This window comes from Solanum lycopersicum, chromosome 6 (genome assembly GCF_036512215.1).
Source record: "Solanum lycopersicum chromosome 6, SLM_r2.1".
Classification (NCBI taxonomy): Eukaryota; Viridiplantae; Streptophyta; class Magnoliopsida; order Solanales; family Solanaceae; genus Solanum; species Solanum lycopersicum.
The window spans coordinates 40525024-40669202 of record NC_090805.1 but is presented as its reverse complement, the minus strand read 5'-3'; the positions used below and the strand labels follow the sequence as shown (position 1 = coordinate 40669202).

At 32.4% G+C, this 144179-nt stretch overlaps 10 protein-coding genes and 1 pseudogene across 14 annotated transcripts; 5 read left to right on the top strand and 6 right to left on the bottom strand.

Annotated features, from left to right (window-relative positions):
- Positions 1–2040: 2040 nt before the first annotated feature.
- Positions 2041–17551, bottom strand: LOC101251194 (cathecol O-methyltransferase 1-like; annotated as a pseudogene).
- LOC104648091 (ras-related protein Rab-2-A-like) lies at positions 6595–7655 on the bottom strand. The gene has a single exon (XM_026031526.2). The coding sequence runs from the start codon at positions 7602–7604 to the stop codon at positions 6993–6995; it is 612 nt and encodes a 203-aa protein (XP_025887311.1). The 5' UTR covers positions 7605–7655; the 3' UTR covers positions 6595–6992.
- A 9565-nt stretch (positions 17552–27116) lies between the features above and the next one.
- Positions 27117–27833, bottom strand: LOC138337052 (uncharacterized). The gene is made up of 2 exons (XM_069299725.1): positions 27690–27833; positions 27117–27557 (listed from the first exon to the last, which is right to left on the bottom strand). Exons 1-2 carry the CDS (start codon positions 27831–27833, stop codon positions 27117–27119), a joined length of 585 nt encoding a protein of 194 aa, XP_069155826.1.
- A 4559-nt stretch (positions 27834–32392) lies between these two features.
- LOC101263421 (premnaspirodiene oxygenase-like) lies at positions 32393–34443 on the top strand. Its single transcript, XM_004241988.5, has 2 exons — positions 32393–33442; positions 33629–34443. The coding sequence occupies exons 1-2, from the start codon at positions 32558–32560 to the stop codon at positions 34253–34255; spliced, it is 1512 nt and encodes a 503-aa protein (XP_004242036.1). The 5' UTR covers positions 32393–32557; the 3' UTR covers positions 34256–34443.
- Positions 34444–38977: 4534 nt separating this feature from the next.
- TPS36 (germacrene C synthase-like) lies at positions 38978–42844 on the bottom strand. The gene is given in 7 exon segments (NM_001320374.1): positions 38978–39318; positions 40209–40457; positions 40549–40687; positions 40771–40989; positions 41095–41470; positions 42121–42394; positions 42496–42844. Coding segments are annotated over 7 exon segments (1776 nt in total). The 5' UTR covers positions 42709–42844; the 3' UTR covers positions 38978–39012.
- A 5842-nt stretch (positions 42845–48686) lies between these two features.
- On the top strand, positions 48687–55053 carry LOC101263717 (probable polygalacturonase). Its single transcript, XM_004241989.5, has 5 exons — positions 48687–49578; positions 50450–50570; positions 52481–52655; positions 53215–53285; positions 53970–55053. Exons 1-5 carry the CDS (start codon positions 49111–49113, stop codon positions 54599–54601), a joined length of 1467 nt encoding a protein of 488 aa, XP_004242037.2. The 5' UTR covers positions 48687–49110; the 3' UTR covers positions 54602–55053.
- A 945-nt stretch (positions 55054–55998) lies between these two features.
- LOC101251788 (protein CELLULOSE SYNTHASE INTERACTIVE 3) lies at positions 55999–66744 on the top strand. 2 transcript variants are annotated; one of them, XM_010324628.4, is made up of 9 exons: positions 55999–56149; positions 56413–56624; positions 56946–57013; positions 57231–57335; positions 57675–60834; positions 61689–64227; positions 65028–65482; positions 65853–65969; positions 66213–66744. In XM_010324628.4, the coding sequence occupies exons 4-9, from the start codon at positions 57268–57270 to the stop codon at positions 66372–66374; spliced, it is 6501 nt and encodes a 2166-aa protein (XP_010322930.2). In that variant the 5' UTR covers positions 55999–56149; positions 56413–56624; positions 56946–57013; positions 57231–57267; the 3' UTR covers positions 66375–66744. The 2 variants fall into 2 exon arrangements, with proteins under 2 accessions (XP_010322930.2, XP_010322931.2); XM_010324629.4 differs by lacking the exon at positions 56946–57013 and having other exon boundaries at positions 56000–56149.
- Positions 66745–67039: 295 nt separating this feature from the next.
- Positions 67040–75369, bottom strand: LOC101264020 (replication factor C subunit 3). The gene is made up of 9 exons (XM_004241990.5): positions 72715–75369; positions 72421–72637; positions 72018–72097; positions 71772–71931; positions 69336–69417; positions 68174–68303; positions 68012–68075; positions 67870–67938; positions 67040–67362 (listed from the first exon to the last, which is right to left on the bottom strand). The coding sequence occupies exons 1-9, from the start codon at positions 72884–72886 to the stop codon at positions 67263–67265; spliced, it is 1074 nt and encodes a 357-aa protein (XP_004242038.2). The 5' UTR covers positions 72887–75369; the 3' UTR covers positions 67040–67262.
- A 4593-nt stretch (positions 75370–79962) lies between these two features.
- Positions 79963–104646, top strand: LOC101264334 (kinesin-like protein KIN-7C, mitochondrial). Of its 2 annotated transcripts, XM_069299249.1 has the most exons (27): positions 80062–80361; positions 80445–80542; positions 81603–81692; positions 81781–81907; positions 82478–82530; positions 84570–84635; positions 84748–84801; positions 88407–88466; positions 90352–90430; positions 91846–91913; positions 92885–92944; positions 93142–93246; positions 93483–93587; positions 93719–93826; positions 93927–94070; positions 94503–94685; positions 94868–95038; positions 96496–96732; positions 97515–97655; positions 97745–97870; positions 99003–99053; positions 99157–99204; positions 99285–99584; positions 99703–100425; positions 102297–102386; positions 103720–103779; positions 104345–104646. In XM_069299249.1, exons 5-26 carry the CDS (start codon positions 82525–82527, stop codon positions 103738–103740), a joined length of 2946 nt encoding a protein of 981 aa, XP_069155350.1. In that variant the 5' UTR covers positions 80062–80361; positions 80445–80542; positions 81603–81692; positions 81781–81907; positions 82478–82524; the 3' UTR covers positions 103741–103779; positions 104345–104646. The 2 variants fall into 2 exon arrangements, with proteins under 2 accessions (XP_010322935.2, XP_069155350.1); XM_010324633.4 differs by lacking the exon at positions 81781–81907 and having other exon boundaries at positions 79963–80361.
- LOC101264637 (aspartic proteinase Asp1) lies at positions 104108–108547 on the bottom strand. 3 transcript variants are annotated; one of them, XM_004241992.5, is made up of 9 exons: positions 108125–108547; positions 106683–106800; positions 106290–106516; positions 105847–106080; positions 105627–105765; positions 105359–105553; positions 105202–105274; positions 104863–104947; positions 104108–104768 (listed from the first exon to the last, which is right to left on the bottom strand). In XM_004241992.5, exons 1-9 carry the CDS (start codon positions 108265–108267, stop codon positions 104657–104659), a joined length of 1326 nt encoding a protein of 441 aa, XP_004242040.2. In that variant the 5' UTR covers positions 108268–108547; the 3' UTR covers positions 104108–104656. The 3 variants fall into 3 exon arrangements, with proteins under 3 accessions (XP_004242040.2, XP_010322933.2, XP_069155351.1); XM_010324631.4 differs by having other exon boundaries at positions 108102–108446; XM_069299250.1 differs by lacking the exon at positions 108125–108547 and adding an exon at positions 106914–107745.
- A 5564-nt stretch (positions 108548–114111) lies between these two features.
- On the top strand, positions 114112–132620 carry SWI3C (SWI/SNF complex subunit SWI3C). The gene is made up of 9 exons (XM_004241993.5): positions 114112–114339; positions 114511–115038; positions 116865–117400; positions 118049–118412; positions 118501–118574; positions 122174–122313; positions 129427–129500; positions 129577–129761; positions 131687–132620. Exons 1-9 carry the CDS (start codon positions 114321–114323, stop codon positions 132140–132142), a joined length of 2376 nt encoding a protein of 791 aa, XP_004242041.2. The 5' UTR covers positions 114112–114320; the 3' UTR covers positions 132143–132620.
- Positions 132621–144179: the final 11559 nt, after the last annotated feature.

Below are 144179 nucleotides of genomic sequence, written 5' to 3'. Positions count from 1 at the left end.
TTAATAATACATAATAAATTACACATCAAAATGTATAAAAAATTATTTACAATTTCTCAAATATATACAATATAATCAATGTATATATATACAAATAATATCATTAAAGTCTAAGTGTTTCATATGATTTATTTTTAAACAAAATTGAAAAAATATTTGATTTTGAATGGTTAGCTTAAATAATGGGATTGTGTAAATGTTTGTTACCTTATTTAGCGATATTTGTTACTATTCAATGAATAAGTAAAATATTAAATAAATTAAAAATAAAAAAAATGCTTTATACAAATTAAAAGATACATAACAAACTAAACTATACCCATAAAATGTAATTATGTAAACTACACCCATACAATGTTATTTAATAAATTATGTTTGCTATATATGAAATTTTCCCTATTGAAAGTATTTTGGTAAATGGGCCTAATGTATGCACATGTCAACGTATAGCTATTGTAAAGAATTGATTTGGGCTACTAAACAATTTTCTTGATTGGGATTTCGTTTTGGAGCTCATTTGGATAAATTTAAAAATTAATATTTAAAAAGTAATTTTTCCTTTTTAAAGTTAAATTTAAATATTTTTTAAGCCAAAAAATGAAAGTAAGGAGAGCATTATTTTGGTTTTCAATTACATTTTAAATTTATTTAACCTCTGTTTTAAGTTATTTTTAATTTTGCCAAAAATTTCAAAACTAAAAATAATTAAAAATATATTTATTCAACTTTTAAATCAATCCAAACATGCTCTTTTTAGTCGATTCACTTGAGATTGAATTCTACATTACATGTATGATACGATAAAGTATAATATGTAATTTTTTTTTATTTCTTCATTTGACAAATAAAAAAGAAAAATTGAATAAGTACGAGCAAATGGATTCAATGTTAGTTATTACATATTTTATGATTTTAATTACATATTCATAGCATGAGATTTTACTTAAAGTCTTACCACGGCCAACGGTACTTATTATGGTACGATATGTCTACTTAGTCCTAACTCCTAAGTTAGGGAATATTTGTATCTTTTAACGTAGTACATGAAAAGTATCATTAGAGATGATTAATTTTTAATTGTGCTAAATATGTATCTTTTGCGACAAGTGACACTCTTTTTTTTTTTTTTATATATGTTCCTAAAGTCTTTACGATGTTGATTCTAATGTTATTAGCTAATATCGATAAAGACTTTATCACTCTTTATTTATGTTAATATTTATTGCTGTTAAAGTTATTTTTGTTACAGTGACATTGTTTTTGTACCTCTATGAATTATTTGCCAAAAATTTAAAACTTCTTATGTTAGGGTATTAAATCGTATATTTACTCACTACATCGAAAATGATTTGTAGGGCACTAAGCGCTTGTTACGTTTCTCCAAAGTTGGAGTATTATATAATTGGTATTATCTTTTTTGGGTGAAAAAAAAAAAGAGAATTGAATTTATCTTTTTCACTTGCAAAGTTTTGGTTATTTGCTTTATTATTTGAATTTGGTTTTGAACCATTTTCTTACCTTGCATGGTGTGTCTTTATTCCCTCACTTGAGCTTGTAATTCTTCTGATTCAACATCACCATCATTTATTTGACGTCTTGAAGGGATGTTTGTGTTGAGCTCCATATCAGTTTGATTTTAAAGTTTATTAATTTAATTTATCGGTTTGTAAACATACATGCTAAATCATTAAGATATTAACTTACAGATTATTGTTTTATATCGATTAAGTTATCAGTATAAATATTAAGATTTGACACAAATGTATAATTGATGAGGGCTAATAGGAGTATGAATAATTAAAGGACACGCGCATCACAAAACATATTTGAATAATTCACTTATCGTGAACTATTGAAAATGGTCCAATTATTCATCACTTTTAACATAAATTAGAGAGAAAATACATTAAACAAATAAATTGAGAAATTATTTCATATTGTTCCTTTATTTGGTAATTCTCTTGACAACTCTCGTTTGCAGCTCCTGCTGCGTGTAATTTTCCCCTTTCGATTTCCATTTATATAGTAAACAAGGTCGATCTACTTGTAGAATTCCATGACCCAAAAGTACATATAAAGCTAATGCCATTGAATCCAGCTTGATTTGCAAGGAATTGAAACTCATTTTTCGAACGCTCTTTTCCTCCAGAAGTTTGAGCCAACATGATCAAATCAGTTTGCGAAATAACAACAGAGGTATGCCTAGGATCGGGTTGAACAGGTAGAATGGCCTCAACAACAATAACTTTTCCATTTTTTGATGGTGTAGAATCATAACACTTCTTCAGTAACTTTACACACTGACTATCGGTCCAGTCATGAAGAATCCACTTTCATACATACACCATTACAACAAAAAATTGTCAATATTTAAAAAAGAAACAATAACGACCTTTTTTTTCTGAGTTTCATACCTAAACTAGTGAAAGTTTGAGTTTCATACCTAAACTATCACTTTAAATAGTTTATCTATGAAACTCACACTTTCAATAGTTCAGGTATAAAACTAAAAAAAAAAAAGAATTGTTTAAGTATTTTTTTGACACTTATCTCTTAAAAATATTCAAATACTTTTTTCTGATAATTTTTTTTTTGGGGTACTAGTTTCTTGATTAATATAAGGCAATGTACCTTCATAAAAATAGCATCTCCTTTTGGAACACTTTCAAACATATCTCCTCCAACATGTTCTACCCCTGCAATAATTAGTTTTAAAAAAAGGAATAATTTTTTGTCATTTTAGATAATATTCATACCTAAAACCAAAAAGAATCACCATTTAGGTATGCTTTTTTTTTTCCTATGAACGTGATTAATGACATTAAAATATTCAAAAAATAATAATGATGAAATTGCATAAAAAGATATTACAAATTAACAAATGATAATGAAAATGATCATAATCATGCTATAATAAGTTTAATAAGTATTAGCTACATGACTAAATATTGAAGGAAATTAAAATTTAATTATGTATTTTAGTTGTCTAAATCAATGTAAAATTAAAGAATAAATAATCAATATAATTAAATTGATTTTCTTTTAGCATTAGTATTAATTTGATTTTGATTTAATTTTTATTATTACTACCAAACAACTGTGGACTATAATATTTATAAAACCATTCAAAATTCTAAGTTTTTTAAACTTGAAATAATATATTAAGAGATAAAAACTATGAAAAAGTATAAAAAAAATATTTAAAAATTATATCAAAGTAAATATTTTTATGTATAAAATAAAATTTTAAAATTATGTATATAATGTCGGGTTGGTTTAATCTCAGTTTGTTTTTTATTAGTTAAGCCAACCCAACCCAAATATAGTCAGATTTTTTTTGTCAATACCATACTAAAAATTTCCGATCTGACTCGATTTGCGATTTAATTTGATTTTTGATTTAATTTTGTACAACCCTACTTTTCAGCAATTAAGTTCCAAAATAAATATAGTTCTTCTATTAATAATAATTTCCACATTTTTACTAAATATTGAAATTGTTGCTAATGAGTCCTATTAAATGCTAAAATATTGACATTTTAAAAAATTTCCCAAAGTAGAATTTGACCCAGCCCGCAACCCATTAGTACATTTGTGTCTGGCTTAAAAGTTGGCTTAAATATTCGCATCCAGGTTTTGGCCCAATGGTCTTAATGGGCCAAGCTTTTAAAAAAGGAAATTTTTCAAAATGTCAATATTTTAGCATTTAAGAGGACTCATTAGCAACAATTTCAATATTTAGTAAAAATGTCATTTTAGTTTGTTATGTATGTTTTTATTATTTATTTTTATTTAAAAAATATAATTATTTAATAAGAGAAAATTAAGGGGGGGAATATTTCAAAAAAAAGGCAAGCATCCTTAATTTTCTCATCAGTTACATTTTCAAATAAAATTTAAATTTTGTTTTTTTTTCTTCAAAATTTTTACCTTTTTAAATTATATTCATTCCACAATATATTCTATTTATATTTATTATAGTTTTTTATTAGTTTGTATTCATTCCAATAGGTATGCCGAATTTATCTATATAGTCATTTAAAAAATATATTTGTATTTTCATATATTTTTTCCCTATATAGTTATTTTTTTCTTCAAAAATCCTGTATGTATTCATTTCAATATGTATTTTATTTGTATTTCTATTTATTCTAGTTTTTATTTAGAATTTTGTATAATAATATATAAAATACAAAAAATTAGTATGATGAAAAAGTGAATGAAATATAAAATTGAAAAGAAATAATTGAATATTTGGTGTACTCATTCTTAAATAAAATACATAACTAGTTGACATACCTTTAAAATAAATACAAATTAGAAAAAAATATCAAATTCAGTTGACATACCTTTATTAGTTTGTATTCATTCCAATATGTATGTCAAATAAAATATAGTTATTTAAGAAATACATTTGTATTCGTATATATTTTTCACTGTGTATTTATTTTTCTTTTCAAGATCTTGTTTCCTTTTCTAAGTCGTATTCATTCCAATATGTCTATTATTTGTATTTGTATTCGAATACAAATAAACTAGTTGACATACAATTGGATGAATACAAATTAGGGACAAATACAAGATTCATAAACCATGCAACATGAAATTTTTAATAAATACAAATATTGATAGTATACATAGTGATTTGAATACAAATTAAGAAAGCATACCAAAGTCTAAAAAAGAACTATAAATACAAAACAAACTAATAGAAAATTGTTCGCGATCTTCGTCGTCTTTTTCAAGATCCTCACGAGTAGACAAAGATTCTACATTTGCGTTCTAAATTTGAGGAAGGTTTTGCACACCAATGAGTCTTGTAAATGTTCTTACCCTCTTTCTTCCCTTATTTTAGCAGCGGATCATACATTATTCACTATTTGTTAAGTAATAAATAAATTAAAGGATGAAAAATCACCAGAAATTGGTTGATTAAGATGAATACCTCTAGTAAGCCTCTTGGATTCAGCCATTGGAGAGTAAATCATAACGGAAATTGAAAAATATAAATAACAGTTTTTTAATATTTAAACAAAAATAAAATTGGAAAAGAAATCTGAAAATAGGATAAAGATTAGAGATACCTTAATCAAAGGGATTCTTTTTGATTCAATTTTGGATTAAAAAAACAACCAAAATATATGGCAAAAAGATATTTGCAACTTGAATGTTGGAGGAAAATTATAAAAGATAACCATGAGAGAGAAAAAAAATTAAATGGGAGAGAGAATTAACAATTTGAAAAGATAAATATGAGAGAGAATAATTTTTTTTTTAAAAAAAAGATATATAGAATTAATTGAAAAAGAGAGATAAAATAGGAAGAAAATTGGGACACATAAATTTTTTAAAATAATGACATTTTTGACATTATTGCTAATATTTATAAAGTATGGATATTTTTACTAAATATGTTATTTATTTTGACTAGTTTACTAATTTTTCCTTTAAAAAAATCATAGTTTATTAATTCGAAAGTTTGAATCAATTATTAATATAGTGTATTTTTGTCTATTTAATAAGTATAACTATTTATGATTATATATATATATATATATACACTTATAATATACACTAAATATACACACAGTATATACCTATAATATATACTAAACATACACACAATACACTATCTATTAGTAAAATACTTATTATTATTTACATATATACTTATGATATATACAAAATATACACACAACATACTATCAATATAATAGAATACTCACATTCATATCATGTGTACCTATATAAGAAGTTTGTATTAGGTATAAAAATCAACATAACTTATATCATGTTTGGTTGTATTTTTTGTAGTCCTATGTAATTAATATTAATATAACTTATGAGGAAATATATGTATAAAGTTATGCAGGGTAGAAGGTGAAATAAGTTATGTATTACATATTTATTCTATTAATTTATTTTATTATTTAATTGGAAACTTTACTATTTTCCTATACATACATTTGTTGTTTTTATTTCTTTTTATGTATATAGCCATTTTTATTTCTTTTATTTTTTAAATTGGAAATTTTAATGTGTCCTATCTTTATGTGTAGTTTTTTTGTTTCTTATTATATTTAGATCATTTTCATTTATTTTTATATAATTGTAATTTTCATTAATTTATGTAATACAAATATTTTTTTAATATTAGAAATTGATTATATATTTTTTTAACGGTACATATGCTAATAAAATATTAGCATTATATTATTCAATATATTCCACATTTTATTAGCATGTATTATTATTTTGTAAATGATATATATTAATAATTTACAACAAGTTTAATATTCAATAGTTATGATTCATCTGTCATAATCTCTAACAACTAAATAATACATACATAACTAATATCCATGTAGCTAATATCAGCATGATTAAATTCAACATGACCAAATCTGCATAACTAATACGTGCGTAACTCTAACCAGTAACCAAACGATTCCTTATTGTTTAAGAAGGACTACTTCTACTTTTAGCAAATAAACTGTAACGGGTATGAATTCTTATGAGCTAATATTCCTAATGATAATAAAATCAATTTTGACCAGAGAGATAAAGACATGTAATAAATTAGAAGAAAAATTGACCGATAATTCTCTTATATCTATCTCTTCACAAAGTAATAGTTCTAACACTATTAACACAAATTGAGAGTTGTTTAATTTGATTTACATGTTGTTTAACATTTTAATGCCGCAACTTAGAATATAGATTAAGTTATTCAAATATATATCACTTCTCGAAACGATTAAATAAAATATATTAAGACTGTGAACATAATTTTACAGATATTGCGAAGTTAGAGATGTTTCAAACAATACTTCATTTATAAGTTCTTTATCTTGTTAACGTTGTTGAAAACTAAGTGAAGTACACTCTAAACCAAATTAAGTTCAACTACACTACAAGTTCAACATGATAGTGATCTAATTGTGAGATAGATTCGCGCGGACAATTTACTTAGTATATAAACAAACAAATTGTCAAAAACAACATGAGTAAAATCTTTTACTTTTTCCTCTCCAATTCCCAATTGTAATCCCCTTATATCCCTCCACCGTCCCAAAATCCCCTTTTCCGATCTTCTCACATATTTCTTCCGCCGCGCTTCCGAACGCCGCCTCCACATTCTTCGCCGTTCTAGCTGATACTTCCATGAACAAACACTTATTCCTCTTCGCAAATTCCTCGCCTTCCTCCTTACTAACAGCCCTAGTTTCTTCATCCAGATCGCACTTGTTCCCCACCACCATTACCGTCAATTTCTCATCGCCGTGTTTTCGTAAATCCTCGAGCCAATTCGGGAGTTGCTGGAAAGTTTGCCGCTTAGTCACGTCGTAAACTAGCAAAGCCCCAACAGCGCCTCTGTAAAAATATCTCGTGAGTGATCGGAACTTTTCCTGTCCCGCCGTGTCCCATATTTGCAGCTTAATTGGCTTCTGATCGACGGTGATCGTTCTGGATCCGAATTCAGCTCCGATTGTGACCTCGTAAACCGGTTTAAATCGCGCCGATGTCAATTGGTAAAGCAGGCAAGTTTTTCCCACTCCGGTTTCTCCCACAATTATGAATTTGAACATGTAATTGTACGACATTGTTAAAAAAAAAAATTAAAATTATTGAATGATGAAATTATTAGTTAAAACTTAAAACAATTTATAAGGAGAGGATTAATCCCAAGTTCAATCGGAGAAGGAAGTGTTAATACTAATAAAGGAATGCATTAGTTTCCTAATCCTAATACACCAGGATTTAGGAAAATATTAAACTGATCAAGCTTGTTAATTTCCATTCTGCGTCATGGTTTAGGAAAACCTTTTTTTATTCCAATTAAGCCCGTCTAGTTTAAAATAATTACATATACTTATTCTTTTTATTTGAAATATGGCGGGATCACTTTTTCTAATTAAAAAAAAGGCGGGAGTACTAATAATGTTTAATTTGAACTCAGTTAATTCGTTAATTGGTGCTTGTGATTCGTGGAAAAAGGAAAACCTATAAATATCTGCTTTTGAGTCGTCAGTTAAAGTTCAATACATCCTCAATATGAATGTTTATATAAATGTAGATGCGAATATGAATATGTGATTATGCCATACTGGACAAAAATTTAAAGTGATCAAGCTTGCTAAAAGATGGAAGTACCCTACATTGAGATAATGGGTTGATCATGTTCTATGTTGGTCTCCTAAGGTACGAAGTTGTACGTATATATAATATACACCAACATCATAGCGATGAGATAATTAATCAAATCGACCATTCGGTCATTTTTATTACCTAAGGCTTAAGTCATATGCGACCCCTTAAAATTGTCCGTATATTTCACGTAGACACCTCAATTTAGCCTCATACCTATTGAACACCTTATGTGTTCAAAAACAGTTCCTATTGAACACAAATGGCTTATGTGGCAAAAAATGTGTATTTCACGGTCCCCAAGCGCGTGAAACCATTTGAAATGATCTTTTTTTCTTTTTCTTTTCAATTAATAGACCTAATTAATAAATAATGCATAAAAATAATTAATTTTAAATAAAAAAAATGACCTTCTTCCACATACCTTTCTGCAACTTCTCTGATCTCTTTCTATACCCACACCCACTCAAATTCTTTTTGTGTTTTTTCTTTTTCTATGTAAATCTAATTAAAGTCTCAAATATTTTGGCAAAGTTTCATTGTTTCGATAAAAATAATATTTCGATGAAGCAATTGATTATCTTTTCTGTAAAAAATTATTTTTTCTTGTAATTTATTATAAATAATTATTAGTGAAAAGAAGATAAAAGATAATGAATAGAAGGTTTTGATGCAATCAAAATGAAAGGTAAATGAGGAATTAGCTTAGATTGACAATAATGGTGAAATATGGATAAAATTCAATGGAGAAGAAGAAAAGGCTGGAGGTTATTGTTGACTAGTGTTGAAACACCGGGGCCAGTGAAAAGGAAACGAAGAAGAAGAAGTATGGAGGTTGCAGTTCAAGTCAACGAGAAGAAGAATGGTGGGTGGCCGGTGGGCCGGGGTGGGGGTTGGGTGGATTTATTCAATTTTTGTTTTCTTAAATTGCTTTTGATTATTTAAATAAATTTTTTTTAAAAATTAATTCAATTGCCATGTGTCATCACTTCATTGGTCCATTTGTCATGTTTGAGCGTTTGAAATGCACACATATTTCTCTTTTATTTGACTATCATTTTTGTTAAATTGGTGTAAATTTGTTAAGGTTGAAGTGTTCAATAGGTATGAGGCTAAATTGAGGTGTCTAAGTGAAATATACGAACAACTTTAAGGTGCGCATATGACTTAAGCCATTACCTAAAGTAGCCTATATTATTGATTTATTACTGAATATAGCCGTGTAACTTTATTTTCCTCCTTTGTTTTTTCTTCATCATCTTCCTCTGTTTACAAGAGAATTTGCTATGCATAATTTTTCTTTCTCTTGATGTTATTCTCCCAACAAAATCAAGAGAATCAAATGAAATACCGATCATTTTATTTAGTAGTAATAAAATGAACAAGTCGAATGGAAGTCCAAATGAAGAAATTGAAAGCTCAAATTTTAAAATTAGACGTGAATAGTTTTGAGTGAATAATATATCAAAGAACATCAAGACGAGCAACTTATATATAACTTGAGTTATTTAGAGGAAGATTTGAGTTCCACCGTCGAAGAACTTTTCAAGCTCAAACTTTAGAAGTACAAAAGAGCATTTGATAATTGAATTATTACTTTAGAGAAACAAAGTGAAGTAACAGAAAATAAATACAATAATATTAATGGATGACATTTAGAGTCAAGTAGTAGAGGTAAAGCTACTTGTAGAATTCCATGACCCAAAAATTACAAACACAACAAATTATATCTTTGAATCCAGCTTCAATTTTCTGCTGGTGTAGCTTTATAGCAATTCTTCAGTAACTTCACGCACTGACTATCACTCCAGTCATAAAGAATCCACTTCTATCAATATTAACAAACACAAAATGTCAATATTATGAAGAAACAACAAATAGTTATGAATAATTACTTTTTCTACTAAACTTTTATCATACTAATTTTATAATTAATTTGAGGCACGTGCGTACCTTCATAAAAATAGCATGTCCTTCTGGAACACTTTCAAACATATCTCCCCCGACGTGTCCCACCCCTGTGATAATTTTTTTTTTTTTTAAAAATGAAATATAAATATCTATATCAAATGAAAACTAGACAAACAAATTAATACAAAAAGAAGTATCAATAAATTAAAAAGAAAAATAGAAAAAAGGTCTGATATAGCGCTCAAGTTATTTAGAGTTCGTTATATCCATCGTTATTAAAGTCATTCATATATACTCCTATGTCATACAAATGACCTACATATACACTTTTTCCTCTAGTGGAAGTTAAAAATATAATCCATATGGATATATTTGATCCTACTTAGACATACTTTTTTTTTTTTTTTTACTTTTTGGTTTCAACTTTGCTAGAAAGATCGTATATACCCCGACATGAATTTTTTAAAAAAAATTAAGTCAAAAAAATAAATTTAAAACCAATATTTTCACTTCAATTAGATGAAGGATATATATGAGCTTCTTTTGTAACGGTAAAGTATATATAAGTCATATGTGTAATGATAAAGGTATATATGAATCACTTTTATAACAAGAGTTATATCAACTTTAAATGACAACGTTAAAATTTATCAGCTATTAAAAGAAAAAAACAAGAATGAGAAGGTACCTTTATAAGTAGGGGCATGTTGGACAACGTGAGGCACATCAAAATTAGTGCCCTTAATAGTTGGGTATTTAGTTGTAATCATCTTGAGGTTGGATGCAAGACCACCACCCACATCAACCAAAGTCTTGATGTTCTCAAAGCCCTTGTATTTGTCTAGTATTTTTTTCATCATTAGAGTTGTATGATTAAACATTGCCTTATTAAAAACACCACTATACGTGTGATCCATTTCAAAATATTCAAATGTATTTACACCATGAATCCTTTCAAATGGAAGTCCTCCTTCAAGAATTGCAACTTTTAATCCAAACCTATCATTTCAAAATGGATAGAAAGGAGTTAGATGTAACGTAATTTGCTCTTTACACTTTGTAAATTATTTACATTTTATCATTTAGTTATTATCACTAAAGTCAATCAAGGCAAATTGAGCTACTTTGGTTACAACAAGTAAAAATGATACAATTAGTCTATGAAAACATAGTTCTATTTTTTTTAAAGAAGCAGAAATTCTTAGATTCTTGACAAATTTCATCATTTAGTTATTGTCGCTAAAGTCCATCGAGGCAAAATTGAGCTACTTTAGTTACAACAAGTAGAAATGATACAATTAGTCTATGAAAACATAGTTTATTTTTTTTAAAGAAGCAGAAATTTTTAGATTCTTGTCGACAATAGAAAACTGTTTCTACTTCCATGTAAAAGTAGTTTTATTAATTTACCAAACGTTTTATTTGCTTTTTTTTATGAAGCAAGTGGTTTTTTTACTTTTCAACAACAATATCAAACACTTATTCTCTTGAATCGATGACAAATTAAAATCAGACAAATAAATTGAAACGATGGAAGTATTGCATAAGAGAAAACAATTACCATGTGTTAATGACTACTTTCTGCTGAAGCAAATCCAAGATAGGCCTCAAAGATGCACCATCTTCATTATTGTTGAGCAGTTAACAAAATGTACAGTTGTCGATTAGTGATTAGTTAACAAATCAAGTTAGTTATAAAGCAGTTAGTTAATTCTTTAATGTGATATATATATATATATTGGAAGGATCATTTGTAATTAGTTAGTTTTTCAGTTTCTTTACAATGTACATTGCGTGATCTTAGTGGAAGAAAACAGAGCAGTTCTTTCTCTCCTTCTCTTCATTGTAAATCAGTTGATCTTCATTTCTCTTCTTCTCCTGCATTGTTGATCAATTGATCTTCTTAACATGGTATCAGAGCACAGAGGAGGAAGAGTTTAGGAGCTGGATTTCATCTTCTGCAATTTTTTTTCTTCTGTTTTACGAAGGATTTACGGAGGCAGTTGGATCTGATCCATGGCGATCGAGGATGATTCACTGGGAGGATCGAGTAGCAGAACACAAGGTGAGACAGCTACTGGGAATGTGGTGATGATTGATCACAATCATCCATTGTATTTGAGCTCTTCAGATGTACCTGGAGCTCTGTCTGTGGGAATTCAATTGACTGGAATGGAGAACTATACTATATGGAGCAGAGCTACGGAGATTGCATTACTTGGACGAAACAAGATAGGTTTTATCGATGGATCTGTTTTGCGTACTGATTTCGAAGACAATTTGAAAAAGGTTTGGGATCGATGCAACGCCATTGTTATCTCTTGGCTTACCTGCAATGTCAGTAAGGAGTTGCTTAGTGGTATCTTGTACTCGCCTAGTGCACATCAGGTATGGCTTGACCTCAAGGAGCGATTTGACAAGATAAATAGATCGAGACTATACCAATTGCACAAGAAGATATTTACTCTAACACAAGGAGTATTGAGTGTCTCTGCATATTACACGAAATTGAAAAATCTGTGGGATGAGTATGATACAATTTTACCTCCACCAAGTTGTGATTGCAACAAATCTAAGGAGTATGTTGAGCAACTACAATATCAACGATTGCTGTAGTTTTTTATGGGATTAAACGATAGCTATTCATCAGCTAGAGGTCAAATTCTTATGATGCATAATTTACCAAATGTTAATCAAGCATATGCTCTTGTAATCCAAGATGAAAGTCAAAGAGGAATTGCAGGGAATATCAGTGAAGGAATTGAATCTTTGGCTATGTATACTGCCAGGAATAATCAGTCCACATAGTTCTATAATAGACAATCTCAGAATTCGAAGAAAACTTACCACACACTGTATTGTGATTATTGCAACATGAGAGGTCATGATAGGGCTAATTGCAATAAGCTGAAGAAATGTGATAATTGTCATGCAATGGGCATGTGAAAGACACTTGTTACTTGTTGATTGGTTATCCAGAAAATTTCAAAGGTAAGAAGAAGGTTAACTCTGCCAATACAAGAGGAGTACAGCTGCAGGAAGCATTGGATCACATAGGAAAGAATGCTATGCATTCACGACTGCATGATGATAAGGTTCACATGGATAGAACAATACAAGGGCAGGAAGATATACCTAACCAGCTAGGGAAGTTAATACAAAAGGCAACACCTACACAACTTCAACAAATGCTTGGAATTTTGCAAGGCAATAAGGAGTTCTTGAATCCTCAAGGCTGTGTGAATCTGGCAGGTAATCCCAATTATTGTTTGAAGTGGATTATAGATACTGGAGCATCAGATCATATGATCAGTAATCATACATACCTACATAATAAACATACAATACATAGCACAGGGCAAGTACAACTACCAATAGGAGAATCAGCAACTGTATCCCACATTGGAAGTATACAATTGAATGCTACTGAAATGATCAGTAATGTCTTGTGTATATCAACATTCAGGTTTAATTTGTTGTCTGTGAACAAGCTGACAAGGGGATTAAACTGTTGTGTTTCTTTCTTTCCTACACATTGTATTTTTCAGGACTGGGAAGGTCAAGGGGATTGGTAAGGTGGAAGAAGGTTTGTATGTGATGAACTGGAATGAAATACCACAAGGAAACAACCCTCTCACAATGTCTGCAATAAAACAAGGAGCTGGAGATCCAGCACTTTGGCATAGAAGATTGGGACATGTTCCAATGAAAGTACTTAGGAAGATAAAAGAGTTCAATACTAATAGTAGTTTTACTATTGATCACTGTCATGTTTGTCCACAAGCTAGACAAACAAGGATGCCTTTTCCCAATAGTAGCACCAATGTAAATGCTGTTTTTGATTTGATACACATGGATGTATGGGGTCCATATAAAGTAGCTACTTATTATGGAATGAAATATTTTCTCACATTAGTTGATGACAAATCTAGATGGACATGGACTTTCTTAATAAGATTGAAGTCTGATATGGCTGTTGTTCTGAAACAATTTTTGATAATGATAAAAAATCAGTTTGGGAAGTGTGTTAAGGTGTTTAGATCTGATAATGGAGGTGAGTTTATGAATGCTACTTGTTGTGATTTGTTTATGTCACATGGCATTGTTCATCAGAGATCTTGTCCACATACTCCCCAACAAAATGGAGTTGCAGAAAGAAAACACAGGCACCTATTGGAAACAACAAGGGCTATTAAACTTCAAGGTTACTTACCAAACAGATTCTGGGGGGTCTGTATAGAAGCTGCCACATACATTATAAACAGGATTTCTTTGTCTGCACTAAAAGATAGAACACCATTTGAGATAATATACAATCGACAACCATTACTATCACATCTTAGAGTGATAGGCTGTCTAGGATTTGCTACAAACTTGGATAAAAGTGATAAGTTTGATCCTAGAGCTAGAAGAACTGTGATGATGGGATATGCTATGAATCAGAAGGGATATAAGCTGTTAGACATTGAGTCACAAACATTTTTTGTCAGCAGGGATGTTGTTTTTTATGAGCAAGAGTTTCCTTTTCAGTCCTCAGATTTTAGACAAGCAAATGATCCAGAGATTGCATTGTCATACACAACTATTGATGATTGTGAACTCACACCTTGTGTTATTCTGAGGGATAACATGAATGATACTGAGCTACCTCAACATCAAAATCTTATTCTGAACCTTCCAATAACAGGTCTGAAGATGTAGTTTCTGATGAGGTTAACATCAGAAAATACATAGAACAAGCAAGCCTCCTATATGGCATGCAGACTATATTTTGTCAACAAATAGTAAAGCTGGACAGTGTTTGTATCCTATTGAAGATGTTGTGGATTACTGTAGCATTACACCATCTTACAAGAGTTTTATTAGTAAATTTTCTCAAGAAAGGGAACCTACATCTTATCAAGAAGCAGTTCATGATCTCAGATGGGTTGAAGCCATGAGACATGAGATAAAGGCCTTGGAGGACAATCACACATGGGAGATCACTAAGTTACCTAAGGACAAGAAAGCAATAGGATGCAAATGGGTATACAAGATCAAATATAAAGCTGATGGAGATATTGATAGATTTAAAGCTCGATTGGTAGCCAAGGGGTATAATCAAAAGGAAGGTCTGGATTATCAAGAAACCTTCTCACCTGTTGTAAGATGGTGACTGTGAGGACTGTCATAGCCTTAGCTGCTGCAAAACAGTGGCAGATTCATCAGATGGATGTTTTCAATGCATTTCTTCAAGGTGATTTGAATGAAGAAGTTTATATGGAGTTGCCTTTGGGTTTTGTCCATCAAAGTGAGCAGGGGTTAGTGTGTAGGCTCACAAAGTCACTTTATGAACTTAAACAAGCCAGCAGGCAATGGAATATAAAGTGGACTACAACATTAATCAACTTAGGATTTAGACAAAGTCATCATGATTATTCTTTGTTCACAAAACATCAAGGAGACAGTTTGGTGGTGTTATTAGTTTATGTTGATGATCTGCTAATCACAGGTAATGATCACAAGATGATTTTAGAGACAAAAGGAATCCTCAAAGACAGCTTCAAAATCAAGGATTTAGGTGAGTTGAGGTACTTCCTAGGGATTGAATTTGCCAGGAACAGTACTGGAATCCTTATGCATCAGAGGAAGTATTGTCTTGAGCTAATTTCAGACATGGGATTGTCAAGTTCAAAACCTGTTGGAGCCCCTATTGAGCTGAATAAAAGACTGACAACTACAGAATTTGATTTATACTTTTTCCCTGCAGATAAGCATGACAAATTATTGAAGGATCCTGGAGTGTATCAGAAATTGATTGGAAGATTACTTTACCCGACCATAACAAGACCAGATATTGCATTTTCAGTACAACTTCTAAGTCAATTTATGCATAATCCAAAGACATCTCATATGGATGCAGCAATGAGAGTGGTTAGATACATAAAGCAGTCACCAGGTCTAGGGATATTCATGACAAGTGAGGTTGATAATCAGTTGAAGGCCTATTGTGATGCAGATTGAGCATCATGTCCAAACAATAGGAAGTCAATAACTGGTTACATAGTTACTTATGGAGATTCACTAATATCTTGGAAGTCCAAGAAACGAAGCACCATTTCAATAAGTTCAGCCGAGGCAGAATACAGAAGTTTGGCCTCAACAGTTGCAGAAATTGTATGGTTGGTTGGAATATTCAAGGAACTAGGAATGCAAATTGAGCTACCTGTGCCTATACACACTGATAGTAAATCAGCTATACAGATAGCAGCCAATCCAGTTTTCCATGAGCGAACTAAACACATAGACATTGATTGTCACTTCATTAAAGAGAAGATTCAGTTAGGATTGGTTCAACCAGTGTATTTGAATACATCAGAGCAACCTGCAGACTTGCTCAGAAAAGGTCTTACATGCGTACAACACAGATATCTACTTACCAAGCTAGGAATGAAGAATGTTTTTCATACACCTAGCTTGAGGGAGGATGTTGAGCAGTTAACAAAATGTACAGCTGTCGATTAGTGATTAGTTAACAAATCAAGTTAGTTATAAAGCAGTTAGTTAATTCTTTAATGTGATAGATATATATATTGGAAGGATCATTTGTAATTAGTTAGTTTTTCAGTTTCTTTACAATGTACATTGCGTGATCTTAGTGGAAGAAAACAGAGCAGTTCTTTCTCTCCTTCTCTTCATTGTAAATCAGTTGATCTTCACTTCTCTTCTTCTCCTGCATTGTTGATCAATTGATCTTCTTAACAATTATCACTAACAAACATATTTCCCACTGGTGAAGACCATAGAGTCTAACATTATTATTATTATTAAGGGAGCAAGTGAGCAAAAAATAAGTAGACAAGAGATAAAGCATTCTGTCTAACATGTTGACTGTATCAATAGGGTTGTTGCAAGGCATTTTAGAAACAATTTGAGAAGAAGAAAGTTGAATATCATTAGCTTTAGCTAAGATCTCAAATACATTCAATTCAATTGTTGAATGCAACACAAAGGGAAGTACTGATGATGACAATGGTTGCATTGCATATGTAAAATTCCCCTCCTCTTTTTCTGAGCCAGTACTAATTGGTATCGACTCATATTTGCCTTGTTTTAAATCAATTAGCTAACACTTTCTCAATTTCCTCTAGTACTGCTCTTGCCTTTATAAATTTAGAGTGTTCTATCAATCCTCACACTTATATATAAGTACAAATAATGATGGAACAAGGAGTGATGAATGAGCCGGTCGAGAAATTCTATTTCTGGAGCCCTAAGTTAGGGTTATCTTTTACCGATAGACATGGTTCAACGTGTCAGCTACGCTTCCTCTTCTAAAAGAGTGACAGTCTAGTTTGATTTCCCAAACGGAAGTGCCACAACTCCTTCTATAACAACCGGAGTTTGAATGAGTCAATCAAAAACGAGTTAACCAAAAATAGATAAAGTACTCTACTTGACTCATATTAAATGAGTAAAAATGAGTCACCCAATGAACAATATAGATTCTCATTTCTATCATATAGAAGAGTGAAGTGGTAGGACGACCAAGGGTAAAAATATAATTTCATTCTAACAAAAATGTATTAAGAAAGATAGTAAATAATTCTAGAAACATCTTTCTATATATGAACTGAATAATGATCAAGGGTAAAAATGTAATTTCAGGCTAACAAAAATCGACCAATAATGATAACAAGAATAGAGATTTTTGTATTTTTTTTTAAATGATAAGAAATAAAAAAAAATAATAAAATGTATAATTAGACTCTTTCCTATAGAGTGGTAGTTAAGGAGAATTCATAACCCAAAGTATCTCGTTATGTCGTGTAATGGTAAGATTCTTAGTCTTTAAATTTTTTGAATTATATAGACACACATCCTTCATCTAAGCAGTCTCAACTTTTCTCAATTCCCCATCTTTTCTTCTTCAACTCTTCAATGTCGTTTCAACTTTTTTCAATTACTTATCTTTTGTTTTTCGACTCTTCGATGTTTGATAAATATAAAAAAATATTAATTTGTTTTTTTTGAAAAGGTAAAATTTGAAAAGTAAGCGTGGAAAAAAGTTGAAAAATAATTGGTAACTCTTCAATTCTTGATAAATAAAAAAATATATTAATCTATTACTTTAAAAAAGGGTAAAAATTGGAAAGAAGTGTGAATTTTTAAAAAAAGAACAACCGAAGGAAATAAAATAAATTAAACAATTGCAAGAGAAAATGAGTTGAACAAAGGTTCATGAGTGGCTCACTACTCAATGTTCAGTATTAAGTATTCAACATTCAAATTAACACAATGAAATCATCATTTATATTATTTTAGAAAAGCTATTCTCTAAGTTTTCTTCTTCCATTAGTTTATTGTGTTGGTAGAAATTTTATACTATTCGATTGGTTTATTGTGATAGTTTTTTACTTTGCGTAGAAATTGAATTCTAGGACAAACTGATTTATTTTCAATGATGCATAGAAATTAAATTTAGAAAAAAATGATTTATTTCCAATAAATCTTATCTTCTCAAAAAGGGGGAAGTTTATTAATTTTATTCTTCATCGACTTGTTCACCAACTCTAGTGTTTACTCTCCAAAACAAATTCTAGTTTTTACTCTTTGAAAATTGCAAAGAAGCTCTTTTGTTTTTTTTAGAGTTTAGATGATGCACTTTCTTTTTAAGTTTCAATATTATTTAACTTGCTCACAAATTTTTTTATGGACTTTGTAAACAAGAAATCTTTGGAAGAAGATTTTGTATTACTTGGAGAATGATTCACAACTTGGTTGATCTTGTTTATTTTCAAATGAGAGCCCTTTATTTATATTACAATTTTAGGGGCTAAAATATAATTAAAAATTATTACACAAGTTTTTATTTATTTACAAATTAGTTCCTCTTAAAATATTATCTACAGCTCTAAAACATTCTAAAGACTTTCCATATAACTCTATAACCTTCCATGGCAAATCCCCATGTTTCTGTAGAATATTTTCACTAAATACTATTCTTCTTCTCATAATATCTAGGAAATTTTAGAATCTTCCGTAAAACTCTCCACAACTTTAGATTCTTTTCCCTTAATTTTATATCAAATTTAAATGACAAAGTGGCGGATTATGACAAAGTCGGAAGAAGAAGTATAGAAAAGAAGTTGAAAAAGATTTTAGGGAGATGAAATAAATTGAACACCGTGAGATGAATTGAGTTGAAAAAGAGCATAAATTGGAAGAACACGTGAGATGAAATTACGCTAAAATACTATGTACAAATCCTATGTACTATTTAAATAGGAAGCACATTTTCTGAGTTAAAATAATTCCTTACAAATTGATATCACCACTTACTGCTCATTGGTCATTGTTCAGTATTCGATATTTAATATTCAAATCAATACAATGAAACTAACCTTAAAATTATTTTCGGAAAAATCTATTATTGGTAAGTTTTCTTCAGACGGCTATGTTATTCAATTAGTTTATTGTGTTGTGGAAGTTTTATATTATTCGGTTAGTTTATTGTGTTAGTTTTCTTCTTCATGTCCATATAAATTGAATTTTAGAACACATTGATTTATTTCCAATGATTACTATCTTCTCAATAGGATAGACGTTTATTAATTTTCTTTTTCATCTGCTATTCTATTGTTTATCTCCAAAATCAATAAAAAGAGAATTGAAATTATAAAGAAAAATAATTTATGTAAATTGAATTCATGAGTCCCAATTATCATTGTCTTCTCAAAAATGTAGAAAATTTACTCTCAAAAAAATATATTGCATCTGTATTTGCCATTAAATTTACAAAAAGAAAGTAGTTTAGAAGAATTCTTTTTATTCCCATAAATTCAGTGTTCTCTCATTTTAAAGTTTCAATACAATTTATTGAGAATGGAAAATTGAAATCGCAAAGTAGTTTAGAGTTCCAATGGTGCATTTTTTTTGTTTTGTTAGAAAACCGATGATGCACTCTTTTTTTAGAGTTTAAATGACGCACTCTTTTTTTTTTTGGATCGTTTGGTAGGGAGTATTAAAAGAAATACTCCACATATTATGTGTGGTATAATGTAGTATTATGTTTGATAAGAATGTATTAGTCGTACATCCTCCATGGTATTATAGATAGGGGCGGATTCACGTTGGATTTAGGGTTCACCCGAACCCCCTCGATAAAAAATTACACGATATACTTAAGATAAATTTTCTATATTTCATATATATATATATATATATATTGAACCCTTTCAAATACAAAGAAAAACTGATGGTGTAATGTTAAGTTTCCTTGGATTTGTGTTTCACATTAGCAGTTCAATCCCCCATAATAACATTTTCTTTTTTTATTTTTTAGTTTTAGTTTCTATTTTTGTAATTATTAGTTCTGATTTAAGGTTTTTTTTAGTATTTTTTTTAATTTTAGAGAACGTGCTAAAAGTGTTGTTTTAAATCCAAAAAAATTCAAGGGTCACATCTCTAAAGACTTGTTTATGCGTTTACTCTTTTATTTTTTGAACCCGCTAAACGAAAATCCTAGGTCCATCAGTGATTATAGGGTTTATTATTAATAGGATAAACTACCTTTTAAGACATACATCACTACTATATATACTAATAGTATCCTTACTTTCAAACAATTACATATATTATTATTTTAGTATTTTATATCATATATTAATATATTATTTAAAGATATGATTAGATACTCACATCCCTTAAAACTAGGATTGATTTTGCTTAATTAACTCTTTTCAGTTCAAATCCACTATCTCTAATTCTCCCCTCCCATATTTATCATTCAATTATATATCCTCCTTTTCGATTCAAGAATTTCAACGTACAATTTCATTCCAACAATAGATATTCTACTCTTTTCTTCTCAAGATATCATCACCATTGCCGATAAATTCTCATCAACCCAGATATTATTCTATACTATTCATTTATAACAAGATCAAATCAAAGTAACTGCTATAGAAAAAACTTTCAATTTAGAGTGGAACTTAGAAAAAATTTTCAATTCAGAATGGATCTTGATTGTTTATCTCTGGAAGAAATGGATCTTAGATTTGATTATGTTATGTCACACCGTAAAAGAATCAAAGGGAGTATTGTAGAAAGTCTTTGTTTGCTGGTGTTCTTTTAAGGCTTTCTTTGGAAGTTGTGTCATAGATTGATATAACCCTTGAAATATGTGTATCTAATAAGTAGTAATCTTAATTTAGATTCGAGTTGTATTTTTAGTAAAGGGCATATTGTCACGACCCAAAACGAGCCGTGAGTGGCACCCACACTTATTCTCCTATGTGAGCGAACCAACCAATTTAACCCCAACATCTCAGCCATAATAAACAGAATAAAAATGCGGAAGACTTAAAACTCATTAACGAAATCAATTAAATAACTTCTAAAGTTTATCAATTACTATCCCCAAAACCTGGAAGTCATCACCACAAGAACATCTATCCTCAAATTACTAAATCTAAGAGTATCTAAGAAACTAAAATAGGTAAAGAGATGGTCCGTGTCCGAATTTCAAGACATCAAGACGTGAAAGAAAGAATCCAGTCCGAGCTAGGAACAATAGCTCACCCTGAAATCTGATTATGCTGAAGTCTGGCTAGAGTTGCGGTTGAGTCGAAGTCGACGGTATGTTTGCTGCACTCCACAAATAACAAAGAGAAAACGTACAAGTAGGGGTCAGTACAAAACACGAGTAGTGAGTAGATATCATCGGCCAACTCAAAATAGAAAGCAATATATATCAGATAATATCATAAAATCAACTACAATACTCAACAGGTAGCAGCGACAAGTACAAGAATCATTGATAATAACGCCAAGTACACCCATGAGGATTCAAGCCTCCATACCATACTCATTTGGGGAAATAGGTTCATTAATTTGAGTATATTAACATAATTCAAGATTCATTCTCTTTATTCCTCTTGTGTCGGAACGTGACACTCCGATCCCCTAATACTACGTGTCGGTTCGTGACACCCGATCCCCTAATACTATGTGTCGGTTCGTGACACCCGATCCACTAATACTATGTGTCGATTCGTGACACCCGATCCACTAATACTATGTGCCGGTTCGTGACACCCGATCCATTAACCTCATTCTTTTAGTTCATCAAGCCTTCTTTTATACCAAGGCATCATCATTAATAGAGAGGTTTTAAGGTTTAAGATTCAACAGCCTCATCATGTTAATTCATCACAATTACATAATCACATCATGCAAGCACACAATTAAGCATATAGAAGTCTTTACAATACTACTCAATACATATTATTCGCTATTAAGAGTTTACTATGAAATAGCATAAACCATAACCTACCTCCACCGAAGAATTCGCGATCAAGCAAGCTATCCCCCAAAACCTTTGCTTTCTTCTTCGTTTCTCTTTTCTCTCGATCGTTCTCCCTCTCTTTCTCTTTTTTCTGATTTTTCCTTATTCAAACCCTTTTTCTTTTACCCTAATTACCATATAATTAAGTATAAAAGATGACCAAAGTAATCCACTAATTAACTCAAGGTTATCTCCTTTAACCCCCAAGTAATTGGATTATTAACATTCACCCACTAACTTTAAAATTATAAGCAGGAATAGTCCAAAACGCCCCTTAAAACATTTAATAGAAATCCGACCCAGTCAGGGTTACGCAGCCTGTGACGGCCTGTCGTGCCTGCGACGGTCCGTCCTGCTGCTTCCGTCACAAAGTTCAGAGAGTCGATTTTATTTAAGACTCTGTGACAGTCCGTCGTGCCTACGACGGTTCGTCCTGTCATGTCGTCGCGAAGTTCAGAGAGTTGTTCTCAGTACCCAATTTTTCAGAATTCTAAGTGTTTTGGAACGAGACCCCCTCGACGGTCCGTCGTGGGATCCGTCGACCCAGACAGTTATTACCAGAAATAAACTCTACTGCTCAAAACGACTAACAGGTCGTTACACATATGAACATGTATATGTATCCACCATTAGATTTTGGATACATGATTTTTAACAACACCATGATATTAATGATACGACAAATTCTCTACAATCATAATTTGTTCTTAATTTATGTGTTTCAATTACATTTCATATTTAGATACACATAATTAAATGTATATGTTTATTATGTATTCGAGATGCAAATTTTTGGATATTACGTATGAATTTAGATACACATAATTAGATGTATATGCTTACTATGTATTCGAGATACATGTTTTTGGATATAACATATGCAATTGATACATGATACATCAAATCGATACTAGATACATATAAAAGATACATGAAATTAATATTAGACAAATATAAATAGATACAAAAAATTAATACTAGATACGTATAACAAATACATGAAATTAATATTAGATATATATAAATAGATACATAAAATTAATATTAGATATGTATAACAAATACATGAAATTAATGCTAGATAAATGTATGATACATATGAATGTACTTGTATGATATTAATGTATCTAAGTGTTTAGCTTGTTGGATACATCATATATTGATAATAGATATATCAAATTAATGAATTTATTATTTTAAAAGTAATAATTTGAAATTAACCAAATTACATTACGAAGATATACATGTTTTTATCTTATATCAATAATATTAATGAATTTACTATTTCAAAGAATAATAAAATAAAATTAATTATCTGTGTATTTTGAAAATCTCTGATTACTCCTCTAATTAATGAAATCAGTTACAATCAATTAATTTAAATAAATAAATTTTGTATCTCAATTTTAAAATTCGACAGATACATGTATCTCATGAATTCTGAGACATGTTTCCTAAGCATGAAATATGGTAGAGGAAGTAATATGTGAAACTATTGGGAATCTTAGTAATTAAGACTTAAACTAGTGTAATTTATGTGGTTTGCCCTTAATGGTACCTCCTATTTGGTGGTATTAGTAATATATGGATCTAATACCATGAGATTAATATATGTAAAGACAAAAATATCCCATCAAATCCTTTCATTTTATTTATTTTGTGTTTTATATTTGTAGTAATAAGTTTATTTAAATTAATTAGCTTACAAATTTTATTATTAAAATAGAGTTATTCTAGCTAAATTATGAGTTATTTAATCTAATTATTATTAATATAAAATAAACTAATCGAACTACTATGCTAATCTTGATTTATGAATTTAAGAGCTCTTTTTGCTATTTTAAAACATTTTGAGTATAAAAATCGTTTAAATTTATTTTGCTATTTTTTAATTTTATGATAAAGAGCTATTTTATATGACAAAAGTCCTAAGTTGAATGATTATATTGATGTAAAATAATGTTCAATAACTTTTTTCTATAAATTCTTATTATTGTGTGACCTTTTGAGATATTAACTTCAATTTATTAAAAGGAAAAATTACTTAAATACACTACTTTAATTATCTTAATAACCATTTATCCCAATTTATTTTAAAATTTTCAAAAATCCCTTATTCCCCCAATTTAAAAAAATATAAAAGATAGATACATCAAGATTTCCCACCTTTTTTTCACCCAATTGGCAAGTTTTACTTTAACAAAAATTAAATCCTATTTTCAAGCTATCCACTTCCCCATTAACATCCCCAATTAAAATTTACCATATTAATTTTATTCCTTTTCCTTTTTATTTCCCTACATTGTAGGTGTATAATTGTCTACTCCCCATTCCACACGTTTGCAGGTTTGTAGGACTCTCTTTCCATCTAACCAGATTTTCTCCTTCATTCTCTTTCATCTTGTGAGTTTACAAATATCATGGAAGATTGTGGTAATTTCAAACGTGTTTATGATTCTGATGATGAGTTGTGGGCTGAGAATAGATCTAAGAGACTACATGACCCATTGTTGATGAAGAACAACAATGTACTTGAGCCAAAGAAGAAGACTGAAGAAATCAAGAAAAAAAGGCCAAGAAAAGTTACATCAACTGTTTCAAGACCCACACTTCCTAAGGTATGTGTTTAAAATTCATAATTTTGTGTTTTTGTTTATAATACCCTAATTGTAAACTGTTGTATGTGTTTGTAAACTGAAATTAACAATGAAGATTGATACATTCAAATTAAAGTACAACCAACATGTTTCTTTACATTTTATAGTGTGTATCAGATTCATAATTTTTGTCAATAATTTTGAGTTGTGTATCACTGAAAGCACAGTGTCTGTAAAATTTTAAGATTCTTCAGTAAAATTTCGATTAGTAAAAGCATTATGTGGTTTTCAGTTTTAAGGTCTATAATATGGTAATAATTTTGTGAGTTGTTATTAGTAAAATATAACTGTGTGGTACAGTTGTGAGATGTATTAGATACATTAACTCTATTTACAATGTTTATAAGTTCAGTTAATAAAATGTATCATATACATATTATGATTCTTATGTCTTATAATTTAACTTTAATGTATCATATACATTCAATTAAAACTTAATATGATGGTTGTTATAGAATATAATAGGTACCACTTATAGAATGTATCATATACATCTTAAAAGCATTACGTGGTTTTCAGTTTTAAGGTCTATAATATGGTAATATATTTGTGGGTTATTATTAGTAAAATAAAATTTTGTGGTACAGTTGTGGGATGTATCAGATACACTAAGTCTATTTACAATGTTTATAAGTTTAGTTAATAAGATGTATCATATACATATTATGATTTCTTTGTCTTATAAATTAAAATTTAATGTATCATATACATTCATATAATGCAGTGCATGAATTATGTTATTTTATTTTTTGTATAAACAGGGTATGCATTATGTTATTAAAAAAATTCCGGCGCATCCATTGTAGGGACTGCGGGTTATACGTAGCTACATTTGCAGAGTTTTTGAGTGACCAACTTGTTATACCACCTGATACTGATGGACATCTTGCAAATTACCTACGCAATAGATATGCTGCATTGTTATGGAGATACGGCAGTGACAAGGTCAATGGTGGATACATAAGTGACAATGACGATACACCAAAGCCTAAGGGTCAATTCACAACACCAACTGAAGATGACATTGTTAACATAGATTAGTAATTAGCTGGGACAGGATGAACAAGTTTATATGTTGTTTTTTGTTGAAGACAATTATCTTTTGTGTTTTTCTAAAAGCTTATTGGTATTACAATTTTTTGTTAGCTATGAATGTTATGTTTTTTCAAGTTATTGTTTTAGAAACAGTTGTTTCTTTACAAATTTTTTACTGTTTCAGTTTAAGTAATTTTGACATTTAATTTACAAAATGAAGTATATGACACTTAAGTTCTAATGTGTATGATTCATTATTAAGTATTTTTCACTTATAAAAATGATGTATATGATACATAAGTATAATATATACATGAAAAAATATTGCAGTTATATATTTAGCAACTTGAATTATATGAATGTATATGATACATCATATACATAAACAAACTTAACCCTGATTAATATTACAGTGAAACGCACCACTAGAATGTACTATATCAAAATTATAGTTCATAAGGCTTTACACACTAAACATGTCGTACACATTTGAACAAGTCAAGTTTTGGGACACTAGAATAACTCATGATGGAGTATACACGAAAAATATAATATATTTTTCACTCAAATGAATGTATCTGATACATAAGTTACACAAATAAACTCAGGTTGAATTACTGTTACACTGAAACCCAAACACTGTTGAATATAATATATCAAATTTATAACTCATAAGTATGTATACACGAACCATATAGTAAACAATTGAACAAATCAATTTTTTTGTACACTTGAATATCTCAAAATACAATATATACGGAACATATAACATCTTTTCAATAATATTCATGTATATGATACATCACATACACAAACAAACTCCTACATCATTACTGTTACATTGAAAACGCACCACTTTTGAATCTATTTATTTATAAAATTTGGAGTTTAAATTTGGCACAGAATTAAACTGCAAAGTCATATATTTGAACATCAAATTAAGTTGTGTAACCAATACACTTTATTTAATCAAAATTATAAAGAAAAATATGGATAGAAGTACCATGAACACTAATGTCCTATTTTAAAACATTCTTTCAATTCTCTTTCGGGAAGAAAGTACAAGTTCTCCTGTTATGTCCTTCTTGTCCACACTGCCCACAACAATTATTGTTCACTGTTATTTTCTCATCCGCATTTTTCTTTCTTCGCTTTCTTGGTCGTCCAGCCAACCTTCTGTACCTAGGTGGCTGGACAATTTTATCTAAAACACATTCTGGAACGTTCCAATCATCCTTATCTGGCATTGGATCCATTACAACCTCGTACGTTTTTTCTAATGCATACGGCTTGTAGTAATCAGAGCAATATGGGTGCAAATTGGTAACATTCTTGTGCTTCAAAACTGCAATTGCGTGTGCGCAAGGTATCTCATCATGTTGAAACCTTCCACATGTGCAAGTTTTCCTCTCAAGGCATACAATGTATCTTTTTCCGGATTCATGAACTGTGAAAATATATTCAGATGATGGAACAACCTAAAAATTTAAGAAGTTAGTGATTCATTACGTAATATACAATTTATATATCATTTAAAAAAAAACAATTAACATTGAAAAATAGTTTGTATCTGATACATAAAACAGAAAGTCAATGAAATTGATAAATACCTTCATCTTTGAACTTTTAGATGCGTTTACAATCAATATCTCCTCAAATCTTCGGCCAACAACAATTCCATCAACTTTGTAACCTTCATAATTAATATCGATTACCCAAATTCCAGAATGCCGCAGCAGAATTGAGATATTCATCTTCAAAACTTTTTTTTTTAAATTCTTAATATGCAGATCAACCTTTACAAGAATATTTTTGAATTATGAAGCTCATCTGATTTAAAATTTGAATTTACTAATCAGTTACACAATCTGATGACCATTAATAACGTGATTTCAGTTAATAATAACAGAAATCACGATAATTAATCCTAATTAATCGCAGCAGCTGTTAAAATGGGATGTATCAGTACTTATGTATCCCGCGCCAGAGTGATGTATCCCGCTTCTTTGATTTTTAAGGGATTTTTAGTAATTTCAATTCTTAAAGGGACAAATGGTCATTTTGTATTTATAATATGTGGTTCCTATAATTTATACTTATTAAAATGACAATTATTTACCCTAAAATAATTTAAGTGAGAAAATAGTGAACGTGTCGATAGAATTTTCCTTCTCCTAGCTAGTTAAAAGGTCATAAGAAATAATTTTCTTCATCAATTATCTACCTTGACCCAATTATATGAAATAAAAAATCTCATAATAACTTAAGAGTATAATTGAAAAGAAATTTTTTTTTGTAGAGTTTTAAACCCCACATAAAATTAGATAGAAATAGCGAACAAACACTTGATAAAAATAATCCTCGCAATACTAGTCCCTGCATTACTAATTCTTACATTACTAATTCCTGCGGTATTGATCTTCGTACCAAATGACCCCTTAGAGTTTCAATATTATTTAAAGAGAATTGAAATTGTAGAGAAAATAAAGTTGTTTGAAGTGTCAATGATGCTTATTTTTCCTATTAAGAGTTAAGTGTCATGTTTTGGCACTTCACAATTCAAATTTGGCACCAGAATAGGGGAGAAAAATTTAAAGTTATGAAGAGGTTTACAGAAACTCTAAAATTCTTTAGATATTTCAAGAATACTTTAGAATTTTCTAGAATATATAGAGAATGGAAGGGAAATAAAATGTAGATATTACAAGGACTTGCCAAGTAATTTTTAATTACACATTAATTCTTAGATTGTAGGATAAATAGATGGCGCAAAACATCAACCAAGTTGTGAGCATTTTAGTTACATAATTCTTTAATATAAATTTTTATTTATTATTTATGATGAATTTTTTTTTTTTTAAAAAAAATGTTGGGTACACAATTTCAATTTATTCCTTTTCTTTTTGTTTTTGATGGTGGTTTAGTGATTTGACTCTATCATCACTTCCTACCGTTAGAACATTCAAAATCAAAATGCAAAGGAAAAAAGAATTATAACATGTCAAGAACACTTGCAATTTATTCTGTTTCATTTTGATTTTAAACATAATCTAACTCTTTCTTTTTTCATTTTTATTATAATTAAGATCATACATAATTTATGGTGGCCAGAATAGTCAATGATCGTAGAACAACCCCATCTTCTTTAAATCCTACATATATCCCTCGTTGAATCTTTTCAATTACAACCTTGAATTAAAATTTAGATGAATTGTTATTTATAATGAACAGTAATTAAAGTATTCAGAAGTTCTTTAGTTATCATTTTTTTTTATTTTTTATATTGATAATGTAATAGAGGATAAAAAGGGTATAACTTTGAAGAAAAAAAGGGTGAAGATTGGAGTACCAATTGATAATTTTAAGCTGATCGATAAGATCGTTGTTATATTACTTATACAAACAAAAACTTTTATCCTAATAAAATAGTTTAAATATGATTTTTCTCTTCATTTTTAGGTTCAATAATTTATATTTTGTATAATTTTAAAATTATTTTATGTTTAGATCTTTTTAGGTTCTATGGTGAAGATTGTTCCTCCGATCAAGTCAATTAGTCCAATTTAGATATGTTTTAAATTTATTTGGTTAAACTTGTAATGCAAGAAATCAATCAAGCTCTTATTCCGCTAAAGCAATCCAATCCACTATAATGATCCAAGTAGGTCTGAATCCGCTATTGCGGCCCAAATCAATCCCCATAGCCAGAATAAATTTCACTTTCTATAGCGACTGCACGGGACATAACCTCGAAAATCCTCCCGTAATAGTCTATTTTGTGACACCCTTCAAATCTAATGTAGTCAAATCGATCCATTTACGTCAAATTCAATATTGAGAGTTCTATTCACCCGAATTCACGTAAGTAAGATCTTACAGACTCATTCACATCATAGCTACAAGGAACCAAATTCTACTTGGTCATTTTATCCTATCCTTTTCTCTAGTTGTTTTAAACCTCATATCGTTTAAATTTTGTCCTAGTCTAGCCTAGCATGAACTACGCAACTCTCAAACCCATGAGTTTTTTCTCACTTGATTTATTTGTACAGTTAATTTGTTATATATATTTTATATATTAAAAGAATTATAAATCACATCAATTAATAAATTAAACTTTGATTAGGTATTTTAAATATTAACTAAAAGTTAATATTGATCATAACAATTGATAACTTAAGATATTAATAATTTTGGTTGACTCTCAAAATTCTATGATTAAAAAAAAATGATACTAGAGAGTAACACATTATTTAAAGTATACGTGAAAAGTTTAATAAATCACAATAATTAGTATTAACCAAATAAAATTGAATATTTAATTTTACAACTATACGTATAATATATATGGCTAATTTATATTAATCTTCATACTACTTACATGTAATCATAATATTGTAATATAAATTTTAATAATAAGAAATATATCAATTCTAAATAACAAATTAAGGAACCTTTTTCCTTTATTTTATTAAGATGATATCACCTTCTCATACTATTATTGAGAGGCTAACAAAGTTGATGAACACAATCTCTATCTCTATCTGATCTGTTTAGCATTCTTCATTTTTTACAATATGTCATGTGTACACGTGATAAGATTTAGATCATCTTTTGTGTTTTTACATAAATGATATACATCACTCCTGAAATTAGATCATAATTTTTTTCTTAAATATCAACCTAAAAGTCATCTTCGGTAATTAATTAATAGCAATAATTTGATTGCTGCTAAATATATTTTTTTAAAGATAATTAGCATTTTTTGTAAATGTTTTTATAGCGATCGATAAAGATTTCAGCACTCTTTATCAATATACATATTTATTGCTGCAAAATTAACACATTATTGTCAAAAGTTGTTTTTGCGACCTCAATACCTTTTTAAAACATTAACTGAATATTTTTTTTTATTTTAAGTCATTTATTGTAAAACATTAACTTAATATATTCAATTTTCAGACTTAACGTTTCCACTTATTAATTAGGGGCAACCTCCTCATTTCAAATTACATAAAAAAACAAAAGATTTAGTCTTTCAACATGGGTTGTTATGAATCTTTAAAAGATCACGAAAAAAAATATGTTTATATCTTATTTCAACATTAGGCCACAAAGATACCAACATATTTTATAACATATCCATATATAAATCCTCAAAAATCATGGTATATATATATATATGTGTGTGTATATATACCATGATTAGATGATGGAGGATGTGGATAAGTTAAGTGAAAAAGATTAAACACATCCTAAAAGCTGTCCTTTTTTATGAACTGAAATAAATACACGAGTTAATGATCAATTCAAACTTGAACATATTTAACAAATCATATTTTTATAGACTAATTTTATCATGTTAGAATTTATTTACGTTTGTTATCATTATCACGTGAAGTTGGAGAATTTCTACGTACTCACACATGATAAATGTTCTCCCAATCTAGGTCCTTTTTTTTTAGTGTCCAATATTTATTTCTTTTGGCTAGAAGTAATTATGTCTGTTATATAGACCGATAAAGAACAAGACCTCTAATAATGTTAATTTAAACGTCATTATACAAGATACTACTAACAATAAATGTGTAAGATGATATCACCTTCTCATACTATTAAGAGGCTAACAAGGTTGTCATATTTTCTTATCTTGATGAACACAATCTCTATCTTTATCTTTCATTTTTCCACGAACGAAGGCGTATCCAGAATTTCGGTTATATGGGTGCACAATTACGAAAAAATGTATCTTAAATATAAATTTAATCAATTTGACTTTTAAGTTCTTAATACGAACCATAAAATTTAAAAATTATAGATACAAAATATATAGTACTACTAGTTTATTCTATAAAAAATTTATAATGCTAATTTTTTTTTTAGGAATTTTCAATGTAACACACTTGAAAATTTTGAAAGATTTTTATGGCAAAAAACAAAAGCAAAATTAATTGAAAGGTAAAAAATGTAACTGATAACCACTTGAAGAGATATTACTCAAAAAGATAAAGGGATAAGTCATAAAGGAATTTATGCCTTTTCCCTGTTATTATATGATACTTTACACATAGGTTTACACATCTATATTAAAATATTTTTGAAAAGATATAACACTAATATTTATGATTTAGATAGGGGAGCATGAGTTCACGTGAAACCACGACACCCCTGTCCACAACGGCTTACAATATGTCATGCGTACACAGGATAAGATTTAGTTCATCTTTTGTGTTTTTTATGAACTAAAATAAATACGTGAGTTAATAAATAAATGAGTTAATGATCAATCCAAACTTGAGCATATTCAATGGATCCTATTATTACAGAGGATTTATTTGCTATCGTTATCGTTATCGTGAAGTCGCAGACTCTCTACGTACTCACACACTATGCAATGTTATAATAAGGAGCCACTATAAGAGTAGCTAATGTTACTTGAAAGCAATAACCATCAAAAGCTTAGTTTCCAATATTAAAAATGTTTTCTTCTCTTTTTAACTTAGTTTCATTGCTTCTCTTCTTGTCCTCCCTTGTAATAATTCGTCAAAACAAAAAACAAAGATTGCCTCCAGGTCCATGGAGACTTCCCTTTATTGGAAATCTTCATCATTTGATCGGAGGAGGACTTCCACATCGCGTCCTTAGAGATTTATCGCAAAGATATGGACCTATTATGTACTTGCAACTAGGGCAAGTTCCTACCGTGGTCATAACATCACCTACTATTGCACAAGAAATTTTAAAAACTCATGACCTCGCTTTTGCTGATAGGCCACAACTTGTATCCACAAACATCATATTTTACAATAATAAAGACGTTGCATTTTCCCAGTATGGTGACTACTGGAGACAAATGCGTAAAATTTGTATTGTAGAACTTCTTAGTACAAAGATGGTCAAGTCCTTTAGTGGAATTCGACAAGATGAGCTTTCAAGTCTCATTTCATCTATTCGTTCCACAAGGGGAACTACAATAAATATGACAGAAAAAGTTTTTCAGTTTACGAATTGTGTTACTTGTAGATCAGCTTTTGGAAAAATATGCAAAGATCGAAACGAGTTTGTAGCACTTTTGAAGAAAATACTTGTCTTTGCTGGTGGATTTGATTTGGCTGATTTGTTCCCTTCTTGGAAGTTACTTCACAATATAAGTGGTGTGAAATCTAGATTGGTGAAGGCACATCAAAAGATTGATGCAATTATGGAAAATATCATAAATGAACATATTGAAAATAAAGTAGCCGGGAAGAAGGGAAATGGTGAGTTTGGAGACGAAGATTTGGTTGATGTTTTCCTTAGGGTGAAAGAGAACGCGGAACTTCAATTTCCAATCACAAAGGAACACATTAAAGCTGTGATTTCTGTAAGTTTTCTCTTCTGTCTCTTTTCCGGACCCCACTTTATCTTATTATTATCTTCGCAGACCCCACTTTATGGGGTTTCACTCGATATGGCTATTCGAATTTGGAAGTTCATATAAAGCTCTAGATCCTTCTAAGGTTTCTAGCTACTCGAACAATTGACATAATTTATTTGTTTGTTATTATAGGACATCTTTATTGCTGGAACTGAAACTTCATCCGCGACTATTATTTGGGCACTATCAGAATTGATGAAGAACCCAAATGTTATGGCAAAGGCCCAAAGTGAAGTGAGACAAGTTTTAAAGGGAAAGAAAAACTATGGTGAAGAAGACATTGAAAAGTTGACATACCTAAAGTTAGTGATTAAGGAAACACTAAGGCTACACACTCCAGTTCCTCTAATAGGACCTAGGGAATGTAGGGAGAAAACAAATATAGATGGATACACCATTCCTCATAATGCCAGAGTACTTGTCAATGCATGGGCACTTGCGAGAGATCCAAAAAATTGGGACAAAAATCCCGAAAGTTTTATACCAGAGAGATTTGAGAACTCTTCAATTGACTTTATGGGAAATCACTTTGAGTTTATTCCGTTTGGTGCGGGAAGAAGGATATGTCCAGGAATACAATTTGGCTTGGCTAATGTTGCACTGCCTTTGGCTCAGTTACTCTACCACTTTGAATGGGAACTCCCATATGGAGTTAATCCAAAAGATTTGGATATGAGTGAAACACATGGATTAACTGCGTCAAAAGCAAAAGATTTGTATTTAAACGCCACAAATTATAAGAACGATGAAGGACATTGATGTTAATGTTATGCATGAAATAGTGAAATTTAAACACCTTGATGCAGGAGCTTAGCAATTAATGATGACTCAACATTAATCTCTAACCTCCCCATATTTTTATTTCTGTAATTTCCTATTAGAGTTTTGTAATGATGCATATGTACTTTTATCTTCCATATTGATATTTATAACTTTGAAATCGTAAACATGTGACTGACCAATAGCAAAATATATGTATACCAGGCTTAAGTTATTCATGGCCTCTTAAAATTGTCTGTATAATTCATTTAGACACCTCAACTAGGAGACTGCGACTTAAACCTATTAAACAGTTGTACCCTCTCGAATTTGAACCACTTAGACACTTTATGCAGTTATGGCACAAAAAATATATGCACACTCTTAACGTGTAATATTCTGGAGCATCTCACTCTCTAACCCATTTTTTTCATCCCAATTCTTCAATTAACCCGTTGCTTTACACTTGGAAGTTGGACCTAAAGATACTATCATGCAATCTACAAAGAGAATTCTTCCTATAAGCAACCTTCCCACTAGTTTATCAACTAACGGGTCGTTTGGTACAAAGATTAATAACGTAAGAATTAATTATGCAGAGATTAATAATATAGGGATTAATAATGCATAATTTATTTTTATCAAGTGTTTGGTTTATTTTTTCCCCCCTCGTCTTGTGTTTGGATTATATCTTTATAAAAAGCTTCATTCCAATTATACCCTTGAACTATTATGTAATTGGATCAAGATAGTCAATTGTCGGACAATATTATTTTTTTATAACCTTCTAATTAGCTATGAGAAGAACAATTTAGTTGTCTTGTTTGTTGTTTTTTCACTTGAATTATTTGAGAATTAAATAATTGTCATCTTAATAAATTAATCACTCACAAAATGTCATTTTTCAATTTTTAAAAAATAAACTCATCTACTTTTAAAATCAAAAAAATGGTCAACAATGGCAAAATTGAATAAATAATCTATATATACACATAAAATTGCTAGTAGTTTAATTTTAATATGTATGTAATTTTTTTAAAATTCAAATAATTAGAAAACCAAGCAAATATATATATACACACACACATTAAATTTACACCGGGAAAATGCATAAGTACCCCCTCAACCAATGCATAAAATCTTAGAGACACACTTATACTATACTAAGTACCTATTACTCCCTGAACTTATTTAATAAATAATTTTCAACCCCTTTTTTACCTACGTGACACTAGTTTGAAAAAAAATGTCAACACACGTTGGACCCACAAGATAGTGCCATGTATGACGAAAAGGGGTAGAAAATTATTTATAAAATAAGTTTAGGGGGGTAATAGGACCTTAGTATAGTATAAGTGTGTTTCTGGGATTTCGGGCATAGGTTGAGGGGGTAGTTGTGCATTATCCCAATTTACACCACAAACTTCATATACAAATGGGATAATGTACTAGTACCCTCTCAACTCATGCCCGAAATCTCAGAGACAGACTTATACTATACGAAGGTCCTATTACCTCCTGAACTAATTTTATTAATAATGTTCTACCCCTTTTCTTTTCTCTTCTCTCAAAATCCTAACTTGTTTTCTAAAAGCGTCAACTGAATGAAACCAATTTAGACCCCAATTTATTATCCAAAAACGGAGTAAAATAATTGGGTAAGAAAAAGACAACTTTGCCCTTGCCAAACCCGGATTGGACACTCCTTAATCTAACAACCCAACTTCTGAAAGACATATCTCACTCATATGAAATCAAAATCACGCAAACTCGGCGGCGTTGAAAAGATATCTTCAAGGGATTCCCAAACATATCAAGAAGTACCTCTAACTCATTCTGAGCTGGGAGTTATGACCGTTTGAAATTTACCAAAAAACTCACTTTTTCCTAACTTAAGAAAATTTCCAGATTTTAATTCTTTCCAAAACTTAGTATTTCAACTTCTAAGCTTCTTCTTAGCTATCTCAATTTTCGAGATGTTACATGTCTCTCAGAAGTGACTGCCGACGGTGGAGACAAAGAGAGTTGGTACAGATTGCTCAAAGAAGACGAAGTGGGACCCACTTACCTTCCCTTTTCATGTTTTATGTTATTTACGCGCTTAAAATATTTTTTTTGTCACGTCAGTCTTTAAGGTGATATTTAATTCACTTGTAAATTGCTTAAGGAGGTATTTAAATACACGTAAAGTTATAGTGCTAAAATAAATTTTTGGAGACAAGTTTAAGGGGAAATTTATATATTTTCCCTTATTATTATTATTATTGTTTCTTTTTTTGTGGTTAAGGCTACAAATTATGTAAGTAGTCCTTTAAAATTTTGGAATTTTTCTTATAGTTATGTCTTTATTGTTAAAGTTTTAATATATGTAATCAAATTTTGGTTATATTCTATTATATAAATATGGTATTTTGTAGTTTATCCTGCACTTAAACTTTAGGAATAGGAGACTTCACATATTTAGTTGGTATCAAGATTTATGAATTTAATTATAGATTAGGGTGAATTTTTAGATCTAGGCTAGAGCTATAGTAATAGAGGTGTGTATAGCTTACGAAGATTGCATATTTAATAGATTGGAAACAATACTTACTAAAAGAAAAGGCAAAATCTTGAAGATTCGTCACACGTGTTCGACATTTAAGGTATCTTAAGACTTTCTAGACTTCGTTGAAATATTATTTTTTTATATACTCGTCTTACTACTTCTTCGTTGTCGGTCAATGAGATATACTGGGTACACGTGATTTCGTACTCATACTGCACTTGCTGCACTCTTTTGTGGTGCAGATTGAATTTCAATTTCAAGTGCATTTCGTGGAGCTTTCAGAGCTGAGTATTGAGTTATCTTAGAGTTGTGGTGAGCTACTTGATTGTATTGTCGCCCACCCCCCTCTATGTTTTTGGACGTTATCATTTTATTTTAGTATTTACACAGAATATTTGTCACGCTTAGGTTTGTCATTTAGTTCTAAACTTGTATTGTAATTTAGAAGTTCTTGTACTTATGACACTAAATTATGGGGTGATAATTTAAGTTTTTGCATTTCATACAAGAAATGCATCTCTTTTAACCAAGTACCCCTCTTACTGTTTGAATATTATGTTTTCGTTTATTTTTTTATTTTAAATATTGAATTAGCGTATCTATCAGTTGAAATATATATGTCATAACGACTTATGAATTTGAATCGAGACAATCACGTGTACACATGATAAGATTTAAACCATCTTTTGCGTAATGGTATACATTACTGCTGGAATTATATTTTGATTTTTTAAACATTGATGAAGTATGCTGGCGTAATGGTATACATCACTGCTGGAATTATATTTTAATTTTTTTTTTTTAAAAGTAAACATTGATGACGTATGGTGATTATAAATCTTCGGTGATAATTAATTAATAATTATAATAAATTAATTATTATTAAATATATATATTTTTGAGAGTTAATTAACATTCTTTTGTAAATTAATGTTTCTAAAGAAGCATATATCTTATGTCAGTAATAGTTTTAATCGTCTTTATCAATATTTATTTATTGTTGTTAAATACTATAGTGATCGTAAATGTCGATAGTTTTGTAACTTTGCTAAATATAAATAAGTCATCACTGACATCTTTTTCATTTGGATAATAATCTAGATATCGAATTACAAATAAAATAAACTATGGCTATAACATTTAATTTGAATTAATAGACTACTATTTGGGCGCTATCAGCTTTTGGAAAATATGCAAAGATCAAAACGAGTTCATAGTTTGTATATAAATATAAGATGAAACTAATATCAAATTCTGTATGGAATATATTGTAATTCTATCAAATTTGGAGAGTAGTTTTCTAAAATTAATGACTTAACTATGGTTATGATATTTGTTAATATAATACTCCCTTCGTTCGATATTGTTTGTCATGTTGTGCTTTTCGAAAGTCAATTTGATTAATTTTAAAATTAGATCACATTAATTCGATACTTTAAACAAAAAATTAGATATTCTAAAATTATATAAAAAGTAGGGATAATGCATAAGTACCCCTCAACCTATGCCCGAAATCCCAGAGACACACTTATACTATACTAAGGTCCTATTACCCCCTGAACTTATTTTATAAGTAATTTTCTACCCCTTTTTAGCCTACGTGGCACTGGTTTGGAAAAAAAGTCAACCATCGTTGGGCCCACAAGATAGTGCCACGTAGGCCGAAAAGGGGTAAAAAATTATTAATAAAATAAATTCAGGGGGGTAATAGGACCTTAGTATAGTATAAGTGTGTCTCTTAGATTTCGGGCATAGGTTGAGGGGGTACTTGGGCATTATCCCTAAAAAGTACGATAAATTGCAATTTTTTTTTGCATATTAATATGATGAAAAAATACATCTTAAAATGTTAGTAAAAACCTTTATAGTTTGATTCTAAAAATAAAAACCATGACAAACAATATCGGACGGAAGAAGTATCATCTTGACCTTTAAACTTTAAATAAGACACATGTCTCTCATCTAGAGGTGCACTTGACGAAATGGAGGAGGGGGTAAAGGTGGGGGGGGGGGGGGGGGGGAATTAGCCAAATCCAAGTCTTATTAGTGGGTCATTTAACCATATCACCCCTAATTTTTGGGTAAAAACGATTGTTGAACTTGCATTTTATTTTTTCTGAATGCAAGCATAGACCATATAATTATAAATATAAATATGCAAAATGTTTCCACATTTGCTCCAAATGCTTTGTCCAATGGTGCATACAAATTATGATCGTCCTATAGTAACGGAATCAACAAGCAACAAGGTAACAATGTCTTTACATTTGGAATTGGAATTTGTATATCCATCTTCTTCATCTTGGAAAAAAGTATCCATTGTCCTTGCAAGATTTAAAATTCGTTGGAGAACAAATATTGGTACTTCAATAGGGCGTAGTACTGCCTTGTTTATGTCTTTCCATGCATCCTTCACTTCCTTCCGAAACTTAACATAGGCCTCTTGCTTTGAAGCTCCATATTCTTTCGTGTAACATTCAATGACGGAAGCTACATGTCCTCTTTGTTGGTCACTCTAACATGGAAATTCAATATATTTTTCTATTTACTTATCACATTTTATATATGTTTTACACTTGGAGGAAAACATGCAAGTGGACATAATAATCGAGTTCCGAAGCCTAAAGGGTATAAAATGTTAATAAAAATTCCAAAATGGTATATGGATATTTATTTTAACAAAAAGGGCAGTGATTTCGCTTGCCGAAAAAAGTAAAATCGTTGCCTTAGCAACGATTTCCAAAACAAATTTTTGTTAATGATTTTTTAATAAATCGCTGCCTAATCAGCGATTTCTTTAACTTTTTAAATTATTTTATTAAAAAAAAACTAAGATCAAATCGCTGAAAGGGCAGCGATTTGTCTCCTTTTTTTTTTTCCAATCAATTTTTTTTATTTTTTTTTTACAGTTTTTAAAATTAATTTTTAAATTTTTTAAAGAAATTTTAATTTTAAATTTTTCTACTACTTATTCCAAAATAAATTTTTTTCAGTGATTTTTTAAAATAAGTAGCAATGAAAATTTTTCTAAAAAATTGATTTAAAAAAATATAAAAGAAAATTGGAGACGAACCGCTGCACTTGCAGCGATTTGCTCCTAATTTTTTTTTATTTTTTTAATTTCAAATAAAAAATTAAGAAAATCGGGAGCGATTTATTAAAAAATCATTAAAAAAAATATTTTAGAAATCGCTGCCAAGGCAACGATTTTACTTTTTCCGGCAAGCGAAATCGCTGCCCTTCCAGCGATTTTACCCTTTTGATTATAATAAATATTCATATACCATTTTGAAATTTTTATTAACATTTTATACCCTTTAGACTCCGACTCCATAATAGTGGGGCATGCAAGACATGATCACGACTTAAGAAAATGTACTAATTAATATCATTTATTGTACTTACTTCATGATCACTAATATCGTCCATTAATCTGCAGATAGTTGATGAAGCTCTAAGAATCGAAGGCTCATTTGTTATCCATTCAAAAATATCTTTTGTTATAAATTCCTCCATACCAATCAAAGAAGTTGTTCCAAGCGCCATAAAGGTAGTGCTTACAATTGCATTTTTTATATACTCATCACAATTTGGAATATAGCCAGCATTTAACCATCGTGCTTCTTTAAAATAGGCCCTAGCCAACTTTTTCATCTAAAACCAAAACAAACAATAAGTATGCATTTTCATGCCAATATTTTTGTTAGTTTTAATCGAATAATGAGGCAAAGTTAGCGAGGATTACCTCAAATTTACCATAGTAGACGCGGTCTGATTTACCTTCTTTAGTCAATTCTTCTTCCAATTCATCGAAGATGTCCAGAATAGCTTGATAAAATGGTCTCATATATGGCGGTAATGAATCCATGGCGTTTATATCCCATCTATGCATCAAAAAAAATTGTATCAACTATTCTTGTATATATGTCATTAAAATGTTTAAATTTCTTCTACTCATTAATTTTACCTTTGTATTGCATTGGTGAAAAGCACAAGTTCATCAAAAGTTGCATATGCATCATAAGTGTCATCACAGATTGAGAGCATTTTGAATACTTTTACTAACATTCTTCTTGCACGACTATACTGAGGCTCAAAATACACTCCCAATGTCCATGTGTAACCCTCCACTAATTTGTCTCTTGCATATGGCACTTTGCTTGCCAGGTCCAGATCTTTCCACCAGCTATATATACATCAAAAAAGCGCACAATACAAGATTATTATATTTTATAGATCGCGTATTATACCAATTGATTAAAGAGGATCATAAGATCAATTGAATACGTACCTTGTAAGCTCGCTAAGCTCTCTTTGATGCTGCTTTTGTAACATGTTGAAGTCTAATTTGGAAAATTTTAGAAGCAAATGGTTGTGTGATTCCATGTTTTCATAAATGTCTATGTATTTTCTTGCTCCCAACCTTGGTATAACTTTGTGGATAGGGTGGGTTAAGGCTTCAATAATTTGAGCCTTAAGTGGATTATTGCTCAACAAAGGGATCATGGACTCGAGATGAGTAGTGGTAAAAGTAAGAGCTTCTTCAAGAATGTCCTCTCCACGCACTCTTATTTGTGCTGCTTCATATAAACTTAATAATGCTTGGACATCATTATTAAGAGTTTTCTTGAATTTTTCATCGCGCTCCATGAATTGCTTGAATACATCTGGTTAAATTATAGGCGGATTCAGAATTTGCATATAGGTTTTGGTTTGAAGTTTTCTATTGAATTCATATCAAAATTAACTGTAAAATACTTATTTTACTCTTAACGAGATGATACATAACCACATAAATATTTATGGCTTATTTTATAACACAAATTTCAAAAGTCTTTCTCTTTTAAATTTTTTTTTTATATGAACTCACGCTCTACCACTACCACGCCAGAGATGACTCTCTCTATCAATAACATTTTCTTTTTCCTAATTTAGAAAAAAAAATTCTAACATTTTTATAAGACATGTTTAATATTGCCCCCTCTAATTTATTTCTACTTGTCATATATTGTATTTCTGAGAGTAAAATATTATTACAAGTTGTAATTCTTCTCATATTAATTATATGATAAAAAAAAATACATTGGTCAAAGTCCATACAATATACTCTAGAAAAGCAAAACATATAGAGTAGTTTCATGAGTTTCTATATATCTAAAGGAGTTCATGAGCTCTCTCAAGTCGTAGTAGGGAAAACTATAGGTGGAAGTTCTTAAATATATCACTCACCTATTTTCTTAAATTCCGTATTAAATTAAATTCAGAGAATTAAATTGAAACGAAAAAAGTACTGAAAGCATAAAATATAAATAAGTACCAGAAGAGATGTAATGGCCTTGTTGTCTCACAAGTCGAAAACGAAGAGACACAACGTAAAGGTTGTTGTCATTATCATTCTGTTTGGACGCATCAAAAATGTTTTGAATGGATGTTTCGATTTCATTATGGAAATGATATGCTACTCCCAATCGTTGAATTGCGTCTATCAACACAAGTTTTTGTGTACTATTATCATCACGAATTTCCATCAACATGTTCATGACTTTTTCTTTTAACTCATCAACTTCAAGTTTCTCTTGAGTAGTAATTTCCTGTATAGGCAAATAAAATAAAATAAAAATTAGCATATAATGTATTAGTTTTGACAAATTCAAACATAATATTACTAATAAATGTATTTTTGAGTACATACGGTGAGTTGAGAAGTGTAAGAAAGGAAATGGTATCCCCAAATATTTGAATGAAAATTAGCCAAATGACGTGAAGAGTTAACATCCATTGCTAATAATGGACTCATTAATTTTCTCTTTAAAGAGTGTACTTTGGGTTCACAAGTGTATCTCCAAATATTGAAGTTTATCAAGCTGTGAGGAAACACTGAAAATGTGGCCATTGCTCCACTCATACCTACCCTCTCTCACACACACATATATAGATATAGACACACACCTCCAAAAAGGGTCTCTCTAGTTCATTATCTCTTGGTTGTTATACTAAGAGTACTATCGACGTTTGGTAATTGGTTTGGACGTAAGTTATTATGTAGGTGTTAGATTTTGTATGAGTGAAGTATTTGGTAATTGATTTGGAGGTAAGTTATTATGCAGGTATTAAATTTTGTATGAGTAAAGTATTTAAGGAGTACTATGTTTCGTAGTTGGTTAAGAGGTGATTTATTCTTATATAAATTTATCACAGTGTTCGGTTAATACTTTAGAAATTTGAGCAAATTAATACATGTATAAGCTATGACTTATGAGAACATATATATATATATGTATGTATTATTTTATGCAAAAATAGAAGGTGGACTAACTAATACTCTCTCTAGTACATATTAAATGAGTTGTTGGGCGAAGGGGTACGACGGATAAAGATCCGATCAAGTAATGTTTAATGACCTTATAGATTCATGTCATGTGTATTGTATAATAACTTGTGGTTGAGATCTGTTTAAATTATATACTCATTATAATAATAAAAACAACAAAATCATCAATTGTTTTTATTTTTTAAAACTATCAAATAAAATAATTAAGTGTATCCTACCTAATATTTTCGAGAAAAAAATAAGACTAGCGGCAATATGCGGACTTCCCGGATTTTTTACCGGCGAAATCTCGTACTTATATGGAATTTTTTAAATTAATACTAATTTTGAAGAACCCGACACTTTTGAAGAATTTGATTAAATATATTTTTATAATTATTTGAAAATCTCCAAATGAGTTATTTTTTTAAAAAAAATGTATTATCATGTTCTTTAGTTGAATTTTTATTTATAACTCAATTGTGTTTTTAAGTTTGATCTATTTTTGGAGATTGCTTCAGAATTACGAGAAAGCACGTGTGAAATTACTTTCAAAGAAGTTTGACGGGTAAAAAGTCAGGAATTTCGCTTATTCCCGTCAATCTTAAATTTTTTTCTTGAAAATATTAGTTTGGATACACTTAATTGTTTTGTTTGATAGTTTTAAAAAATAAAAAGGTTAACAACTTTATTGTTTTTATTATTATAATGAGTATATAATTTAAATAAATCTTAATCATAAATTATTTTATAATACACATGTCATGAATCTATAAGATCATTAAACATTACTTGACCTAATATTACTCGAGGATCTTTATCCAGGGTATGACATCCCCTCCCTAAGAAGAATACTTTAAATGTTAACATCATATTTTACCATAATTAAGATATTGCGTTTAGCCAATATACTTATCATCAAAGACAAATGTGTAAAATTATGTCTAGCCAATATAGTAATCATAAGAGACAAAGGTGTAAAATTTGTATAGCAAAACAGCTTCTTAGTGTGAAGATTGTCAAATCTTTAGTATAACTCACAAGATAAGCTTCTAAATCTAATTTTATCTATTCTTTCATGAATAGATGAAAATGCATTTTTAGGGCAAAAAATTGAAAAAAAACAGACTGATCTTCCCAAGATTGTTTTTCTTTAAAAAAAAAAAAAAGCTAAAAAATTAATTTTGGGAGGTTGGTTTTATTATTATTAATTTATTTTTTACAAAATCGACTTCAAAAGTTTGGAAGTTCTAAAAAATAAAAATAAAATGCGGCTTTAGGAAGTCGATTTTTTCATGAAAATATAAAATTAAGAAGTGAAAAAGAAAAAAGTGTAATAAATAAAAAGGCGACATGTAGTTTTAAATCAAAGACATCAATGGTATAGTAGTAAAAGTAATTGAACTCATGAGGTTGATTATAATTCGATTATTTTTAGGTCGGTAAATTATAATTAAAAGTCATTCCTTTCTTCTTTTTCTTCAATCTCTAATTTTTTATTAATTTATTTATACTTTTTCAATAGTGACTTTCAAGTTATTTTAGATATGATGATAAAAGCAAGACCTTTGATAAACTTAATTTAAATAAAATGTCATGCAGAGGATACTACTAATAATATTGTTCAACATGATATCACATTCTCATCTTATCTCATCTCATACTAGTACAGATATCGATAAGCTAACAAAGTGGCTAAATTTCTTTGCAAAATCTGCCACAATTGTTAGGGATAACCATAGAGCCGTAACAAAGTGGCTAAATTTCTTTGCAAAATCTGCCACAATTGCCACAATTGTTAGGGATAACCACAGAGCCGTCACTATAGGTTAGCCCGTTGGATCGATCTGGCCTAATTCAGAATTTAATAGAGTTGGATTAATATTTTTTGAGTCCATTTATGAAAAGGGTTTTTTAGCCCGGCCTGAATAAGTTTGTTAAATTGTGGGGCTTGAGAAATATAGGTAAGGCCAATCCGTCGGCCAATAAAAATTAATTAAAAAATATAAAATAATATTAAAGTTTAGAATTAAAGAGAGAAACAATTAAGTTAATATTTCTATTTAGATATTTATATTTTTTATTAAAAAAAACATAATAAATATTATAAAGATAATTTTATGGGATAATTTCAGAAACCTCCCTCCAAGTTTTGTTCTATAACACTGATCTCCCCTATAGTTTACGATGTTATGTCTACCTCCCTTATTTCCATTTACTTGTAATGATTTTTTAAAGCCTGTTTGAGTTAGTCCGGATGGGGTGGGCTAGCCCATATTGATAGCTCTAATGACAATGGGGCGATGTATGGTGGGCGGTGCGGGTTGAGCTTAATCCTTAAAACTTTTAATTCTTCCCGCTCCGCTGCCCGTCCCGCCCCGCATAGCAACACATTTTATTTTCAACCCGTTTCATCTTGCCCCGCATATACTCGCCCTGCATAGACTCCCCCACATAATTTTTTTAATATTTTTTTTTCTAGTTATGCTTGATAGTATAAATAAAAATCATAAAATCAAATTATTTTTTCATTAAGTTGTATTAATTTATAGGATAGTAACTTAAAATTTTATTTTTTTAGAGGTCAATTGGGAAACATGCAAGAAATTATATTATTTTTTATTAAATCATTTTCATTTATTATCTTGAATATTTTAGCAGTTTTAATGAAATAATTTTAAGAAACAATGTTGTATCACTCAATAACATGTAAAAAGATAAAATTAAGTTTGTACCCACATAAAATTACATATACCTGCAACCCGCCAAGCACCACATTAATTTTAACAAAACCCACCTCAATCTGCCCTGCACCACATAACCTTAAATCTGTCCCACCACACATAGTCTTGAACCAACCCCGCCCCGCGTCCCCCCCCCCCCCCAAACCAGATTGCCATCCCTAACCATTGTTGATGAACACACCCTCTATCTCTATCTGATCTGTTTAGCATTCTTCATATATAGATCATCTTTTCTGTTTTTTCATAAAAATTATATACTTATATCACTCCTAAAATATACTCAATTTTCTTAAAAAGTTAACATTAATGATGTATGATTATATCTAAATGTCAATAGCTTTGTGACTGTCTTATATCAATGTGACATCATTGACATCTTTTGCATTTCAATAATAATCTAGATATATTTCATTTCTACTATTATATGGTTACAAAGAAGTATCAACATGTTAGTTTTTTGGAATTTCAATCCAAAATTGAGGATAATTTTAACATTTAATTCATTTATACAACACTTACGTGTCTTATTCGCAGTAATGTAATCCTCACCTAATTAATTTAGTACACCATACTGTCCATACTATTTCATACTCTTTATTTGGAAATATGATAACTCCATGCCTTAATATGGTGCTCCAGTACAATTTATTATAAATTGTTCTTTTCTTTTGTGCCTGATTGTAAGTCCTGTGATACAATTTGAATTTTGAGATTTAAATAAGTTTAATTTTTATCATAAATTTTTTATATATTGTTAAATATTTTGAATCATCAATTATTGTAACTTATACTATTTTTTACGTATACATAATTCACAAATATATAGATTCCATTTGAAAAAAAAATTAAAGATTTTATAAGCAAATTTTTATTTAAACTTAAATATTTTGACTCTCAAAAAATGAAATATGTCATTTAAATTAAAATTACACAATATTATTTTGCGCAAATTCACCACGTCATTGATCTACAAAAAGTTTAGTTACTACATATATAAATGAGTCCGACACTAACCTAGATTTGTAATACACTCATTTGAAAAAAGATTTTAGCTTTTATTTTGTTTCTTGAATTGTGGTGACCTAACTAGAGCCGTCAATATGGGTTAGGCCTGTTGGGCCGGTTTGACCTAGTCCGAGATTTAATAAGATTGGGTAACGATTTTTGAAGCTCATTTGAGAAAATGACTTTTTAGCTCGGCCTGAATAAGTATGTTGATTTGTGGGGCTTGAGAAATATCGGTAAGGCAGCGCATGGCCCAATAAAAATTTATTTAAAATATAACATAATATTAAATTTTAAAACTAAAGAGAGTACAAACTCAAAACAATCAGCTTAATATTTCTATTTAGATATTTATACTTTTACTTGAAAAAAAATTAATAAATATTACAAAGATAATTTTATTTGTGGATTTAGTTAAAAAAATAGTTACATTAACATCATGTAATATTGTTTTGTCGATATTTATGATAATATTTTTAAATTATAATTTATAATTTAATTTAATAATTCTAAATATAATATAATTTTTAAATAAAGTGAACTGGTCCGGCAAAATTGTAGCCCACATATTGTGGGTTGGGCCGGTCATTTTCTGGCCCACACAAAAAATGGACTAGCCCGGCCTAATAGGTAAAATATCAAAGCATATATAGGTTAGCCCGGTTAGAATGGATCAGCCCATATTGACAGCTCTAGACCTAAGGTTACATAAAATGTTAAAATATCATACAATAGAGTTTATGTGCTCTTTATTTAATTTTATTTTGACAAAATTTAAACTAAAAAGGTATTTACAACTCTCATTTAAATTTTTTTTATATATATAGAACATCTTTATTGGTGGGACTATTTCGATACTGTCAAAAATATTAATGGTACACAATTCGCTTTCAAAACGGTATCTATTTTTAAATATTGTGTTGAATGTTAATTCTATCGTACTGTTTAAAATATTATTTTTTTAATGAATTTAAAATTCAATTAATTATAAGGATCCAAATCATAAATAAAGTCAAGTAATGAGAATTTGTCAATAAAATATAAATATTATTATATTACAATTTCGATTGACAATTTAATACTCATATTTACTCAAATCAATCTAATTTATTTCAACTCATTTATGTAATACCCAAAAATGACCTTTAATTAGTGTCCGGACATAGCGGCATCATTAATTGAAAAAAGTGCCATTTTATCAATCGTTTTACGATGCCAACTCATTCACGTTTACGCAAATGTGAATTTTACAAACTACCTTTTACCTAATTTCTTGGACGGGGAAGACCTTTTCTTTTTCTAACTAAGATATAAAATTAAAATTATATATTTCTCTCAAAAATAAGTATTATTTTAATTATAAAATATATCAAAATATTAATCAAATTAGAAATTAAAATCAAGAAATAGTAGTAATTGTTTTCAATCATACTCTTATATGAAAGAATTAATCTTTCTTAATAGTGCTCCCTTATATAGCGAGAGAAGGTACTTCTCTATTTTAATTTATGTGACACATTTAAATAAGTTTACTTTTAATAAATATTAAATTTTTCATATATTTTTAAATATTTTGAATTGTCACTTATTGTAATTTATCATATTATTTTAAGTAGTTTACATATATATAAATTTTATTTTAGAAAATTAAAGATTTTATAACAAATTTCTCAATTAAACATAAATTGTTTGACTGTTAAAAAACGAAATGTTCGAATAGATTGGGACTAAAGGAATACTACTTTTTATTCCCGTGTTTATTTTACTCGACAAGTATTAACTATATATAAATTGATTTTATTAATGGTTTAGAATTTTAAATTTAAAATAGAAAGAAATTATTTCTTTTAACGAAAAGGATGAATATAGATTGTGGTGCATCGAACGTGAAATTTAAAAAAAAAATGAGAAAGACGTTAATTGGATCATGCATATTCTTCTTCTTTTTTTTCTCTGTCATGGTAGAATAAAACAGACACATGCCCACTAAAACAAGAGTTGTATTTAAATATTACGACGCACTTTGTGTGATCGAAAGGCACCTTCCTCTTCACCATTTCTCCATTAATTATTCATTGTGATTCCATCATAACAAGACAAAGAAAAATCCAAAAACCCAATCACCGGCCTTGAGTTCTTATTCTACAAGTTTTGATGACTCATGAATAGCCCAATCGTTGATAAAGAGAATTTCTTCTTCTTTTTTCTCTGCATGTAGACATAGGTTGTGTCTACATGCAGAGACATTATGGAAGAACAAACCCCCATTTTGAATTTGAATTTGAATAGAATCAAGGGAGGAGGAGGAGGAATAAGGAGACCGTTATGGGTATCTGTGTTGGTTTTGTTCACTGTAATTGCTCTGTTTAGTCTACATATCAATAGGGAATATTCAATTTTCTCGATCCCTTTGGATTTCATTTCGGGTCGGGTAGGATTAGTGTCGAGTTATCAACAGAAGAGCTGCTCTGATTTCTTCAAACAGGTACCAGCGAGGAAGGTGGTGAAATCAATCAGCGATTTCGGTGGAATTGGGGATGGAAAAACCTCAAATACAAAGGCGTTTCATCGGGCCATGGAGTTTATGTCCCGTTTCACGGAGAGTGGTGGGTCCCAGCTTGTTGTTCCTAAAGGTCGATGGCTTACTGGTAGTTTCAATCTTACCAGCAATTTCACACTCTTCCTCGAATATGGCGCTGTTATCCTCGGTTCTCAGGTGATTATTCATTACCTTCCTAATTTATTTTAATTTTAAATTTAAATTGGGCATAGCCGCAAAGGTAAAGGAGAAACGGGTAAGACGGATATAAGCCTATCACCTGAGCTACTAAGATTTTGAGTTCCTAGTTTTCTGGAAACCTACCTACAATTTATTTCTGTATTAAATGAAATGAAGTGTTTGTGTAAACGGCAATCAAAAGAATTTTTCAAGTCATACTGTTTAAGTTTCGAAGAACTTACATGAATTCAGGCATAGATTGACATAAATTTAAACGTAGATTATTCAAAATTTTAAAATAAAATTAAAATATCGAAAACTACACGGAAAAAAATACAAGTGTATGTAACATATTTTAATTGGAGTAAAAGATGGTGCTATGGTGGGGGTGAGAGAAGTGGACCAGACCCTCACAAGGAAGAAAATTAATTTTCGACTCAAGTTCTTTGTAGAGCTAATTATATTGGGATTCACATGGAAATTATGTGGTCACACGTGAATTTAATAGATGTTTGTCAATGTCTGTGTATTTGGTACTTTCGATAAAAGTCAATAAAGGCTAAGTGTTGATTATACAGTTTCCCTCCAGTGAATTTGATTCCAAGTTCTAGCCTAGATCTAATTGGAGTATTATTTAATTTTAGATGACTAAGGCTTCTCCTCCTTTGTTTACTTTTGTCTCACATAGTATTCCACTAACAAAAATGTTTTAAGAGGAAAAGAGGATGATTTTGTTGTTCTAAAAGAAATAAAAAGTGATTTTAATCGGACTTGAGTGATCGTTTAGGAAATTAACTATGTTATCTTGTCAGATTTTTATTTATTTTTTTCACAGAAAATGTGAATTTTTCTGTTGTGTTGTTAAAAGGATCCAGATGAATGGCCGATAATCGACGCGCTGCCTTCATATGGAAGAGGGAGAGAAAGACTTGGAGCGAGACATATTAGCCTTATTCATGGAAATGGCCTCACCAATGTTGTAATTACAGGTAATTTTCTGCACCCATGTGTTAACAAGTCATTATTGCTCTTTGCCAAGTAAGTCACAACTGAGTATTCGCACTTGAGCTTAGATAATATTCCCTAATGATATTATGTATTGATTAAAAGCACCTAGGAGCTGCTACTGATTTGTTTAATGTTGGAGACTGGAGTCATCATGATAGTTGTCTGGTTGTCCCCCACCAGAAACATGGCATTATGTAGGCTTACTGTATTAAAATAATGAAAAAGGGTTGGATTTGCCCTTTTGTTCTTAAATATTTGTCCTTCGTTATACTTCTTTGATATATTTTCCCTCAACCGTCCAAATTTGAGTGCTTAATATGTTAATGAGAATGTTTTACTATCTAGGGAGTATATAACTATAATATTATTTACTTTTTAATGTAAGAGCTGAAATTTTTGCTTATATGTTATTTTTTGACTTCTTGGTTACGGTTATTTATCTTTGGTTATGGTTATTTATTTTTGGGCCCCAAAATGCACATCCTTTTGGACTTCAATTCGGGCCTTCAAATAGTGCAAGACTTCAACAAATCTTCATTATGCTTGAGATCTTCTTCCACCCTATGATATTTATTAGATGCCAATTGAGCTGGTCTTGAATTTCCTCAGTATTCAATGAAGTTAAACTTTCTTGGATGATATCAGGGACCTGGACCATAGCAAAAGGTTAAATTGTATTCTAGTGCTGAAGGTTCTTCTTGAATATGATGTATGTAATGTCTAAAACACCAAAGTCTGAGTTGAAAAAATCTGTTTGCATCTTGATTTCAAAGAATGATTACAGAATGTAGAGTGTAACTCTAGTTCGTACTGTTTTGGTACATTGACATGTGATTAGTTGATAGACTAAGTCAGCTGATAAACTAAAGAAAAAGTAGAAGCCAAGATGATTATTATTTACTTCTAATGAGGAGCATTACTTTAATCAAGAATCTCTTGATGGATGTCAACTGTTTTTGCTGGCTAGTACCTGTCAGTAACTCTAGCTCCACTTGAAGCAACAGTAAATTCAGAGTATGCTGAAACTTCTTTGTAAGATTAAGAATAGCAACAGCAACTAGATATCAGCTGTTCAACTGATCATGATCTTTGTTAGCAGTAAGAACATGGAGAAAGCATTCAGATTTTGTTTAAAGTGCTTCCTAAATCCCTCCCCTCCCCTCCCCTCATTCCATGTGTTAGAATTGCTGACATGCGACTTCAAAACTTAAAAAATTTCTTTGACCAGAATTCTAAAGATTGTGCAGTAATATCATACTCAGATTTGCAGATAAGCAGTGTGTTATAAGGTCCTTTGCAGGATAATTTTGATTGAGAAAACAGTTTGGTAAATGGTGCATAGTTTTAACATCTCAACACAAAGAGTAGTTTCCATCTTAATCCTAGTGTTTGTCTAAAATAGTTATCTAAAGATTTTTGTAAGGGATAATCTTGATTCAAGAATCAATCTAATTTTCAAATAGAGAATTTTATTTGGGAATGGTTTCTTTTAATTATTTCTTGCATGAGGGATTAGTATACACACTTGCAAACAATGACGTCTATACTGCTACAAATATTTAATTCTAAGTACTACTGCCTCATAAATAATGGTAGCTACGCTTCTTGACCACTTCCCCTTTACCATAATCCATGAACATGCTCAAAGTATATTAGAAGTAAGAGTTCATAGACACAAACTTTACCAAAATGGATTCTGTGAGAATGTAATATTTTTGTGTAGTTACGTTTTATTTCAGTGATCACTCTTTTATTCTCTCTTTCCATAAATGTATATCATTATTACTTCCCCACTCTCTATTTCCCCTCTTTCCTTTCGAATGAGAATGGAACTTTGCTGTGACTTTTTCTGTGCCTGTGCATCTGATCAAAGTTTCCTGCTTAATTTCAGGGGAAAATGGAACTGTAGATGGTCAGGGAAAGATGTGGTGGGATCTTTGGTGGAATAGAACCCTGGTACACACCAGAGGCCACCTTGTTGAACTGATTAACTCGCAGAACATCCTCATCCAAAATCTTACACTCATGAACTCTCCATTTTGGACAATTCATCCTGTCTATTGCAGGTTCTTGCTCTCCTGATAACTGCTCTATCTATTTTTGCATGGTACTTATGGATATATGCATTACTAATTACTTTGGCTCGAGGAAATTGCTCTTCATTGCTGCACAGTATTTTTTTGAAAAGTTGATATTCAGATTCAATTAATCAATCGAACAACTAAAGGTATAATGTTATAGCAGCACAAACAGAAAAGGGGAATCTTGTGTTCCAATAGAAGCAGAAGTGATGTGGTTTTGTTCAAAGAACAACTAAGTTGGTGATATCGGTTACTAGTTACTACCGTTAAATGTGTTGGAACCAATCCTCGTTTTTTTTCACAAGAACCAACCAATAGATTAAAAGGATTCAATGTTGCCAAAGTAGTCTTTTTCCTGCTTGTGTAGAATGTTGAGGTGAGGACAAGGCAAAATCTTAAGATGCAGGAGTTTAATCAGGAAATTGTTGTTAAATAAACATGCTCTTTCCTCCTTTCATTAGTTTTCCTTCACAAGAACTATTTTTATTCGCCAAATTATCCATTTTAGCTGCTAGAGTAACGCTTAATGTTGCATTTGTTTCAGGAATATTGTAATTAGAAACATGACTATTTTGGCTCCTCTCAATGCCCCTAACACAGATGGCATTGATGCAGGTATATCCTATACCGCAGTACCATTAAGTTCTGATGAAATACTTGAAATCTTTTGTCAGGAGAAAGAAGAATGATTTGGAATTTTATTATCTAGTGCATCTCCCATATTCAACTAAAACTAAAATGAAGGGAAAAATTATCACTTCTCTTTCACCTCTACTTTCAGGGTGTGTTTGGTATGAAGGAAAATGTTTCATAAAAAATAAGTGGTTTTCTTACTTAATTTCTCATGTTTGATAAGTAAGTAGAGATATTGTCCCAAAAACATTGTGTATAATCTAGACAAACACTATAGAGGATGAGGTGGAGCGTAGGGTGTGTATAGTGGGGATATAGACTACGGAGGGTGCATTGGGGAGTGGCAAGGAGTCAATAAATATGCAATGTCACTTGCAAGATTTTATTTCTTACTTTCTATAGGTAAGTCATTTTTCTTATTTTTAGGTAACTTGTTTTCCTAGAGAAACCAAAAATTATAACCAATCAAACATGGGAAAAATGAAAAACATTTACATACCAAACACACCCTTAATTTTAACCGTACTTCACTTTTTTTTCCAGTCGATTCATTTATCGTAGGCATATAAAACTGTCCGCTCTATTTTATTACTTATTCCAAACTAGATTGTAAGATTAAGAGTATCTAGAATATCTAATTTTATATGCGTAACTGTTTGCTAGCAGACTCCAGCTTGAATGTCTGCATTGAAGACTGTTACATTGAGAGTGGTGATGACCTTATATCAGTGAAAAGCGGGTGGGATCAGTATGGTATGAAAATGGCTCGTCCAAGCTCAAACATCATTGTAAGGAGAGTGAAAGGCACAACCCCAACATGCTCAGGGGTTGGTATCGGCAGTGAGATGTCTGGAGGTGTTTCTAATGTCCTCATAGAAGACTTATATGTTAGAGATTCTGCAGCTGGTGTACGGATCAAAACTGATATTGGAAGAGGTGGATACATCGTCAATATTACAATCAATAACATGAGAACGGAAAGAGTGAAGGTACCCATTAGATTTAGCAGGGGAGCAAATGACCACCCTGATGAGAAATGGGATCCTAAAGCCCTACCTAAAGTAAGAGGTATTTTTATCAGTAATGTGGTCAGTCTAGAATCAAAGAGACCTCCCTTGCTAGTAGGCATAGAGGAAGCACCATTTGAGGACATACACATGAAAAACATCAGTTTATTTGGGTTAGCCCCATCAATGAAGTGGAATTGTGAATATATCTCTGGTTCTAGCTGCAGTGTTTTCCCTGCACCATGTTCTCAGTTGCTGAAGAATGAATCAACAATTCAGTGTCCAAATTGATGAAGTTTAGTGTTCCTTCTTCGGAACAAGCTTGGATCGTCGAAATTTCCAACTTGAAATGAATTTAGATCAAGTCGCAATTGAGATGATTTTGCTTTCGTGAATCAACATGAATCTCAATGCACTTCTGGATGCCTGTCGATCCCTGTTGCTGCAAACATCAGCATGCAATCCTTCTCCAGATCGAATCTAAGCTTTCATTTGACCATAGATTTTGAACTTGAAAATTTGAGTTATTGAAGTTAAGTTGTATTTGTAGGTGCATTTTTACTTTAGAAAAAGAAATTGAAGTTTTGGAAGTCCCAAAAACTGGTTAAGATAAACTGGCCCAATCTGAGCCAGTTCTTAGGAACTTGAAGATTTTTGTAGAAACAGATATTTGGAGATAAATTTTTTAAACTGTTCTCTCTCCCGAGTTTCGTATGTGCAATCTATGGACTATGGTTCCCTCACCCGAGTTCAACTTCATAGTTTATCATATGTGCAATCTACTGTTTCCTCTCTCGATTTCAACTTTAGATTTGTAGATAATATTTAATTGGTAATCAAATAATTAAGTGCAAGATAGATAATCAAAATGTTTGACGTAAATCTACAAACAAGATAATCAATTCATACTAATCATTCAACTTAAATAGAAGAAACAAGAAATAAATATGCAAATATCCGCTCTACAATACCTTAACACTCTTTTGTGATCTTCGTCTGTCAAAGGTCTATCTGAAAATATTTTTGGAGCTCCTCTTTCACCCATGATTAGTCAAAAATGTTAATCACAACATTACCGCTTCTCAAACTCATCATAACATCCAACAGCACCTCGTCACTTTATAATTTTACACAAAATGACCAAAGAATCAATTAGAAGTAATATTTCCTTTTATTGTTATTTTCAGATCATGCATATTCGTTCGATCCTTTCGTTTCATTGCATCCAATGAATATTGTAATGAACATTTGTGAGAGAATTGAATAATGTGATGAACGTTTGCATGACCTTAAAGTGATGAAAAATGTAGAGTACAACAATATTAGTAAATATTTTGTTTTTGTATTATTCAGGATGCAATCCCTTATAATTATGTCAAAATTAAACTACCTACTATTTATATGTTACAAAGACAATTTATGAACTAATAGAAAAACTTCACTCAAATTCCAAAATACAACTATAATTAATAGTATCGTCTACATGAACATATCTTTTAACTAATATTTATTTGTAATGAATTGAATATTATAAAATATATTGAACCAATTTTCTGCAAACATCCCTTATTTATTCCACGTTTGCACTATATAATCATATATACTATATATTCATACGTAGTAACATATATGGAAAGTACTGTATATAGAATTGCATGTGTAAATATAGGCGCAAATAAAGCACCGCATGAAAAATAAAAGAGAGAAGAAAAAAACAGAATTCAGAGTCTCTCTCTGTCTCCTATTTTTCCTCTGCATTTCTTTCTCTCTCTACACCTTCGTGTAATCGTGTCTCACTCCATTCTCCATCTTCTTCTTCAACTCTACAATTCCCCAAAGGTACTTTTTTACTCATCAATTTTGTTTTTCCCAATTTGAAGAGGATTTATTGAAAACAATAATGCTTTTTTTTTTTTCCATGAGAATGATCATTTCTACATTGTAGATTCTGCAAATACTCTTTTCAATCAATCTGGCATAAAATAAATTTATATAGTTACATTTAAACGTTAATGTAGGTTTATCTTCCTTACCTGCATGTGTGTATTTGCGTTAATGAGGATGAATTGGTTTTGATTTTTTTTTTTTTTTGGGTTATGCAGATTTTTTGTGGGTAAAGCCTTGTTGTGCCATTATGTAAAAAGATATTTATATATATGTATACCTCTATACGTATATTTTGTTGATATATACGTACATATTATTTATAAGCACTTCATAAATTGGGGAGAAAATTTGGGTTTCTTCTGGTTTCTAACCCTGGAGAGCAAGAGGAGCTGAATTTTGCAGGAGTCTAGCAAATTTCAGAGACAAGGTAAATATGCAAAATTCTTTGTTATCATTTTTTTTTTCTCCTTTATTACTTTGCATTGTTGTTAAACATTTCGTGCAATGGAATTTTAAGCATGTTGTTTAGTAGATTTGTTGAATTTTGTGTTAGTGAAATGGTTTTTTCGTGATTAATTGGACTGTGTGGGAAAGAAGAAAATTTCTGTATGCTTCAATAAATATTGAAATTTTAGCACCCAGGTTGTGACATAGTGATCGATGAAGTGAGTAGGTAACGGGTTAAAACCCCCAGCAAAGGCAAAAACACCAGTGATTTATTCACATATGTTCTAACTTTGGTGGACAGGGTTATAGGTGGCAAGTATTATGTGGAATTGTGATTTTAATGGTTTGAAGAATGTGAAAATTGTTGGGGTAAGCATGAATTGAACCTTGTTTGAGTTTTGTGTTACTCTTCTTCCTTTTCCCTTTTTTATTTGCGCGTCTGCTTTATGTTTCTCATGAAGATTTATGAAGAAAAATGCATCCATACTTTTCTATATTTCTCGAATTTCGACTACTTATTGTTTGTGCATATAGTAACCAAGCTAACCAGAATGCTTCATTAACACAAGATACTTACGCTCTGTAGGAAGCCACAAAAGTGTCAAAGTGGAGGCTTGTTGCCAATGACAGACGTTTCTTCCCTTGAATTAAGGGACAAGGATGTGTCATCCTCTTCTGCTCAGAAGAGCAGGTTTCTTCCTCTCTTTACTCCGTGTTCTAGCTGCATTTATTTACTATATTGTGGTTGTTAAAGATTTTGCTAAAAGAAGTTTCTATATCCTATACTTTTGCTTGAGAGAGAGAACATATTAGTATCTCGTAGGTGTGGAGAAACTTTGGGCATCTGGTACGTACAGGGAGCCAAAATATTGTGACCTCTCAGTTAATTTCTGATTGAAAATTTCAATTCCACATTGCTTGGTTTTATTTATCCTTTTTCATGAATTCATGAGACAATATGATTTATCTAGATAACCTATTAAAAAGGATTTACTCAGATAATTCAAAGGTATTATATATTTACTTTCAGGGAGTCCAATGAAGCTGCAGAAATGGATGATTCGGAAAAGGCACTGCCAAGACTTGCTCAACTTATTGATCAGCTGCATCTGAATCAATCATCTGCACATGAAAAAGAACTTACTACAGCACGTCTTCTCGGCATTGCCAAAGCTAGAAAAGAAGCAAGACGTCTTATTGGTTCACATGGCCAAGCAATGCCGCTGTTCATATCAATTCTCAGAAATGCAACTCTTTTCGCAAAAGTCAATGTTGCTTCAACCTTAACTGTATTGTGCAGAGATGAAGACATGCGGTTAAAGGTGCTTCTAGGTGGATGTATTCCACCTCTACTTTCACTTTTAAAGTCTGATTCAGCTGATGCAAGGAAAGCAGCTGCGGAAGCAATTTTTGCGGTGTCATTTAGTGGAGTTTCAAATGATCCGATTGGCATGAAAATATTCATTACAGAAGGTGTCGTACCAACTTTGTGGGAGCAGCTGAATTCAAAAAAGAAGCCGGACAAAACAGTGGAAGGATTTGTTGTTGGGGCTTTGAGAAATCTCTGTGGTGATAAAGATGGACATTGGAGGACAACACTAGAGGGTGGGGGAGTGGACATCATTGTTAGACTTCTTTCTTCTAATAGTGCTTCCACTCAATCAAATGCAGCTTCTTTATTGGCTCGTATAATGTTGGCATTCAGTGATAGCATTCCAAAAGTAATTGATTCTGGAGGAATCAAAGTTCTCTTTAGCCTGTTAGCTCAGCAAGATGATGTTTCCGTTCGCGCCAGTGCAGCTGAGGCTTTAGAGGTTCTTACTTCACAATGTGACAAAGCAAAGCAAGCTGTTATTGACTCACAGGGTGTCACAGCACTTATAGGAGCTGTCATTACTCCTTCTAAAGAAAGACTGCAAAGTGAGGGAAAAGAGAAACAGGACGCTGTTGTTGACTCACAGGGTGTCACAGCACTTACAGGAGCTGTCATTTCTCCTTCTAAAGAAAAACTGCAAAGAGAGGAAAAAGAGAAACTTCAACGGCATGCAATACAAGCTTTAGCCAATATATGTGGTGGAATGTCTCCTCTGTTACTATATCTGGGTGAGCTTGCACAGTCCCCAAGGTTAGCTGCTCCAGTAGCTGATATCATTGGAACACTTGCATATGCTCTTATGGTCTTTGAGCACAAAGTAGAAGAAGAAATATTTGATGCAACAAAGATTGAGAGTATTCTTGCAATGCTCCTAAAGCCACGGGATAATAAATTGGTTCAGGAGCGTCTTCTTGAGGCTATGGGAAGCCTTTATGGCAATGCTTATCTGGCAAAACGTGTCCAAAAATCCGAATCTAAGAAGGCTCTCACTGGGCTAACAACAATGGCAAGTGGTGATGCACTAGAGTATTTAATATTGTCCCTGTTACGTTTATGCTGTGATGGAATGACTGTTTGGGAAGCAATTGGAAAGAAGGAAGGAATTCACTTACTGATATCACTGCTGGGTTTATCCAGTGAACAGCATCAAGAGTATGCTGTTGAAATGCTTGCAATCCTAACTGACCAAATTGACGAGAGCAAGTGGGCAATCACTGCTGCTGGTGGGATTCCACCACTGGTCCAGTTACTAGAAATGGGGTCTCAGAAGGCTAAGGAAGACGCAGCACTTATTATTCATAACCTTTGCTGTCATAGTGAAGAGAATCGTGCCTGTGTTGAAAGTGCTGGAGCTATACAGGCTTTATTGTGGCTCCTCAAAAATGGTGAATCAAAGGGGCAAGAAACATCAGCTAGGGCTTTAACAAAGCTAATCACAGCTGCTGATTCAGCTACCACTAATCAATTGTTAGTATTGCTCCTGGGAGATTTACCAAGCTCAAAGGCCCATGTAACTGAGGTGTTAGGCCATGTGCTTACCTTGGCATCTCACACTGACCTTGTGAATAAAGGTGCAGCTGCTAACCAAGGAATAATGTCGCTAGTCCATGTTCTTAATTCCTCAAATGAAGATACTCAAGTACATGCTGCCTCTGTCCTGGCAGATGTATTTAGCACTCGACATGATATCTGTGAGAGTCTCGCAACAGATGAAGTGGTTAATCCTTGCATGAAACTTTTGGGTAGCAATTCTCCAGCTGTTGCAACAGAGTCAGCTCGTGTATTGCATGCTTTATCCCGTGCATCAAAACAAAAATCTACACACAAGATGCCTCATATTGGTGAAGGGCATGTCAAACCTTTAATCAAGCTGGCCAAAACAGCGTCCATTGATTCTGCAGCTACTGCAGTGGCTGCTTTAGCCAATCTGTTGTCTGATCAAGAGATAGCTGCAGAAGCGCTGCGTGAAGACGTTGTTTCAGCTTTGACAAGAGTTTTAGGAGAAGGATCGTCAGAAGGTAGGAGAAATGCAGCACGTGGACTTCATCGGCTATTGCGGCACTTTCCAGTGGGAGATGTATTCAATGGAAGTGCTCAATGTCGATTTGCTGTTCTTGCTATGGTGGAATCATTAAATGTGATGAATGTTGATGGTACTGATGCAGCAGATGCTTTAGACTTTATTGCACTTTTGACAAGGACAAAACAAGGCACAGATTCCACTTACAGTTCATGCACTGCACTTGCTGAAGTTCCTTCTAGTTTAGAGCCTATTGTACATTGCCTTTGTGAGGGATCTTCCCTTGTCCAAGATAAGGCAATAGAAATTCTATCAAGACTTTGCGGAGATCAATCAGTTTTTCTAGGTAATCTGTTATCATCAAAACCAAGGTCTATCGGCGCATTGGCTGATAGAATAATTAATTCTTGCATTCTAGAAGTAAGAGTTGGTGGAACAGCATTGAGCATTTGTGCTGCCAAGGAGCATAAAAATCAGTCAATGGATGCACTTGATGCATCTGGTTACCTGAAACCTCTTATTTATGCATTAGTTGACATGATGAAGCCAAACTGCACTTGTTCTTCCCTAGAAATTGACGTCAGAACCCCTAGAGGCTTCACAGAAAGAACTTCATTTGGAGAAGGAAATGAGTTTGAAGCTCCTGATCCAGCAACGGTTTTGGGTGGTACAGTTGCCCTTTGGTTGCTCTCAATAATTTCATCATTTCATGTCAAGAACACATCCACTGTAGTGGAAGGTGGGGGCCTTGAGTCCCTTGCTGACAAGCTTGCAAGACATGGTTCCAATCCACAGGTAAATTTTATACCATCCTTGGTGTTTGCTTTTTGACTTTTTTGGCCCATTTCTGCTGTGCAAATGCCTCTTCATCAGGAGAACGAGAGTTGGGTTTCCACCTGAAGAAAAATAAGCTGTTCATTGGTGTCAATCATTTTTGTCCTTCCAATTTATGAGCTTTAGGCCTGTTTATTTACTCTGTAGGTTGGCTTTTGTTAACAGACTGGTTGCCTGTCTGTGCTCAGTGCAGTAAAATTTGTTTAAAGAAGTCAACAATTCATTTATTCAGAGCTAAAAATTCTGTTTACCTTTCTCATTTGTAACTTAGCATCTCCTTAGTGCCCTTTAATGAAATACCTTACTTTATCAAAAAAAAACATTTATTTCACTATCTCTAGTCACCTGCCATATCAATCATATAATAAATGTGCATGGAAGAAGTAGTCTTGGATATATTTTCACTGAGTTCCAATTTTGAGAATCATTACAAGAGCAAGAATATCTGAAGTGCAGATTTTCTTCTTCTTTCTACTAGCTTTTCTGTCCTCCATCTATTTTCGGATTATATTGAGGCACTGTTTTGTCAATATACTCATGGTATATGGTGTATTATATCTCTAACGAGACCATTGTAGTTGGTCAAATGTAAGACTTCCCATGCACCTCTTAATGTGTAAGTTACCCTCTCTTGAGGCACAGAAATATATCACTGAAACTATAGTTAATAAAGTGACCAAAAGATGGACAATAAAGGATAATTATTTTCAGTGTCACCTTTATTCAATTTAATTCTTTGGAAGTAATGTTGGTTCTCATGATTTGCTTAAAGTTTATATTCGGTCATTGTGCTGAAGAGATATTTGTCATGGCAGGCAGAAGATGCAGAGAGCATGTGGATCAGCGCACTGCTATTAGCTATTTTATTCCAGAACCCCAACATTATATCCTCTCCAACAACCATGCGCATTATACCTTCACTTGCACTTCTTCTCAAATCAGATGAAATGATTGTCAGACTTTTTGCTGCTCAGGCAATAGCCAGTCTTGTCTGTCATCGGAAAAAGGGAATAAATCTTACTGTTGTAAATTCAGGTGCAATCACTGGTCTGATAAGCTTGATTGGTCACATTGAAATAGATATGCCAAATCTTGTTGCTCTATCTGAAGAATTTTCATTAGTAAGATACCCAGATCAGGTTTCTCTGGAAGTCCTCTTTGAAATTGAAGAAGTGAGAGTTGGTTCGACTGCACGCAGGACCATCCCTTTATTGGTAGATCTGTTAAAACCACTTCCAGATAGAGCAGGTGCACCCCCATTAGCGGTTCGTCTCTTGACTCAAATTGCTGATGGTAATGATGAAAATAAATCAATCATGGCTGAAGCTGGCGCACTGGATGCTCTAGCGAAGAATCTATCTTTGAGCCCTCAGGACTTGACTGAGGCAACAATCTCTGAACTACTGAGAATTATATTTAGCAATTCTGTTCTTATTCAACACGAAGCTGCGGTTAGTTGCTCCGTTCAACTGATTGCTGTCCTTCGTTTGGGGTCGAAGAGTGCAAAGCTGAGTGCTGCTAGGGCTTTAAATGAACTCTTTGATAATGAGAACATTAGAAATTCTGAAGCATCAAATCAAGCAATTCAACCTTTGGCAGACATGCTTGATACTGCATCAGAAAGTGAACAATATACTGCCCTTAGTTCCTTGGTCAAGTTGACTTCGGGGAATGATGCTAAAGCAGCAGTGATGGCTGATTTAGATGGGAATTCTCTTGAGAGTTTATATAAAATTCTGTCATCATCTTCTTCGATGGAAATGAAAAGTGATGCTGCTGAATTATGCTTTGTACTTTTTGGTGATCCTAACATCAGAGAATTGTCTGTTGCTTCTGAATGCTTAGATCCCCTTGTGCTGCTTATGCAATCAGATGTGGAAAGAGCAGTTGAATCAGCTATTTGTGCTTTCGAGAGGTTTTTAGATGATGAACATCCGGTAGACCTTGCATCAGCTAATGAGATTGTTGGTGTTCTGGTTCATCTGGTGTCTGGATCAAACCATCGGCTCATTGAAGCGACTATTTTCGCACTTATTAAGCTGGGTAAAGACCGAACTCCCCGCAAGTTGGATATGGTGAAAGCAGGACTATTAGAAAATTGTCTTGAGCTACTGCCCACTGCATCCAGTTCCTTATGCTGCACAATTGCAGAACTCTTCCGTGTCTTGACAAATAGTAGTGCTATTTCAAGAAGTCCATCTGCTGCAAAAATCGTAGAACCTCTTTTCACGGTTTTGCAACGTCCAGATTTTGGGTTGTGGGGACAGCACAGTGCGTTGCAAACTCTTGTAAATATTCTAGAGAAGCCACAATGTCTTGCCACTCTAAAACTTACTCCTAGCCAGGTCATTCAGCCTCTGATTTCCTTTCTTGAATCCCCAGCTCAATCTATTCAGCAGCTTGGTACTGAACTACTGTCCCACCTCCTTGCACAAGAGCATTTCAAGCAAGATATAACATCAAAAAATGCAGTAGTGCCCCTAGTGCAGCTCGCAGGCATTGGTATCTTGAATTTGCAACAAACGGCAATTAGTGCTTTGGAAAATATCTCATTAAGATGGCCAAAGGAAGTTGCTGATGCTGGTGGCATTTTTGAGCTTTCAAAGGTTATCGTTCAAGATGATCCCTTACCCCCTGATACATTATGGGAGTCAGCAGCTATGATTCTTTGCAATGTCATACAATCTAACGCTGATTATTACCTCAAGGTTCCCCTGGTGGTTCTTGTAAAGATGTTGTATTCAACAGTTGAGAGCACTGTTACTCTTGCACTAAATGCTCTAATAGCTCATGAAAAGACTGATCTATCAAACGGTGAACTGATGGCTGAAGCCGGTGCTGTAGATGCTCTTCTAGATCTGCTAAGATCTCACCAGTTTGAAGAAGCATCAGCAGGTCTGATTGAAGCTCTATTCAACAACGTCCGAATAAGAGAATTGAAGGTATCTAAGTATGCAATAGCACCTCTGGCACAATATTTACTAGATCCACAGACTTTATTGCAGCCCGCAAGACTTCTTGCTGCTCTTGCACTTGGTGATCTCTCCCAGCATGAAGGACTTGCTAGAGCAAGTGATTCTGTCTGTGCCTGTCGAGCACTGATAACTTTGCTTGAAGATCAACCAACGGAAGAAATGAAAATGGTGGCAGTTTGTGCATTGCAAAATTTTGTCATGCACAGTCGAACCAACAGAAGAGCTGTCGCAGAATCAGGTGGAATACTAGTAGTTCAAGAACTTCTTCTATCCCCTAATTCAGAAATTACAGTCCAGGCAGCTCTGCTCATAAGGTTTTTGTTCTCGAATCACACGCTTAAGGATTATGCATCAACTGAACTTATCAGATCTTTGACAGGTATGTTGCTTATAAAATAAAATGTTCGTTCCTTTTTTTAATCAGTGATTCTTTGAAAAATGTCAAACTAGATGCCACTAGTTGCGTCAAATATATTAACATAATAAATAGGATTGCACCGAAAACCAATTGTTACCTACTTAAAAAGAACCTCATATGAGAGTGCTTGAGACCCAGAAAGTCTATATACCTAATTCTGTGCTCCAATATTTTTCCCAGGGATATTAAACTTTTTAATCTTTTGATCCAAGTGTCTACAATTTATAGTTGTGTTCACGCCCTTAAGGAAAGCCAACACACTCGGAATAACTTAGGAAGCTAAATCAATTGGTCATAATAAGTTGGCTTTCCGAGATCAAGGACTGTCATGAAATTGTCGGAGTGTAAAATTTACAATGACTCACTCTGCCTTAACCCTTTTTACTACAAAAAGAAGTAGCAGAAGTTAAAAATGATTAAGGAGAACAGGAAAAATGGACCTGAAACCTAAAGCTGCAGGATAAAATAAACAGTAAATGAAGACAGCTAGATGTATGATGTTTTTTAGTCAGTGTATTTGTTCCCATGCTATACTTCAACTTCTACAACTGAAGCAGTAAATCCTTCCGATTCATGAATTTGACACATCAATTTTCAAGTTTAACTGTCCAGATAATTCAAGCTGCAAACTGCAGATCTTCTTGTTTGTGCTTTGTTCTGTTCTTATCCTTCCATATCTTTTAGTTCAGTCCTGGGATGTGGTATAAGTGTTTCTTTCCCTACTTGTCTGCCTAAAACATTTCTAATGCATTGTCATGCAGCGGCACTAGAGAAGGAATTGTGCCCCACTGCAACTGCAAATGAAGAGATCTTGAAGTGCATTTTTATCATTTTCTCCAATTTTCCGAAGCTCCTAATTTCTGAAGCGGGGACCCTTTGTATCCCTCATCTGGTGACAGCACTGAAATCTGGCAGCGAGGCTGCTCAGGATTCAGTATTGACCACATTGTGCTTACTCCAACAATCCTGGTCAACAATGCCAATTGATGTGTCAAAATCTCAAGCAATGGTTGCAGCTGAAGCCATTCCCATCCTACAAATGCTGATAAAAACTAGCCCCCCAGGTTTCCATGATAGAGCAGAAAGACTGCTGCATTGCTTACCAGGTTGTTTGACTGTCACCATTAAGCGTGCGGACAATCTAAGACATGTCATGGGAGGAACAAATCCATTTTGTCGGTTGACTATTGGCAATGGTCCGGCACGACAAACTAAGGTAATGAGTCAGCATTGTTATTGTTGATGAAATAAAAGACTTACTATTCACCAATGTTTTACTTTCTTATGGCCAAACTCCCCCTGGTCTTATTTACATTTGTCACTTTTGTTGAACATTACTGTTCCAAATACTTGTCATTTCAGAAAACAAACAAAGATTTTAATTAACTTTTTTCCAATTTTATCCTTGCTGCTATAAAAGTTTTCTAGAAAGTACTGTATAACATTTCTAAACCTCCGGAAGTTATATGTAATTTTATCCACTTACTGAGATACTAATTTGTGTTACGTGATGCACCAAAAACACATACATGTATATCATTAATTTTTCTTATCTGAAATTTATTAACAATCTGGTTTATTATCAGGTTGTTAGTCGCAGTACATCCCCAGAATGGAATGAAGGATTCACATGGGCTTTTGATGTTCCACCGAAGGGACAAAAGTTACAGATCTCATGCAAAGGCAGAACTACATTTGGAAAGGTAACTAATTTCATCATTTTTGGGATTCATGATGCTAAATTTAGAATATCCAATTCAACTCCAACTACAGTGTGCAAAAAGGTTCACTGTTGCAGCTGCTACTAACAGTCTGAAACAAAGATACTAATTTTTTTAAAAAAAAGCAGGGATAAATACTGTGTGTAAATATTGCAGCTCTTAGTAGGATGAGAAGAGTGTAGTGAGTTGTTCACAATGCTGATACGATGAATTGTTGTGTTTCAGAGTACGCTTGGGACTGTAACGATCCAAATTGATAAAGTGGTTAATGAAGGCATACACAGTGATATTTTCAGCCTCAGTCATGAACGCTACAATGGTTCATCCCAGACTCTAGAGGTTGAGATCACCTGGTCAAATAGGTCGTCTAATGAAAGTGTCGAGTGAAGTGTGAACCAAGACAGATATAATGCAACTTTGAGTCCCCGTTTCGGTGCTGGATCTGGTAACCAATCAACAGAGCACTGAGAAGAGGTATATGAATCCCCTAACGAGCAACAATTTGTTCACATCCGAGGCTAAAGCAAGAGCACATCAATCAACATCTGCCGAACGCTCAGTTTTGTAGTACTAACAGCATCACTGCCTCTGGTGCTGAAGACTTCTTCCAGATTTGTGAGGGCCAAAGTCTAGGGGTAAGTTCCCATGCTAGAATGTTAGTCTTGGCTATTTAAGCACCACACTGTATAGATTCTTCTGTAGCTATTAGCAGTATATAAATATAAAATAGAGATCTCCTTGAGAAGATTATCCCATCCATGGGTTTGCAAATCTTTTATAATGGCCATTCGTCATTGTGCATACCAGCACTGTGTTTACCAACACAAACCAATTGCAAGAGCATATGGTTGGTCTCCTCGAGCATGAGGACGTAGATCTCCGAAATTGTTCATAGTTTCATCACCAATAACACAGACCACAGCCAACATGAAATATGGTCACTTTCCATGTGTGCTTAGCAACAAAATGGAATATGGACATGTCCTCCATGTCAAGTTTATCCAAGCAGCACAACACAAAATGCCTGAATGTACAATTTAAATAGGAAAACGAACCTCAAAACAGAGCAAAGCTTGTATATAAAATTTAGCTACAATGTGCAAGAACAGCAAAGCACTTGGAACAATATTGCACTTTACATTTGGGAGATCTTTTCTACAATACTATACTAAGAAGCTTAAAAACCTACATTCCCAATATTTTGCATAGCACAAAATCTTAAAACATTGCAAATTTTTCAGCGGGCGGGGCAAGCCACCAGGTTGTTCAACATGATTACTTTGCAGCTGCAACAAGTGCAGATCTTGCTCGTGTAAAAGCAGAAATCAGTGATCCAAGCTGCAACTTATCATTGCAACCAAAAGTCAACCTATACCTGCGAGCCAGAAAATCCACAACTTACAAACATATGTAGCAAAACCGAGATATCATACTTCAACTAAATTTTGGGAAAAAAGAAATTTGATTAAATTCTCGACCAAGAAGATGGACAAAAAGAACGGATCACATTGCTTTTATTAAATTTATCAGTATTCCTTTTTTATATAAAATATAAAACCATTGATGACCATCTTTTTATAACACGAATAATTCTTTCTAGAAGCAGTGGTATTTCATTCCTCTTCTGCTGCAGGTGGTGAGCAGTGAGGTAAACAGAGGTTTGAATACACTGTTCAGAAGTCACAGAATCCATAATTGGAGATCAGCTGGTTAAGGAAATATGTGATTTCATCTTATGTGGCATAATAATCTAACCACGAGTTCAGTATATAATATTGGTCAATGATTTAACAAGTAAATGAGAAAATTGACCATAAGAAATGCTAGTCTAGCACAAGGCAAAGACAAAAACCCATCAAAAAGAAAGACATGGGATACATACTCAATATCAGCCATCTCATTGATCAGCTGAACTCGAACATTTGCCGGCATCTTAATCTTGAAGACAAACCTGATGTTTAGATGAGCAAAGGTGAGTTACGCCAAAAACTGTTACATGAAGATCTAAAAATACGTGCACTTACATGGTTACTTCTCTCACGATATCCACCAGAGCCAACCCTTTTCGTGTCTTGATTTCTGATATTCCTATTAACAATTATGTACAAAACACGGTAAGAGTAAATTGACTACAAGCACAGATATATAAAATGGGCAAAACAGGAGGAGAGGACTCTTTGAGATACGTTTGCAACTGATAGCAAAGGGCTCATTCAGAAGCCAGTAAGAGATCTGCTCAATGTCCTTGGGCAATGGGTTTCCAGTGCACAGATAGACAGCATCTTCTGAAATTTGCTGAGAAGCCATGTGAGTTGACTGCATAAAGCTGAAAGTTAGTGACAGTGAATCCTAAAAAGAACAGTCTACCTACCTGAAGAAAAACAAACTAACAGTAGCTTAATTTTTTTTCTTTCATGGCATTAATAGCACAATGAGCACCTTATAGTTTTCAATGGTTTCCTTTTTTTTGTTAGCCAGTAAAAACAAGCCCCTCCACCAATGTATATTTAGGTAGATTAATGCCAATCAAGAAAGAGACAGCTATGTATAAAAAAAAAATAGATAAAAACTAGACTGGTATATTATTAGTTCAAGGATGCAATATCAGTTAATCTAAGTACCAGTGTTTTCATGCATGCCTGAAACTACCTAAGAAGTTCAACTTTTTTCTTTCACCAACAATGATCTCCTCGTGACAATTAACAGAGAGTAATGTCCTCCTTACTGAAACCAACTGATAAAAAAAGGATATCAAAAGAATTATATTTATTAAAAGGACCTTGAATAAGCAAAGCAACCCTAGAACTTAACCCCCCCACCCCAGTCACAATAATCAGCTCTCTGCAAACGTCACCCTGTAGACTCTACCATGGCCTAACGAGTCATTAATAACTAGCCTCAGGCACAACATTACAAGCTAGTTCTCAAGGGAAAATGCTTAAGCAATGGATCTAAGTAACTATAGAATTTCACTTTTACATTAAATGAATAAGGTAGAATGAGTTAGTTAAGGCCCTTAGAGTTCTCCAAATCAATTGTGAGCTTGGTGAATTGCGGCCAACAAAATCTCTCATATATAATTACAGCCATGAAGATTGATAGCTCCTCAAAACTTTTCCTTTTTCTTTTCTTATTTTTTTTACTGCAGTGGAAAGTGCGTTGTCAAGCTAGAGAAGAGAGCAAGATCTCTACAAGCACATTGTTAAAAAAAAAAAAAGGAATTTAACTTCTTTAGCAAAAAATAGAAAGAAAGGAATTTAACTGATTCGTAATGTGAAATTTTTTAACCACAATAGTTGAAATCTAAATTTAATCTAAATGAGGATAAAAAAGATGAGGAGTTTGAACCTGTAAAATGTTTAAAGCTTTTCGCATGTCACCATTGCTTAATCGTACAAGTGCCTTTAAACCACCCTCAGGGACATCAAGCCTATAACAAAACAAAGTGAAAGACTGACAAAAAGAAATGATAGTGTAAACTAAATAGAGCAGAGAGTAACTATGACATAATTAACAATTATCATGTCATATCTTCTTTTTCTGGAAAGAAAGCTAAGAAAATAATTAAACAGTGGCAATGTAGACCATTGCAAGGGCCATAATATATTAGCAAGTATCCAAAACTTTATTTGGTTCTCAAGTTGGCTTTGAGGACAGACTTTTAGTTGTTAATGTCCAAGAAACGCTAGTATGCCAAGGAGAAATATTGATTGTAATTCAATGAGATTATCACAAAATAAAAAAGGATCTGGTAAGATATATCAAACAATCCGTAGAGAAATAATTACAGTATATTATACTCCCTCCGTTTCAAAAAAAAGACCTCTTTTCCTCTTTAGTTTGTTTCAAAAAGAATGACCTCTTTTTTTTTTGGTAACATTTTAATTTCAGCATTCCATGTGGCATGTTTAAGGCCATAAGATCAAAGGACAAATTTGTACATTTGACCTAACTTTAATTTAGGACCACAAGATTCAAAATTCTTCTTTATATTCTTAAACTTTGTGTCAAGTCAAACCAGGTCATTCTTTGTGAAACGGAGGGAGTAATACTTAAGCATTCTTATCATTGATTTCCCAAAATTGTTTAAAGCAGTGGTATACCTAGATAACTTTCTTATCTAGTTAAGAAGATAGCATATGGGACTCTAGATTGGTTGTTATAAGAGGGTCGGTTGAATACTCTAGAGCACACTTGTGAGTTTCATAACACACTGATGATAACAGACAAGCCTAGCAAAATACAACGAGTGGTTGAAGATGCAAGATGTTATTCTCAAACAGAAAGCCAAAATTACTTGGCTGAGGAGAATGACTCCAATACCAAGTATTTCTAGAGTCGTCAAAGAGATAAGGAGATCTCAAATCCACAGAATCATAAACTCTTTAGAGTAATTGGGTCGAGGGTAACTAGATCATCTCAGAGGCTGCTATCGATCACTTCTCTTGTCTATTCACTCATTTATCCAGTGATAATGACCTTTCATTCTTGACAATGTGGCTCCTTTGATCACTGATGAGGACAACAATTCCACTACCATAATACCTGAGGAAGATGATATTCATCAAACCAATCTCCCCATGCACCCTAGTAGTTCAGCAGGATCAGATGGCTTCAACGGTCACTTCTACCATACCACCTGAAACATTTCCCACTGGTGCCAGTCTTTCCAAGTTCTTTACTCATACTAGCATGGTGCTGATTCCAAAGAAAAAATCCCCACTGAACTCAGCCAACTTAGACCCGTGGTGCTACAGCTGAAGATTTAGAGGTTCTTACTTCAAAATCTGCCATACTTTTTGTCCCGTGGTGTATTTTACTTCAGCTGCCGTCAAACATGACAGATTGGACTGAAGAAAAAACTCTAAAACATGAATATGGGAACATTTACTTCTTACTGGGCCATAAGCCATCATACAAGCATGACCACAGTTACATTAATTGGCTGGCATTTCACAATCTCCCCATGCACCCTAGTAGTTCAGCAGGATCAGATGGCTTCAACGGTCACTTCTACCATACCACCTGAAACATTTCCCACTGGTGCCAGTCTTTTCAAGTTCGTTACTCATACTAACATGGTGCTGATTCCAAAGAAAAAATCCCCACTGAGCTCAGCCAACTTAGACCCATGGTGCTACAGCTGAAGCTTTAGAGGTTCTTACTTCAAAATCTACCATACTTTTTGTCCCGTGGTGTATTACTTCAGCTGCCTTCAAACATGACAGATTGGACTGAAGAAAAAACTCTAAAACATGAATATGGGAACATTTACTTCTTACTGGGCCATAAGCCATCATAAAAGCATGACCACAGTTACATTAATCGGCTGGCATTTCAAGATGCCTTGAACTTCCGTGGCATGTCAAGAGAAGTTTGCTTGTCTTTTCTGTATCTTATTCACTATGTCTATGTATTTTACTAGTTGCATAGGCCTGCAATATATTCGGTCAAATGATAGTCTGGTGAAAAGTTTTAATAAAGGGAAACACGTTGGTAATGCACATCAATTGCTGTGTTTAGTTATTTCTCTCTCCTTAGTAGTACTCAACTAGTCTCAACGAACTCCATTAATCTGATGAGGCAGTGGACCTAAGGCATGACAATGCCTGAACCAATTGGAGAAAAAAGGAACATAAGAGGAATGAAGAAAGAAATAAAACGCCACTGAAGAGCACAGGGTTGCCTTTGCAGTACCAAATTTTGTCAAGGGACTAAGCAACATGAAGTATGCACAAAATAGTACAGAAAGGAGTTAACTTCAAAAGGTAAAATGGAACTCACTGTTCAGCCTCAACAACATGTTTCAGCCGCTCAGAGACATGAACTGCATCGAGTGGAGCGAACCTAAATCGTGTACATCGTGATTGTAGGGCAGGAATAACCTTGTTGACATTGTTACATATCAAGGCAAACCTAGTGTTTCTTGTATATCTCTCAATCACTGCAGATGAATAACTCCATAACAGTCAACTTTTGCAAGTATACAACAGATATTAAGTGTAGCATGAGGAAGGGGTAATTTCTTGCCTCGACGCAGAGCAAACTGTGCATCCTTTGTCATTGCATCTGCTTCATCCAATAGAACTAGCTTAACCGCTGACTTTGCACTAAATAACAACAAAATTAAGCTTCAATTTAACTTCCTAAGTAAGAAAAGATGGCACCTTAACTCATCCATTATATACTACCTTGGCCATTTTTTAGTCTAGCGAAAAGTCAGAGACAGAATTTGGAACAATATGATAACATTACAAGTCTAAGAAGAAGACAATTTTGTAAAGTAGAGTGCCTGTACATGTATATAGCCTATAGAGTTGAGGTGAATGTTACATTGTTCACTTATATATACTTTATATAGAAAATTCCTGAATATGCACCACTATTCATCATTCAAGCTCATAGAATATAAGAAATTAAAGGAAAAAATTACCCAAATGAGATGCTCTGAGTACTAGCAAAGTCCTGAATCTGCTGGCGCACCACATCAATCCCACGATCATCAGAGGCATTCAGCTCTAAAACCATATTTTGCATCTGAGATCCATATAACTTCCGAGCAAGAGCAAGAATTGTAGATGTCTTTCCAGTTCCAGGAGGTCCATAAAGCAGCAAATGCGGTAACCGGTTACTACTCGCAAGCCTATCAACTTTTGCCCAAAAAACGTCAATTATGTAACATTATTCAGTCAAAATTCACTAAGAATATATAGATATCAAAACATACTTGTTTCAACAATATCGCGATGAGCAGCAACGTCTGATAAAGACTGAGGACGAAACTTTTCGACCCAAGGAACTGATTTCGGTTCAGTATTGGAGACTATATTTTTGCCCTTGCTTGGTTTTGTGTCAATTTTGTCGTCGTCGATATCCATTAACGAGATAGTCTCCGCCATTTTCAGCTTTACTCAATTCTCTCACTTCCTTAAACCCTAGGAGTGGGTATTTCAAGAACAAATGAACAATAGCAATATTTGGACCGTCGGGTCAAGTTATTGGCGCCAATGAGATTTATTCATATATTTTTATTTTCATGTGTTGTAAAATATATCAAAATAAAAAAATAAAAAAAATGGATGTATAGTAAGTACTTACGAGTATTTATTAGTATATACTATTATAAAGTAAAAAAGTTACAATTACTAGTTTTATAATGATTACAAACAATAATATAAGATATATAGGAGTATTTCAATGATACAAAAACTTTTGTATTATTCAAAATACAAATCATATATTCAATGATACAAATAGAAAATGATAATTTTTTTCAAGGCATCAAATGAATTTATAAATATAAGTACAAACACACTAAGCAACAAACACAAACACGTGGTAATTGGTAACACACAAATACAAATACACGAGATAACATATGAATACATACATATATAAATATAAATACAAATGCACAAGGCAATAAGGGAAAAATTCTATGAATAAGCGAATTTATAATGGTTAATTTGTTAATATAGCTACAATTTAATTAAATTATCATTTGCTATAAACTTACAATCAAAATTACGTGTTCCGTGTCTGGTATTGGTATAATTCGGCTCCTAATTGTATAAATTTATAATTTTCTTAATTGTATATATCCAAATTTTATATATGCTTACCCTAACTTGTATGTAATTTTCCTCTTGATACATTTGATTTGTATAAATTTTAGAATAAAATACGTAACAATACAAAATTTATTTATATTAATATTATTTGTATTTTGACAAGCGAATTATACAAACGAAAATATTCATGGCAAACGAAACTATGAATATAGAGTGTAATCATGCAAATTGTAGTTAAGGATGCCTATTAAGTTTAATTTCGTTATTATTTAGAAATTTTCTTGAATAATATAAACACACATGGTAATGCATAAATACAGATACATAAGGCAATAGATGAATACAAATATACACGAATACAAATACTGTTTGTTATGAAATACAACCATTGATACAAGTATCTTTGTTGATACAAATTATATTCGTTAATATATTTGAACTTGATATTATTATGTTCGTTAATATACTTGGTACAATTAATTTGTAACAATGGATACAACAGTTTTTTGACACACTTATATCTATTTGATAGAAATAAATTATGTTTATGATACATTTAATATCATATATACAATTGTATATATTTAATACAATTGTATCTCTCGCGCCCCTTTTCTCTCTCACACATATCTTGATTGCCTCAATACTCCCTCTCTCGTTCTTGTTCGTCTCTCTTCATCTCTTCCTTCTGATATTTAATTATTAGTTTTAAATAAACTATAGCTATAAATATCTAATTAAACCCAAAATACAATCATCTTTTAAAAAATCTTTATTGAAATCTCAATTGAGCACGGAGTTGAAGAATGAAAGTAAATCTTTAAATTTTTAGTCTAAAATAAATAAATTATAGATACAACATAGTTATAAACTATATAATTAAAGGTAAAATAAAAGATTTAAAACTAAAATAATATATAAGATAGTCATTTTTTTTATACTTTATATATTTTAAATCTCAGAAAAATAAATAAATAAAATAGTAAAACTATTAAAAATAGTAAAACTATTAAAAGATATTTTGATAGAATTAATCTATTGAAAGAATTTATTTTTTATATTAAGAGAAGGCATTTCTTGTCAACTTGTATTTTATTTATATTATGATAAAATAACAGTGTTAAAAAATCAAAATAAGAGAGATAAACATAATGTTATAAATTACATGGAAGGTTAGTGTGACGAGGTGAAATATGAAGGGAGGTTTTCGAAATAATCTCAAAAAATTTAATATTGCATTTTGTGATTTTAGTTTCACTTGAAATAATATTGAAAATCATAAAAAAAAAGAAAAATTAAAAAAAAATATCTATTTTTATTATAAGAATTATTTTAGAACTTTGAATTAAACAATCCAAATCTTCACAATTGCAAATAATTTTTTATAATAACATCCAAGGTAATGTATTGTAAACAAATAACTAAGATCTTCAAATAGTTCAACAATAACATGTATAGTATTAAATGTAAATAACTCTGTCATTTGCAACTATAATAAAAATGAAAAGAAAACAACAACAATGTATATATGATTAAATGTAAATGACTATAACAAAAATGAAAAAAAAAATATTAGAGTATGTTAAAAAGTGGAAAATGAAACAAATGAAAGTCATAAGACTTACCAAGATATTTCAATTCTTTTGCTTTTGACTTTGTTCTTGTTTCTTGAATTTTCTTGTGTATAAATTTACCTTTGTTTTTGTGTCTTGAAAGCTCCTTTATAAAAAGAAAACCATGGTAATCCATTAAACCATCTACAAGAAAAGAAATAATTGGTGTGTATTCCAGTATATTGAAAACTAAAAATAAAAAATTCATCTTAAATTAAAAACAATAATTTATATATAAAAAAATCACCTAATAAAAAAATGTTCACCTAGTTATAATTTCTAGATTGATGGAAAAATTAGAATTCTCATCAGAGAGTTTCAAATCTTCAATACAACAATTTGTAAATAATTTAAAAATTGAAAAAATATTTTGATGTATTATTTAGCCAAATTTGTAAGAAATCTGATTTGTTTGAGAAAGTGTGAGAATTTGATTAAATTAAATACTTTTGCCAAATTTTCTCTATGAGAGGGAGATGGTCAGAATTATATATCATTACGGATGTTTGGTTATTGTATAACATTTATTCATATATAAAAATTGTATTAGTTTTACTATATATGATAGAAATTTTGTTTTAGATAAAAAAAAATAACATAATTTACACCATATTTGATTGGTATGTTCTAAATTATGTATAAAAGTTATTTCACGTATTAATTTTATACGATTTTTATTGTGTTTTGTATTCCTATCTAATTAATATCAACATAAATTATAAGAAAACCCATGTATAAATTATGCGGATAAAAGATGAAATAAGTTATGTAAAGTCTACATGTGTTAAAATAATAAATTATGCATTTATCTATATTGTTTATTTTTCTATCTCTTTATTGAAAACATTACCATTATTACTTAGTATAGCAATATTGGATATTTTATTTTTCAAAAAGTTAGTTGAAGAAAATACCAAATGGGTGCCCGCTACAGTGATTGCTCTTCAGTAGAAGGTGGCGATGAGTTAGATTTGTCGTTGTCATATACATTGTTTTCGCTAGAATTTATTTTTGGTCTCAGTAAATAATTAATTTTTTGTGCTCGTTCAAGTTAAAAAAAATATATATATAAATTGGTTTTCAATCATAATTTTTTATTTTTTATCACAACATCAAAGATTCACAATGACGTGAGTATAGCAGTGGTGTTGTTGATAGTGATTATTTGTTAGTTGTTCAGATTATTTATTGGTTGTTCAAATTATTTGTTAGTATTTAGATATGAAAGTGTGGAGCTAGTTGAAACTTCATAGGAATCATGATTGAAACTTTGAGTTTGCTAACACATCATTTAAAAAAAATCAAAAGAATAAAATCAGAAAGAAATAAGGTAAGGGGGTCTGGTTTAGTGTTTGTTGGTAATTGATTTGGATTTTGAGTGGCTGTTTTGTGATGATAATTGTTTTTGGTGGATAATGGTTTGTCGAAAACGAAGAACAAATGGCGTTGTGGAGGTGGACTTATGGTGGTGACGAGTTTGGATTGGTTGTTCTTCGCCGGCAAATACAAAGAAATTTTTTGTATAAATTCAAACGAATGATTTTTCTGATGAGATTAGAGATAAAGGGGGTGAGATTTAGTGATAAAGAAGATATAATTATTAGAGAATTTTAATAATTAATTAATGTAAAATAGAGAACAAAAAGAAAATTAATTAACAAAGAAAAGAAAACAAAAAATATAAGAAATTAAAAAATCTGACGCGGCACTGATGTGGCAGCGAGTGTAATACATAACATGATGTGAGAGTGGTGTTACACGGATGATATTGAATTCATTTTTAAATAGTAAAGCTGTGTAATAAATCGTCACAATAGTTTAAATGTGTAACTGATTTTTCGAGACAATTGAAAATTAAAAGTTGTGATGAAAATCTTTGAGTTAATTCTTTTTTTAAAGAGTAATGGGAGGAGAAGGAAGATTTTGATTTTTTAAAATTCTTTATTTAACTTTAGATTTTTCTGACACGTCAATTTTTTTTTTTGCCACATCAATTTTAAAAAAATAAATTCATGTTTAAATAGTAAAAATGTGTAATTTAATTTTTTTACCACTATTACATTCACATTATTCAATTGTTTCTTCTTCCATGAACACCACCATGGATTCATTAACGTTGTCATCATATTAATTCCAAATCTATATATTTCCCCATAAAAATCTTTTTTTATTCTAGTACAACAAGACAATATGAAATAACTCAGCAAGAAATTCTTTGAAACAAATCGTTCACCATCATAAAACAAAAAAATAATTTTTCAACCGATAAGCAAAAATAGAAAGAAAAAAAAAATTAATTTCATCAACTAAATAAATCTATTCGCAGAGGTGAAATTACGAGTCTCAAAATTGTCACTACTTAAAAAAATTTAAGTTACAGCCTTCTTTTTAAGCTTTGGAAGCTTCTCACCACACCAATCACAAAATTCACCATATATTAATAAACCCACCATCAAAATCATGATATTACTTTCTTTCCCACAAAAATTATAAAGATCCACCATAAAATTCAATATTTACCTACAGTATCATCAATATATTTTATTTTATTAAATCAATCATCAATTTTATTAATTACAAATAAAATCGAAGAGTAAAGATAAAAATTATGAAAATGGTGAAATATTTTATTTTATTAAATCAATCATCAATTTTATTAATTACAAATAAAATCGAAGAGTAAAGATAAAAATTATGAAAATGGTGAAATAAAATAATCAATAAGGTAGAATATAATCGGAGATGGGGTGAGTGGCAAGCAGTGGCGGATCCAGGATTTAAATGTTGTGGTTGCTCACTTCCTTTAACATAAAATTCGATGAAAAAAAGAAAAAAAAAAGAAATGCTACTGGTGGGATTCGAATCCTCGCCAGTGGCTATGCTCGCCCCTTAATGCAGAGGTTTAAACCAGCTCAACCACATCTGCTTTTGTTTCATGGGTGCTCATTTAAATTATAATAACATATGTATCATTTTTTCTATATATATATAAAAAATTTCAAAAATCATTGGGTGCTCGAGCACCCGCATCTGGCTTACTGGGTCTGCCCCTGGCGGGGAGGGATGGACGGAAATCAGATTGGAAAAATAATGTGAAAAAAATAAAGAAAAAGAATAAGGCAGGAATGCTATGATGAAGAAGAAGAGTATGAGAGTGGGGTATGGATAGAAAGAAAATTTTGATTATTTTCCTTACTTTATTTTTTATTTAAGTAATAATGCCCAAATACCCCCTCAATCTATGCCTGAAATCTCAGACACACACTTATACTATACTAAGGTCCTATTACCCTTAAACTTATTTTATTAATAATTTTTTACCCTTTTTCGACCTATGTGGCACTATCTTGTGGGCCCAACGATGATTGATTTTTTTTAAAATTAGTGCCACGTAGGCTAAAAAGGGGTAGAAAATTACTTATAAAATAAGTTCAGGGGGTGATAGGACCTTAGTATAGTATAAGTGTGTCTCTGGGATTTCGGGCATAGGTTGAGGGGGTACTTGTGCATTATCCCTTTATTTAACGACCTTTCTTTTTCTTTCCTTTTTTGCTACGTCAATTACAGGGGGTTAAAAAATTTATTTTTGAATAATAAAGGTGTGTAATAGCTCGCCGTAATAGTTAAGCGTATAACTGATATTTTAGTACAAGTTACGGAGGGAATTTATGCCTTTTCCCTAAAACATTAAAAAAAAAGTTTTAAAATCATATAAGATCATTTTTGTAGCAGCCCCCTGAATTCAAGAGTAATTCATATTTTAAAATTTTCAAAATGTCGATAAAATTAACTACGAACCTAATATAACTATCAATGTAAAATCAATTCATAAGTCATAAACTTCAAATTCTAAATATGTGTCTAAAATCATAAACAAGCTGAATAGTAATTGTTTGATACAAAAATAGGGAATTAATAGTCTCAAAAATTAAACTTTGACTAAATTTATTCAAGAGTAATTGAGATAAAATCACACAATAATTTATTTTAAAATTTTATTTTTACTTTAATTTCATTTGAAAAGAAATATAATAATTTTAAAATATTTAATTTATAACTACGATGAAGCATAGAGTAACATATTTACAATTTAAATATTTTTGAAATTGCTTGAATTAAAATAAACAATGTGATCAATTATGCAATAAAATAGTTAGTATTTCATTATGAGACTACTATTTATTTATCATTATAATTATGACAAAACAATCACTAATAATATTTTGTATCAAAACTTTCTAGCATTTTCCTCCACATTATTCACGGCCCTACTAATTACTTCAAAATAGACTCAATTTTTTTAACTTTGGAAGACAAAAATGATATGACAAAAATAAAGTTAAAAGAGACAGAAAGATTCCTCCATTTTGAACTAAACGGTCTAGGGTCCCCTTTTTTTTCTTTTTAAATAAATTATATTTTTATAATTTCAGGCAATAATGAAAAATTTTAAACTGAGAGGCCAATTTTGCTAACAAACTATTAATTCAAATATTTAATCAATCGAGTTACTAATTTACGGTGGTCCAATGATTTGAGCTTGAGACTTTCATGTGGGAGGTCTCAAGTTCGAAATCCTTGCCAGCAAAAGCAAGGGGTTTGTCTTTTGGGTCGAGCTCGTCGCACCAAACTTGCCTAGAGGGTTACCCCTCCTATGTGATTTGCGAGCTTATTGCATAGGAGCGGAATTTTACCCTATGCGTATTTTACCTTATACGTATCCAAAAAGATAGCAGCTGCGGGTTTCCTTGTCCTAAAAAAATAAATAAAATGGATCACATGTCGAATCTTGTGTCACAAGGCTATTTTCGTCATTCACTCTCTCCACTAGAGGCTCAAAATTTTCGAAAAGCCGCTTAAATAGAATCAAATCAAAGCTCATATTTTGGAGGGATATATAGAGGGCGGCAAATATCGCCGGCCTGCACGTGACCTACACACCCTCTCTCTTCCGATGTCTTCTTCAAGGTCTCTCCGATCATCAATCTCGCCGTTCCGGTCACGGAAGCCATCATCGTCGTCTTCTTCCTCCTCCAAGCGTCCTACTACTCCTTCCTCTACTATTCCATCGAAGGTTCCCACCCCGCTGGCAAAATCATCTCTTTCTCCGTCGACTCCTAGCTCTGGCTATCCACCGTCTGGAAATACTAAGGAGAATGTCACTGTTACTGTTAGGTTTCGCCCACTCAAGTGAGTAATTTCTCGACTTTTAGATTGGTACTTTAAGTGAGCTTTTGCTGCTGATGACCGGTGGATTTTACATCTTTTTGTAGCGCTAGAGAAATTGGAAAAGGAGACGAGTTAGCTTGGTATGCCGATGGAGATTCTACCGTACGCAATGAGAACAATTCAAAAATTGCCTATTGTTTCGGTTAGTGTTTAAGACTTGGACTGCTAGCTATCTTTTTCTATCTGTTTTTTTTATGGTAGGGAATGTATTTAGTTTTCATGGAAGTGTATGTATTTATAAAATTACTTGATGCAGAAGGAGGTACAACTCATTCATGCAGGGCTTCTATCTGACAGTTCCCCTGCTTTTTTTCTGGCCAAAAAACCTTTTCTTTGTTGGCATATCTGCCTGCTTAGAAAATTCAGTCCATGTTGCTTTTGAGTTAAATTAAACGCATAGGTACCCAGCTAAATTTGCTGAAAGCTTCAATGGGAAGGAATGTGAGGGAAATAGGAAACAATAGAAAGAAAAGGAAAACGATCATTTTTAAATACTGAAGGAACAAAAAGGAGATGCAATCATAGAACTTAGTTATATTGCTGTGTGCTTTTCTATTGTTACGTTCTTCCATGTTTCTTTTTGTTCTTCGTCATTGTCCCTTTCCCTTCCATTTCAACCCTCAATAAGAAACACCGAGACTTAAATCTTTCCTGTGACTGTGAATGGAGTTGCATTTCCTTGATTATGGGTAACATATCCCCAGGGTAAGGATACTACCAAAGTGAGTTGTCTTTGACTAATGAATTAAATTTCTTTTCTGTCCCTCATTTTCTCTTTCCCCAGCTTAAAGCTACTTACTTTGTTCATGTACCTTGTGAGGCCACTATCATGTTACTCATTTCAGGGCTTGAGTTTCGATGTGTGTTATTGTCCCTCTGTTGTATTCCTCTTATCCGATGATTCAGGGGATAATCATGGAGAAAATTCAGAGAATTAGAGTATCTATTCCATTTTATGGTGTCTTATTACTTTTAGAACGACTTGCTAAGGAGATGAATAACTCTGTATCTTGAACCTTCACGTAGCATTTGTTATTCTGCATCTAGTTGTCACAGTTTTAATTGAGTTCTGCTGCTAGATTGTTTAGTGCTGTTTCTCTATTTGTTCTACTATTCGTAGATTAACTTGTTTGTCACTTTCTGTGGACATGTTTTTTTATATTATTTATTGAAAGTATAGAAATGTCATTTCTTCCATACAGATAGAGTTTTTGGTCCTGCAACAACTACACGTCATGTTTATGATGTTGCAGCTCAGCATGTGGTGGGTGGTGCCATGGAAGGAATTAATGGTATTTATTCTTGTATATATACTGAATGTAACTTGCAAACATTATAACTGGAATAGAGCCATAATACATTATTTCCATCTTTAATTAGGTATCTTAAATAGAAATTGAAGAGAATGATGGCTCATCTTTTTCCCGGGGTTCTACCTGCTGAATTAACTCAATATCCATTTTTTTAACTGCAAACCACAGATACAGGATCAGCTTACTTATTACAGGTTTTTTTATATCATACACTAATACGTCAATGTTGGAGAAAAACAACCTTTATTCCTGACTTGGGGCTTTTCTACCAAAGCAATTTCCTTCTTCCCTTCTTTTCCATAAACGTATCAATTCATCCCTGGTACTCCTTTGTGCATTAATTCATTGGGATGCAAACCATTCGGAAACAATACAGTTGTGCCTCATACTGCAACAAATTAATTGGATAAGACCTTTTACTTGTTTGCATAATTTGTAAGATTTTGACTTCCATCTTTTGTTAGAGGAATGTGGAAACTAAAGTTACAACTCTTTAGATTTTAGCTCTATATTTTCTTGCTTTAAATGAGAAGGATAGTTTAGTTATTATCATTAGAAGCCATAAATTGTTGTATTAATCTATGCTTTGAAGTGTCAGATTGAACACGTGAGGCATCTATTGACATGGTATTGGGCCAATTAAGTGAAAACAGAGAATTCTGTTTAGGCATAGTATCGTACACTTGACTACACTATGGCTTATATGGATTGAAGAGACAGTTATTTAGACTAAAGACACCACTCACTTTTCCACATTTTTGCAGGAACTGTATTTGCTTATGGTGTAACTAGCAGTGGAAAGACTCATACAATGCATGTAAGTCATTAGTTAAGTTTTCATATCATTATAATCTTGCTGTGCTTTTTGGTGTATTCACTTGGAAGAAGATTATAAATCCAACAGTACAGGCATTTTGAAATTGATTATAGATCCAACATTGTAGTAAATTTGCTGGCAGTTAAATATGAAACATCCAGCCATCAAAAGAACTGATCTATGCCATGTTGTAAAGCCCACGTTGATTGAAGAATGTGAAAAAGGAGAGAAAAGATTCAAGGAATGGACTTAATTATTCCCTCAAGCAATTGCATATTTAAATAGTGTTAACATGAAGTATGAAAAAGGAAAGCGTTCAATAGCTGTATAATTGAGGTAGTCAATAAGCCTCCAATATTGACCCGGGACCTTCAAAAGCTCACCTTGTACTATAACAGTATAACATGCTTAACATTTTGATAATCAGAGTAACATTTTGCTTAACATACAGGTTTATTTCAATATAGCCAAAGTATACTTCCTTCTCGAAATGACAATATTTCTAGATTGTGCCACCTTAATCTCTTGGAAGTCTTTCAGTTTACCCAAATCCTTAGTCTGTATTTAACTAACAGGATGTTGCTTGAGCTGAAACAATGTCTTCATCATCACTTGCTATGACAATGCCATCAACATGAGCAACCAAGGTGAGAGTTGCGAGCAGTTCAATTGCCTCATGAAGAACAATTGGAAGATTAACTTGATTTGATGAGTGCTCGATTGAAGTAGGGGATGATGTTGGAGTAGGTGATGTGTCATGTGCAATATGTGTACCTGTATCATGAGAAGAATGGTCAATTGGCTTTGGATTGTGAATGCGTTTGGTTGAGGTCTTTTAAAGTATTAAGTTGAAGTGGCGGGAAGAGCTGGAGTAGGAAAAGTAAGATCGAGAAGATCAATGAGTATGCCTATTCTTTGAGAGAAGTATGGAGATTTATTGAAAAAATTACATTTGCCAAGACAAAATGCTTTCTTGTAATGGGATAATAGAATGCACTAATGCAACCCTTTTTGACACAGGAGAACCTCAAGAAAATACATTTAGTGTGCCTTGAGATTCCCATAGGTGTTTTCTTCCAACAAAAAATGTTCCATATAGGTCATTGATAACTGGGTTTCTTCTCTCAACTCAACTGAGGAAGCCCAAACTAAATAGTTTGAACTTTCCGTTAGGGGTTCCAAAGTAATCATGAGATATCAATTTCTAAATCCCGTGTTTTTGTAACTAAACACATCAAACCCAAAAGACATGGTTGGATTGAAGAGAGGTCTAACTAAATATTAGGAAATAACCGCAAAATCTGGCCAGATAGTATATTTCAGAGAATGAAATCTTATATTGCCTGAAAGATTGTGTGAAAACTGAACTGGTGCACTTTGGACAGAAACCTAGAGTGCAAGAAATTATCAGAGATGTCGCCGAAAAGATGTGTAATTGGTGGAAGTTGTTAAAAAAGAGAAGCTACCATACAGCATCCTAAGTGTTTTGGGGAACTCAACTGGGGGTGGCATAACTCATGAAAAACTTCCAGCAGCTAAAAAGAAAAGCTAGCAAGCAGCATCTAGAGAAGATAAACTGCTCTTTTCATCGTGCCACCTTGAATCAAAGAAAATATTTTGAAGGCCTATATTTTTGTGTCAAACTTCTCAGCTAAATAGGATTCAAGTTCTGATAATTTTTATTAGCATGTCCTGTAATCATTATCCTCAGCATAAACTATCAAAGCGATTTCTTTGGTGAGAGGTGAGTGCTTATTTTATGATGAGTGGACACTTATAAAGCCATATCTAGAAGAAATATTTATGGAAGGTTTCGCTGAACAAGAGGTTTGTATTGTTTTCATGCAAAATACTTGTTTATTGAAAAAATGGGAGTGGTTTTCAATCAAGTGCTGTTAGTACACACTTTAATTCTTGATGTTGATTTTATGTGCTGGTTCTTGATTATAAGAGTTATTTGTTAATGTCATGGTCAAGTTGGGTAAGATATATCCCTTTCCATCTGAAACATTCTGCTAAGTTTTCGTCATGTTTTATAGGGAGAGCAAAAGTCTCCTGGTATTATTCCACTAGCGGTGAAGGATGTCTTTGGCATTATACAGGAGGTACCCAGTTTTCATGGCTTAGAAAAAATTGGCTCTGTAGTTACATAAACTTAAATACTATTTCAAGAACATTTCATAGTTTATAGCTGACTTTCAAATGTGCTTGTATCAGACACCTGGACGGGAGTTTCTCCTTCGCGTCTCCTATCTTGAAATATACAATGAGGTAATCATCATTTGACATTTTTCCTCTAAGTCATTAATTTGATTTTAGTGCAGCTTACATTCCAATTTATTTGTTCCGATCAAAACAACATATTACATACTTACTCTCAGAAAGAGATTGAATTGAGGTCAGATGAAAGATAAAATGCAGACCTTGAGGAGCTTTCTGTGGTTTAATCTCTGTCTTATGACTTAGAGCTGCTCTAATACCAGTTGGCTCAGCTTTTTGTATTTCAAAGGCGTGAAATGTAGGTGTTATATTCTCAAGAATGAACAGCATATGCTGAAAGTCAGGTTATACTGTTAAATTTATGCTATGACTGTACCTGCTCGAGCTATCTCTATATTGTATCCTACCTCCAGGGTTATCAAAAGCAAAAAGTACACAAAAACTCGTAGTTCCATTGGAGGTTTAAGCTCAAATAAAGTGTGGGCTTCAATGAAAAAAGGCGCAAAGGGAGAAAAAAAACACAAATACATAGACTAATAATTATAAGCATGAATGACAATATATGAACAAAGAAATTGTAATTTTCAAAATGATAAAGTGAAATATCAATTGTTTAGTCAGAAGAGGCTCATTACGAAGAAAAGTATGCCTTAGAACTTTGATGATGACACAGAAGTGCACATTAAGCGAGGCGAAGTGCTCAACACATTTTGAGCCTCACTTTAAGGCTTAAGCGTGCCTTTGACAGCTGCTTGTCCATCACCATATCCAACATGAATGAGTTTAGACATGTGAGCATCCATCAGTTTTGACTCAAATTAATGACCCATTTCGGAAGTTCTTTACTTACGATGTGCTGGACAAAAGTGCCGAATCAATTTAGATATTATAAGATCTTCTTTTGGGCCTGGGTGGGGGCATTGAATTCAACATTTTTCCCATTGCAAGCAAAATGTGTATAACTTTGAATTAGTGATTGAAAGTGATTAAAATTTTTTCACATTGAGTGTTACTATCCTCAATTTGTTTTTTTTTCACATTGCAACTACCATGTGAATTGAAATGCTTATATAACCCCAAACTTCAATTTTAGAAAAGTAGCTTTAAAAAAGTTGTCTAGCAGGTGTAGATTCATTATAGACACAAGATCATAGGTTCAGGAATTACATGTAAATATGCCCTAGTACAACCCATGTACTGATCTGTTCTTACCAATTTACACAAAGTTATCAGTTTCAAAAAGTTGTCTAGTAGGTGAAGAACAATTTAGCCCCTCAGGCAATAGTTTGGAAACACACCCAAGGTATGGCCTAGTGGTCGATGAAATGAGTTGAGAATCATAGTTTTAGGTTCAAATTCCACCCGAGACAAAAAGTAGTTGGTGATTTTGTTCCATCTGTCCTAACCTTCGTGCTACCTGTTGTTGGTGAGAGGTGACAAGTACCCGATGGAACTAACTGAGGCGCGCACAAACTGGCTCAAACACCATGACTATCAAAAAAATTAAAAATAGTGCAGAAACGCATATATAGAGATGCCGATGCCTTTTCTAAGAAATTTCTTTTCTTCTCAGCATGAAGAGTCATATTGGAATTTACACTTGCTAATGCTTGGGACCTTTGCTCTGCAACAACTAATGGTATCCAATAAATGAGATAGTTGAGTAGGATGCTGGTAGCAGTCTTTCTTTGCATAATAGTTAAATGTCTAAGCAATGAGTTTTTGAGCTAGCTTTGCTGACCATTAATTTGTTACGAAATTCTGCTTACCCTATTTTATTGATTGGGAACCCATGACTTTGGTTTTATCCTCTTCTTTACGACATACCCAATGTAATTCCACATGTGGTTTGGGGAAGGTTTGATGTATGCAATTGCCAACTACTTACTAGCCTTCTACCCTAATCCTGCGACCTCTTTTTTGTGTTTTGAAAATTCGAAAAGTAGAACTGGTTTTAAAATGTTAAAACATAATCAACATAGGTTGGCAAGCTCATTGAGTGTCATCTACTTGCGTATCAATCATTAAAATGTTGAACTAGTATATGTTGCTATTTGAAAATAACCCTAAGTAGAAAACACCATCTAATCCAAATGTCCTCACTTTTTTCAATTTTGTTACATTAATTCAAATCACTAGTTGTATTGAAATTTCTAGGTAACACACATTGGTTGAGATAATAGGCTATTATCTCCTCACCTCAATCCATGAGCTAAGCTTTTAGCCTTTAGGGCTAAGTTAGAATCAATGCCCATTTTCATTACATGGTACCAGAGTTGGATTCATCCAAATTCTTGGTTTGCACAATGTAGAGCTCCCATGTAAATATTGTCTACGCTCCACATGTCCATAACTGGGCATGTGAAAGCGCATTAAGTGTCTTACATAGGTTGAAGGAATTTATTGTTGTATCCTTGTATGGTTTTGCACAATCCTCACCTCATGAGCTAATTTTTGGGTTGAATATCCATTTTCTTTACAAAAACTTTTATTGATCCTAAAGGCTTGATGAGAAGCTTGCATATCTCTGAATGTTGCTTTTTCAACACACCAACACAATGTTATCTAGGGATGACAATGGGGCAGTGTGGGGGTGGGACGGGTTGAGCTTAACCCACCCCACATACCAAAATTTCCCATTTTCAACCCGCCCCGCATAGACCCCGGCATAATTATTTTAATATTTTCTTTTCTAGTTAAGTTTGATACTAAAAATAAAATTCTTAAAAATAAATTCATTTTTCATTGAGTTGTATTAATTAAATAGGATAGTGACATAAAATTTTATTTTTTAAAGGTCAATTGGTAACATAAAAGAAATCATATTATTTTTTATTGAACAATTTTCATTTTCTATCTTGAATATTTTAGTAGCTTTAAAAAAATTATCTTAATAAATAAAGCTCTATACTCTCACAACATGTGAAAGTTAAACTAAATTTGAACCTACATAAAATCACATATACCCGCGCTGCATTAATATTTAAAAATCACTTCAACCCGCCTTGCATCTTACCCGTCCCGCACAACCTTAAAACCCCCCTGCTCCACATAGCCTTAAACCCATCCTGCTCCGCATCCACCCTGCCCCATTTCCAGCCCTACGTTTATCGAATAGTGTATGTGTTTTGATTTTTATTTATTTATTTAAAGTTGTTTCCTTAATTACTGCCTTAATAACTTCTTTAAACTTGTCAATTTTACAAGTAATCTGCCCAATTACTTTTTGAGTGAGTTAGTATTATGTTCTCCAAAACTGGTTTTAGTTTTAATAAATTGCATTTACGTGATCAGCATGTTAGTTGAATAGGACACTTCTATTATATCCTTGTCAAATTGCCAGAAAATTAGCTGGTTAATCCCAGCTATGAGCTGAAAAGAGAAGCAGCATTCAACTTGCTTTTAGCTTATGATTATGTAAGTTAATAATCTTAATGCATCCAAGTGGTATAAGCTGTTGCAAAAGAGTATAAATGATCAAACATCAAGGTAATAAGCTGCTCAAATAGGCACTCGTTAAAGGGTTCCATGCTGCACTTTGAACCAATTAACAAATTAAACATTGAAAACTCAGGATATTGGTATATGATGCTGCACTTCTTTTTTATTTTAGGGTTGAATACCAATGCATTGAATTGACTCTATGCTTATTTTAGGTCATCAATGATTTGCTTGATCCAACAGGGCAGAATCTCAGAGTACGAGAAGACGCTCAGGTTCGTGTGAGTGAGTGTATGTTCATGGTCTTTTGTACACGTTTACGTCAAATTGTTTTATCATATAATAAGCTTTTTTTATGTTATCGTGAGTGGTTTTTTTTTTTTGGTAGAAAGTTGAACTTATTTCATCCAAAAAGCAATTTCAAAACAAAGCTGAAGCTGACTATCAGCTAAACCTAGTAATGTTTCCTACTCAAACTAACTTGTACAAGCCAAATTAGGATATAATCACTAATTACAAATTAGATTTTCCAATCAACAACAAAAGCCAAAGATCAAGTCCACTAATTACCAATTCTCTGTCCAGAATCTTTTGAATCACCATGCTGCCGATTTGGTCTGAGGAAAGCTTTCCAGGCGCCTCTTTTTATATAGAAACTGTGTATCCATTCTATCCAGAGGTGCAGTCCTTTCTGGCTATGGTCCAAAGCTGCTTGATGATAGCAACTTTATTCCATAAGCACATATCGGTAACATCCTTTTCTCCTTGCAACTTTTAGTAGACAAACCTTTTCCTAGGCTACTAAGCCTTATTTGAGAATTGAGATAGTGGCACTCCAAGTCTAAAGAAAAGATTTGCATGTCTTCAATCACTTTCAGAATCTTCTTGGGTAAAATGGATATCTGTGCCCAATAGGTCTGAATTCCAAACACACTGATTTGATTATCTGCAACCTACCAACATAGGACATTAGCTTAGTGACCAACACTATATTCTTGCTGTAATCTTTTCAATCAGTGGTAGGTAGGGGCTAGTAGATAGCTTCTTGGAATCCAGTGGAACTCCCAAGTATCTGAAGGGGAGGTCACCAACAGACAACAGTATATCCAATCATGTACAGAATTTGGTGTTCTGTACTAGAGATGCCAACCATATAGATTGAACTTTTATAGGTATTAGCTTGCAATCCAAATGCCTGTGAGAATTTCTGAAAAGTAGCATCAAATGTTTTAATGGAAATAGGTCAGCTCTGCAAAGCATCAGAAGCTCATCAGCAAAACAAATATGACTGGCTCCTAACTTCCTGCATCTGACATGGAAGTTAAAATTGCCATTTAGAGCCAGCTGATCCGTTTCCCTTTGCAAATATTTCATGCCAATGACAAACAAGTAAGGGGACATTGGATCCCCTATGCATCTCTTGTTCTTGAAAGGTTTTAAGAGCCACCATTGAGCAAAAAAGAGAATGAAACAGTAAATAAGCACTCCATAATTTATTGAATATATTGAAGGGAAATCTCAAGTCCAGAAGCATCCTTTCCCGATTGATCAAGCACGTTATCAGAAGCTGACAAATGTAATGTCATTTCTGAAAAATGCAAAATTGATTCCGTAGTGCAGCGAGTCAGTGTGTAATGTAGGAAAAAAACCCATGAAAGGATTGATAAAGCACATATACTGATTAGGGATTACTTTTTATGATTGGCTCTTGCATCAGCCACAATCATCACGAAGTTATTGTCAATTTAGACTACTTTATATAGAGGAGGAATAAACATTTTATGTTTTAGTTTGGATGTTTGGTTTTTTAGTTGTCCATTTCTGTCTCTGAATTGAATGGTTTTTATTAGAGGGTTATGAAGCATCTAAATGGAGATATGATCTGTGGGTTGCAAGAGTACTGAAATTTAGTTCTTTGGATCCAAACTTGTCTTTGGACTCATGGTTGTTCTTTTTTTCTTTTCTTTCCACGTGGACTTACTTTTCCATGATCTGGTTTCTGTTCAGAAGGGTGGTGGGGAGGAGGGAGCTTTCTTTTATGAAGTTAGTTCATTAATTACTAAGAAATTGAAGAGCCTTTTTTACTGCTTGATGCAATTAGTTTTCTGGAAAGCTGCTTATTATTCGAAGTTCTAGCTATTTATTTGATGAAAATTGCAGGGGACCTATGTTGAAGGGATCAAGGAGGAAGTTGTTTTGTCTCCTGCTCATGCACTTTCCTTAATAGCATCTGGTGAAGGTTGTAGACATCGTTCTTGTCTCTCTATACTAAAGAAGACATTGCTATCTTTACCTGCACGTAACAAGTCTGTGTTTTTTAAAATCATTGCAGTGAATACTTAATAATTTGTAATACTTTTTGTTATAAGTAATCATATTCTATTGATCAGGAGGTCATGGTTATATTTATAACCATAAAAATGTTTCACGAGAGAATACCTTAGGCAGAGTCTTGGAGATGCATAGAAGTCTGAAAGAAATGCCTATCTTCATAAGTAGGAATGACTATTTTGAAATGAAGAAGAAGAGACTCAATAGGTACAAATGATGGACTTACTAACCAAGCTCTGATACCATACAGAAATATAAAAGAGATAGAAAAGATTTTGAGAATGCTTAGCTTGGTTGTTATCTTATTCCAACCTTTGAGGGTTTAAACAGTGTTAAATTAGGAAAGGTTGATGATACAGTTTTCCTAATTGATACAGAAGAATATGTAATTAACATAACCCACAAATAGAGAGACAGATATCATATATACAGATTCTTACCCATCTTTACCATAGTTACAGAGATTGATATCATATTTACACATTCTCAAACTGTTGTTAACATGATTCTTAATAGAATCAAAGATAGAAAGTAGGCTAGTGTATTGCTAAGAGCTGTTCATCAGTAAGACGTCCTCTAGTAGATGCACATTGCTTCTTGTATGAATTTAACTTATTCTTAAAATTCCCCAACAGCATCCCAAACCATCTTGATTTATGGTTTGTCCAAGTGGTGTACCCAAATAAGAGTAGGAAAAAGTCCCTATGAGCCTATTTAGCCCACCATGATACTTATGTTTCCACCACCTCCACTTTTTGGGTTTCATCTTTCTAAAGGGTGTAATTCAATTTTTTAAGATCTTTCGCCAATTATCAAGTGTTAACTAAAGTGAAACATGGGTTCGTTCTGCTATTTTCAGTTATTTCCGTCCGTTTATGTTGTATGGTTTTAACTTGACTTGTCCTTCAGCATTTAGGCTGTTCAGAAAAATATCCATTTCTCTAGTTTAATCTACTCTAAACAATGTTGGAACCATCTCAAGTATAGTACAAGTTTTTTAGGTTATCAGCTATGTATCATTAAACAACTGGTAACATTTGCTTAGTTGTAGTTTCATCTTCATTTATTTTAGCATGTACTGATAAGTAATGATTTCTTCCCAAAAGATTGTGCCCATCAGACAAGCACCTCCAACAAAAGCAAATCGTGCAGTCCCTTCATTTGCTAATTAATTAGCTTGGTTGGTCTTCTTCAGGACATCTTAAGCATTTATATGACCTTGATATTCTTGCTTTATACCAACTGCTGATTTGTCACCATTTTGCTCTATTCCAAGGCAAACTTCTTAACATGATCTTTGGATTTGATGGCACATTGAAACAGAGCACAGACATGTGGGATCCAACAACTTTAATTTATTGAGCAGTCGGAGCCATACAATATTCACTCTGGTAGTAGCCATATCATTTGTCTTTTAAAACTATATTCTAGTCTATTCTTTGCTTTCAGAGAAGGGCCAAGGATATCTTCTTTGCCGTGTTCTAGCTGACAAGAAATTTACCTGTTGCTAATGATTAGTTGTTGGATATTCATTTGCTAATGATTATTATCTCTCTGTTTTACTGCACTTTTGTGTAAGGCCAGTGCAGTCTAAGTAAGTAAGGGAGGCAAAGAAAACATTTTCTACATAATAGCACAAAACTCAAAATGAATAATTCTGGCACAGATTTTAGGGAAGTACAATGAAGTACCTACCTATATACTCCAATAATATGTTTAGGAACTTGAATATTGAGGGCAATGACAACATCAGTAACTTCAATGTATTATCTTACTTAAGATTGTGCTAGTTGATTAAAGCTACCAGAGTTGGATTCTCAGCCAGAAATTATGGTGTGTACTAAGATAAATGATTGCGTCGTCTTTGACTCAAAATGGAACATTTATGAAATCATCTGTAACTCAGGATTTCTTCACAATACCAAATAATAAAAGCAAAAGATGGTGAACGATACTAGGTCTAAATTTAGTACAGTGGATCTTGCAATTTTGGCTTCACCAATCCTATAAAAACTTCTGGAAAATAGAAACCCTTTTTTATACTCCTCTGCCCTAATTACATCTAACAAGTGATTTGCTCTTTGAGAATCAAACAAGTGTATCTTTGACCAGAATTTTCTTGAGACTTTTGATGTTTTACCACCATATAGCTTCTAACAATGTTTATGTGTTTATGCTATGTTAAATATCATACCATGTCCAATATTCAATTTGATAGTGCAAATTTGACTCGAGGAAAATCATTACGTGGCATCAAATGGGACAAAGGGAATATACACAATCTATTAAGCATCCGTTGTGTAGTTGACAACATAATCAACTTTATGTGAAGAAAGTTCTAACGAGTGGTTTTCTGTGCCAGACAATTGAAAGCAGTTCACGAGGAGGAAATCAAGGGGAGGAAGTGGCACTATCACAACTGGTACCTTGTGTTACTTTTGCCAAATCCTGTTTTTGAAATTTACCTGTTGGCTATTTAATGTTATAGTCCTATAGTTCAGTAAAAATACAGTTTTTCATACTAATGTAGTCATTATGTTGTTCGGGAATTATCATTTATCATTTCGTTCTGTTTTCACTGTGCTGATCATGCATGCTGTACACAAATCTTGTTTGTAGCATCTAATTGACTTGGCAGGCTCTGAAAGTTCCAAGACTGAGACAACTGGGTTAAGGAGGAGGGAAGGTTCATTCATAAACAAAAGTTTACTCACTCTTGGCACTGTAAGATATTTCTTTCCATATTTCTACTCATGAGGGCTTCCCTTGTCTAGATTGATGTCTCCTTCACGTCTTCTTAGGTTGAAAGTTGAAACTATTCTTGAGCATCAAGACAACAGTCCCTCTCATTTCCCCCAGATGGGATGCTGAATTCTCTGTCACAGTGTGCAAAATAATCTATTACTTATTGAGTATTCTGCTGGAATTTGCATATTGACTTACAACAACGGATTATGTAGGTTATATCTAAATTAACAGATGAAAAATCCACTCATATTCCATATCGAGATTCAAAGCTGACACGTCTGTTGCAATCATCACTCAGTGGACATGGTCGAGTTTCTGTAAGTTTTAGTAAATCAGCCCTGCCAGCTGTTGATCATCTGTTTAAGATGTTTTCAAATGTTCTCCTCTGAATTTGAGTTGCATGGACCCCCGCCTAAGCACTGATTCACTCTTTTGGATTTTTCTCAAGCTCATTTGCACAGTAACACCAGCCTCCAGCAACACAGAGGAAACGCACAACACCTTGAAATTTGCATATCGAAGTAAGCATGTGGAAATAAAAACATCACAAAATAAGGTGAGATTATGAGCGGATGTATAAGGAGCAAAGTTATATTGCTATAACAGAACCATCCAAGCGCTGCAAGTATATCTCTTATGTGATTTGACCATTTCAGATTATAGACGAGAAGTCTCTCATCAAAAAGTATCAGAGAGAAATATCCTGTTTGAAAGAAGAGCTTGATCTTCTAAAGCGTGGCATTATGGAAAATCAGAAAGTGGGGCCCAGTCAAGATGATCTGGTTAATCTGAAACTCCAGGTACATCACATCCTTACACACCAGCTTACTTGTTAATCTGAAGCTTCAGAAAACCCGTTTATAGAAATAGTGCTAGTAACTATTTTGTCCAACTGATCCATGTCCGTATCAACAGAGACTCATGTGGACCTAGAGCTCATGGAGCTCATCAATAATCTTTTTGCTTGCTTATTAGAAAAAGACTTGCCCTGATTCCTCTCTCTCCATAGGGTATGCATTATGCAGCAAGGGATGGAACACCAATTTGCAGAGGAAAAACGCCTTTTTTGTATAAATTGTTAGGCAGCTATATGAAACCCTAAACAGAAATAAAATGCTGCAATCATTTTAAAATATACACAAAATAAAAGGCAGCTTCCCAGGATATTATGGCTTATTTCACATGCCCATTCAAGTGGTTTATATTCATCATTATTTTTACATGTGATGCAGTTGGAAGCTGGGCAGGTGAAGTTACAATCACGATTGGAAGAGGAGGAACAAGCAAAAGCAGCATTGATGGGAAGGATTCAAAGATTAACCAAATTGATCTTAGTTTCCACCAAAAGTACAATGCCACCTAGTATCCATGAAAAGCTTGGCCACAGGCGCAGACATTCTTTTGGAGAAGATGAGGTAGCAGCTAGCTTCTTATACTTGATGTGCTGACTAATAATCTAACTGACAATACTTCGTGTTGCACAAGTATTGAAGACATAATACCAGATATGAGAACACTTCACTTTGCTGCATGAATGTATTCATATGATGATAAAGTTTTCTCAGCATTTTCATGTTTATCTTCATTGATTATGCAGCTAGCTTACTTACCGGATAGAAAACGAGAGTACATGATTGACGAGGACGCTGGAAGCATTGATTCCGAAATATCAGCCGATGGAAGAGAGGGTGTCATAAACCTTGATGAATTGGTCAAAGATTTCAGAAGAAACAGAAAGAGAGGGATGCTTGGCTGGTTCAAGTTAAAAGTACATTTCTAATATTTCTTCATACTCTTCATAGATGTGTGGTATAAGACCTTGTTAGAACATGACAAGTCACTAGTGTGCCATATAAGTTTCTAATGCTACTGCAACAGTGAATCTTAGTCATTGATTTTCTGCTGGTAAAATAAAAGGTGAATGTTTCCTATTCAGAAATCAATGAAAACAAGTTTAGAAGTACAAGAATCGGCGTATGTATTGTTGGGCGCAAATGATTCAACTCTTAAGAAATAGTTAACTAGATATAAGAAGAGTATGAGATTGATGGACAACAGGTGGATGCATTTTTTCTGGTTGGCATACTTTTCAGATAGCAAGAATATCCACCATTTCACTTTGGGGGGTTGGTATTGTGTTTCTCATACCAAGACTTGGGATAGAAGAATAAATTTGTTATTGCATGAAATCGAATATTATTGTGAGAACTATAAGGTAGATTGTGTAGTACTAATGACGAAACAAAAAAATAAAAAGAAACAATATGAGAAAACAAGGAGAGCTAAGATGAAGATGGAGGGCAAAGTAAACGTTTATGTAGTGTCATACAAGAAAGATACATTGAATAAGCTAAATTTTTTGTAAGGTGAGTAATCTTATTAATGTTGGAGAAGTTCCGTATATAGAAGTATGCTAAGAAGTAGAGAATCCTTGACCAAAAATATGGTTCTCGACAAGATAACCCTATCATCTATACAATCAAGAACCTCATGGTTGCATCAAACCAAATCTAGGGACACGAGGCCACTCCTAACATGCACAGCATCGTTCTCGACCCCTTCAAAATTTCTCATTGTCCTCTCCTTCCACACTACCCATATAAGATCTAGTGAAGCTACATTGATCCCATGCCTTGAGTCTTCTCTTCCTTCCTCTGAAAACCTAGCTATACCTGTCTCCTTTACTATTCTCACTTTCTCAGCATGACCTGTTGTACTTGAAGACCCAACTAACATGTAAGATTATCCTCATATTCTCTGCAGTCAATATCACTCCCTAGCAGCCGAAGTGCAAAAATAAACACGCTTTTCTGTGCCCTCTTCATATCCAAATTGAAAGGTGCAGAGAGCCCACTCCATTCCTTACCAATAGTATATGCTAGTATGATTTGTCTGGGAACTGTTTGTCTATCCCCTTCTCCCAAATCCACTTATCATGCATGGTTGAATAAGTTAGATGAAGGATCAAAAGTGGACAAGAAAAAAACATAATAATAGCACTGTAAGTATTAGAATTTTATCCTGTTTGTCCTTCCACTATGATATGTGCAAAGAATGATTCTTACTCAGAAGTTATCTTTTAAAAACTCTGCCAAATTATGATGATAATTCCTTTCTCTAGAAATACTCTGTTCTAAAATACTAAAGATTCACTGTCTCGTATGATATCACACGGAAGACATTTGACTCATTGAACAACATACTAATAAATTGTTGATGTTGCAGAAGCCTGAAAATGTGATTATATCATCATCAAATGCTGATACTGAAAGCTCTGCAAGTGGTTCCCCTGCATCTTCATTGAAGTCATTGCAAAGTAGAGTTACATTCAGTGATGTGAAGGAAGGGCGGAGAAGATCTGTTAGTAAGCGAGGGGATGATGCTCCAGCAGTAGATTTTGTTCCGGATAGAACCCAAGCAGGTGATTTGTTTAGTGCAGCAACTGGAGGTCGGCTTCCACCAGTAAGTTCTTCCTTTGTTGTTTTGATTTCTGGTGATGTGACATAAAGAATGAAGAAATCCACATTGAAAATCTTTTTGTACAAATTAGTTTGTCTTGGATACATGCTGTAATTAGATGACATGTCCCACTTGGTTTCTGCTCTGCATCCAACCCCTTCAATTTGAGTTTTTCCTCTAATATTTAAAAAAATTTATTTCTATACAACTTATGTTTTTATAAATTTTAAAGATGGCTGTTGCCCGTTCTTATGCTACTTATCTTAACCCGTGATTTTCTTCAATTCTTGTGTGACAAGATGTGTTCTCTGGTCCTCCTTAGCGTCTTCATTTACTGTAGGACATATCAAATATTTATCTGTGGCAGGAGGCATCAAACTCATCTATATTATGTTGCAAGAGTTAGATTGCATGGTTACAAATGCATTTTCGATATGGTCAATCTTCAATTGAAGCAGTTGGATTTAAAGGTGATTTTTAAAAATAGGTAGAGATGAAAGGCTGTGTTTAGAGATCTGCTTATTTTTTTTCGTCGGAAGTAATTAATTTAATGAACTTATTACGGTGCCTATAAGGTGAGATCAAAATTTCACTTTAGGTAAAAGATAAATGGAAATGTACAATGGCTTCCAGGTTTGAGTATGCATGGTTTCCAGAATCATTTTTTTGTGCACTGTCACGTTAATTAATGCTAAATCTGTCAGCTTGTATGCAATTTCTGGATAATGATTTTACAGTCGTCCTCTGCTTATAACTCTGCTAGGATGCTCAATCTTCTTTTGCAGACTGGGACCACTATAACTGATCAAATGGATCTTCTTCACGAGCAAGTGAAGATGCTAGCTGGCGAGGTTGCATTATGTGTTAGTTCTCTTAAACGAGTATCAGAGCAAACAGTTAAGAGTCCTGGGGACTTGCAACTTCAGGTTAGTAAATTGTCAAGATTGAACTTTATATTATTTTTCCAGATATAATGGATACTAATCTATGCCTATGTATTTGTTTCTATGATTAGGAGCAAATGCGAAACCTAAAGGATGAAATAAGAGAAAAAAAGCTCCAGATACGTATTCTGGAGCAACGCATGGTTGGATCAGTGGAAAGGATGCCACAGGGCTCAATCAATATTGAGATATCTCAGGTAAATTTGAAAAAAAAAAGTGATGCACAAATACTTATAATCTATTTAGAAAACCTTTGGAGTTCCATAGGAGCATACATACTTCTAGTGAACCTCTGAACCTAATCCAGAATGAGCCTAAATTGATTAAGTCCAGAATCATCAAGCAATGTTGTGATGGATGTATGACCAATGTGATTTGCTTGGAATTGGGCGAAGTCCAGTAAATCCTACTCTTTCACTTTTCTTGCACTTGTTTGTTTGGTTCTTAATGGGGTAGGTTCCACTGGTCTCCCAATTTGAGATAGAACTTGTCCCTTTCTGAAGGCTTTGTTTGATCTTCTTGGGCTCATTTCTTGTCATATTTCACTTCCATCTTCGGCAGTACTCTTCTTAGAACATATTTTTAAAGAATCTTTGAGTTTCTAAAATGACCCTTAACCTAGGTCGAAAAAATTCCTCGGGGATAAAATTCCCAATGATCGTACAAGTCCTCGGATCAAATAAATCTAGCATCCAACCCAAGACCTCAAGGCAATGGATTTATGCTTTTGTGAGAAATGGCAGAATTTGATACAAGCATGTTGTTATGTAATGAAGACTTTGAAGTGCTTGTGGGTGGGAATAGTCTAGGACCATTTAAACCCCTTCAGAAATCTCTAAGCTACCGATTAGGAACAGATGCTGCATTCTTTAATACACTCCTACACGTGTAATTTCTTTAGGGTTTCTATGTGGATGATTTTGCTTTTTAAGTAGTGAGAAGAGGCTCGACAGAAGCAGGCCTGAAATAAACGAGAGCTCAACAAGTTAATGATTTGGCCTGGAGCATTATTGAAAGCTTGATGGTCTAAGTTGAGACAGAGAAGCCCAGAGTGAGAGAAAGCATATCATGTAAAATTTGAACATCCAACATGAAATTTGAAGGCAATGGATGGAGTAGCACATGATCATTTAAACCCCTTTGGAAGTCCCTATTTATTGAGGTGTCCAACTCCTAGACCAAACAAGAGAGTTAGAGGGATGGAATAACAAAAGGTTATGTTAGTCCCATCTGTTGTATGATGCATCCCAAGCCCATGTCAAATTTCTTACGATGAGTAATTTCTTATCACATAATGGCATTTGAATTCTGATCTTCACTCAAATGTAGGCGTTGTCCAAGCTAGCTACTCAACTAAATGAAAAGACTTTTGAGCTGGAGGTATGGTCAGCTCTTTGAGCTCGTATTAGACTCGATAATTTGACATTAATTACCTAGTTAAATGTTGCTGGACTAACTCAATTTAGTTTGTCGTCATGATAAGATTAAATCTGCAGACAACAGGGTACTGCAAGAGCAACTAAAATTGAAGGTAGATTTTGTAGTCTTTCTATGATCTCCATTTAGATGTCACATTCTACTGAACTCTAATAAAAATCGTTGGTCTTGAAGATGATGGAGAATTCTGAGATGCAAGAAACTATCCTTCTACTGAGGCAACAACTTGTATCAGAAAAAAGTTTTAAATGCCAGCAGCAGGATGCAGACCATGACGCTGCCACACTTGCAGCGTATTCGGAGGGATCTATAGAAGCTAAATTTGAAAGGGAGACTGGGGCTCATTCATATGAAGAGAGACTTACAAATGAAAACATACAAACTAGTAATATGAGATTAAATAAAAAGTTTGTGCATGAAGTCTCGAATGACTCTAGTGTTGATGCACTTCTGAACTCTCAGCTTCTTTCAATGGTAAGCTTTCCTTCAATTGATATGCTTTTGATGTAAATGTTGTAATGTAATATAATATAATGTTTGTGTGTGTATATATATATATATGTATGTATAATCATGTTTTTCTTCCACTTAGACTGCAGAAATAGAGTCCCTGAAACAAGAGAAAGAGCAAATTATTGAGGAGAAGGAAGCCTTAGAAATTCACGATCAAAAGCTAGCTGAGGAAGCTTCTTATGCAAAAGAGTTAGCGGCGGCGGCAGCAGTAGAACTTCGGAACTTAGCTGAAGAGGTAACTAAGCTTTCCTACGCAAATACCAAACTTGCTGCTGAGAAAGATGCACCTTGCAAAAATAGCTGCTGTCAGAGATCTGTTTCATTTGATATGAAGCAAAATGTTGATGGTGGAGGTTGGCCTGATGCACATGGTAGGAAGTCAGAAGATTGTTTATCAGTGGATGAGTTGGAGCAAGAACTGAATGCGCGACACCAAAGAGAAGCTTCTTTGGTTGCTGCATTGTATGAGAGAGATAAAATAGAAAGTGAACTGCGTAAACAACTTGATGAAACAAAGAAGCGAGAAGAAGATATGGAGAATGAGCTTGCCAATATGTGGGTACTTGTTGCGAAGATGAGGAAATCTGGTCCTGTTTCCCAGACTGTCTCATTTGAGGGGTCGGATGTGTCTAATATCTTGGAAGCAAAATCAAGAAATGACATCTCCTTGTCCAAAGATAAAAAAGTTAGCGAAACATTTGAAAATATTCCTGCTGTGGATACATCAGAAGAACTGAAGGTTCGTTACCATAAGGAAAGGAAAAGGTGCAAGGAACTAGACGATTTAGTTTCAAGATTAAAGGTATTTCTTTTCTCATTTCCATGCCTTATTTAAGTTGGTGCCTCTAATTAATATGCATTTTTCCAGTACCTTCTTGCTATTACCTCACCGTGTGTGTAGAGCTAAGTATGGAATTGAGAGTTCTAATGAACTCAAATAAAGAAGAACTGCTTAATAAACTTTGCAAGAGCTGAACAAGGGAGGGTGCGTGGGTGAACTTTTCACATTAAATCAAAGATTAAAGAGATTCATCCATGAAACTGAAATCAGGAATGCAACTAACCAACTCAGTGAACATTGTAGCTAGCTAATTCTGCTAACTATAAACACTTCCATCAAATGACTATTATTCGGTTTTCCTTTGCTTCTGAACTTCTCTACTGTTATGTTTCTTCTACTCTTTATAATCATCAATTATAAATGTTAAACGTGAGTCTATGCATTAAAAAATTAAATGTGATAGCTATTAAAAAAAGCTACCAAAATTACATAGATAAAATCTACCTAGAATCCTAATTCTTGAATCCAATTCCATTGATCTCAATTTAGCATACACAAATGTTAAAGAGTTTAAGAATATGAATAAGCATATTGTTAAGAGCGAAGGACTTGTTCCATTATCAGTTTCATACTCTTTCACAAATGTGAATAGGCATTCTGTTCAAATCTACTTACTTCTAGAAGAGTATGAAACTGACAAGAAGTGAAAGAGTTAACTGCATTATTATATGAGTTCAATCAAGAATACAAAATGATTCTGCATGCTAAACTTCATGCATTATTTATCTTATTATATAAAGAATATAAGAAAATGAATGACTCAATTTATTATAGAAATAGTGGAGAGAATTGCTTTTAATGTGGCTACTTTAATATGCTATGTTTCCCTTATTTTTATTAGAATGTATGATTCCATCTTGTAGAAAAATTTTGTCGTAGTACTTTTTGCTTATAGGGTAAAAAGTTTGTTTAGTGATTTGCTAGAGTATTCGATTAATGTAATAATTTATCAATTTAATAAATCAAGTTACAAATGTATTGAATGTTAAATAATGATCTTCCGAACAATATGAAGAGACATGCTAAATATAGCATTCTTATTATTCAAAAAGTAATACACAATTCAGATTTCTTAAAAGATCTGAAAAACGTTTAAAAGATCTTTAAAACGTGAGAAAAAGTAATCTAAATGCCATGATCGCTTTTTGAAGAAGTGATTTCAAGAAGTAACAACATCATATGCAACCAAGCAACTCGAAGACATTGAAAAATATTATTAAAGAAGCATTGTTTCTCATTTCCAAGAAGGATCAAATATACCTAAGTATTTATAGTCCTAATTTATAGACCCTTGTGATCCCAAATAGCTGTTATTAAGACTAAGAAACTTGAAAACATAATGCCTTTTACATTCTCTGACATTATTATGATATGTAACCTTCACATGATCAATAATTAGAAGAAGCTTAAGCGTCATATATGTCATTTAGCTATGTGAGCTACTTAATTACCATTTAGTTGATTCATTGTACTACAATATGTATAGGTTAAATTTATCTGTATTAGGATTAGCTAAGGGTATATTTACTTGTAGAGTGCAAAATATTCATTTAATGCATTGTAATTTTATTTTTAGGTGATGGTAAAACGGTTGTTCAATATTTAATGGACGTTGTGGTTCAACTTTGGGTCTTTCTACTTTTGGATTAAAATAATATGATAACTTATATTTTCTGTAAATTGTGCGCTTCAATTTGAAGAACTACGAGATTGCTTCTTGCCTAAAGACTGGAAGCTTGTTGTGTGTTGTACACTTCACTCAAGACACAATGTCATCAATCTGTCATTTATTTGGACATTACAAGATGAATCACATTTTTATTGAATTTTAGGGTGATGATTTGGGTGGCTTGGATATTAATGCTCTCGAAGAGCTCCAAAGCCTTCATGTTGAGGCCATTACCAAGATTTGTCGTGCAAAGGTTAGAGCGCTCCTGTCCCTGCACTAAATTTATTGATTGACTGGCTGAACAGGAGATGTTCGTTTTTCTACTTTATATGTGGTTCTGTTAAAAATCCTTTTATTAATTATTGCTATATGTTATTCATACCGTCTTGCAAGCATTACTGTCTTAAGTTGCATCTACTAGGAAGGATAGAGGATGTTTTGAGTAGGAATATATGCTCTATTAGAAAAGACAGTCCTAGATAACATGTCTAATGATTATATGATTATTCAGCAAACTCAAGACACTTCAGGGACACTTTAGTATTCTCAGTATTAGGTTCTTTAGATAGGAACCTCCTTAGCAATTCAAATATTTGAAAGTTAAATAAATAATTAAGTGAAATGTCTGCATGCCTGTGGAACAACCTCACAGATTGACATCTGTAGGATACATGAACATGTCTACATAAAAGGTGATTTTCAGGGTTGAAATATTAAAGCAGTTTTTGGCATCCTCATAATCCATCTTTGAAAGCTTTCTCCAAGACTTGGCTTGTAGATTGCAGTGTAGCTGGGAGCTATTTGTTCATTACCTGGGGTAGTTTCAGCTCGACTGTTGAAATGTTGTGCAGAAAACATTTATTCATGCGTTTTTACCTGTTTAATTGCAGGTTAAAACTTATTATTTCACTGCTTTATGGTTATTGTTGTCTAGAAAAATGTGTTATTGTACCCAATGTTATCCCACCAGTAGGGTCTGGGGAGGGTGGTATAAATGCAGCCTTACACCCCTACCTAGTGAAAGTAGAGGTTGTTTCCGAAGAACTCTTGGACCAAGGATGTGCAGTGACTCATAGTTCCTTTTACTTCTTATTTTTCCGCGAGGGTTTTGTTGCATTGAGCAAATGTCTACGGCTGTTCATTAGATTTGTTACATCCTGGAACTTGGCCAGCTGATCCATCATCTTTCCAGGATGTTGGGATTATTGAAGCTACAGCTGTTTTAGATGAGGGCATCAAGTTTTCTTATGATATACACGTCCTAAAAAGTCCGGCCTTCCGGGAGCAATATAATAAAAGTTAGTACACATTTATATCGAGAATATCCGATTAGGCTTTGTTGGTGTATGGTATTAGGTGTTAATGAATTGGCATGTTGTATTCGGTTGTCGAGACAATCTTCTCAGCATATTCAAATGGCCTTCTCCAAGTACATTGGCTCACCTCTTGTTTTCCTCTCAGGAAGATCTAGAAGGGGGATAATTATTTTATAATTTGTTGCAACTGAAAAAATATGTTAAAATGAATTTTAGTTTTTCTTTTTGCACTTGGGACTCACAATGGCATTTGTTTCTTTGAAAATGCAGTGCTTGGTTGATGTTCTATAGCATTTTACTTGGGAGTTCCTGAACTTTCTGACACCTAAGGTGAGCTTGCCACAGCTCAAGCAAATATACGTTCTTCTTTCTTAGTACTCTCCAACGGGCTGATGATCTTTACTCTGGAGATTGATATGTTATTTGGTCCCTATGATTAATTAAGTAAATGCATAAGTAAAGATAATAACATGATCTAAAACCCTCCATTTTTTGAAAATGCATTGCATTTTCCCTGTTAAGATAACTGAGTATAGCAGACCAAATAAGATTATCTTCGTCTCCAAGCTGTTCAGAAATGTGTTCCTTCCTCATGTGTATTCCATATTTTTTTTTAGAAGTAAAATTCAGATATCCAGAAACTACTCAACCAGACCAATTGTACTACAAGTTGTAATTTTCTTTATATCAAAATGGCAAAAGAATACATATTTAAGTGTAGATGAAAAATTTACTTAGGATCTTAAGAAGCCAAAAATATCAAAGGCAACACTAGTATTATTTATTTGAAAGATGAATTATGTGTTTCAACTTTCAACACTACACTAATATTAGATACAACCCTCTCAAGAAATTGTTTTCACTATGTCTAATACATAGTTTCCATTTCTGACAGGTATTACGCCAAATTGCATCAACTCAATTGCAGTTGTAAATGGCCCAAACCTTATATTAGAAGCAGACACAACTGGGGCTCAAAGTGTATAGCTAACTGAGACTCAAAATCTCAAAGCTGGGAGATGATCTTGTGATGTAGGCTGAACCTCTACTACTGTATGTATTTGGGATACACCCAATAACTTTGATGTAGGTCATAGGGAACATTTCAGTAATATATTTGTACTCTCAATGACTTGGCAATTATACTTTTTGCACTAAACATTTACAGAAAATGGCATCAACGCCACATTAGCTTCACTTTGTCACCTTATTTCTGCTTCTGCTTCAAAGAGTCAAACTTCGCAGGGCATGTCCCTTTGTTTAGTCCTATGTTGGCAGGGTATGCATCATAATAATCTTCGCCATGGTCACGACTGATGCTGTTCATGAAAAGAAAAAGTTTATGCCGGGTAATGTACTAACCTCGTCATGTAAAAAGCAAGAAAATGTATGATCAGAGTTTATGGAGTTTACGGAAACTTGTTGCAGTTTGCTGGATGCCATCCAATCTGTTTTTTCTCGTTATCGTATATCACCATTTTGTCTAGTAGAGAAATATCTGTCGGGTGAAAAGAATGAACAGAATTAGAAATATCAAGTGCACAAAGAACTTGGACACAAACCCTATTTAAAAAAACTAGTGCTCTCCTTGATTATTTATGCAGATTAAGAACTGAATTTGCTCTTCATTTTGTCAAATACTTTTAAACATTATGAAAAAGCAACTCTGCAAGCATGTACATTTAACACAGGCCATTGTCTCTGAGACTAACTGATTTTCTGAATGTGTTATTTTAAGCAGCACTTACGTACCTCCAATCAGATTATGATTTTCTAATCCGACTTCTGTACCGTTCAGTATTCCCAGGCATACATTACCATGCTCCTGAGATACCGCGAGGGAAAAATTAGTCTTTGAAATCATCCAACCATAATTCAATGCCTAGGGAACATTTGAGAAGGTGCTTACAGTAACAATAAGATAGGCCTCAGGCAGAAGCTGAAATTTAACATTCTTGGCTTTCATGAAACTCAGTGTAAACGGCTTGAAGTAGATCGTGGCATCATTAACAGATTTGAAGGGCTTGGAACCACTCCAGCAGACGGGAAGGCTTTTGTCATCCGTTGCATCAGTCAGCTGCTTTGCATTTATGTTTTTCTTTATCTGAAGACAGATTATTATAGAGCACTGAAAAGGATTAAACATTTAGGACTATAACAACACTTCCCCAACTTACCGAAGATAGAAAAATATCATAAGCTTTCGAACTAAAGTAAGTGAAGGTACTTCCACTGTCAAAAATAATTGGAAGACTCTTGATTCCTGTGGCCTGCCCGTCAAATAAGAGCTCTGCTGGTCCCAAAGAGTAGTGCTTTCTGAAATCATAGAAATGCATCAGTTTTTTCATCAAGTTCCAAGCTGCGGATACTAACCCTATAACATAACAGAGAACATACTCCGAAGATGTTTGCTCTATTGGTCTCCAAGCAATTTCAGAAGAGGGAAGAACATCATCACCGAAGAAAAGAAACCCTCCACCTTGCGCACTCAAACAGTGACCAACTACATTTCTGATATAACCCAAGCCACTCAATTGCGATATGATGCTTGATTTTCCATAGGCAAGACCAAGAACTCCATCTGTAAAAGGTGAATGAGTAGAAACTGGCACTTCTTGACTGTAACCACAACTGTAGAATGACTTAATTCAGTTTTTTTGGCAAGTCAAAAACTTTCAATGATAAACACCAACTTGGTGTCAAAATTTTGTGAAAGAAAACTCAATCAGGAGTTTATAAATTAAAAGCATCCGATTTTTAATAATGAACAAGTGAAAGAAACAGAAGGCCTCACGAGTTCAATTTTAAGGTCAACTACAAGTACTATAAATGTTTCTCACCCAAATATTAGATGAGGAGCAGCAGTGCTACCATTGGTGAATCTTAGTACAAATGTGTCTTTAACCAGCACTCCCAAGGATGAACCACTATCTGCATACGCAACCTCATAGTCGCATTGCTCATTAGGGTCGTGACAAGGATGGCTCTCAGGCCAGTGAAGGGACGTGCATACAGGATCCTTACATGTGACAACATTTCTATGTGGTTTGTAAAGATTGTGAGGGGCCTGCAAGGTGCATATTCTAGATATTCAGACAAACATAGACTAGTGCTTAAGGGTTGGAACATGATTCAATTTTAAAGTATACAAAGATCAGATACATTGATGATCTTTCAGGCTGAATTTTACTTCAAAGATTTAAGTTACAGACAAGGAAAAGGGAGTAATTTACCGGGGAGCATTTTGCACAAGGTGCATCACACTGCAGCCAAGTTAGGTCACTACCAGTGTCTATATCGAAAAAGTAAGGTTTGGGGGGTCGGCCAACCTCAAGTGTCACTTGATAATACCTGCACGTAAAGAGACCACCTGGATTTAGAAGAAAGAACAGATATAGAAAATTCAAGAGTATTTCAAAGTTTTGAATAGAGAAAAAAATGAATTGCCAGATCTTAAAACATACAAATAATCCTTTTCTTTTGGTCCTTTCATGACGAAGGTGTATGGGCAGCTAACATGCACCTCGACTAATCGACCTCTACCTCTCAAGCCTCACTGCCTACCAACACTTAGACATGGTCTCTTTTTTACCTTATTTGAGATCTGAACCTAGGCATTCCATGGTTGATTGGTGGTAGTAGATAAAAACATCTTACTTAATTTAGAACTCGCACCCCCTGCTCGCAAGACCCCTATAAAATTACACATCAGTAACAATACTAGTTCATGAGAAAACAGAAAAATCCCCACAGTTAGCACTCTTCTGGAAGCTTCAAATCAATCACAAGACTCGCAACTTACCTTGTAGCTCTTGTATTTTCATTTAATTTCCTCTCATATATCTAAGATTTAGAACTCTTATTGCTCATAATTATAAGTATAACTAGGACATTGTACCAGATATACTAATCCTCTTGTCTTCTCTAACCCAATTCCCAAATTCACACACTCAATTTCTATCCAATCACCAAACCATAAAAGCATAAAAAAACGAGTATTACTATACCAGTTAACTAAAGCAGTACAAAACAAAACCAGTGATTAAATCTCCCATTCCTTTGAAAAGCACAATTAGACACCTAATCACTAAACAAACATCCATGACTTATCACTAAACCAGTACTAATTAAAACCCTTCAAGAATTGATGAACTTCAATAAGAATAAACAAAGTACATTCACAATCAAAACACCCCAAATTAATAATAACAGACAAAGAAGATGCTTTAGAAGAAAAATGATACTACAACACAACTTTTCAAGAATGGGTGAACTTCAATCAAGAATAAACAAAGTACATTCACAACCAAAACCCCCCAAATTAATAACAGCAGAGAAATAAGATACTTTAAAAGAAAAATGATACTACAACACAACTTTTCAAGAATGGGTGAACTTCAATCAAGAATAAACAAAGTACATTCACAACCAAAACCCCCCAAATTAATAACAGCAGAGATAGATGACAGTTTAGAAGAAAAATAATACTACAACACAACTTTTCAAGAATTGGTGAACTTCAATCAAGAATAAACAAAGCTCATTCAAAATCAAAAAACACCCAAATTAATGAAAACAGATATAGATGATACTGTAGAAGAAAGATGACACCACAACACAACATTTCAAGAATTTATGAAGTTCAATCATACATTAGAAAGAAAGAGAGGAATACCCAACAGGATACACATTTCCAGCTAGAGGGAACACAAGAGAAGAACCAGATTTTAACTGCTTCTTCCATATGGGAAAATTAAAAGCAGAAAAGCAGCTTTCCAATAGTAGCAGAAAGTGCAGCACTAACAAAATCACTTTCATGATGATTTTGGAGCAAAAATCGAAAAGGGATTGGGGCAAAATACTTTCTTGATCTCCAAAAGCTAAGCAAAAAGTTCAATTCATGCTAAAGGAGAACAAGAAAAGAGTTTTGGGGATGGGTTCATTTTTCTTTGATTTTGTAAGTTTCATATTTCCAAAATAAGCTTAGCAAAAACAAATTGTACTAAGATAATGTTTTTTCTATTTTGGAAGGATTTGTTAACTCTCAAAAAACATATAGTAGTAATAACCCATAAAATAACTTACTAAATTATATTCCATATTTTTAACGAGCGTGAAATGAGTTAAAACGGTATTCATTTGGAGAAACATAAAATGTAAACAAAAAGTATAAGTAGAAATTTGATTCGAATTATTAGTTCATTTGATCATTGACAATTCTAAATATCATTTTATTTTACTAATTGAACTTAAATGCATTGTAATTTTATAACATGAGTGAAATACATCATAGAGCTATAGAAGTGTTTTCAATATCTCTCTTGACTTTTTATTAAGAATCTCATTCTCTTACAAAAACTTGAGACCACCTATTAATGACAAATTAAGGGTGTATCAAAGTTTAGTTAATAAAATAAAACAATATTTTTAAAGTTGTTTATAGTTCAAAGATGAAATTAATATTTTGTATTATGCTTGGAGCACTATATATACTACATAAATACTCTCTTTAACTTGGTCTCAAGTTTCAATTCACGTTTATTTTCTTCAATTTTGAATTATTTATTCGTAGACATTTAAATTTATATAAAATTAAACAAATAAATATCTCACGTGATAATTTTCATTCTAGTTGATATTCTATATGTGTTATGTCACATATAATTCATGTATCTACTTATTTAATTTTAAATAAATTAAAATATATTTTTATACATATCTAAAATTGAAGAATACGGAACAAGTTTGTGATATTGAATAGGATGAAATATTAATATGTGAAATTTAAATTGGTGAAAAGGACCCCTCAACTCGGAGAGGTTTGTGGTTAAGTGAACTTCTTGGAATTCACGTTATGCGAACGACACATACAACTTGTCTCTTTCGCATCAATTATGAATCTACATAAAAACAACAAACATGCTTAATATAGTTTGTGTAATATAAAAAAAAAAAAAAAGATGTACGTTAATTTTATCTCTATTTTTATGAAATAGAAATTACGAAGATTGTTTTTGATGAATTTTTGGTTTTAAAAAATAATATTTTAGAATATGAAAAATATATGATAAAAGTATCAAAATTAAAAAATTATTTATGGTGAAATAATAAAAATAACTGAAGTAAAAATAATCATTGAAGTATAAAAAAGAAGTCGTATAAAATAACTGGAAAGATACATAATGATAGCACGATAATAAGGGAACAATAGGTGCTCCAGACTAGAGTCGTGATATAGATAGAAAGAAAATGTTTGACTACTTATTAACTTATCTACTCTAATTCTCGATATTTATGCTCATCTATTTAGATTAAGAGTCATGTCATTAATGAGGTAAAGATATTACATGTTCTCGCTAATTACATTTTTTTTCTTTTTTCTTTTCTCATTCTATCTCTATTTTTTCTCAAACCTATCATTATCGCTCTCTCTCACCTCACCTCCTTACTTGAAGTATTGTAATTCTCTTATGTGCATTCATGTAGTTCTCGCACCTTATTGACTAATGAGGGTACTATCATCTTATCATCTATATCTTCGTTCTTAATCTTGTCACTTTGTTCATAGTATGTTCACACACTCATTATGTATGTATCCTCGTCGATTTCTACTAACTTCATCTTCTTAAAGTGTGAGTTCTTGATTGACCAACACTCAATCTCGAACAATATAGTCAGTCTGGCGACCACTAAATTTATAGAGCTTACCTTTAAGTCTCGGTTTACTTTCTTAACACACATAACATCAAATACGAGTCTCCATTTCATCCACCCCACTTCAATATGATGTACGCCGTCTTCATTGATCTCCTCATTTTCTTGAATTGTAAAAACTAAATACTTTAAACTTCCTCTCTTGAGAACATCTAATGTATCAATCATCTCTTTCCTTTATCTCTTGTGATGCGACACTGACCTTGCACTTCATGTATTCTATTTTAATCATATTCAATCTCAAGAATTTTAAATTTCAGAATCTATCTTCAATTTTCATTTTATATATCTTTAACTCTATTGCATGCGTTGTTTACACAAGATAATTTGTTATTTAACTCTGAAATGTACATAGTCACAAAAAATTCCTTTAACCCTCTAAAATATTTTTCACATAGTTTTTGTTATGGACATAATCTAATTCGTACATGAGAAAATACAGTTCCATGAATATTTATTCTCCCATTGTTTACATTATATAAAATACTTTCCTTTTAGCTAATTTTTATCGTCATCGCTATTGTAGCTCACAGGATAAATCTAAGATTTTAAAAATATATGGCCATTGGTTAAAAGAAAAAGGAGAAATGTATAATAAGTGATAATTGATCACTAATTTTTTAAGTAAACAACTTAACAAACCAATTCACCATTTAGTTTTCTTGTTGCAGAAATATCGTTAAATAAACATTATACCATTTTAGAAAATATATACACTAAATATTTTCTTTTATAAAAACATCACAAATTTACATGCCCCATTTTAATTTAGACTATAAATTCGCCCTTCTTGACAAGCTTTCAGTTAAAAGAACAAGGTAGAAAATGTTATAAATCAAACAATAATAATATCCCTCGTTCTTATTTTGTTGTCACCATAGTAGGTTTTATCTTTTTGAAAAATTAAATAAGTTTATTATTTTATTTTTTATTTAGTGATCTCTCTGATTCAAGTTTTCGATTGATGAAAATAAACTAATTTATTTTGATGATTTATTTAACCAGTAAAACATGAATTAATCACTTTATTTTCTCATATTGTTCAAATGCGTAATTTCAAAGCTAATAATTTTTAAAGATAAAATAAGAAGAATATGTTATTTATTAATTGATTTCGTGAAATAACAAATATAAAAAAATATCTATTTTTAATAAAGACGATATATAAATAAAAACGGACCGACTAATATATATGTATACATATCCAAATTAAGTGAGAGATCAGAGGATGATGTGCATTTTATCTGTAACTTGCCTCCCTCTGGAGAAAAGCTTGCAAGGTCATAGTCATAACTACAGCTTTTACTGCAAATTAAATAATTATGATTTCTCTTAGTCTTAATTACACCCTCCGTTCATTTTGCTTAATCCATGTTGATTTGGGTATTTTTCTTTTTAATTATAAAAAAGTACAGTATTTATTTTGTCACTTTTTAACATATTACGAATATATATACATTTGTTATATTTATTTGTCTGATTTTTTTCTTTCAAAACATAATATTAAAGACAATGTGGTAAAATAGTTATGATTATCACTATTTTTCTAACGGGATGTGAATTACAAACGTGATAAGTACAAGTGAACGAAAAAAGTATTTTATTAGAAGTTTATTTTATTGAACTCTGAAATTTACTCTTTTTTTTTACTTGTTTCAATATTGACTTGACACACTCCTTAAATAACAATAAGCATAATAAGTTTAATCATATCATCCTTTAAATATGATAAATCTAATATTTTGAAAATGACCATGATTAATACTAATAAAAATAAGCTATGAAGGGGTCGTTTAATGTGAGTAATAAACATAAATAGTGATGAGATAATTTTTTTGTATCTTATTTGGTTGCCATGTTTGGGATAACTTATCCACCATTTACATCATGATGATGCGATAAGTTATCCCACGATAGCTAACCCAGGATAACTAATTCTGGGTTAACTTGTTCCCAACCAAACGACCCCTTAAGAGATAATTATATTTTAATTTTTAAAATTGAACAAGTAAAAATAAACATCTATTTTTAGTATATAAAAAAATAAGATGAAAAGATAAAATAATAATTCATGTTATTACTTATTAAAAAAAAACAATAAATTTCTCCTAATTTGTTAAAATGAAAGAATAATCATATATACCTAATCCCATTAAGAATTGTCATTGACACTAATATACATGAAACTTGTAAGATAAATATTTTAGAGCCTGTTTGAATGTGTTCAAAAGCTAGTGAAATTAATTTAAAAGTCAGTTCTTAACTTATTTAAGTGTTTGACAAATATCAAAATAACTTATTTAAAGCCAAAAACTAAAAGTTAGGTAAAATATGTTTTTTTTTCAATTTAAAAGTCATTTTATGTTAAACGCGTATGTTACCTTTTTACCTTTAATTCTTTTATTTTTATTTTTATTATTATTATTATTATTATTATTATTGTTATTATTATAATTATTAGTATTATTAATATTTTATTATTATTATTATTATTGTTTATTATTATTACTATTATTTTATTATTTTTATTCGTATTATTATTATCTATTTTATTATTCTTTATTTATTATTATTATATATTATATATTATTATATATATTATTATTATTATTATTATTTTCATATTATTCTATTATTATTATTTATATTATTATTAGTATATATTATTATTATTAATATTTTATATATTATTATTATTATTTATTATTATTAGTATTACATTTTATCATTATTATTGTTATTTATAATAATAATAATAATAATAATAATAATAATAATTATTATTATTATTATTATTATTATTATTGTATTATTACTATTATTGTAAATAATAATATTTATTATTATTTTCATATTGTTATATTATTATTATTATATACTATCATTATTATTACAATAATAATAATAATAATTATTTTATTATTTATTATTATTATTATTATTATAATTATTATTTATAAACAATTTGTAATAATAAAGAAATAATTATTATTGTTATTATAATAATTATTATTATTATTATTATTATTATTGTATTATTACTATTATTGTAATAATAATATTTATTATTATTTTCATATTGTTATATTATTATTATTACATACTATCATTATTATTACAATAATAATAATAATTATTATTTTATTATTTATTATTATTATTATAATTATTATTTATAAACAATTTGTAATAATAAAGAAATATGTGAATGATAGTAAAATATAATTACTTATGGATGTAAAATATAAATTAATTTTGTTTTATTTTCTGAAGTATAAAAACCTTAAATTAATCAACTTTTATCATGTTAATTTAAGGGTATTTCAGAGATTTTGATTAAAAAAAGTGTTTATCAGCACTTATTTGTCAAACACATAACTACTTTTTTTAAACTTCAACACATTTATCCAAACACATAACTATTTATTTTAAAAATAAGTTTTAGCACTTTCAAAAGTACTTTTTAAAAGTTATTTTTTTAAGCCAATCCAAACGGGCTCCTAGTCTTAAACTTTTTTGCTTTTATAAATAAATCATAAATTAATTTGATATAAACTATAATATAAAATATTTAAAGTTATTTACAAAACAATATACTATGTATATAATTTATCAATTTTTCTAAACAAAATCAAAATCAAACCAATGCTATCAATTTTAATAATTTAAACCCAAATCAAATCAAATCAGAAACATAATAAAATCGATTTCGTTTCAATTTTATCCGAATCGTGATGTTATGGTGGTTGAATGAAAATTCACGAAGTTAGAGGGACGAAAAGAGAAATTTCAAGGAGCTATTTGCTAAATATGAAGGACTGAAAAAAAAAAGGAATTAGCTTTACGTTACTGTTTGCGCGTACATGTTTTCCCCCACTCTGTAATTGGGCGCGTGGGTAAACGATGAAAAGATTTGTCTTAAATACAAATAATTAATAAATTTAATTTGATTGTTAAAAAAAAAAAAACAGCTGCGAAATTCCAAAAAAAGAGCTCAAAATTATCATCGCAGCACCAGAGAGACAATCCAATCCCCCCTTTCCCCATTTTCCTCTCTGTGTTTCTCTCTCTAAAACAACCAATCTCAAAGACCCCACAAATCTCTCCTTTAAACCCCTTCTTCCTCAGCACAACCAAAAACCCAATTTCTCACAGCAATGCCAGCTTCCTCCTCAGGTGCATACAAAAAACCCTCTTCTTTTTGTTCATAAATATGTATTTTTTTTTGATTTTTTTTGTGAAATTGTTTTGAAAATGGTTGATTTTTGTGTTAGAATTTGATGGATCCATGTGTTAGGAATTGATATAGGAGAAGCTAACTAGTTGTTGTTGTTGTTGCTGTTGTAGAGACGAGGAATAGATGGAGGAAGAGAAAGCGGGAGCCATTAATTTCGAGGAAATCGAAGAACCAACATGATGATGACGGGTTTGAAGATGAGGAGGATGAGGAAGACATTGAACAGCAGGAGATGGAAGATGAACATCAAAACCCTAACAATTCAGTGGATCGAAGTTACTCTTCTGTTGAGTTGGTGTCAGAAAGTAGGGACCGGATTAGTGAGTTTCCTTTGGTAGTGAGACGAGCTGTGACTCGGCCTCATTCATCTGTGCTGAATATTGTGGCAACAGAGAAGGCTGGGTTGAGTGGGGAGAGCAGACAGAATGGGTTGGTTTTGGAGAACATATCGTATGGGCAGCTTCAGGCGCTTTCAGCTGTGCCTGCAGATAGTCACTCTTTGTTGACTGAGGAAAGAGGCGGGGAAGGTAGTGGGAGTGGTTCATATGTCATCACTCCTCCGCAGATATTGCCGGGGCGTGGTGTTATTAAGCATTATGGTACTGCAGGTCGAATCCATGTTGTGCCAATGCACGCAGGTACTCATACAATGTGCTTATGGTGAAATTTTGTTGCATATCATTTCCGTAGTTGATGGAACTTTTTATGCTTTTAAGTATTAAAATTCTTGTTTGCTGGTGAATAATGATTTTGAGCTAGAGATGATAAGACCCTGAGATAGTGATATGCGTAAGATCTGTAGTATGCATTCTTTGTTGAATGATTTTGAGCTAGAAATGATAAAGACCCTGAGATAGTGATATGCGTAAGATCTGTAGTATGCATTCTTTGTTGGCAATCTGAAAAGGTCAACTGTTGGAAGTTTCTTAATTGTACTGTAGAAGTTTTGCATTTTCTGTCAGGACTTAACTACTTTTGGGAAATAAGGTAGTTGCTTAGTCCAATGATATTATTATTATTATCATTATTATTATTTTTTGAAGAACAATTATGATCATTGGATTAATAACTTCCTAATTTGTTGATATTTAAGAGATGAAGCAATCTCTGACCTTAGTATCTAGGGTTACCGGCAGTAATTCTATCAAATCAGTATGTCTGCTGGCAATTGGACTTTAAAGAGGTGTGGTAGACACTGTTGGAATTTTAAGAATCTCCTTCCACTTCCTTTTGAGTATTGCTGTCCTTCCAGTTCAAAGATAACGTCCTTCACCAGGACTGCATCTTATAGAATAATTGATAGGTCAGAAGAGGTGTATGTGATATCTCACAGGAAAAATATAAATCTCTACAAGTTAATAGCTACGCAGACAAGAACATGGAATCCTCTTATGTACTTTACTGTCCAAGTCTAATGCTGATGGCATACTTGTGAAATAGATTCTAGAAGAATCTTACCAAGCTAAACACTTTTTTTGTCCAACTGAATTAAAGACACGAATTCTAAGATTTGCATGTGTGGACTGTGGGTGCCGTAGTAAACTTATCTTACTTAGAATCCGTAGATTATCATCTGCCATTTTCTATCAATGTTATTTTTTTGCATGCGCTTTGTAAAATTAATTATAGAATAGCCTCTTGAATCACCCAGATTTATCTCGAGGGGTGAGTGGCAGGTACCAATATTCTATAGAAGTAGTTTGCCTTAAGAAGGTCTCCTTATATTCCAATGGTGCTTTGTCTTTGACGAAGTTGCCTAGATTGCTAGGGGTATCAGTCTTGGAATAAGTAGTCTGTCTCTTGGCTAGGCTCAAAGAAAATGATGGTCCCTCTAAGTAGATTTTTGGGAATCTGAATTCTCTTAAGTCACTAGGAAATCACACTTAGGACTTTGGTTCAGTGGTGAAGACGCAATCTGCATTAGACACACGTAATGGGTTTGAACACTGTCACAATCAAAGCCTGGTATGTAAGGTGGGAGGAAGGTAGATGCGGCAGGTTCGTACTCGAAGTTTCAAACCTATGCGACAGCTTGGCAGGTCAGAAGTCTACTGGGAATTTTTTCGATATGAAAAAAATGGAAATTCTATGCTTGGCACTGATGGTGCATTTGACTTGAGTGAAGTACAAAGTATTTCTGGATGCAAGCATACCTGCTGCTATAGAGTATAGTATAGAGTAGCATTCTTGGATTTATATTTGGATAGAGTAGCATTCTTGGATTTATATTTGGATTATGTTCTGTGTCACTTTTGAGACTACATGGTGGCTTAGTACTCCATTGCAGTACTTTTTAGATTAAAATTGATATCTTCTTAAAATGAATGTCGTCTGCGTTGCTCATGGTATCCATGTGTAGGTCAGTTACTGCTTGAAAACCTTGTACTGGTGTCTTGTTTATGTATTTTTGTTTATGGTCTCAGATCTCTGTCTAATTGGCCCTTTGTTATTCCTGTGCAAGCAGATTGGTTTTCACCTAATACCGTGCACAGATTGGAAAGACAAGTGGTGCCACATTTTTTCTCTGGGAAGTCAGCTGAACATACACCCGAAAAATACATGGAATGTAGAAATTGTATTGTTGCAAAGTACATGGAGTCTCCTGTAAAGCACTTGTCAGTTGATGATTGCCATGAAATAGTAGGTGGTATTAGTGCTGATGATGTAACTCGAATTGCAAGATTTCTTGATCATTGGGGGATCATCAACTACTGTGCTGTTCCTCCTAAAGATGAGACTCAAAAAGATGGCACATATTTGTATGAGGACACAAACGGTGATCTCTGTGTTCCAGCAGCTGGTTTGAAGTCTATTGACAGCTTAGTCCAATTTGACAAGCCTAAATGTCGGCTGAAGGCGAAAGATATTTATCCTGAACTTGAGCGTGACTGCGATGACGACTCTGATTTTGACAACTCAATCCGAGAAATCTTGTCTGAAATTAGATGCAATTGTTGTTCTCGGCCTGTTTCACTAGCGCATTATCAGTCACAGAAAGAGGTATATCACACATCTACTCGTCTTTATTTGCTGGTTATGGCTTATATTGAAGAATCAGTAAATGCTTGTTAAGTTCTTTCAGGTATCTCTTGATGGAACAAATTTTCAATGCCTTATCTGCTATTTTGGAGAGAAGAGAGTAGTTACTTTGAGAGCTTTAAGTACTCTGTAATAGGCATATGTGTTGTTCATTTGGTGTTAAAGAAATTGTACGTGCAGTAAAAATTTCTCATTGCTTGAATGCACGATAAGTTACCTTCTTGATCAGGCGAGAAGAAGACCAATATCGGCTTTTAGTCCCTTTGCCACTATTGTCTGGTAGAGAGATGCGGTATTCCATAAGATCTTGTGCTGTTTACTGATGTGTCAGAATTAGATTTTGCTGTTACCAGAGCTTTAGCAAAGAGTTTGTGAAAAGATTAACAAAAGAAGGAAAAACATTAAACTAAGAACTTTTCTTGCTAGCATAAAAGGATATTTGAGATTATGATTTTTTTCTCTCAGCAACATCATTTGGGGCAGAAATTTATGTGCAACCAATAAGTTTTCGCTTCATTTGGCTCATAGGCGTTGAATTACATGACTTCTTTTGATGAATTATATTGAGTGGTGGATGCCTTCAACACTGACTTGCTTTTTCTTTGACAGATGGATATTCTATTGTGTTTGGATTGCTTCCATGAGGGTAGGTTTATTGCTGGTCACTCTAGCTTGGATTTTGTCAAAGTGAGCTCTATGAAAGATTATGGAGATCTAGATGGAGATACTTGGACGGACCAGGAAACACTATTGCTTCTTGAGGGAATGCAACTCTACAATGAAAACTGGAATCAAATTGCAGAACATGTTGGCACCAAGTCAAAGGCACAGTGCATCCTTCATTTTGTCCGCCTGCCTTTGGATGGTGCCGCATTAGACAATATTGAACTTCCAGGTGCATCTGGTCCCTCTAGTTCTAAGACAGGTGAAGATCGTAATAAATCTCATTCAACTTTGAATGGGAATCTTGCAGGTGAGACAGTGGACTCTCATTTCTCTTTATTATATATGATCACAACGCTGAATCTTTAATACTCTTGCTTCATCCTGTTATGATGTAGGACCAAGCACTGGAAACCTTGATTCTGATAGCAAATTTCCATTTGAGAACTGTGGAAATCCAGTAATGTCCCTGGTAGGACTTTGTTATTGTCACCCTGCTCTTATGAAATGTTTATTCCTCTTGTTCATATGAAGATATTTTAGTTCCTAGTTTCTGCAAGGATATCTGTTGATTCTTGAGGAATGTTGCCTTCATTTTGTCGGGTGGGGAATGACGTGTCACTTGTTTATAACCCAAATATGTTATTTGTTTTTTGTAGTTTGTTTCTCTTTTAGTATACTTTTCCCTTTTTGGTTCATCTCTCTCTGCGTGAAGTTGTAGAAGGTGATGGATTTCCTTTAGAGCTTTAGAGGGTGTTTGCGTAAGCTTATAAGCTAGTTAAACCAACTCATAGACACGTTTTGACTTACCCTACTTTGTTGGTGTCTACCAAATGTGCCTATATGCCTAGTACTTATTAGCCAAAAGTCATAGTTTGTTCCCCCACCCCCAACATATGACTTTCAGCTTATTAGCACTTATCTTTTACCAATATTATGCTATGTTATTCCTATTACTTTTTGTAACCCCTGAAATTTCCTTCCCAAAACAACACTTCCTCTCCATTTCATTGTTGTCATTTGTCATTTTCCATTTAAAGATGCTTCTAATATTTTAATTTTGAAAGTACCTATAGGGCATTTCAGTCACTTTACAAGAATAAAGTGCTTGTTAGACTTTTTACTACGCACACTAACAGCTTTTAATCAATTTCACCAGTTCTATCTCATACACAACAAGTTATGAAGTATATTTTGTAATCAGCTTCAACAAATTTTTTAAGAATCTGTAGTTGTAATGGTTGAAAGCAAAGGTGCAAGGCTGCCAAAAAAAAAAGCATTCATAGATCAATAGAAAAAGTATGTCCCTTTTCTTTTAGAGGGATCCTATCAGATCTATCAGTTCCTGTTTCACTTTCACTGGTTAAATTTTGTTTACATGAAAGATAAAACAAAAGTAAACAATTTATCTTGATCTTTTGAATTGAGCCTTCTTTGTCTTCAAAGCACCTCATATGCCTTGCTCTCCAATTAGACTACATACAACAAGGCATAGTGTACCACCATTTCCTTTCTTCTTGTTCTTACCGTTGATGTTCCAGCTTTTTAGAAACCCAGCCGTCTCTCTGGGCACTCCATTTAAGTCCCACCATGTTAAGCAACAGTTGCATAATTGATCAGTGATGTAGCAGTGTAAAAACAAATGATCTATGCTCTCTGAACTGGATCCACACAAAAGCACCTGTATCACAGTCGGTATCCTCTTTTTTTGGTTATTTCAAGCTTGCTTTGTGAACCACCAACCATGAGAATTATATGTCCTTGTAAGAAGCATAAGTTTCCCAGATCTGTTTCCAAAGCCAAAAATTATTCTGACGTCCTCCTGAAATCAAACTATCACAGCGAGTTCTCACTGTGAATTTACCTCTGCTTTCAGCTTCATCCTGTACTGGCATTGTGACAGACTTCAGAATTTTCCAGAATCAGTAGCAGTTTAGCATGTCTACCCATCTCCAAACCATTCAAATTCCTCCTAGAGTTGAGATTCCAACCATCATTACTTCTACTGGACACTTGCTTCTGGCATCAAAGATGGTCTATGTATACAGAACAACTCTTTTAGAGGGGAGCATGAGCGATCCAGCAGTCATTCTTTATCTTCCTTCCGTCCATCCCATCTTTGAAACTAAGGTTGCCCAGTAATGTTGCCAGAGATTCCTCTATATCTAGCACTTCAAGAGATGTTTACAGCGATAAAGATGTGGCACCCGAGTCTAACTCAACCACAAAAGCTAGCTCATGAGGGGAGGTTTGTCCAAGCCCATATAAGGAGACTAATTTCCAATCCTTCTATCGATGTGGGACTTATTAACACTCCCCCGCATGCCCATACCTCAATTGGAGCGTGAACACTTCTAAATGGGGGCCCAACATCAATTGAACAACAATTTGAGATGAGCCTGACTTTAATACCATTTTAAATTAGGTCTTAGGCCTAACTCACACCCCAAAAGCTAGCTCAATGGGAGGAGGATTGCCCAAGCATTATAAGGAGTCCACCCATCTCATTAATCACCAATGTGAGACTTTTGTCAATCTTTAACAACTTTAGTACTGCAGGGATCATCAACTCTATACTTCTCATTAACTACTACTTTCTTTAAAAACCTTGTTCTTCAGATATGAACATCCACATCCATTTCAACACCAAGTTGTTTTTGTGTTGCTTCAAGTTTCCAATTCCCAGTCACCCCTCTTCTTTACTGGCTAAAATAGTGGTCCATTTTACTAGGTGAGAATCCCCCTTTCACTATTCTCTTGCCATAAGAACTCCCTCCTTAAATTATCCAATCTTTTTCAACCTTAGCAGGTAGTGGAATAAAGACATTACATAAGTTGTTAACGAGTCAAGCACAATATTTATCAGAGCTAGTGGAAATCAGCTTCAACACTTCAACTACTTTTAATCAAAGCTTCGACTCCTAAAATGTCTTTTAGTCAACTACAACAGACGGGCTCTTAGTACCATTTCAACACATGCCTTTTTAGTTCAGTTATTTCGTTGGGATAGGTTGGTAGAGAACTAGGCTATCCTTGTTCAGTTGTTTGTCTAACTTGCTGAAGGTTCCCGTAATCCCCCTATGGTGAGATAATTGTCAAAATAGAAGTTAGCAGATGGAACTATATATGAGAAACATTAGTGCAAGTCTTCCACATGAGTTGTTTTCCTAAAAAGATCTTTCACAATGGTAATTATGTTGAAGCAATGAAACACGTAGGAATTCATTATGATGCTTTTTAACAGCGAAGATTCAGAGTTGAATTTTTGATAAAACTAAAATGTCTAGGTATATTCCTTTTTGTTTGGGGTGGCCCAGTGATTTGGGCTTGGGACTTCCTTGTTGGAGGTCTCAAGTTCAAAACCCCTTGCCAGCAAAAGCAAGGGGTTTGCCTTCTGGGTCAAGCTCGTCGCACTTGGCTTGCCTAGTGCGGGTTACCTCTCCTATGTGGTTTGCGAGCTATTGCACGGGAGCGGGCTTTTACCATGTGCGCACCCAAAGGGTAGCGGCTGCGGGTTTTCCTTGTCATAAAAAAAAATAAATCTATCTGCTGTTATCTATTCACTGTTTCATTCAACTTACTGGCATGATCCATCAGATCCCAAAATATTAACTAGTACATACTACATATGCAACTGTACATGGCTTCATATTATTTAAGGGAAGGCCTTAGCAGCCCTGTCAATATTGAGGCTCTGGACCTGGAACTACCTGTTCTCAGTTTCAAGTTTAATAGAGAGATTTTGCTAAGTTTGAAGTGGTTAGTGTCTTGATTCTCTTAGTCTTACACTCTTACTTGTATATCTCATTCTGAGTCCTTCTCCACTGATTGATGGGTGTAAATATTGCTTATAATAACATTTTCTTTATACTTGGTCACCTCTCCTTAGTCTTTTCATGACTTGTGATATATTAGAATTTTTTGATGTGTGCATTATTAAGCAGCTGTTCAGATTACATTTAAATTGACTTTGCCATACCATCTAAGTTATAGACAGTTGAGTGCTGAGGACCCTTATTCTGAGGTAGCAACAAAAAGAAGAATTTTTTAGCTCTCTGTTGTTATCTGTAGGTTGCTTTTCTGGCATCTGCTGTTGGACCGAGAGTTGCTGCAGCATGTGCCCATGCATCCTTGGCAGCTTTATCCAAGGATGATACTTTAACTGCATCACAGAACATGACTCAGATGGATGGATCCACAACAAATAATGGGTATGTTTTTTCTACTGTTTTTTCTACATCAAGTATTGGAACTTGAAAGGAAATACTGAAGTGAAGAAGGCATGCTAAAATTAGAAGTAGAAGTCATCAGTAGCAACAACAAATATATGATACCGTAATAAAAGAAATAACAAGTAATAATAAAATATAAGTAAGTATTGCACTGTAAAACTTCTTAAAGACAGTTAAATAACCTTTCCTTGTCAAAAGAACTTTTAAAGAAAGCAAAACAGGGGGAGTATTCTGTTTTTGGTTGTATAGGTTAACTAGAACTTGAATTCTTGGCTCTCCTTCCACGTCCTTTGGCAGCAAATCAGACACCTCTTTTGACGTCCCCTCAAGCTTCTCTTATTTGTTTCCAACTGCCCAAGTGTTTCTCCTCATTATACCTTCTGCATTAGGTATTTTGTGCTAGATGAAATACTGTATTTCACCATTTCAACTGTCCTTAGTTATCTCTTTACCTGTAAACAAAAAATTTACCATTAGTTGTCTCTGTTGTTTGCATAACCCCTACGCTTTGGGAGCATTCAAGTCTAAGAATCTTGTGGGCTGCCTCTATGGAGCTCCATATTGGCTGATATTACCGAGCTAGTTACACCTTGGAGTATCTAAGAGGATGCTGGATTATCTTCTCCAGTTTTAGAGATACGAGAAGTCCATTATATGCACAGGTATACAGTGCTAAATGGAAGCAAAGAGTATATCTGATTGCTATTTTTCAGTGCATTATTGGTTGTATTGGCACTTCTATACTTGCTTTGCCACATAACATTCCTGTCTACATGGAACTGGATTGCAAGCCATGTTTCTTTCACCTGTGGTTGAGAAACTATGGTGATGGAAAGGTGCACTTAAGTCCTGAAGGGAGGCTCCAAACATGTTGAGCACTTCAACTCGCTTAATGTGCGTTTCAGTGTCTTCGTTAAAGCTAAAAGACAATTTCTCTTTGCGCATAAGCATTTCCTGAAGAGGCAATACTAAATTGTAATTGGTATTTCACTTTATCATAATTATATATATATATATATATAGAGAGAGAGAGAGAGAGAGACTATTTGTTTTTTTCTATTTCTGCCCATTTTCCATTAAAGCCCACACTTTAGTTCTTAAAGCTCCCCAACGGACCCTAGAGCTTTATTGCCTTGCCTTTTTATCACTAATATCTGAGATGCAAGAAACTGGGTTGCATGCTGGCACATGTATGGTTTTCTATTTGGATACAACTGCATCTCTAGCTGCGTAAGCTCACCTCATACCTGTGATAGAGATACTATAATGGCAGATCATGCAGTTTTGCCTTATGCTTCACTTCTCTTCGTTGATTGAACACAAAATGGGTTAATGTTATATGTAAGTGGCCCCCGTCAGACTTAATAAATGTCTCTGCTCCAGGGATTCTACTCTTAACTTGTTGTGTCCTCCCATTGTTTGTGCAGCTGGGTTGTTAAGTTTGCCCATTTATATTCATTGTTTCTGTTAGATATAGGTTGTATCTTCTCATGAAATCTTCAATTCTGTAATCCTTGCTCCTTTTTTGGGACAAGTAGTATAGGTAAATCAGAACCTTAGAAAAGATGAGTAAGAGAAACTTTGATGTGCATGTTTCGGGGATCTTGTGATTCAAGCACTCCCCTTTTCTAGGGTATGGATTCCTCGTACTTAACTGGAAATCATTTGAAACTGAATGTCAAGCTTTCTTGGCTCTTCTGTTCAGTTTCAGTTTGTGACTTTTAATGGTTGGTTCTATTTCTTTTGGAGAAAGAGAAACGCTGAAATTTTAGGCATGTATAACCAACGTTAGTTCTTAGGAAAAAAGGTAATAAAATTTAGAAATGATTACTCTTCTATCTATGCTGCTGGATGTGTAACTGCCTTTTTAACTACATCCTTGCAATTCTCGGTACACATTGACTTAACAAGATAGTGCACTTCTGTTGTCTAACTTGGGTAGTGTTTGCCCGAGTAATTATTATCGACTTTCCATTGTAAGTTTTATTCTATAAAAATACTAGTGTTGCCATGAAAAAAATAATCTAATTTACTATATGTGATCATATTTGCTCCACTTCCACACAAATCTAATGGATTTCAAGTTTTAAAACTGATTTAATAACATTATATCTTGAACTAGAAGAAATCAATTCACTTGTATCAATTCATTTTGATTAATAGAAGAAATCAATTCACTTGATCTTTTTGATTGATAGAAGAAATCAATTCACTTGATCTTTTTTTTTTTTGATAAAGTAATTAAATGATATTAGAAAGCATCAAGAAGATGCGAAGTTACAAAAGCACCTTGTGCAAAGAAGCTGCTCCAAACAGAAAATATGGAGCTAGCTTGGCAAAAACTTGTGAAACAGTCAATAGGGAACCCTGCTACTCTACTGTACTAGAGATAGGGAACTAACAAAATCCAAAAGGTTATCCACACTGTTTACATTGGCATAAAAGTGCCAGCTAAATAAACTAACTAGACATTGGGCTTTAAGAGTGCATAAAGAGGTTGATATTCCATTAAAGCATCTGTTGTTTCTCTCTTTCCATATGCTCCAAAAAATGGCTGCTGGGATCATTCTCCAGATCTTTCTGATGGATTTGTCAACTTTCCACAATATCCAGCATGCATAAGCATCCTTCATGTTGTAGGGCATTACCCATTGTAGACCAAGCATAGAGTAGAAATAATACCATAAGCTAATTGTTGCAGGGTAGTGCAAAAAAAGGTGATTAACACTCTCATTGGTTTGCTTGCACATGACACATCTGTTGATGAGGATTACACCTTTTTTCCTGAGGTTGTCTTGTGTTAGACATGCTTCCTTCAATGCTGTCCAGGTGAAACAAGAAACTCTGAGGGGTTGCCTAGTTTTCCAGACATGTTTCCAAGGCCAAATTAGTAGAATGCCATTCTGGGAGCTCAAATTTTTGTAACATTCTTTCACAGTGTAGGTCTTCTCCTTAGAATTACTTTAAAGAGTCTTGTCTTGATCTTCGACCACCAATGTAGTGTTTTGCAGAGTTTCTAAGAGGGAAAGGAGGTCATTAATCTCCCAATCCTGGAAGTTCCTTCTGAAAATAGGTGTCCAATGGTTGTTGTCTCTGTACTGGGCTATAGTTGCTTCTTTGTTGGAGGCTATCTGGAACAAGGAGGGGAAATAGTCTTTTAGCCTAGAGTTCCCAAGCCATCTGTCTTGCCAAAATCTGATCTTGAGTCCATTACCAGCCTTGAAGGATACTTTCTCAAAGAAATTATCTTTGAAACTGCTTATGTGTTTCCAGACCCCAACACCATGGGGTTCAGTGCTTTCCATTGGACACCAGTGATCTTGAATGCCATATTTAGCCTTGATGATGTCTCTCCAAAACCCAGCCTCAGTTTGTCCATATCTCCAGAGCCACTTCATGAGTAAGCTCTTGTTGTGAAGTTGGAGATTTCTGATTCCCAAGCCTCCTTGAAACTTAGGTTGAGTTACTAATTTCCATTTAACTAGAGAGTACTTGTGAGTGAGACTATTTCCTTCCCATAGAAATCTCCTTCTGAGCCTATCTATTTGTTTCAAAATTGAACCTGGTATTGGAAATAGAGACATGCAAACGTAGGAATACTATCTAGTACACTGTTGATGAGAGTGAGCCTACCTCCCATAGAGAGGTATTGCATTTTCCATGTAGCAAGTCTCTTTTCTATTTTTTCAATAACTCCATTCCTAATTCCAGAAGATTTAAAACTTGCCCCCAAGGGAAGACCTTAGGTGGTGGGTAACGATCCTATTTTGCAACTAAGTATGCCAGCAAGTTCCTCTAGATTGTCCACCTGATTAACCGGATATATAGCACTTTTGAGCATGTTAATATAGAGTCCGGAGATAGCTTCAAAAACTATAAGGGTGGTGTCTAGATTGGAGACTTGTTCCCTGTCAGCTTGACAAAAAGTGAGAGTGTCATCCGCGTAAAGAAGGTGAGATACATTGACAGTGGTGGCTGGATTGCTGCCTACTTGAAATCCTTGAATCCATTGAAGTTCTTTAGCCCTAGCTAGTAACTGAGATAGTCCTTCCATAGCCAGAATGAATAGATAAGGAGAGAGTGGAACCCCCTGCCTCAACCCCTTTTGAGTAGAGAAAAATCCAACTGGACTTCTGTTGATCAAAACTGAGAACTTCACTGTTGAAATGCAGAAGTATATCCATCTTATCCACCTATCACCAAATCCCATTTGTTTCAGTATATTAACTAGATAGGCCCAGTTAAGTTGGTCAAAAGCTTTCTCTATGTCCAATTTACATAAGATCCCAGACTCACCACTCTTGATTCTCCAGTCTAACACCTCATTAGCAATCAAGGATGCATCAGTTATTTGCCTATTCTTTAAATAAGCACTCTGCTGCCCCGAGACTAAAGAATTCATCACCCTTTTCATCCTTTCTACTAGGATTTTAGCCAACAACTTATAGACACTACCTATGAGGCTTATAGGCCTATAGTCTTTAAGCTCTACAACACCTTTCTTCTTTGGGATTAGAGCAATAAAAGAAGCATTACAAGACCTCACCATTTGGCAATTCTGGTGGAAGAAATTGAAAGCTGCTAGATCCTCTTTAATGAAGCACCATGATTTTTGGAAGAAAGCCATGGTATAACCATCAGGTCCTGGGGCTTTGTCAGGGGCACAAGCCATAAGAGCATTAGAGATCTCCAGTTCAGTGAAAGGAAGTTCAAGTTCCTCCTTTTCTTCTATACTTAGGGTGGACATGTTCTCAAAAACAACTGAGGGTCTCCAGGATTCAGCTTCCTTGTATATTTGTTGATAATACTCCAGAATGCCATTCTGTATCCTTCCTTTATCTTCAATCAGTTCATCTCCTATTCTCACTTGATCTTTTTGATTGATAGAAGAAATCAATTCACTTATAAGGCACGTATGCTTTTCCATTGATGAACTCTCCGAAACCAAAAGCCATAAGATAATTAATGATACAGAAGTACTTAGATTTCTTACCTTGGTTTATAATTCCTCTTCATCCTTTCATTTTGGGTATCAATAGCTTGAAAGAAGACCAGAAGTAAAGAATAGGGCCCACCCCCAATAAGAAAAAGTATACTCCCTCTGTCCCAATTTATGCGACTTACTTTCATTTTTAGTTTGTCCTAAAAAGAACGACACGTGTCTATATTAAGTAACAATTTAACTATAAAATGTCTATTTTACCCTTAATGATTTACAGCCACACAAATTTCTATCGTTCATTTCAGACCACAAGTTTTAAAAGTCTTCCTTTCTTTGTTCCTTTCTTAACTCCGTGGCGAGTCAAACTACCTCACATAAAATGGGACGGAGGGAATATTTTTTTGATAAAGATTTATAAGCCCAACAAAACTCCAAAGTTTAGAATAGACACAAACTTGGAAAGGCAACCGAAAAAATTGAATAAAAAGATAAAAGCTGAATCATAGCTAGCTTTTGGTTTGGTTTATGTATTTACAAAAAGAAAGATTGGATGACCAAATTCACCCTTTTTTCTAACTGTTTCTCTTTGTTGCTGAAGCCTTTTCTTCTCATATAATAACTGAAGGACTTGATTATATGACAAGAGTATGTGTTATCATCTCCAAACGTGGAAGAAAGAGGCAATAACACGACCCTTCTGGATGAAATAACCTACTGTCCTACTCATTAAGCAGCTATAGTCAACACTCTGAAGCCAAAATGGCACTACTGCTATTAAACTGTATTTTGGGTATTAAGTTGGTCTTAATGCTTTTTGTTGCTCGTGTGCTTGCCTGTGCTCATGAATGCTTCAATGGCACGTAAGTTGTGCAGACTCTTTACTTCGGTGCTGCATCTGTGTCAACACGACATGGGTGTGGGTGTGGGATCTGTACCGGATAACGGTCAAACAATTTTGGGTGCTTTGACCTAGAACAATAGAGAAATTTGAGATAGATACGAAGATTTCTAATTCAAACTTAATATGTACTTAACAATAATTTGAACTTGCTGTTGAATATTCGTGCATTCCTTCCTTTCAAATTGTCAACCATAATTTAGGAATACTTTTATTTTGATACTTGAATTACTTGTAGCCAAATCCGCACACCTGTTTTTGTGCTTAGATCTGTACCTCAAATCTTATAACGGATCTTAAAGTTTACATCATGTAGGATCCAACCGTTCTATTGTGCTATTTGGTTGTATATTTTTCTTGCTATCCTGCTCCCATGACATTCCTTTTGAGCCAAGGGTCTATCGGAAACAACCTCTACCCCATAAAGGAAGGGCAAGGTCTACGTACTTCTACCCTCCCCAGACCTTGTTGTGGGATTACACGGGTATGTTGTTGTTGAAGGATCCAACCTCTAGATTTGCACCCGTATCAGACCCTTGCACCAGAGTCCGAGCAACTTATAGTAGCATGATATACTTTGCTACCTTGGGTAAGACACTTTATAGAAACCCAACCTACAAGTGATATTATCCGCTTTGGGCCCGGATCTGCGTGGCTTTAAAATGCATCACTAGTGTCTAAAGCTTGCTTCCTTATATACCCAACATCTCTCCCTTGTTTTATCAATGAGAGGTTCACCTCCTATCATTTTCAGTAAAACTAATTTGTCGGCCATTTAGTCTAGGAATAATATGTCAAACATTATCTGTGAGCTAGAAGCATTCACAGTCTCACACTTCTCTAGTTTTGATAGTTGAAAGTTGAAACCATAATGCAATTTCACAAAAAAAAAAAAAGAAGAAGAAGAAGCTGAAATCATAATGCAATGTGATCCACCTTTGATGAGGCAAAAGGTGAGCACCTTTCTGGTATTGCAATTTTGTCCTTTTGAAAACTTAAATGAGCTTAACTATTTGTGTTTTGAGGTAGTCAAGTTTATAATGGTATCATTCTTTTAAATATACAGCAAAGTGATACTTCATAAGGAAGCATTACTTCCCTTTGCAAATATTATGAGAAAAAAAAATATCTTCATGCATTTTATTGCATTCAGCCATTGGTAATGCCATAGTCTATTAGTTTCTTGAGGAGCAACAGATGAACCATTTCTAATCATCTTAGTGATCTCAAGGTATATACTTCAATCTTGCAGGATCAGTGTAGGAAGAATGCCTGGAAAGAATGAAAGTCCTCATGGAGATGTTGGAAGTTCGTATCAGCGAAAAGGTGCCTGTAAATTTGAGCTAGTACCATACTGTTCTTGTATCATTCTTCAAATATTTTCTAATATAAATCTTCTCAGATGATAAGGCAGCAGGACAAGGTCCATGGGGTCAACATGATGCTGGAGGGACTCCATTATCCACTGAAAGTGTAAGAGCTGCTGCTAAAGTTGGTCTTGCAGCTGCAGCTGTAAAATCAAAGCTTTTTGCTGACCATGAAGAACGTGAGATTCAGCGGTTATCTGCAAACATAGTCAACCATCAGGTGATCTGCTGATACTGTAGTTATTCATCTCCGCTTGGCCTCCTGTTGAGTCCATTTCATCCTCTTTCTTCGCGTTTTGCTTGGTTGAGTCTTTATTGACATCTTTTACTTTCGGGCATTTAGGTTTTGCCAAGTATTCGGGCCATTATAGGTGCATTACAATGGTTTTGAAGAACTTCTGCTGAAGTTTGTTTTTTTGTTGCTAGTAGTGATACTTGGGTTAAAAAAAAGTTGGAAGAGTTCGGGTTTGAGGGATGTAACTGGAGAGCTGTGGTTTGAGGTTCTGATTAGTTCATCATAAATTCATAATAAATACCTTATGTGGATAAATTCATAATTCATGATACAAACTAGTTGAGAATTGAGATCAACTTTATGAATCTTTATTCATTCCACTCTGTTCAAAGCACATTTTATTTCAACACTAGATAATTTACCTCACAAGGATTTCTCTGTCACATCACAGTTATATCTAGATTTGTGGACTTCTGAGATAATGTGTCTCCACTTGATTTTAGGTTTTACCTCGTTCTCTTCTATCACCTTCAATCATCATATGATATGACCAAGGTCTGGTGTATAGGAAGGTCTGCATAGGACATGGTTTGTTATAGTTAACTTTCTACTCTGTATGAATTTGGTAAAAAGATCAAATTTCTATGTGAAGAAAATGATCATCTGACCTATGTCAACCCTAAATATAAGTTCATGAGGTGCTACTGGTCCAAGACCATATAATCTGATAACAATCCATTCCCTCAACCAATGTAGGACATTCTAACACACCCAAATTCGGACATTTGGAGTGTCCACAACATACCATGGGATAAACCAATAATAGGGATGGGTCTTGACCCGATTATTCAAAGAAAATAGATCTTGGGCCAACCCAAAATCTAGGTGGAAGTTGAGGATTGTTCAAGACCATATAAGGAGACAACAACTCATTCCCTCACGTGGGGGACATTCTTACATTATGATGGTAGAGAATGTAATGCCAGTAATATAAATTGTTGATAAATTTCAAATTCTCCTTGGAAGGTAATCATTGGATACTACTACTCCCGTCCCAATTTATGGGATATACTTCCTTTTTAGTCTGTCTCAGAAAGAATGTCACCTTTCTGTAATTAGAAACAATTTAGCTTTGTTATTCCCCTTTTACCCTTTAATGAAATGATTTATAGCGACACATGTCTAAGGCTTCCTTTTTCCCTAAACTTTGTGCCTAAGTTGTACCACATAAAGTGGGAAGGAAGGAGTATGATTTTTCTTGTGTTTGCTTGATATTTTTGAAACCGTAGGCATGAAATCAATGGTAAGTAACTTAAATAATTACCACTTCTCACCCGCATTCCTTCTAGCCCCAAGAGAAACAAGATAGAAAATTCAAAAGGAGTGCAAAATGGAAATAACCTGAATAAAGTGAAATGGTAAGTCAAGCAAGTTTGTCATTGTACTTGCCAGTTAACTATCTATATTAGTATTAATTTTAATCTTATCATTGTTTATTTTCATGTCGATTGCATGCTTCATCAATCCATGCCAAGGATGGATAATCATGAATATGTTATATTTCTCTCCAGTTACTGGGGAAGAAAGGATGGTAGTATGATACTAACACTTCCTTTTTGAGAATGGTACAAGTAATATGGTACTAACACACTAGTTTATTAAAGTTTGAATTAGTTTGCTTACTGAAAAAAAGAGAGGAAATTTTCAATTCCCTACAACTATATCTGAAGTCATGCCCTATTTCTTCCTCTTGTATCTTATTTCTGAATTTATAGGAAAATTGTTGTTTTGGGAGCTTCTTTTGTGGATTACTATGTTTGCATTGAACCATGTTTGGTTAAGGATGCGTCTCTCTTGGCCTTCTCTTTGCAATAGTTTTGACCATTCTACTACTTTCCTTGTACATACAGTTGAAGAGGTTAGAGCTGAAGCTGAAGCAGTTCGCTGAGGTGGAGACCTTGCTAATGAAAGAATGTGAACAATTGGAGAGAACAAGGCAACGCTTTTTTGGAGAACGTGCTCGGATAATGACAACTCAACCTGGTTCGGTGCGTGTATCCCGACCAATGGGTGTGTCTGGTGCTGGTGCAGCAGTGGTCAATAATACAGGAAATAGTAGGCAACAAGTTTCAGGTCCTCCACAACAAAATTTTATTGCTGGATATGGAAACAACCAACCGATGCACCCTCAAATGTCATTTATGCAGCAACAGGGAATTTATGGATTTGGGCCTCGGCTGCCACTCTCAGCGATTCACCCATCCTCTTCAACACCCAGCATGTTTAATGCACCAGCAAGTTCCCAGCCCGCTCTCAGTCATTCAATGCTTAGACCTGTATCTGGGACAAAAACAGGTTTAGGTTGAGTGCAGATAGTGATTGAGCTTTGGATTTGCTTCAGTTTACTGATCGGTTCTCTTCATTTCTGCAATTATTGAGGCGAGAGAACAAGTTGCATTGCTCTGTCAGACGGATTGAGACATTAATGAAGCCAATCGACTGAAGATGCAGCTCGGACTGACAGTGCAATGGCCTGATTACCCAAGCAGGACTTCTCACATTAGTTGCTGCTTTATGCAGCTAAACTTATTCGTAGAAACAACTTGTACTATATTTCGGTTTCTACTGTGACATGACTCTCTTTTGGTAACAAGAAGTATGAGACAAGGGGTCTAGACATGTAGTTTTGTGCAGTACAGGTAATTAAGATGGAGAAAACAGGGCAATGGAGTATGGCAGTTTCTTTGATCATACAAGTCGTGTAACTAAATTGTTGTGCTGATTTCCTACATTTGTAACCGATTTCTCAAGTAATTTAACTAAGCTTTGAGGGTTAAAACCAAACGCAACTACCCAAACAAGTTTGGTTCTGCTAAACGGTTCTTCAAAACATCAAACTTGTTCAACTTTAGGAAGCTTAACTGAAGTCATTTCATAGCCAAATATGAACTGAGTGATGCAAGAAAACTGAAACATATAATTGAATTTCTTGATAATATATAATATGATCTGATCAATTGTAGAAATTAAATTGTTTAGAATCTGTTTCTCCTTGTACCAAACTGGAGATACATTCTGAAAGCTATTTAAAATTTAATCTCACACTTTGAAGAGAGCATAATTATAATTCAATGGATGGATCTCATTTGTATGTCAAGTTTGTCATTACAATTTTGCTTCTCTAGTTAATAGATATATGTAATGTAATATAGTATATTAATTATTTTGATAAAGTAGAAAAAAGAAAAAATGATTTATTTTTTTCAAAGGTGACATAAGCAAACAGAATTTCAGTTTGTTTGTTGCTCCATGGTCAACCTTTTGTAGGCTCTACTTGTTAAAGTTCAACTAGTTGACTAAATGAGTATTATACAATGGGTCCATTGTTACGTACTTTTATCTTTGGCATTGTCCCTACATTAATGATTAAGGTAGACGTTGGCTGTATGACTTCTGCTCGTTATAAATCTTAATTCACTATATATATAGTATACGGGAGCGATTCAAATATATTAGTGGCATAAAATAAAAATAAAATAAGATTTTTAAATTTGAATTGTTAATAACTTTTATGCAATTGATTTCTTCTAGTTTTCAATTGATAATATAACCATTCTTATTTTAAACTATTTCTTTGAGATATAGTATTCCAAATATGTCAAAATTCTTCTAATAATTCCTTTATTTTCATGAAAAGTTTACTTTTTCTACAAATAATATCAAATATTTATTAAAAAATAATAACTTTTAATCTAATATTATTAAAAATGAGGCTCCTTAAATTTGGAAACTAGACATATATCTTTTTTTAACACCGTCGAAACATCATATAAATATTATATGCGGCTGCATTTCCAAACATAAGTAAAGAAATGAAAATACTTTTTGGTGTTTGGTCGCTAAAAAGTGACTTATTTTTGGAAAACTTTTTTTTTTCTGTCAGAACTATAATTTTTTATTTTTTTGGTTCAAAATGTCAATGGTAATATTGGCTGTTCAAACTTGACCGTTTTTAAAAAATTATTATCTCAAGTAATTTCTTGAAAATAATCAAGGATTAGTCTAAGATAGAACTAATTTTACAACAACTATGAAGAATTAATGTCTAATTAATTAGTCGTGTTCCCTTTTTGTTTATTATGTTTGTTTGTAAAAGAAAATCATTTCAAGTATGAATCTTAATTAAATAAAGAAATACGTAACCAAATTGTTGAAGTAGTTTTGTTTAAAAGTCATCATCTGATTCTTTTTTTTTTATGTCTTTTCTTTCTCACTTGAAATTAATAGGAATATTAATTAATCACTTTGAAGACTAATTAGCCTATGAAATAATTCTTTCCATACTATATGCTCTTTCTCGTGCCTTTGACAAAATTTCATAGCATTGACTTTTATTTTCAATAATGTCCTTATAAAATCATTGATCAATCAAATTAAACAACTTTTGGTGATTATTTTAAGTGGATAATCCAATTCATTTCAAAATTAGCCGTTCACACTGAGGAAAAAAATGGAAGTAGTTATGAATTTGTTGCTAATTAAGTTCTTCGCAGTTAATAGAATTTAATTATGATATTATGCTAACAAATAGAGTCAGTAACAATTTTTTCTATTCAACGATGAAATTTAATTTTTACTTTTTAGTAGTGAAAAAATTATACTAAATCAAGCAATTTAATATATATAAAATTTAACCACAGTCGACAGTCGATTGATAAGTGTGTGTATGAAAAAATATATCCTACTTTCGTTATTGATTTGATGTAAATATTTTTTATATAGGGAAATGACACAGATAAACAAACTTATACTATTTAATTATAATCATAGCTATAGTTTGCTATAATTATCACTTGCGACTAACATTATACATTAATTACCTAGACTGACTTCGAGTTTGTATAATTAGTCATGTTATATAACTCGCTAGGATATATAAAAAAATATATATAATATATATATTTTTTAGCCTATATACATATACAATTCACCTCTCTCCCACTCTCTGTTCTCTGTCGCTCGCCTCTCTTCTCCCTCTCTCAATCGTGCTCGCCTCTCTCTCCCTCTCCCAATCTCGCTTGTCATTTATACAAATGCATATGTATAATATATAGTTATATATAATTATATACATATACAATTCATCTCTCTCCCACTCTCTGCCCTCTCTAGCTCGTCTCTCTCCTCTCTCTCCCAGTCTAGCTCGTCTCTCTTCTCCCTCTCCCAATCTCTCTTGCCATATATACAATTACATATGTATAATATACAATTATCTAACCAATATACATATACAATTCACATTTCTTCCCTCTTTTCCCCCTCTCTTGCCTCTCTCCTCTCTCTCCCGGTCTCGCTCGCCTCTCTCCTCCAAATAACATGTTGCTACAAATTGTAATTATCAAATTATAGCTATGTAAAGTAATGGATTATTTTTAAATAATTATATGTGAAAGTTTCCCTTTTTATATTGGATGAGAGCGAAGTAAAAGAAGAAAAAAGAGAGAATATTTTGTGGTTTTATAGACATCAATTTAATTTAGTAATCTAGACCTTCTTTTTTTCTTTCTAAAATTCCTTTTTGGAATAAGATTCTGGTTTATCATTTATTTGATGTAAACTAAAAAATATTCCACTTACAGTAAATGATAATAAACCTATTATTACTAATTTGCCACTAAAATTGTTTGATTCTTAATGAGAGGTCTCGACATCCTGTAGTATGCTATCTAAATTTAATTGGTGCTTCAAAACAAATTCTAAACATCAAATGAAAAACTAAAAAAATAAACCTACTATTATTTCCTTTGTCTTTGACTATATATTTTTAAATTCCAATCCACAAGCTGTTAAATTTCATTTTCGAATAATGTGAGGAGATTAAATGTAAACGAGTGTAAGAGAATAGAAAATGAAATATTTGTTCTATGCATACGATGCCCACGTTTTGCGTAATTAACATATGTATCACAAACATTAAGCTATAGCTTAGTTGGTAGAGCACCTCGTTTACACCTGCATCAATATTTTTTAAGAGTGAAAATTATATTTTTTTTTGCGGTTCATTTTGTTTGAATTAATTTATTTTGACATGATATTTAAAAAATAAATAAAGAAGACTTTTGAATTTTAAATTTTGTGAATTAAAATTGAAAATATGTCAAAATTTATTAAAATATAATTATATCTTATAATCTAAAATATGTCATTTAAAAAATTAAAATTAAAATTTATTACAAAAAAGAATCATTTAATTTGAATAGACTAATTAAGACCTCATTTGTTTCCATCAAAATTAAGAGGTCTAAATCTGAATACACACCTGAATATTAAGATTTGCATTAAAATTCAAGTATTTTGATCTGAATAACATCTGAATATTAAGATGTGGTCTCTAAATCTGAACACTAAATAATTAAGATTATTTATTTTCAATATTTGAATGTGCATGTGAAATTAACATTAAATTAATAAAATATCATAAAAAGTTCATTTCAAAAAAATATATCCCTTTGATAAAAAAAAGTTTTAAAAATTTTAACAATCAAGATTTGGAAGTACAATTTTCTTCATTCAAAAACTTTGATAAACGTCAATACACCAACAGTGTTCTTGACAAGTCAATACACGAAAATTATTAAGATAAAAAAAATTGAAAGGATTTATGGAAAAAACTTATCAGTTCAAGAGGGAAAAAATGGTGTTTGATTGAGAAAAAAGAGAGAAAGTTTTTAGTTATGAGATAAAAAAGCAGCTTAAAGCAGAGAGGCGATGATTTATTATTTGATAACTTATTAAATGAGTCTGAATTTTGTTAAGAGTCTCCTACAGATCTGATTCATTCATACTTCTTCAGACCCATTAAGAGGCTTTTTGAAAAATAAAACAAATGAACTTAATGGGTTGAATCTGAATGATTCAGATTCAGACCTAAAAATCAAACGTACTTAATAGGCAGAACCTGAATGATTAAGATTTAGATCACCATTAAATTCAAACAAATAAGACCTAAAAGGTAAAGTTTTTGGCAAGGATAGAGTATATTATTGTGAGAAAAAAAATCTTTCAAAGATATATAAGATTGGAGTTCATCACAATTCTAAGGGCCATTAAGATGTTTTCAATTTCTTGATCCTTTTCTATTTGATAAATCTTAATTTTTTTAATTAAAGGTATAATTTATTAAATTAATTTAATTAATGATATTTTTACAAAAAATTAGTTACTTACTTTTACTTTACATAATTATTCGATAAATAGATAAATACTAAACTGAAACATCTATTTTTAATATGGAGATCACTAAAATGAAAGAGATAAAATAATATACGACTAAAAATCTTTTTAATTATAAAAGAAGTAAAATTTTATATTTTTGTTCTCTCTTTTTGGGATTCATTATATTTGTGTGGATCAGACAAGAGTATATAGTCTTTGTTTGACTTTAATTTCGAGTGAGAAAATTGTCAGGCTGCCTTAGACGTTACTTCCTTTGTTTCATATTAACTCAATTTTTGGGTTTTTATTATTGATAAAAATAATTAAAATAGTCTTCAGTTTAAGAAGGATGTCTAAAGTCTTTTTTTTTCTTTTCATATTTTTTGTTTTTTTTAATTAAGTTTGATATTTTTTAAGAGATAAATTATACTACTTGTAAAGTCATTCTTAAGATTTTATACGGAGCACGAATAATCTCTCACAAATATAATGTCGATGCACTTTTGGTCTTCCTTCAAAATTTCACCTATTTTTAATATTAATTTTATCAAGAATTTATGTATCGAGTGTTAATCGTCATTTAGAAGAAATAATAACTCTATGTGAGAGAAGGTGAGAAAAAAATACCTTGTTTGTTGAGTAGAAATCATAATGCGGCTAAAGTTGAGACGTTAATCACGTTAATTTCACGTTTAATAGTATAAAATTTTCTTTTCTTGCAACGTCATATGTCATGGTGTTCTTCGTTTAGCGGTAATGATATTTCTACTAAACAGAACAAGATATTCTTCTTCTCACCTTCTCTCATATGAATATATTATTTCAACCAAATATACAAAAAGATAATTAAACATTTCTTACATAAAATTATAGACAAAATCAATATTAAAAATAAACAAAAGTTTAGGAAAGGATTAAACGTACATCAATATTGCAAACATAAAATATTATTATTACTCTATATAAAAACTCAAAGATGACTTTGAGTCTTAATCCAATAATAAGGAACTACTTTAGTCCTTTTTCTCTCTTCATAAAAGACAATAATAAAAACTATAATTTAAATTATATCCTTAAATAATTTTTATCATCTCACAAATTAATTTTAATGATAATAGAAACTATAATTTAAATTATATCCTTAAATAATTTTTATTATCTCACAAATTAAGTTAATATGAAATAAGAAATTAATTATTTTAGACTACAAGTTGGTTCATCATGGAACCCTCTTTTTGCATTTATTGGAACAATAATTGTTGGTACTCAATCAATCAATTTGATAGGAAAATAATAGAGATATGGACTGAAATGATGTCTCAACAATTTCTTTTTCTTTATTGAAGAAAAAAGAACATAAAAGAAGTCCTCTAAATATATACACACACAAAATAAATAATTATAAATTTATTTTTTTCTACTTCTTAACAATTTTCAACGATCAAGATAATTGGTTAAATTCCATGAAACCATTTCATAGATATACACACACTTTGCTAAATTCAATTTAAAAATGTTATGTTACTTTGTCTATTTTATCTAATGAACATTAATGAACCATCTATCGTCTCAAGTTGAAGTTCCTATTATTTATAAATAAAATGAAAATATTAAAGTAATATTTTATATTTTTGTTTTTGCTATTAGGTATAATATTATATTTGTGTGGCACTGAAATGGACAGTGTGTTTGCCTTCCAGTGGATGATTGTCTCGATGCCTTGATTAATGGTTAGTTATTGAGACACCAACTTGGTTATTTTTACTTTATTTTATTTCTATTTTGGCAATTTCGGTGGTAGTCAATTAATGCGAGGAAAATAAAATAGCAAATATGTTACATTTATTTCATTATCGTATATATTATTATTATTTATACTTTAAAAATATTATATATTATATATTATATCATCAATATTAAGGAAAATATATTTAAATATATGTATTTTGCCTACCAGATATATTAAAATAGGGAGAGAGCGGGTGAGATTTGTTATGTATCTTATATACACGTGAATCACATTTAATACACACAAAATACATGTATATGTATGTATCTGATTGATTCATGTGTATCTGGATATTAAATACATAGGAGAGTGACGATTGACGAGCAAGATTTGTTATATATCAAGGATACATGCAAATCTACTTGAATTCAGTATATCTGGAATAAATTGTACCTAATTTTGACCTTTTTGTATTCTCAAGATACATGAATTTGAATGTATCATGTATCTGAACACACCAAAATTTGATAAGACTGATAACATATAAACCTGAGTGCATTTAAATAATTAGTTCCTTAATTTGTATGATTTTTATGTAAGTTAATTCCTTTTTTAATGTGTGGTTGCAATTTTTCGTTTGATATTTGAGTAGGAAGTTTTGCATCTTTAAATGCCATTCAAATTCATTTTGCATAGGAAAATTTATTTCATGTTTAAACTCATTTTACTTACTTTATTTGACATATTATTCACTTACTTTTGCATCTTTAAATGCCATTCAAATTCATTTTGCATAGGAAAATTTATTTCATGTTTAAACTCATTTTACTTACTTTATTTGACATATTATTCACTTACTTTTGCATCTTTAAATGCCATTCAAATACATTTTGCATAGGAAAATTTATTTCATGTTTAAACTCATTTTACTTGCTTTATTTGACATATTCTTCAGTTACTTTTGCATTCTTTTTATTGTTTGTGGATAAAACTACTAGTAATAGCTATTGTCTGGATGAAATTTACAGAGATTTAACATAAAATTGACTAATACCAAACACTGTTCCACAAAATGAAGAGAAATTCTTTGAGCATTTAGATATATTTTTTGTTCATCTTCTTCTTCTTCTTTTAATTACTAAATTTACTTTTTACCTACCAAAATGAAAGGCCTTAAATTTTACATATTTTTTACGTATCTAAATGTTGGCTTTTCAGGAGCACGTTCTAGAATCTGGCAAAATAAGAAAAAAGAAAACATTTTAGTGTGCAACTAAAAGCTATATGTCGATCTAATTGGTCTACATGTGAGGCCATGACCTTAATTTAACATGCTTTATGGAAATTGGTACAAATGTCAAAAAAATATATAGTTCCATCAATCTACTTAAAAAAAAGAAAATTTGAAATCAGCTAGAACATCGTCATTAATCTGTTACTAAATTACTCGTACCTAACAATTATTTTAATAATTTATTGCTAAATAAGATTAACAATGGATTTGATTTCCTATTTAGCTACATAATATATTTCTTGCTATTTTCTGTTTTTAATAGTAGCACAAAGTTACGACTTCTAACAATATCAAAGTCTGAGAAACTAAAAGCTATATATCGATCCGTATTATGTAGCATATAAAAATATAAATGAGTAGGTTAATTTTCAATCGTTGAGCTAGATATGTATCTTTCTTTATTTCTTATTCATTATGAATTCTATATTTGTATTTTGAACAATATTATGAGTTGCTTAAGTTTCATCACACTTGGTGGTATCACTTTCGATGATTTTTTATTCAATTTTAAATATAATTGAGTTGTTATTTAATTTCCTTCTCTATTATTGTTCAACTTGGTTTTAATTGTTGTTAGTTAAAAACCCTCCAATTAACAATGTGGTTATATCTTGTATTATTACTTGAAAGAAATTACAAGATCAGGATTTAGTTGAACAATGTAACTTTTAGGTTGTTAAGAATTTAATAACTTATACTTAAAAGCGAGATTAGAGATAATCAATTTGTGATGTTAATGTTAGTTTAAGAAGAGAATAACTCTCGAAAAATTATATTATTACTATTGATTGAGAGAAAATTATAGTAAAGTTAAAATTCACGATCAAAGAGAGAATAGTGTTGAAGAAGAAGGAAACTGATGATTGGAACACGTCAAAGGAATAGGTTCAATGCAGTTGACTGACTTGTCTACAACAAGTGTTGATGAAGAAGGAAGTTGAGAATTGAAACATGTCGAATGAACAGGTCCACTGAAGCTGACAGGCAAGTTCGCAACACTTCTAAAAATTAAAGTCGCACTAGGATTAGACTACCTATGTTAATTAGGATTATATTTCGTCTATAATTATATTATGATTCAGATTATATTACGAACGACTAGGATTATTAGAATTATAGTACAATTAGAATTTAATTATTTTATTATTATTGTAGTAATAAGTATTGTAGTAGGACTCTAAGTATAGTAAACTTAGGACTCTACAATTCTCTCTTATCTAAGCAGTATCTTATCTAAGAAATATGTACTTAACATTATTATTCATCAATACAACCAATATTGATCGACATATTAATACTACCAATATTGATCAACCTATCAATAATATAATTATTGATCAATACGATCAATTATCAACATTGCAATCAAATTTTCAATATTTATCAACTTATCAATACACTATTCATACTATCAATACAATTCTTGATTTCTCTTTGTGAGATTTCTCTACGAATTTCTACAAATAGTTTGAAATCATAATTAACATGTTGAGAATTTATTCAAATAATTAAAAAAAAAATCAAGGCATTTTTACATATTATTGAAAGAATTTCTTTTTACTTATTTGATACCTTTATTACTCTTTTTTGTTATTAAATTATTTGTTAGTTAATTCAAAAATCTAAAATATTATACCTCAAAAAGTTGACTGAATTGATAGTCTTAGTGACACAAAAGTATGATTCGAATAATATATGAGATTGATTTCAGACTCAAATTTGGATTATATTTGTGATGATCACTTGTATATCCCCTAATTTAAATGTCTAAATATTTTTGAGATATGCTTTAAATTAAGTTGAGTTAATGGCTAGTTGAGGTACATGAATAGTTTCAACACCTACCAATATTTCACTTTACAAAAAAAGCAAGAACTAATTAATTGATAGTCATTTTCAACTTCTTTTTGAGTGGGTATATAATTCTTGAAATTTGCCTTTATCTTGTAATCTTCAACAAGTCAAAATTTTCAGCTACTATTACCAATCTTGAATACTTTTTGACTCATATTAGGGCAATGGGGCTGCTCCACAAAAACCATATCTTCAAGGGCCCTTTCTGATTTTAATATTTTTTTTATATCTTTTGCAAGTATATATACTAATATTTTTTTTATATCTTTTGTAAGTATATATTATAATTATTATAATATAGGAAAGGTTTATGAATTAAAGGATTTTCAAAAACAAAGAACAGAACATGTTTAATATAATATTCTTATTATTTTCTTTTATTTGTGTGAACTTGACATAATCATTAAGAAAATAATAATTAACAGGCTATGTTACCACACTATGCCTATTATATAATGAATTAATATTAGATCTTGAAAAATAAATAATTAATGTTAAAAATAAAACTTAAAACCAAATAATTATCTTTTTAATACACTGAAAATGACAAATAAAAGTGTTTTTTTTTTGATTTGTTAGTATAATAGATAAATATGTATTGTCTAGTGACAAATCTTGTGTTTCAAGTTTTTAGTGGATTTATTTCCTTTTCTAGAATGGAGTTCCATATCTCTTCTCTACGATAGTGAAAAGAAGTTCCGCTAGGCGCATGACAAGTTGTCAAAATTAGGAAGCTTCTTTCGTTGTAGTAACGGATCCAAAATTGTTATTAAGGAATGTTAATAATTATAATATTACGTAATTCTTCGATAAAGGCTTGACACTCCTTACCCAAGGGTGGGTCCGCCCTATGATGCCTCAAGTTACACAACCAAAAGAAAAAAAGTTAAGCATGCAAAATATCTCGCGTTAGCAAGATATGAAAAATATTTATCCTAATGAAAATTACTTCCACGGCTCAAACCCGTAAAAGAAGAGGAATGAAGTTATCCATATGTATTAGATCGAGCATCTAGCTAGCTACTTTCTTGTGAAAACTATACATGCATAACTCAAAATCATGTTTGTCATTACTTATTCTAATACTAGTCATTTGGTATTTGTCGATCTAGTGGATAATATGGTCCCTTAGCATTTCTCTGTGCAGCTGCTACATTGTTTAAAGAATCATATTCTCATAAAGTGTGGAAGACAAGTTTGGCTAACCCTTCATATTTGAGGTCTCAATTCTCAAGTTCGAAATTTCTTGCTAGCAAAAGCTAAGAATTCGCTTTCTGGATCGAGTTCGTCGCACTGCGCTTGCCTAATGCGAATTACTTTCCTATGTAATTTGCAAGCTATTGCATTAAAACGAGATTTCACCCCATGTGACACACCCAAAAAAAAAGCAATCGCTAATTACCCTCGTTAAATTTTTTTTAAAAAGATTGGCTAGGCAATCACCCAGCTCATTAGCTTCCCACTAGAAAACAATTAAAAATTAGCGACAGAAAAATATCCAAAATTATTTTTAGGTATTGTTTGGTGAAGTTTTCAAATGTCCAAATTTATTTCTGAAAATTGAGTAAACACACTGCATGTTTTAATTAAAATTGATCAAATCTCAAAGAGGAAAGACCACTAATTACAAATTATAGAATAACCTCCTTTTCTTTTCAGTCTGTTTAAAAAAAATAATTTATTTCTTTTATGGGTAACATTTTAATTCAAGTTTTCTAATTGACATATTTAAAGTCACGTAATTAAAGGAGAAATTTGATCAAATCTCAAAGAGGAAAGACCACTAATTACAAAATCATCCTTTCAGAAAGAATAACCTTCTTTTCTTTTCAGTCTGTTTAAAAAAGAATGACTTATTTCTTTTATTGATAATATTTTAATTTAAATTTTTCACGTGGCATATATAAAACCACATTATTAAAAGGGAAAATTGATCAAATCTCAAAGAGGAAAGATCACTAATTACAAATCATCCTTTTAGAAAGAATAACCTTCTTTTCTTTTTGATATATTTAAAAAAGAATGATCTATTTCTTTTATTGGTAATATTTTAATTTAAGTTTTTCCCGTGGCATATTTAAAATCACATAATTAAAGGACAATTTTATATATTTGACATAATTTTAATTTAAGATTACAAGATTCAATTTTTTTTATATTCTTAAACTCCGTGCCAAATCAAATCAGATCATTCATTACGAAACATAGAGAGTATATACTTTTTATGTAATTCTAAATCTAATCTTAGAAGTGGGACAACACTAATTCCTAAAGGTGTCTTATTAGCTCGAACCATATAATGACTCTTGTT

Excerpts from the sequence above, each read along its gene's own strand:
- LOC101251788 (XM_010324628.4), top strand. The coding sequence starts at position 57,268 with ATGACAGACGTTTCTTCCCTTGAATTAAGGGACAAGGATGTGTCATCC. Across the intron at positions 57,336-57,674 it reads TCTTCTGCTCAGAAGAGCAG|GGAGTCCAATGAAGCTGCAG; the intron begins GTTTCTTCCTCT and ends ATTTACTTTCAG. Across the intron at positions 65,970-66,212 it reads GCAGAACTACATTTGGAAAG|AGTACGCTTGGGACTGTAAC; the intron begins GTAACTAATTTC and ends GTTGTGTTTCAG.
- SWI3C (XM_004241993.5), top strand. Across the intron at positions 117,401-118,048 it reads ATTATCAGTCACAGAAAGAG|ATGGATATTCTATTGTGTTT; the intron begins GTATATCACACA and ends TTTCTTTGACAG. Across the intron at positions 129,762-131,686 it reads CAAACATAGTCAACCATCAG|TTGAAGAGGTTAGAGCTGAA; the intron begins GTGATCTGCTGA and ends TTGTACATACAG.
- LOC101264637 (XM_004241992.5), bottom strand. The coding sequence starts at position 108,267 with ATGAAAGTGATTTTGTTAGTGCTGCACTTTCTGCTACTATTGGAAAGC. Across the intron at positions 105,554-105,626 it reads ATGATATTTTTCTATCTTCG|ATAAAGAAAAACATAAATGC; the intron begins GTAAGTTGGGGA and ends ATCTGTCTTCAG. Across the intron at positions 104,769-104,862 it reads GCAAACTGCAACAAGTTTCC|CATCAGTCGTGACCATGGCG; the intron begins GTAAACTCCATA and ends TTTCATGAACAG.
- LOC101263717 (XM_004241989.5), top strand. The coding sequence starts at position 49,111 with ATGGAAGAACAAACCCCCATTTTGAATTTGAATTTGAATAGAATCAAG. Across the intron at positions 49,579-50,449 it reads CTGTTATCCTCGGTTCTCAG|GATCCAGATGAATGGCCGAT; the intron begins GTGATTATTCAT and ends TGTTGTTAAAAG. Across the intron at positions 50,571-52,480 it reads CACCAATGTTGTAATTACAG|GGGAAAATGGAACTGTAGAT; the intron begins GTAATTTTCTGC and ends GCTTAATTTCAG.
- LOC101264334 (XM_010324633.4), top strand. The coding sequence starts at position 80,126 with ATGTCTTCTTCAAGGTCTCTCCGATCATCAATCTCGCCGTTCCGGTCA. Across the intron at positions 93,247-93,482 it reads GTTTACTCACTCTTGGCACT|GTTATATCTAAATTAACAGA; the intron begins GTAAGATATTTC and ends CGGATTATGTAG. Across the intron at positions 93,827-93,926 it reads TAAAAACATCACAAAATAAG|ATTATAGACGAGAAGTCTCT; the intron begins GTGAGATTATGA and ends TGACCATTTCAG.
- LOC138337052 (XM_069299725.1), bottom strand. The coding sequence starts at position 27,833 with ATGAATATCTCAATTCTGCTGCGGCATTCTGGAATTTGGGTAATCGAT. Across the intron at positions 27,558-27,689 it reads CTAAAAGTTCAAAGATGAAG|GTTGTTCCATCATCTGAATA; the intron begins GTATTTATCAAT and ends TTAAATTTTTAG.
- LOC101263421 (XM_004241988.5), top strand. The coding sequence starts at position 32,558 with ATGTTTTCTTCTCTTTTTAACTTAGTTTCATTGCTTCTCTTCTTGTCC. Across the intron at positions 33,443-33,628 it reads ACATTAAAGCTGTGATTTCT|GACATCTTTATTGCTGGAAC; the intron begins GTAAGTTTTCTC and ends TTGTTATTATAG.
- LOC101264020 (XM_004241990.5), bottom strand. The coding sequence starts at position 72,886 with ATGGCGGAGACTATCTCGTTAATGGATATCGACGACGACAAAATTGAC. Across the intron at positions 69,418-71,771 it reads CATGTTGTTGAGGCTGAACA|GCTTGATGTCCCTGAGGGTG; the intron begins GTGAGTTCCATT and ends GTTTTGTTATAG. Across the intron at positions 68,076-68,173 it reads CTTTGCTATCAGTTGCAAAC|GAATATCAGAAATCAAGACA; the intron begins GTATCTCAAAGA and ends AATTGTTAATAG.
- LOC104648091 (XM_026031526.2), bottom strand. The coding sequence starts at position 7,604 with ATGTCGTACAATTACATGTTCAAATTCATAATTGTGGGAGAAACCGGA.